The sequence below is a fragment of the Melospiza melodia genome, chromosome 24, assembly GCF_035770615.1.
Source record: "Melospiza melodia melodia isolate bMelMel2 chromosome 24, bMelMel2.pri, whole genome shotgun sequence".
Classification (NCBI taxonomy): domain Eukaryota; kingdom Metazoa; phylum Chordata; class Aves; order Passeriformes; family Passerellidae; genus Melospiza; species Melospiza melodia.
The window spans coordinates 6,428,607-6,567,244 of NC_086217.1; the positions used below are offsets into that span (position 1 = coordinate 6,428,607).

At 44.0% G+C, this 138,638-nt stretch overlaps 5 protein-coding genes and 4 long non-coding RNA genes across 20 annotated transcripts in view; 3 read left to right on the forward strand and 6 right to left on the reverse strand.

Annotated features, from left to right (window-relative positions):
- Window positions 1-2,600: 2,600 nt before the first annotated feature.
- On the forward strand, window positions 2,601-23,333 carry LOC134428827 (uncharacterized). Its single transcript, XR_010030475.1, has 3 exons — window positions 2,601-3,303; window positions 5,915-6,037; window positions 21,308-23,333. It is a non-coding gene; the product is annotated as an uncharacterized LOC134428827 (long non-coding RNA).
- LOC134428812 (myosin-1B-like) lies at window positions 7,010-24,531 on the reverse strand. Of its 2 annotated transcripts, XM_063175809.1 has the most exons (40): window positions 24,502-24,531; window positions 24,263-24,312; window positions 22,539-22,779; window positions 22,310-22,453; window positions 22,062-22,218; window positions 21,730-21,757; window positions 21,518-21,632; window positions 21,332-21,424; window positions 20,504-20,567; window positions 20,258-20,356; window positions 20,053-20,156; window positions 19,839-19,977; window positions 19,085-19,203; window positions 18,836-18,985; window positions 17,974-18,144; window positions 16,970-17,279; window positions 16,784-16,869; window positions 16,188-16,275; window positions 15,977-16,094; window positions 15,644-15,767; window positions 15,424-15,560; window positions 15,067-15,322; window positions 13,869-14,111; window positions 13,504-13,680; window positions 13,273-13,418; window positions 13,095-13,185; window positions 12,615-13,004; window positions 12,255-12,381; window positions 12,037-12,155; window positions 11,571-11,767; window positions 11,026-11,209; window positions 10,774-10,939; window positions 10,476-10,600; window positions 10,014-10,322; window positions 9,073-9,276; window positions 8,582-8,707; window positions 8,318-8,488; window positions 8,122-8,226; window positions 7,886-7,981; window positions 7,010-7,296 (listed from the first exon to the last, which is right to left on the reverse strand). In XM_063175809.1, exons 3-40 carry the CDS (start codon window positions 22,740-22,742, stop codon window positions 7,141-7,143), a joined length of 5,838 nt encoding a protein of 1,945 aa, XP_063031879.1. In that variant the 5' UTR covers window positions 22,743-22,779; window positions 24,263-24,312; window positions 24,502-24,531; the 3' UTR covers window positions 7,010-7,140. The 2 variants fall into 2 exon arrangements, with proteins under 2 accessions (XP_063031879.1, XP_063031878.1); XM_063175808.1 differs by having other exon boundaries at window positions 15,977-16,275.
- Window positions 24,532-35,855: 11,324 nt separating this feature from the next.
- LOC134428826 (uncharacterized) lies at window positions 35,856-42,204 on the reverse strand. 3 transcript variants are annotated; one of them, XR_010030472.1, is made up of 5 exons: window positions 42,149-42,199; window positions 41,952-42,006; window positions 41,203-41,347; window positions 37,038-37,148; window positions 35,856-36,197 (listed from the first exon to the last, which is right to left on the reverse strand). It is a non-coding gene; the product is annotated as an uncharacterized LOC134428826 (long non-coding RNA). The 3 variants fall into 3 exon arrangements; XR_010030473.1 differs by lacking the exon at window positions 41,952-42,006 and having other exon boundaries at window positions 42,149-42,204; XR_010030474.1 differs by lacking the exons at window positions 41,203-41,347; window positions 41,952-42,006; window positions 42,149-42,199 and adding an exon at window positions 39,405-39,468 and having other exon boundaries at window positions 35,857-36,197.
- A 2,362-nt stretch (window positions 42,205-44,566) lies between these two features.
- LOC134428815 (myosin heavy chain, skeletal muscle, adult) lies at window positions 44,567-62,040 on the reverse strand. The gene is made up of 39 exons (XM_063175814.1): window positions 61,903-62,040; window positions 60,912-61,163; window positions 60,681-60,824; window positions 60,433-60,589; window positions 58,765-58,792; window positions 58,553-58,667; window positions 58,381-58,473; window positions 58,188-58,251; window positions 57,993-58,091; window positions 57,784-57,887; window positions 57,546-57,684; window positions 56,798-56,916; window positions 56,551-56,700; window positions 55,830-56,000; window positions 54,747-55,056; window positions 54,516-54,589; window positions 53,547-53,634; window positions 53,335-53,452; window positions 52,896-53,019; window positions 52,118-52,254; window positions 51,760-52,015; window positions 50,776-51,018; window positions 50,493-50,669; window positions 50,262-50,407; window positions 50,084-50,174; window positions 49,604-49,993; window positions 49,325-49,451; window positions 49,029-49,147; window positions 48,374-48,570; window positions 47,833-48,016; window positions 47,581-47,746; window positions 47,285-47,409; window positions 46,828-47,136; window positions 46,523-46,726; window positions 46,130-46,255; window positions 45,865-46,035; window positions 45,669-45,773; window positions 45,431-45,526; window positions 44,567-44,851 (listed from the first exon to the last, which is right to left on the reverse strand). The coding sequence occupies exons 2-39, from the start codon at window positions 61,116-61,118 to the stop codon at window positions 44,696-44,698; spliced, it is 5,829 nt and encodes a 1,942-aa protein (XP_063031884.1). The 5' UTR covers window positions 61,119-61,163; window positions 61,903-62,040; the 3' UTR covers window positions 44,567-44,695.
- Window positions 62,041-65,739: 3,699 nt separating this feature from the next.
- Window positions 65,740-81,238, reverse strand: LOC134428820 (myosin heavy chain, skeletal muscle, adult-like). Its single transcript, XM_063175820.1, has 38 exons — window positions 81,000-81,238; window positions 80,768-80,911; window positions 80,520-80,676; window positions 78,595-78,622; window positions 78,383-78,497; window positions 78,205-78,297; window positions 78,009-78,072; window positions 77,814-77,912; window positions 77,605-77,708; window positions 77,367-77,505; window positions 76,623-76,741; window positions 76,376-76,525; window positions 75,659-75,829; window positions 74,794-75,103; window positions 74,562-74,638; window positions 74,226-74,313; window positions 74,014-74,131; window positions 73,555-73,678; window positions 73,333-73,469; window positions 72,973-73,228; window positions 71,938-72,180; window positions 71,661-71,837; window positions 71,430-71,575; window positions 71,252-71,342; window positions 70,774-71,163; window positions 70,495-70,621; window positions 70,199-70,317; window positions 69,546-69,742; window positions 68,995-69,178; window positions 68,743-68,908; window positions 68,447-68,571; window positions 67,991-68,299; window positions 67,687-67,890; window positions 67,294-67,419; window positions 67,028-67,198; window positions 66,832-66,936; window positions 66,594-66,689; window positions 65,740-66,038 (listed from the first exon to the last, which is right to left on the reverse strand). The coding sequence occupies exons 1-38, from the start codon at window positions 81,204-81,206 to the stop codon at window positions 65,883-65,885; spliced, it is 5,832 nt and encodes a 1,943-aa protein (XP_063031890.1). The 5' UTR covers window positions 81,207-81,238; the 3' UTR covers window positions 65,740-65,882.
- Window positions 81,239-87,205: 5,967 nt separating this feature from the next.
- LOC134428830 (uncharacterized) lies at window positions 87,206-88,726 on the forward strand. The gene is made up of 2 exons (XR_010030478.1): window positions 87,206-87,694; window positions 88,415-88,726. It is a non-coding gene; the product is annotated as an uncharacterized LOC134428830 (long non-coding RNA).
- A 5,449-nt stretch (window positions 88,727-94,175) lies between these two features.
- On the reverse strand, window positions 94,176-109,892 carry LOC134428822 (myosin heavy chain, skeletal muscle, adult-like). The gene is made up of 40 exons (XM_063175822.1): window positions 109,872-109,892; window positions 109,618-109,655; window positions 108,808-109,050; window positions 108,576-108,719; window positions 108,328-108,484; window positions 106,992-107,019; window positions 106,780-106,894; window positions 106,594-106,686; window positions 106,432-106,495; window positions 106,249-106,347; window positions 106,039-106,142; window positions 105,827-105,965; window positions 105,013-105,131; window positions 104,766-104,915; window positions 104,268-104,438; window positions 103,474-103,783; window positions 103,276-103,346; window positions 102,544-102,631; window positions 102,333-102,450; window positions 102,052-102,175; window positions 101,832-101,968; window positions 101,473-101,728; window positions 100,740-100,982; window positions 100,468-100,644; window positions 100,237-100,382; window positions 100,059-100,149; window positions 99,579-99,968; window positions 99,286-99,412; window positions 98,993-99,111; window positions 98,250-98,446; window positions 97,762-97,945; window positions 97,510-97,675; window positions 97,214-97,338; window positions 96,719-97,027; window positions 96,416-96,619; window positions 96,020-96,145; window positions 95,755-95,925; window positions 95,559-95,663; window positions 95,321-95,416; window positions 94,176-94,462 (listed from the first exon to the last, which is right to left on the reverse strand). Exons 3-40 carry the CDS (start codon window positions 109,012-109,014, stop codon window positions 94,310-94,312), a joined length of 5,823 nt encoding a protein of 1,940 aa, XP_063031892.1. The 5' UTR covers window positions 109,015-109,050; window positions 109,618-109,655; window positions 109,872-109,892; the 3' UTR covers window positions 94,176-94,309.
- A 3,862-nt stretch (window positions 109,893-113,754) lies between these two features.
- LOC134428823 (uncharacterized) overlaps window positions 113,755-138,638 on the forward strand; it is a 39,240-nt gene continuing 14,356 nt past the window's right edge. For 6 of the 8 annotated variants that reach the window (XR_010030465.1, XR_010030467.1, XR_010030464.1 and 3 more), the window contains exons 1-10: window positions 113,755-113,868; window positions 114,593-114,701; window positions 116,826-116,928; window positions 124,693-125,034; window positions 125,877-126,051; window positions 129,846-129,932; window positions 130,726-130,910; window positions 132,053-132,299; window positions 133,054-133,139; window positions 137,337-138,184. This is a non-coding gene — a long non-coding RNA (uncharacterized LOC134428823). Of the gene's footprint in view, window positions 113,869-114,592; window positions 114,702-116,825; window positions 116,929-124,692; window positions 125,035-125,876; window positions 126,052-129,845; window positions 129,933-130,725; window positions 130,911-132,052; window positions 132,300-133,053; window positions 133,140-137,336; window positions 138,185-138,638 lie in introns of those variants that run through there. The other 2 variants (XR_010030463.1, XR_010030468.1) reach the window with 2 other exon arrangements.
- On the reverse strand, window positions 117,400-133,652 carry LOC134428813 (myosin heavy chain, skeletal muscle, adult-like). Of its 2 annotated transcripts, XM_063175811.1 has the most exons (39): window positions 133,494-133,652; window positions 132,039-132,281; window positions 131,817-131,960; window positions 131,569-131,725; window positions 130,980-131,007; window positions 130,769-130,883; window positions 130,591-130,683; window positions 130,420-130,483; window positions 130,225-130,323; window positions 130,020-130,123; window positions 129,791-129,929; window positions 128,738-128,856; window positions 128,489-128,638; window positions 127,806-127,976; window positions 127,007-127,316; window positions 126,823-126,905; window positions 126,065-126,152; window positions 125,854-125,971; window positions 125,468-125,591; window positions 124,893-125,029; window positions 124,547-124,802; window positions 123,766-124,008; window positions 123,488-123,664; window positions 123,257-123,402; window positions 123,079-123,169; window positions 122,599-122,988; window positions 122,241-122,367; window positions 122,029-122,147; window positions 121,563-121,759; window positions 120,844-121,027; window positions 120,592-120,757; window positions 120,296-120,420; window positions 119,802-120,110; window positions 119,495-119,698; window positions 119,087-119,212; window positions 118,822-118,992; window positions 118,626-118,730; window positions 118,390-118,485; window positions 117,400-117,688 (listed from the first exon to the last, which is right to left on the reverse strand). In XM_063175811.1, the coding sequence occupies exons 2-39, from the start codon at window positions 132,243-132,245 to the stop codon at window positions 117,536-117,538; spliced, it is 5,835 nt and encodes a 1,944-aa protein (XP_063031881.1). In that variant the 5' UTR covers window positions 132,246-132,281; window positions 133,494-133,652; the 3' UTR covers window positions 117,400-117,535. The 2 variants fall into 2 exon arrangements, with proteins under 2 accessions (XP_063031881.1, XP_063031880.1); XM_063175810.1 differs by having other exon boundaries at window positions 125,854-126,152.

Consider the following 138,638-nt stretch of genomic DNA (forward strand, 5'->3'; position numbering starts at 1 on the left):
TTATATACTAAATAGTATAAATTTATAATAAATTTATATGCTAGCTATATAAATTCTGAGGTGGGATGAGAGCTTGTTAGAAAAATGGATGGGAGAGAATTCAGATCATCAGATATTGGTTTCTCAAGTCAGGATAGAAGGCACTTGAGACACTAGTTCATGTTGGGACTCAGGTGTTTATTATTTCTTATCAGTAAAACAGCCTCAAAACCATGAGTTCGGTGCCTTTTATTAGCAAGGAACAAAATGGATAACAATCTTGTTACAAGGCCTTTTAAGACTAAACTATCCAATTAAGAAATGACACACAGATTATTTTCTCTTTTAACCCTATACCTGGTCCCTTGAAGACTGTAATGCAGACGTTTCTGCCCAATTACAAGACATCATCGCAACCCACGAAGAAGAAGGAATAAGAAGGTCAAGAAGAAGGAAGAAAAAGATTAGAAGAACAACCTGCCTCCACCCTAAAACCTCCATCTTCCTTCACATTTATTACTATGTTCTACAACCCCAAACTCTCAGTTTTCCACCCTGTGATATTACACACTTCTAAACAACTACACACCTACTATCCTAGTGCTAGTAATCAATTTTGGAAGCCTTCTCCACAGCCTCAGGTCAATTGCAGTGTTTACTGTGGGTCTGTGCCTTTGAGCACGGAACGATTAAAAGTCTCAGCATCCAGGGTTCCAACAATCAGAGGAAGTCACAAGAGTGCTGTAAGACTTCATCAAGAGACAAGATAATGCTGAGTTCATGAGCTAACACAGTACTGGCATCGGGGAAAGACCCTGACGATACAGAAATATCATGCACAGTCTCAGCCAAGTCTACTGTAGGGGCAAGACATTCTTGATCTTCAGCTCACCCAATGCACCAAAACTTTGCTCTGCTCCAGACCTGAGACAATCTGCTTCAGGGTCCCCATGTCTGCCCAGCTGCCACACATTTCTGCCACCCTATTTGCTCCTTTTTCTGATATGGCACCTTGCTGGCCCCTCAAAAACCCCAAAGGCAGCTGAAGGTGTTTGAGGCCTGCCATGAGGCCCAGTCATTCGCCTTCTTCCCTCTCCAAAATGTGCCAGGCCCCATGTTCTTCCTTCAGAACTCCTCCTCCCTCTGCCCCTGGCCAGCACCCAAGGGACACCAGTGAGCCACCCACTTGCTTTGAGGTGGGACAGACCTGCCAGGACCTACAGGCCAGCCCAGAGCCTTGTCCTGGCAGTGGCTCAGCCATGATGCTGTCTGAGGCTGTGGGGCAGCAGTGTCTGCCCACACCTTCTCCTGCCTTGAACCAAATGCCCTCCCACCTCTCCTGCCACCTGAGGGAGAGCTCTGTGTGCAAACACATCGTCATTTCACTCAGGAAAGAACACTTTTCTGTGGTTTGCCCTTTGACAGCCTGTTCTCTTCATTTGGACCTGGGAAATGTCCCAGATAAACAGATTTGGCTCCCCTGTGCCAAACATTTCACCAATATTTCTCTGAGAACATTCTGCGCTGGACACTTTGATACCAACACCACCATTCTGGTTGGTTACTCTCCCTTTTATTTTGATTTATTTTCTTTCCATCAAAGTTCCTCTCTGTCAGCACTGAGCAAGTAACAAGTGTGGCTAATACAGAAAAGAAATAGGGAGGTTGGTGCCTTCCAGCAGGTCAGGTAGAGGAATTTACAAAATATGTTTGTCATTCACTCGTTGTCTCAGACACTTACAGATTATTTTGAGCAGCAAAAGCCCCTGCAGCCCTGCTAGCTGAAGGGCACCAGCTGGCAGATTGGCTGTCTGGTGGGAAGTGCTCCTTGCCCTGTTTCCCAGTGCTCAGTGCCTGCCTGGTTTCCAGCTTTACAGAATTTTTCCTGCTGGATTTTTTCCAAATCCTGTTCTGATCCAGCTAGATCAGGAATGCCACAGCTCCTTTGCCTGGACAGTCTCATCTGCTGAAGATGACACGTTGATCTGTCTTGGCCTGCTATTGACAAACTGCCTTTATCCACTCTTCCTTGTAGTGTGGACTCTGTTGCAGGTCTTGCAGAAGGTCACAGCCCTTTGGACAGTTATTCCTTCCACAGACTTTGTCATTCCCAGTCCTCACTGTACTCCATACATGGTGTGTGCATGGTGTATGAAGGCAGGTCTGGAAATCCCTCCTGAAGGGGAACTGAGCAGGTCCCAGTAGAAGAGAATTTCTCCCCAGCTTGTGACCTGATCCCACCAAATGTTGAACTATGGTCTGGTCCCTGCAATGGCCACAGGAGCACTCCATGGCAGCCACTCCAGAATGAGCTTTCAGTGGGCAGGAAACTGGAATCTCATGATTCACAGAGGCATTCAGGGCTGGCATGACTGATGGGAGAAACTTCCCCAGCCTCACTGAAAATTCCTCACCATTCTGGATCATTTAGTCAGTCTGTTATAAATTTGAATCACAATGGCCTTCAGAGAGAATAGGGAATATAGATGAACGTCAGCTTTTTGCTTACAGGCAGGCAGTGAAAAGGAACTGCCTTTGTTATCATGAGAGTTTACTTACATTTTTGATAGAGGGCTTTCACTACATGTGCCTGAGCCTTGAACTACCTAAATATAAATCCCAGTCCCGAGGAAACTCCAAAAAGTAGAATGGGATTAATCTTGAAGGTTTCAGGGATTGGTGAACAGTTATGTTCTGTTTTGATGGTGAGTAGATCTTTGTCTTGCCAGAGGAGACCCATCCATGTGTAAGTGAGGGGATATGTGGTGGAAGGATTAAGGTGTTTAGTGTGGATGTGCCTTGAAGGAAGATGAAGAATGTTCCCCCCACCTTGCTCCCCACAGCCCCCACATTGTCAGAGGACCTGCAGGTGCCTCATGGCCCTTGAATGGACTTCTTTCCCAGAAATTCACCGGCTTCTCAATTTCTTTCCTGATCTTTCCAAAAACCTCACAGGTAACGCAGACAAACCTACCGCTATTTCCATTTCAGCTTTATACTCCTTCAAATTATCTGATAAACCAGATATTCCATTCAAAACCTTCCCCATGGGATCTGCAGCTTGCCACTGCTGTAGTCAGCCATGCTGTCATATGAACAGGGCGTGCTGGAGGAATCAGCGCACCCTGTGGACCCTGATTAACTGTCTGGCAGGGATTATTCACACTGCTGCAGCAGCATTTCTGCTGCCGCTGGGTAAAACGAGAGCTCCCAGGAGCATTAGCACATGCTGAAAACAAATACTGATGCTCTGATCTGCTGGAGCAAAACATCTCATCCCTACTCTTCTACTAAGACCTAGCTGAGCACTGGACCATTGCAATGGTAAGGACATACTTTGTATATAAAAACCAGTAAGAATCAGATTAGACTAAAGTAAAGTGCATTTCTTTCAGGCTGTTTGTGTGTCGTACTGTGGCTGGCGTAATGAGTTGCCCAGCAAAGAAACATGGTTTGGAGATCTATTAGGCATCCCTAATCCACGCTGGTGCAGGGAATGAAAAAAAAAATAGTAAGAAACATGAACTGACCTTGAAGAAAGTTGTTAATTTTCATAATGTAATGACAGACTTGAATGCATCCTTTGGGATGAAAAGCAGTTCAGGATGTTCACTGTATGGGCTGTGAGAGATGAGAGCTAAAATCGAGGATAGTAGAGCACAAAGCCCTTGGTAATGCTGCTGGTGGAATCTGGGGGCAGAGGCAGCTGTTTAGGTGGGGATTTTTTAGAGGGGGGAGAGGGGGTGAGGCTGGTTTTTTCTGTTTGTTAATTTGTATGAATTGGTGTCTTTTCTCTTTCAAGTTCTTTTCCTCTAGTCTTAGTGATTGCTATGCTTGTGATCTTGCACATGGAAATTAAAGTGTTACTTTTCGTGGTATGGACTGTTGAGATTTACATGTTTGTAAAGGTGATGGCATCCTTTTTCAGTGGGGACTCCAAGTGGCTTCCTGAAAAACTGCAGTGGCAGATTATCTGCTGTTAAGCGGAAGGTGTCATTTCACTGAGCAGAGGAAGGTAAAAGCTGTGACCTGGAATGTCAGGATAAACAGTTCTTGAAATTGCATCACAGTTAGCTAATCATTCTCCTTCTATCAGCAAACATGAGAAGATGACATCTGAGCAGTGCTCTAAATAATATCAGAGTGATGTAGGGGATACTTTTTTCCCCACACACTGGAGCTTCAGTTACAGAGAAGATGAACAGGGTGGAAGCACTGATAAGCCAATGGGAGGAAGATTAGTGCCTGGAAATGTCAGAGATGTTGGAAAGTGAAGCAGAAATGACAGAAATCAGTATTCAAAGTTCAGTATTAGAAAGTAAAAAAGGCCAGCTTGTACTGAGAAAGGAAAAGGAAAGGATGATGAGGTATAACTCACATATAATGTCTAAGTGCCTCCTAAAGTGCTGATGCTTTGGTGCACAGGGGACACAGTTGTCCATGCCCAAGCTGTTGAAGGTCAGAGAACTCCATAGTCCCCATGGGGCAGCAGCTCTGGTGGAGCTCATCAGCTGCATCTATTTTAAAACTCCTCTGGGACTTGTTTCTTTAGGCCACTTATGGGCCCATGTTTCTTCCAAGATCAGTTACCTGTGCATCAGCACATTTTCTATCACACGCAGCCTGATTCCAGAAATAGTGTGTTGATGCAAAATGACTCCTTGTCCTCCAGCCAAGGCAGCAAATCAAAACTGAAGAAAAATTGGTTTTCCTTTCTCATCCCTTTGATATTCCCCTCTGATTCCAGCAAGACTCCACCCTTGTATTCCAGGCTGGCTGGTGGCAAGGCCAGCTCAGCACAGGGCAATGTGTGTGATTTCTCTCCCTCTCCCACCTGTGCAGTTGGAATTCTGGCCCCAGGTGTTGTCTCTAAAGGAACCTGCAATGTTACCTTTCATCAGCTGAGCATTAGCAAGAAATCCTGAGGCCAGAATTTCTTATAAGTGCAGAAGAGCCCCAAGTCTCAGGTGCTTCAAGTGCATCCTGATTCTTCCACAGTCAGAGCAGCTTGTGCATTTTGGTGAGTGATTATGATATTGTCCAAAGGGAACGGGGAGTTTTGGGCATTTAAATACCGTCCCCAAAGTTGTGATGTTTACTACTCTGTCAGCAGCTCTAAAGAGGTACAGATGGAGCTGGAAATACTGGTCCATGTTTTCACTGTGCCACAGTTGTAACACACTGATTTTTGAATTAAGTTTTTGGGGTTTGTTGATTTGTTTGTTTAAAGAAAGATGGTCTTTAGAACAAAGAAATTCTACTGCTTTATTTCAAGGTGTGGCAGGCTAGGATTTGTCCGGAAAAAAGGTACCACCTATGTCTTAGGAGCATACTGTTTGAAAGGAAAAGGAGAGGAGTCATTTCCCTTCTTTGTTGCCCAGATATCACTGGCAGTGGAGCAGTTTTCACAGCTTCACACATAGACATGATGTCTCTGAAGTGCATCACTTACAGTGACACAAGAGTCAACACAGAGTGTCATCTTTTCCTTAAATATATTTAACTGCTGTCTAGAAGACTACTTCCATATTTAGTTATAAAATGGAAGGACTCTATGGGTGTAAATCTCAGTGTATTTGGGAGGAGGAAGTCCTCCCTGTCCAGAACACTGACTGCTGTGGTGCAGTGCAAAAGGCTTCAATACTGCTCTTTTCTCATCATCTCCTTTCCAACATCTTCATCTCCTTTCCCCAACAGTTTCACAGCTCCTTGAAGCACTCTCCATAAATAAAGAGGTGGGTGTAGAGCTAGCCAGGAACCTTGAGGGACCCACAAATGCTCTTGTAGTGTGATGGAACCAAGTCTCCTTTACAATGGTAAAATGGAGAATGGTATCTGCATGTGGAATCTGCCCTTGGCAGCTGTGCAATGTGCCTGGGTCCAGTAGTGCTACAAGTGGGGTTCCCTATTTTAAATATTGCTTCTTGCCTTGCAGGAAACAGCCCGTCATTTAAGACTTCAGACCAGTACACCTTATGTAGATGTTTTATTTCTTTTCTGTTCAACTGAAATACAGTTGGTATCTACATTCCACTCCAGTGCTGCAAGAGTCAGAGAGGTAGGACACAGTTTGTCGTCGTCTATGAATTTTTGTCTCTGTAAAGTGTTAGATTTTATGATTCCTTTCAAGTTGTAATGCTCTCAGTATTATTTTCACTTGAAGACTTACAGTGCATGATGAAAAACAGCTCTTTTAGCTTTTTGTATTTGTACATTACTCTTAATTATTCCTTAGCACAAAAACTCATACATTTCAGTACTGGAAACACTATACAGTAGTGCAGCTGTTCCCACTTGTTCTGGTGGCTCTACATGTTACACTGCTTGGGGTTTGTCTTCTTATTCACACTTCTACCAAGCTGTTCATTAAGTTCAATTTAATTTACAACTGGAACATATTAGTATTGGCTATTCTGCCTCACAGAGGAAGTAAGGCACTGCAATATCATCTTATCCAAATAATACGTTATTTGTTTTTCTTTGAAACTTAATGTTAACATCATATTTGTGAAGTTATTAACAAGGTTGCATGATCTTTAAATTTCCTCAGTAAGAAGCCACTTTCTAGAGTTACTGGCCTTCACTTGCCTTGTTCTAAGGCACAGATAATTCCTTGCCTAACTTCCTCCATAACGACTCGGAGACATACAGATGCTTTTGGGACTACAGATGTTTTCCCTTGGGGAAACTTCCCTCTAAATACCATTTGCCCAAGTGATAATGGGACCATCAATGAGAACCTCTGAGTACTGTACCCATGTAGAAACACGATGCACAAAGGAAAACCAATTTTTTCTGTGCCAGGACAGAAAAGGTGCTTTTCCTGCCTTTGTCCTGATCCTCTCCCAGAATGGAAATTAAATTAGTCTTATTCCCATCTTGGTAATGCAAGTAAGACAGAGTGGAGAAATACTGGAGATGGGATAAGTAAAGCTGTACTGTTACGCAAGGCTTAAAGTGAAATAAATATTTCATTTGAAAATGCCCCAAACTTGTGTAACTGCAGAACTGAATTGACCAAAATCACGGATTCTGCTGTGTATGCCACTAAATCTACGTTCTTTATTCTCTACATATAGACATGTTTATGAACACTTGAAGAAGGACAGAGGGCTCACATTTTGTGCAGCCCTCAGGTCACTTTGATGCCTCATGCAATTTTCACTCTTCCTCTCCTATTTTCTTGCCATGAATCTCACGGCTCTTGGCTCGGAGCTTGTTGACCTGTGACTCTGCAATGTCAGCCCGCTCCTCGGCCTCCTCCAGCTCGTGCTGGATCTTGCGGAACTTGGACAGGTTCACATTGGACAGCTCCTCCTGTGAGAGCAGAGCGAGTCAGGGCTCAGGAGCACAGGGTAGGGGTTTCACTCCTGCTGCAAGTCAGCCTTGTGGGGCTGCAAATCTCCATTCCCCTCCCACCACTGCTCACACATCAGCCTCACACACAGCTCCTCATCCCTTCTCAGGACCCTACGGGGACAAGCTTCACCAGGACTGTGTCACACGTGCGAATCAATTTCACCCCTTTGATTTATCATTTCTGTACTTATTCCCACACTACTTCCTGCCCAATTGTCAGCGCAACTTATGGGGCTGAGAAGACCAGGAAGCCTTCTGCTGCTGATTAGTAGCAGAGATTCAGGAACTTGTCAGTCACTGGGTGTGGCCCCTGGTTTGTTTACTCTGGCCTCCTGTGTGAAACAGGCTGCAGAGCTTCCCTTAATGAATGCCCTGACTGCAGAGTGCCCAGAGCTCACCAAAGCCTCATGAAACTACAGCAAAACAGCATGGCCAAAACAGTTGCGTATTGAGAGTTTCCTTAATACCCTTCCTCCTGGTATTCAGCTTCATTCAATGTGTGTCCTGCCCTAATCGAATTTTTTCCCATTCTCCAAGCAATACTTACAGCCTCCTCAGCTTGTCTCTTGTAGGATTTCACTTTCATTTGCAGCTTGTCCACCAGATCCTGCAGCCTCAGAATATTCTTCCTGTCTTCCTCAGACTAAATGTTTGGCGAATGGAAAGGAGAGTAAATTCTTGGTTCTGCAACTTGTGAGTTTAACCATTCCCCTTGGGATGGTGTGTGCAAAATGTGAGTCACTGTGAGAAAGCCCAGTGAGAGCAGGAGAGCTCCTGCCTTACCTGGTAGGTGAGTTCCTTCACCCTGCGCTCGTACTTGCGCACACCCTTCACGGCTTCAGCGCTGCGCTTCTGCTCAGCATCAACCTCCCCTTCCAGCTCCCGCACCTGCAAGGACAAGCCCAGCCCTGCAGCTGCCCTGCCAATGTCTCTCCAAGGAGGGACACGCTCCCTCAGGCACAGCCCCAGCCCTACACACCCTGGCCTCCAGCTTCTGGATCTGCTTCTTCCCTCCCTTCAGTGCCAGCTGCTCGGCCTCATCCAGACGAAGCTGCAGATCCTTCACCGTCTGGTCCAGGTTCTTCTTCATCCTCTCCAGGTGGGCACTGGTGTCCTGCTCCTTCTTCAGCTCTTCTGCCATCATGGCCGCCTGGTCAGAACAGAAGTTAAAGCCATTTTGGGGCTGGAGATATTTTTGGCAGAGTACGTTCACCATCAGCAATGCCAGGAGCGCCCAACTCACATCTGTGATGGCCTTCTTGGCCTTCTCCTCAGCATTGCGGGCTTCCTGGATGGTATCCTCCATTTCACTCTGGATCTGGGAAATGTCTGTTTCCAGCTTCTTCTTGGTGTTGATCAGGCTGGTGTTCTGTTGAACAATAAAATTATGTGCAGTTATTTCCAAAAGACAACAATTACTTAACAAATTTACGCTTTCAATGTAAAGTTATTCTCTAAATATCTGATATTAGATATATATCTGATAAATATCTGATATCTTCCTGATGTATCTTGTCAGGTCATACACAGGTAGATAGCAGAGGATTATTGATGTTTGAAGCAACTCTTCTGGCTGCTCATGCACTCTTACTCATTTTGCCATAATCCATTTCTTTGTACAAGTGTAATAATTCTAGTTCAGATAAAGTACTTTATTACAGGAGTTGATTTAGGAATTTACACAGAAGAAAAACTATAAAGGAAAAAAATTGCCCATGAGATTTTGAATCTAACCTGAGTGTGGAGGAGCTGAACTCTCTCACTTGCATCCAGAAGCTCCTGCTCAGCCACTTTCCTTGACCGCTCCGTCTGCTCCAGGGCTGCCCGGAGCTCCTCAATTTCAGCCTGCAGCAGGTTTGCTCTACGCTCCACCATGGCCACCTGCTCCTTCAGGTCATCCTGTGTCCTGATAGCATCATCCAAGTGTATCTGGGTGTCCTGTAGAGAATAAAGAGAAATTATAAGGCAAGATTTTAAAAAATTATAAGAATCAAGAGAAATTATAATATGACGCAGCATTGTCACACAATGGCATTTGCCACCAGTCCCATAATGATGATGGTAGTACAATATATATAATTATAGTGATATATTTATATGTGGACTTATTGTCTGTCTATGCACAGTAACTTAGAAAATTCAGTTGGAGGTTGATTCATGAGAATCTGGGACAGCTGAAGAGTAAGGTTAAGTCCCTGAATTTTAGGAGACTAGACTTGAGTTTCTCAAGGAATTCCTGGATGGTAAACCCATGAGAAAGTCCTCTCAAGAATAAAGAAGCAAAAACCGAGTTAAGAATGCTTTTCCTGGAGTGCAGGAGCTCTCAATTCACATGTGTAAGCAATCAGGAAAGAGAGGCAGATCAGCATGGCTGAGCAAGGACCTTCAGGTCAAACTGAAGTGTAAAAAGGAAACGCGTTGATGGTAGAAAAAGCAGCAACTGTCTTTGGAAGAATATAAGGATGCTACCAGGATGTGTGAGGATAGTATTATGAAAGCCAAGGCAGAGCTGGAGCTCAATTCCTGTTTTGTGTGGGCTCACATTGAGTACCGCATCCAGTTCTGGGCTCTTCAGATAAGGAGAGTCATTAAGGAAATAGAATGTATCTAGAGGAATTCAGCAGCTAGTATTGGACAAAGTAAAACCCAAAGTGCACATTCTTAGTGTAACACACCTTAAGCACAGCCTGGGTGTTTCTCAGATTCTTCTGTGCCTCTGCAGCCACACGGTTGGCATGGCTCAGCTGGATCTCCATTTCATTCAGGTCTCCCTCCATCTTCTTCTTCAGCCTCAGGGCTTCATTCCTGCTCCTGATCTCAGCATCCAGGGTGCTCTGCATGGACTCCACAATTCTGAGGTGGTTTCTCTTCATCTGGTCAATCTCCTCATCTTTCTCTGCTATCTTCCTGTCAATCTCAGCCTTCACTTGGTTGAGCTCAAGCTGCAGGCGCAGGATCTTCCCCTCCTCATGTTCCAGGGAGGCCTGGAAAAGTGGACACAAACATTGATAAAATCAAAAATATTTTCAGAAATCTCAACTGCACTCCTCAGCCAGAACAGAGTGTAACTCTGTTCCAGGACTTTTCAGTCCTATTTCCTCATTTATTTACTACAGATGCCAGTGGTTGTCATGTACCTCAGCTTCCTCCAGAGCAGCCTGGATTTCAGATTTCTCCTGCTCAATCTGCTTCTTGACTTTCTCCAGCTCATGAATGGCCTTTCCTCCCTCTGCAATCTGCTCCGTGAGGTCGGAAATCTCCTCTGCAAGGAAGGGAGAAAAGTGCCATAGTCAGGCAGAGAGCTGAATGGAAAAAGGCTCTGGCCTACCAAGGTGCCAGCCATGATCTTATTCCTGCAGGCCCAGAGCTGTTAAGCGTGGCAGACAGACAAGCTTGTGAGAAAGGCCAGGGAGGAGCAGAGGGCCAGGGACTTACGCTGCAAGTTCTTGTTCTCCCGCTTCATTGTTTCCAGGTGGTCCAAGGACTCCTCATAGGCATTCTTCATTTTGAACAGCTCTGTGCTCAGAGAGCGCGACTCCTTCTGCGAGGCCTCCAGCTCAGCCTGCGTTTCCTCATACTTCTGCTTCCATTCTGCCAGGATCTGAAGAGAAACGGGGGGTGAGAAGGGCTGTGGCCATCACAGGGCCCTGCTCTTGCCAGGAGTGCTGGTGCTGGAGGCCAACTGACCTTGTCAAAGTTCTTCTGCTTCTTATCCAGAGCAGCACAGGCAGCATTGGATCTCTCCACATCAATCATCAGGTCCTCCACTTCATTCTGCAGCCTCTGCTTTGTCTTTTCCAGGGAGGCACATTTGGCATTGACAGCCTCAACATGCTCCTCTGCATCCTGCAGGCGCTGGGCCAGCTTCTTCCTGGGAGGCAACAAGCACAGTTGCACATCAGAGCCTGGAAAGATGTCAGTTCTATACTTGTCATGAGAGGTCAGCTGGTCACTTTAAGGGTTTTGAACTGTGCACTTTTCACAGATATGTAAGGATCCATACTTTGCTGTGTCCTATCACCTATTAGACCTGTCATAGCACTTCTAGTCCTAAAGCCTATATTTTCTCTTCCTATCTCCACTTTTTCTCTGCCTTCCTCTCTCTCCTTTTTTTACAAATCTATATTATTGCCTTCATCCCATTCTTGACTTAGCCCACTCTCAGAGATTCTAATTTCCCATGACCAGTTTCAGTCTTCTCCCATCATTTCCCATTCTGCTTCCTCATGTACTTGGCCTCCTCGAGCTCCTCCGTGCGCTGAATCGCATCCGTCTCGTATTTGGTTCTCCACTGGGCCACTTCACTGTTGGCCTTGGACAGGGCTCGCTGCAGCTCCCCCTTGGCCTCCTGCTCCTCCTCATATTGTTCCCGGAGCAAGTCACAGTCGTGGCGAGCGGACTGCAGGGCATGGGCCAGGGCATTCTTGGCCTAGATGGAGAGTGGGGTTGCATCAAGGAGTGATAATATCCTGTGAAATCTCTTCCAATGAATTAACTTCACAATTCCACCATGACAGCTGGAGGAATGTTTGCAATGAAGAACAGACGTAAGACTGGTGACAGAATCCATTAATCAAACTTATTGCACAAAGAAAAGCGATCCCCCAGGATGGCTTACACTAAGCAGATCCTGTCCCCACTAGGCTGTGTAAAGCTACAAGCATAGTCAGTGGCCAGTGGTAAGAAATCAGGAATAACCTTAATTTCTTCCTCTAGATGCCTCTTCAGTTCCTCAATCTGTTGGGTGAAGGCCTGTTTGCCTCTTGACAGCTGAGAAATCAGAGCATCTTTCTCATCTACCTGGCGTGAAAATTCACCTGGGGAAGCAAACATAAAAGAAAATATTCTAATTGTTATTTATGATCCAAAGAAGCTGGTTTAGGAGTCATGCAAAAACATACTGGAGTCTCTCTAACCTGCTTCTGTCTGCAAACGAGCTCTTTGAGCATTGAGGTCATTGATCATGCGCTGATGTTCTTCTTCTTTGGTCTTAATCTCACTCAGCTGATCTTCCAGAGTGCGGCACATCTTCTCCAGGTTGGCCTGTGGAGATCACAGAGAATGAAAGAAGTTTAGTATCTAGATGCCTTCTTATTATGAACAGCAGGATTCTAACCAGAAAAAAGTGAAACAACTTGCAAGTTATAGACTTTTTCTTCGAGGTAGAAGGTTAGAAACAAGTTCCATACAGAGACATGAGTTAGTTGGTAATCTATCCATAATTTTAAAGGATATACTTCAACATTATTCATGGTTTTTTTTATATTTTTCCATACCTTGGCTTTGGAGACAGACTCCATGTTGCTTGCCAAGTCGTCAATCTCCATCTTCATCTCACTCTTCTCCTTCTCCAGCTTCTGCTTCACACGTTGCAGGTTGTCGATCTGCTCGCCCAGCTCAGCTGTGCTGTCCGCGTGCTTCTTGCGCAGGGCGGCAGCCGTGGCTTCGTGCTGCAGCGTGGCCTCTTCCAGGTCACGGCGCATCTTCTGGAACTCTGCCTCACGCTTCTTGTTCATCTCCACCTGAGCTGCTGTGGCCCCTCCTGCTTCTTCCAGGCGCTCGCTGATCTCCTCCAGCTCCCTGGACAGGTCAGCGCGATGCTTCTCTGCTTTAGCGCGAGAGGTTCGCTCTGCCTCAATCTCCTCCTCCAGCTCCTCAATGCGGGCCTGCAGAACAGCAGGAACCCTTCACAGCCGTGCCCTCCTCCTGCCTGAGCTGAGCCTGAGCAAGGCAGGGCAAAAGGCACTGAGACTTGCCTGCAGCTCCTTGATCTTCTTCTGAAATTGCATGCCCAGGGCCTGTTCATCCTCGATCTTGCCCTGGATCTGGCTGATTTCAAAGTCTTTCCTTTGGGACAAGTGAACTGTGTTAGAGCACAAAGAAACAAGACAAGTGCTGCAGCCCAGCACTCAGGTGCCCCAGAGCCACACTTACTTCTTCAGTTTCTCATCCAGCTGCTGCTTATCATTCTCCAAATCCATGATGCTGTCCTGGGCCAGCTTCAGGTCTCCTTCCAGTTTCCTCTTTGCTCTCTCCAGGTCCATGCGCAGTTTCTTCTCTTGCTCCAGGGACCCTTCCAGCTAAACACAACAAGACCATCAGGGCTCTGCCAGCCAGCTTGGGCTCCATACCTGTCCTCTTCCTGCTCTATGTCTGTGTGCTTACATCATCCACTTGCTGTTCCAGCTTGGTCTTGGCTTTGGTCAGAGTATTGACTTTGTCTTCCTCTGCCTGCAGGTCATCCAGGGTCTGCTGATGCGCCTCTTGGAGGGCTTTCTTCTCCTTGGTCAGCTTGGCAATGGTCTCGTCCAGAGCTGCCATCTCTTCAGTCAGGTTTTTCACCTACAAATATATGCATGTTTTAAAATTTGGAAGAAAACATGTTCACTGGTTTTATGTCTGATTTATATTTTGGATGCTCTTAGACACACAGCTCAAGATTTTCCAAAATCAGCATGTCTTTTGTTAAGTTGCCTTTTACTCTGAGTCTGTAATTTCATGACCCTTTATGTGACTGCCAATGTGTGTACCTTGTTTTCAGTGGCATGTTTTTCCTTCTCCACCTTGGCCAGTGTTAGCTCAAGGTCATCAATATCTTTCTTCAGCTCTGAACATTCATCCTCCAGTTTCCTCTTCTTGGCTGTCAACTCAGCATTAATTTCTTCTTCATCCTCAGCCCTTTCAGTCACTTCCTTAACTTTGGCTTCCAGCTGGATTTTGGTTTTGATGAGCTGATCACACCTTTCCTCAGCATCAGCCAAAGCATCAGCTTCCTGGTGGTAAAATCCAGAAAATATTATTTACTACTGTAGGAAGCTATGGGAATTGCCAAGACTTTCAAATTACATTTAGGGAAAAACACACTGTGGAATTACCTTGGAAATTACAAATCTAGAAAAAGGTTTTAGTTAGTTTTCTTGTTGGACCTTTTGCAACTTTAGTACAGCTCTGTTTAGCTACATTTTATTTCAACTTATTTTTTTTGGGTATATAAGAAAGTCACTTAGATTTAACTGATGTTTTCCTTTTCTCCTTTAGAAAGTGGTTGTGTCTTATTATACAAAACTCAGATTTATGTGGAAGTGTTGAGACATGTAAATACCTCCACCTCCAAGGAAATATTTGAAACTCCCTTTAGTAGCCTTATACTCAGCCATTGGTCTCAGTGGACAATAGAATGAGATTCATCATTCCCTGAAACAGACATTTCAGCTCCAGGGTATTGCCAAAATATTTTTTATGGTTGTGGGAGGCCAAAAGACATTGGAGACAGACATATAGTGATGATGCTTGTGTTGTAAGTTGTTATGGGTATCTCTGTTTTCTGGAAGTAGTAGCTGCAGGAGTTGAGATGACATCTGCTATAAGAAATGGTAAACAGCTCTTCATTTTGATGAAAGTTAAGGCAGAGTAGTAGATCAGTCAAGCTACTGTCTCTGCTCCACTAGATAAACTACAGAGACCAAAATAAGGCTTTATGTCTCACATAATGTCTCTCATATAGTTCTATGAACTCACATGGACACATGTAGTTATGAAGAATAAAAGCTCATACTTTTAAAATTACAGCTCGCAATAGTAAGATGGCGTGAAGAAAGAATGTGGTCTTTAGTTACATGGTATTAGGCTTAAAGTATTTTAGAAGGCTTAGTATATAATTTGAGAGTGTATTAAGAAAGGAGTGTTAGATCATATTTACTTATAAAAGTATAGAAATATGTTACTCACAGCCTGCACTTGGAGCTGTAGGTCATTCTTCTCCTTCATCAGAGAGGCCATTTTCTCCTCCATCTCCTTCCGCTTTGCCTCAGACTTTGCAAGCTCTTCCTTGGTTTTCTCAAATTCTTCCTTCATGTTGGCCATCTCCTTCTCAGACTCTGCACTCTTCAGCAAGGGCTTGATCTTGAAGAACAGCTTCATCCATGGCCAGTGTTTGACATTCATGAATGCACGAATGTTGTACTGGATGCAGAAGATGGATTCTCTGAGACATAATTAAAATGTACAATTAATATTCTCAGTCTGACAAGTGTCAACACTTTTCCATGAGCAAAATGACTTTAACTGAAGAAGTGGAAGGTGTACCTGCGCTCCACCATCCTCTGGTACTCCACCCTCGCCAGGAAGCCCCTGCATCTGGCCTGGGTGCGGGTGATGAGCTGTGCCAGTTTCTCATCCCTCATCTCTTCCAGGACCCCTATCAGCCCAGCTTTGAAGAACACCTTGAGTGAGGAAACATTGCAGCACATCACTGTCAGGTAGAGAGAGCAAAGCCCAGGCAGGCAGTGAATGAGGGAGTTTGTACCTTGGTGTGTCCAAATTTATACTGGGTGTGATCCACATCGATTGAACTAAGAAGCTTCTCAGAAGCCTTCTTGCTATCGATGAACTGTCCCTCAGGGATGGCACTGGCATTAAGCACCTTGTATCTGTGGAATTGGAGACAATAGGAGGAAGACAATGTCCAGTCATAAGAACGTTCTCTTTACTGGAACCAAGAGCAGTGTTTGCAGCAGAACCAGGCTGAGGAAGTTGGAATTTCATCTCTCCATATTAAAGACCCTGACAAAACTCGATTGTGTGATGGAGAGCAGTTGGTGAGGACACCTGACTTATCTCTCCATTTCATAGCTCTCACCTCTGTTTGAAATCAGCATAGAGGACTCTGCTGGGAAACCCTTTCCTGCAGATCCTGATCCCTTCCAGCACGCCGTTACAGCGCAGCTGGTGCAGCACCAGCTCGTGCTCCATGGCACCTGGCAACGCAGAGCACAAATGAGGGGCACAGATTGCATTGCAGAGGGGAATGGATGTATCAGAGCCAGGATCATTCATCTTGGGCTTCTTACCAGGTGTTTTAGTCTCATTGGGGATGATGCAGCGCACAAAGTGGGGGTGAGTGCTCCGCAGATTGGTCATCAGCTTGTTGAGATTCTCCTGTGGGATCATGCATAGTAGTTTAGATGAAGGAAATTTACTTTTGCATGCTTTGTACCTAGATGCCAAGAAACTAATATAATAAATATTAGAAGAAGCTTAAAATTTGACATCTAGATTTAATGAAACCTTCTATAGACTTTTTGTTGAGAAGTATTCTCATTAAAAAAATGTTTAAAATTCTTTGCCTTTTTCTGGAAGAAGTAAAACAATACATTATAAATATACTAACACAAACCCTTTGGGGATAAATTTTTATATTTATATTACATGACAGATTCTGAAAAAAAAAACATTTCCCAAAAAATGGGAGTGAACTTTTGCAAGAAATTCAAAGAGCCAAATGAAGACTTATTCCTAAATTTGAACAAAAAATCACTATGGAATGCACTTCAGACTTAGTATCGCTTCTCTATAAAACCAATGCCAGAACACAAACCTGAGTGCATTTCGCTCAGTTTTGACATTTTGTTCATGTTACTTTATAGAAAATTAATCCATACTTTACCCGGAAAAGAGCTGAGACAGTCTGGAAAGAAGAACCCTTCTTCTTGCCTCCCTTCTTGCCGCCACCACCACCACCACCACTAGCCTCTTAAAATGAAAAAAATAGTTTTTTAATATACCCATATAACCTTTCTTGCTATATCTTTACATATCCCAATTGTTGAAAAAGAAAATTTAGAAAAATAACCTGCTTCTCCTCCACCATAAGAAGCAAAGAGTAAAGCCAGCGTCTTCACAGATGATTTCTGGTACAGCCCAATGACAGTTTCATTCAGAGGGTCCTTGTTCTTCTCCAGCCACCCAGTGATGTTGTAGTCCACTGTGCCAGCATAGTGCACCAGGGAGAAGTGAGCCTCAGCCTTGCCTTTGGCAGGCTTGGGCTTCTGGAAGTTGCTGGACTTGCCCAGGTGCTGGTCATAGAGCTTGTTCTTGAAAGAGGTGTCAGTTGCCTTGGGGAACATGCACTCCTCTTCCAGGATGGAGAAGATGCCCATGGGCTGGAAGATAGTTCAATAAGCAAGAGAGAATGCCTGTAGAATATATGATTATGGCCTGGTCTCAAAGCGAATGTAGTAAAAGACAGGAAGCTGGAAAATAAACTTTGCCATGTAGAAAATTTATTTCTAAAAAGTGAGTTTAAAAGATTCACCTTCTTGATTAACACTTTGGCATCGTGATTCGGAATGTTTTCTATGCCAATGACGATGTAAAAGTTCATGAGGAGAAAGAATATTTTAAAGTTTTTTTCACAAATGTGTCCATGACATATTAACTTGTGTATTTGAATTTTCAATCAGCGCCTCAAATTATAAGGAACTACAAGAAATTTCTGTTTCTTCCTCTCAGAGGTCAGACACGTTACTCGCTTTGGTGTGAACCATACAGAACCATTACAGATAACTGTATTCATTTCCAGATAACTTTATTCCAGAACCCGAAGAAAATGTTTTCAATTTACTTTAGGAACTGCCCTGTGCTTTTGAAGATAATATCTTTTAGCCAAACAAATGAGATGCCTTCCATGCAGAGAATCTGTGAGAATTACTTCTATAGTTTTCAGTGGACTTTCTAATATCTATAATGCATAATTAGCAATAGTACAGGTCAAGATGTATTTCTGCACTTAAAACCAAATACAAGAATCCAACTACTGGAAATTTAAAGCAATGAGATCTTGAATTAAAAACATACCTTCTCAATGAGCTCAATGCAGGCAGCCAGGTCCATGCCAAAGTCAATGAACTCCCATTCAATGCCCTCCTTCTTGTACTCCTCCTGCTCCAGCACGAACATGTGGTGGTTGAAGAACTGTTGCAGTTTCTCATTGGTGAAGTTGATGCACAGCTGCTCCAGGCTGTTGAACTGCCCAGTGGAAAAAACCACAACAACAAACCCGCATCAATATGCAAAATTCTTCATCATTCTCCTCCACCCTCTATAAATCTCCGCAGTAAAAACACAACTGTATAACCAGGACCTCACCATAACAGAACTTATATGCAGCTCCAGAAATCAGGGATTTTTTTCAGAGCAGATTTTTTTAGTGAATCTGATAAAATTAATAAAATACTTTGGCATTTTTTTATTCAGCAAACAAGATGAGTGCATGCTCTTGTATCCAAATTGAAAACCTGTTATATCTCTGATTAAACAAATAATTATTCATTCCTTGGTTCTTTAAACATTTTGAACATCTTTAACTCATTATATATTTGCAAATGCATCTACTAGCTCTGCTACAGAAGCTCTTTTATAAATTTATTTGAAATATTTTGGGTTATTTATTCCTAAGCATTAAGCTCAAATGGTTGTAATATTACAACATATAAAATTCTATTTGCTACTTCTGCACAAACAACATGACTGTGTGCTTGTACTGATGGAACTTTTGAGGATTTTGTTTTCTCCTAGAGAAGAAAATGAGTTGGTTTTTTCCTGCATAAAATCACAAATGACTAGCATGTTAAATATTCAGAAAAGTATTACTTACAAGTCCTCTGATATAACCATCCTTCCCTTCAAGAGAAGCCCTCAAACCTAAACTCTTACTCACATCAAAGATCTCAAAGCCAGCAATGTCCAGCACACCAATGAAGTACTGCCTGGGCTGCTTCGTGTCCAGCTGTTCGTTGATGCGAACAACCATCCACAGGAACATCTTCTCATAGACAGCCTTGGCCAGGGCACCCACTGAATTGTATACCTAAACCAAAGGAGAATGGAGTGGAAAAAATACAATTTGCAGAGCAAATAGTAAGTGACTCATGTCAGAGGTTCCCAGTCACCAAGTGGTTGCTGTTACCTGCTGCACAGTTTGGCCCTTGGTCACATATTCATTCCCCACCTTGACTCGGGGGTAGCAGAGAGCCTTGAGCAGGTCTGCTGAGTTCAGACCCATCAGGTAGGCAGCCTTGTCAGCAACTAAGTACAAGAACAAGGAGATAGAAAAATTAAGGCTAGCAAGAAATGCAGCACTTTGAGTGATGAACCCTTCACAAAACAGCTGCAATATTTAATGTTCTTGTGATCAAATTTTGCTTACTGGCTCTCAGAGGAACCATTACATAATTATTCAATTGAAATCATCTTTGCATTGAATGTTTTATATCAAAAGAATATATTTGTCTTTAAAAATCTTCACAGAAACTTCTAGAAACAATGTATTTATGAAAAATTATTCCAGGAATTCAAGAGTAATTTTGCCCTAAAATGTGATTGAAGAAGTAGAAGTTCTCTAATGAAATATAATACCTTTATTTTCTTTAAGTATCAAGCAGAAACAAGTTTTTGCAAAAAAATCTTTTCTTTCTCAGTGGGTCTCAGCACATAAGCAAGTTATGCTGATTCAGAATGGTAGCTCAGGAGAGATTTTTGGACATATATGCAGTTGGTAGTGCAATAACGATGAGCGGCAATTGAAGAAAGAGTGCATTTTGGATGACAGTTTCGTACCTATGCACCATCTCACCTAAACACATTTCTACTCCATCTTCCAAATACATATTTATTATTGCCACTTCTATTTCTAACAGGTCAGTCAAAGATTTTGCTGATACCTTCTGTGCCATCAGGCTCTGCCTGCTCCTCTCGTTGTTTCTGCTTGAACTTCAGGTTCCCATAGTGCATGACAGCCCCTGTCAGCTTGTAGATGGCTGTTTTCTCATCAGCACTGAAGCCCAGGATGTCAATGGCACTCTGAAATAGGAACAGTAAAGTAAAACATTTGTCTGGGAGATTCCAATTGTTGCAATACTCTGAATTGCTACTTACATCTGTAGCCATCAGCTCTTCCTGGTCATTAATGCTGGCGACAGTGATCTCGCCTTGACTTACAAACTGGTAGTCATAGGGGTTGGTGGTGATGAGGAGCATGTCTGAAAATAAGAGGATGGGTCATGTAGGCTTAGTTTAGCCTACAAGTAACAGTGTGAGCAGAAACTCAGCAATCTTCCTTCAAGTTAGTAATTCTTCCTACCGATTAGCTCCGGCTTCTTGTTGGACATGATCTGATAAAAGATGTGGTAGCTCCTTTCTGCCTTGAGCTGGAAAGTGACTCTGGACTTCTCCAGCAGATCTGGAGGGGAAATTTTGTTAGAAACAAGAAGAAATAGCAAAAGAAAAAGAAAAGAGAGAAGATGGGAAGAAAACAGGGAAGGCAGTATAGATGATGTTGTATGAATGGGGGAATGGATGGATTGGAAACTGCTGTGAAGTGTCTTACATGTTTCGATATCTGCAGAAGCCAATTTTCCTGTGGCACCAAAATGGATTCTGATGAATTTGCCCTTTAAAGGAATAAAAGTGTTTTAAGAGTTACAACATAGAAAGTATATCTGAAATAAAGAAGTTGGTACAAGTTTTCTACTTAGAGATTTTTTCTTAAAATCACTGTATTTGCACCATAACATAAAGGTATCTTTTTCATTTTTGACCATGAAAATAATCAGCAGTGGCAAAACTGTATTTTAAGTATGCTGAGTGTACAAATGAGAAAGAATGTGTGAAATTCATTCAACAAATTATTCTAACTATATCCCTGCATACAGAGAGGAGTTACCTTGATGATATGGAAATATCAATTTAAGTAGTTGAGCTGCTTATATCTGAATTGTGATCTAATAAACAACTTCATTTCTGATTAATTAAATCTGAAATACAGCAAATATTCAATTAGAAAATCTATTTCTCTTTCTTTCTTTCTCTCTCTCTTTCTTTCTTTCATCTCTCCTAGCCTTCCCTTTTTTCCTGCAATTTATCTGTCTCTTAGAAAATAAGTAGAAATGTAAGTAAAAATAAACAGAGCTCTTTTTTAACATTACAGTATGTTCTAGGAGAAACACCACATAACATGGTATTATTTGCATTTTAACGTAAAACAGAATTAAATTTTTGTGTTGTGAAATCAGGAGAATGATCTTTAGTATAAGCGGCAAAGCTGTGGTAAGAAATTTCAGTTTTACTCTTGAAAACATGATGGCTGAACAGAAAACAATACTGACATAAACTCCTGTTTACTATGTTACAGGAATTATTTTGTTAAGCAACTCACAAAGCGTGAGGAGTTGTCATTCCTCACAGTCTTGGCATTTCCAAAGGCCTCCAGCAGTGGGTTGGCGCTGATGATTTGATCCTCAAGCGTTCCCTGCAGGGTGATAATCAGTGCTAGTTATCCTTTCCAAAAATCATGTCAGGAAGAAAGGAAAACATTGATCCCAAGGTGTATCTAATAAATTACCTGCATTTTGCCTGATGATTGTTCTTCCTTTTTCTTGTCTCCACTGGCTGCAATTGTTGCAAAGTACTGGATGACACGCTTGGTGTTCACAGTCTTCCCGGCCCCGGATTCTCCACTGCCAAAGCCAAGAGAGAAGCAGAGGGTGCGTGGTCAGGCAGGAGGGGCCCTGGCACCGGGCAGCCCTGCAGGGACCCGTGCAGGGGGGTACCTACGTGATCAGGATGGACTGGTTCTCACGATCTGTGAACAAGGAGAAACACAGTACATAAAACTCAGTGAACAAGAGAGGAAGAATGAAACATAGTCAGGTAAGTCTAATCTTTTGCCTGATGTCAGCTGCAATCAAACAAGCGAAGCACATCACTGAGTACAGAGATATCTTTCATTTAAAAGAGTAGAAAGAACACTATGAAGATAGCAAACTCCAACAGATGCGTATGTCAGATCCAAGAAAACTTTGAAAAAGCCTCTTCACTTTGCTGAGATAGGGTATCCCTTAAAAGAATTTAATGGCCCAGGGCCCCTGAGGCAGACAGCCACTCACCAGTCAGCATGAACTGATAGGCGTTGTCAGAGATGGAGAAGATGTGTGGAGGGGCCTCCTGGCGCTTCTTGCCTCGGTAGGCCAACACCACCTCGGGGTTGTACACCGGCAGCCACTTGTAGGGGTTGACAGTGACGCAGAAGAGACCCGAGTAGGTCTGCAAGGAAGGGACACAGCACGTTGCCTTGCCCTGAGCCTGGCCCAGCAGCTCCTGAGGCTGCCCAGAGGAAGCTGCTGCTGCCACTTACGTAGATCATCCAGGCTGCGTAACGCTCTTTGAGGTTGTACAGCACAGCGGGTTCGTGCAGGTGGGTCATCATGGCCATGTCCTCGATTTTGTCATACTTGGGAGGGTTCATGGAGAAGATTTGATCTTCCTTCACAGTCAGGGTCTGTCAGAGGAAGAAGGATACACATGTCAGCTAAAAAACCAGAGTGGGGATCATATGATTTCCTTGACTCTTATTTTTGACTCACCTCTCCCCCTTCAGTCTTGACAGTGACTTTGCCTGATTCCTTGCTTGTGATTGTCCCTTTCACAAAGGATTCCTTTGCATGTACCACGAAGACAGATGTCTTGGCATCGAAAGGTTTGTTCTGGGCTGCAATTCTCTCCTTCTCTGACTTTCGGAGGTAAGGAGCTGCCTCCCCAAAGATGGCCATCTCCGCATCCGTAGACATGGCTGCGGTTTATGGAGGGGCTTGTCCGCAGAGAACACTGTGGAAGAGCAGATACGTTACTCAAATTTGCCAGCACTTGTTAGGAGAAGAAAAGAGAAGTTGTGGAGAAAAAGAAACTATATTAATACATCTTGTAGCCTTTTGGAAGGAATTGCGAATTTTTGCATTGGTGCAATTCAATATTTTTGGAAAAGGTCAAAATTATATTTAAGGAGATTATTTGGCCTTTACTGAAATCACATTTAAATAATTTATAGATACTTAGAATTCAACTATTTAGGCACTGTACTATGGAATTAAGAACCTCAAAAATCTCTTCAACTGCTGAAGCACTCTTAAAATTAATTTGGAAATATTATAATGCTCTTTTCTCACAATTGATAGTTTTTTACAAAGATCAGAATGCTCATACTCCACTGTCTGAACTTCACACTGAAAACTCTAGCTTCTTAATGACTCAGTTTCGGTATTTATAACTTTTTTATAATGGCATTAATAATAAAATTTTCTCTAATTTTATTGACTGCTTGAATCCAGGCATAAATTGCAACATGACTGTCTAAGATTAGTGTTGTTCAAACCACACTGAGATAGCTCCTTTTCTAGTACTTTCTTTTGTTTTTTAAAAATTAGTAGAATTTTAGAGAAAAACAAAGTTCAAAGACTTAAAGCTGTGATGAAGTATTTAAAAGTAAGGAATTTAAAGCCTGAATTAATTTATCTGAAATATATATTTTCTTTCCTCTGCCCTGAGGAAAAAAAAAAAGCAAAACCAAACACTGGGCAGCTTAGGAAAACATTTAAATATCTCTTTCTGTATAGAGTTAGGTACCTGATATTGACACAACATTTAATCTTGTGTTTATTTTACTAAAATGAGAAAACATAACATGATATTTCTTTGTTTGTCTCTGGAGGAACAGGTAGTGGCTTCCAGAGGAGGGAGGCTGCGTCTTCCATTTCTTGTGAGGTAGAAAATAAGCAGAGCAGAGAATAAAGGGCAGCATTGCCTTTTACAGAGGTGACACTCAGAGCTTGGTTTGTTATGTTACAGCTGTTACTGCTTTAGTGATTCCATGGCAAATTTCAGACAAAATATCTCATTACATATGCTGCGACAAAATGCTGAATTTTGCAGTTTTCCTACTGTATTCTTAGTTCAGTTACACAGCAGTGATGGGAAGGCAGTGCACCTCACTCCCTGTTAGGTGAGTTAAGCAGAAGTGAAGAATGTCCCCTTGGGGATTTTCTGGCCTGCTATGAGTAGTCAGAGACTTCAAACACAGCTCCTTAAAGAGTGGACCAGATGACCTTATGAGATCCCTTACAACCTAGACTGTTCTATGATTCAATAATTCACTTGAAAACCATACCAACCTTCAGCATCCCACCACCTTATACTGTGACTACAGTGGTTTTAAGAATATACAGTGAAGCAGTGACCATTCACTCAGCCATACACACACCCCACCCAAAAGGATCTGTCTCTGTTCCTATAAATTGGTAAATCAGCTTCTTACCTCTCGTGACACCAGATGTGTGGCTTATGAGCTGGCAGCTGATCAGTGCTCTAAAACAGAAATGACAATTCCCAAATTGCTGCTGCACAAAAATCAAGAGTGAAAACATGCAGGTAGGTGCCTTGAAAAGAGATTTGTAATGGAGTCCCCTCCTGCACAGGGGCACCAGAGGCAGCAGGAATGTGGGGGCACATTAGGCTGCCATCCCCTTCCTGCAGCCTGCAGACCCCATCCCTTACCTTGGAGCTTTCTGTGGAGCCAGGGCAGACGTGTTGCAGGGACATTTTATACGATCTCGCCTGCAGATGCTGCAGATGCCTCCTCTTTCTTCGGTCAAAAATATTTTGGCAAACCCTCTCTGGCTAAGCATTGTCTGGCAAACTGAACTAAGGGCATAATTGTCATTTGACATGAGTAGATATAATTAGAAAATTTTGATGTCTTGGTGGCTATATGAATACATCTCCTATAAATAATGTGACAGGAGTGTTAAGGAGGGAATCTGGACTAGTTGAAGCACTTAAAGAACTTGGATTCAGGACTTATGGATTCTATTGCTGGCTTTCCCACCGACTCACTGCACGACCTGGGATGGATTGCTTGGTATGTCTGGGCTGCAGCTACCCCAGCTGTACAATGGGAATGTCAGCTTTTATCTTTCCCTTGTGATGGTGTGAATCTTGTAAGAAATGCCTTAGAGGAATATATTGGGCAAGCCACTAAGGGGAAGTAAGTATTATGAAAAGCATTTGGCGGATGTGCTGGTAAGATTCTGAAAGCAGAGGAACAATCTCTGTGATAGTGTGATAGTGCTGGTGCCTGAGAGTCATAGACAGGGCAAGATTTTGTCACAGAAATAAGAGCCTGGGGTGTAGCTGAACTACTGGGGTAGGTCTCAGAGAGTGATGTGAGGTCACTTCTGATACATGAAAAGGAGCATATCTACATTAGTGCAGATATACCAATCTGTGCACTAGAAATTGCAAAAGAAGTGGGAGATTCTCCAAGAAAGAATAATAAGCCTGTGCATGAATTTGTGCTAAGGTGAGTATTGTAAGATGTGCTGTGATTTCTGCTATGCAGATCAGTGCAGCTCAAAAATAGATGTTTCTTTCTTTTCTTGATGATGTTTTAATTAATCAAAAAGCACCCATATCCAGGACAGGACCTCAGTTGTTTCTTATATCTTTTTTTCCAAGTTTGACCTGTCAATCTGTACCATAAATAAAAGAAATCTTGAGGTAAAGATTTGGGCTTGTAGAAGTCTATGGCATTTGAATACCCATACTTCTTTCAACAAGGAGCATGAGGTTTGGTGTTGTTGGCAAACTTGCTGAGGATGTCCCTGAACCCACTGCTCCTGTTGGCTAAAGAGATATTAAACACCTCTGGTTTTGTTTCCCCTTCTACAGTGGCAGCTTCACCAGACAGCCACAACTTCTTAAGTATAACAGATAGTGGTTTAGCCATTTCCTCTGCCAGTTCTCTCAGGACCTGTAGATGGATCTTATCAGGACCCATGGACTTGTGCACCTCTAAGTTCCTTAAATGGTCTCAGACGTGATCTTCTCCTGCAGTGGGTGGTTCTTCATTCTCCCAGTTCCTGCCTTTGCCTTCTGCAAATTGGATGATGTGGCTTAAGCACTTGCTGGTTAATACAGAGGCAAAAACCTCCTTGAGTACCTCAGCTTTCTCTAGATCTCAGGTAATGAGGTGACCCCATTTCTTCCAGAGGAGGCCCTAATTCTCCTGTCTTCCTTTTATCACCAACATTCGTACAGAAGCTTTTCTTGTTGCTTTTGATGTCCCTGGCCAAATTTAATTATATCACAGTCTTAGCTTTCCTCTGCTATTTGGCTGCTTGGACAATTTCTCTATATTCTTCCCAGGATACTTGTTCCTGCTCCCACCCTCTGTAGGTCTTCTTTTTGCATTTGAGTTCATCCATGAGCTCCTTGTTCATCCACGCACACCTCCTGGCATTTTTAACTGACTTCCTCTTTACTGGGATGCATCACTGCTGAGTTGTCCTTGAAAAGTCCAAAGTCTCCTGGAGTCCAGGGCAGTGAGCTTGTTGCGTCCCCTCCTTGCTGCCCCAAGGATCTCTAACCCCACCATTTCATGGTCCCTGCAGTCAAAGCTGACCTTGAGCTTCACATTCCCCACCAGCTCCTCCTTGTTGGTGATAACAAGGTCCAACACAACCCTCCTCCATATTGGCTCCTCTATCACTTGGAAAAGAAGTTACCATCACAAGAAAGTCCTAGAGCAGTCAGAGTGGTTCCAAAGGAGGACTAAGAACTGGAACATCCCTCCTATGAAGAAAAGCTCAGCTACTTGACACAATCATAGAATCATTATGGTTGGGAAAAGCCTCCAAGCTCACAGAATCCAACCTTTGACCAAACAGCACAACCACCCTCACTGAACCACAGCAGTAATTGCCATGTCCAGTCATTGGGGTTGTTCAGCCTGGAGATGAGAAAGGTTCAAGGACACCTTCTTGAGGCCCTTCAATACTTGTGGGGGCTTGTAAGAAAGACAGAGCAAAGAATTTAAAGCACAAGATGCACGAGTTTTAAGCTGAAAAAATGTAGATTTCCGATAGATATGATAGATAGAAATATTTTATGATGAACCCAGGGATAGGATTCCCAGAGAAGTAACAAATGTGCCACTACTGGAGGCTGGGTTTGTTGGGGTTCTGACCATTATCCTTGAGGTCTTCTCTGAGTAGCTGCTGTTGCCTTTCTGTTACGTCTTGCTCTCAGTGGCATGTAGCAAGCCTGTCTTATGCAGTGCTGTCAGGCTGGGACCTAAGGTAGCTTCTCACATGAGAGTCAGGCTGTGAGAAAGAATTCCTTCCTTGCTCCCTAATCTCCTCTCAGTAGTCAGATGACATTTTCTCTAGCTGCAAATCAAGTTTTATTTAGTCAAAGGCCAAGGGTGTTTGGTCATTGTTCCCAGAAGGACACAATTGTCACCTGTGTTATGTAGCTATATTATATGTTATTCTGCTATGTATCTTTCCACAGCTATATAGCAGAATAGATCCATATATATTCTTTGAGAAAAACTTTGTGAAGGAATTTCTGAAGTTATTGCAGTAAAGGTGAAGTAAAACTATGCTCAATATGTAAAATTCCCAATTTTACTTTAGGAAAAAATACGGTACTGTGTACATTTCAATATAACATCCATAACTGTGATATGCAACAGTCCTACAATATCTAAATGTAAGTATATATGGATATTCACCTCTAATTCTTACTGCTTTACAATTTTTCTGTGCATGAGCAACATACTCTTTGCCAGTATATTGCACAGTCCTAAACTCAGGTGACACCTTCTATCATTACAAACAGAGTTACAGTGGTTTTCTGTCTTTTCAAATATTCTGAATATTTTTATTATCTTTTTACTGAATTGTGTTCTTAAATTCATATTACAGGCACTTGTGGTTTTTTTCCTGATTGATTGTTTTCTATTGTCCAAAGACTGCAAAAAAGTCAAAATACATAATGATGAAGAACTTTTGTTTAGTTTATGGACCCTCACACAATTTCTTCACATTGAGTGAAATCGATTTAGAAAGAGTAGCAAAAATTTAAACCTGGTGATGCTTATATGCACTCAGGCATAATGACAAATTCAGGTAATTTTCAGTGTGCAGAGAAAAGAATAGAATTATCTATGCTCTGCCAGGGAAGCTGAGGAAAATGCCTATGTACTGAGCTCCTCTAAAATGTGATAAAATGTATGTCACAAAAGAAACTGTCCTGCTGCCTTTTCCATAAGCCACACATCTAGTGCAGCACTGACCTGTGTTCTCAATGTGACCTTCAGGGGAGCCTTTCAGGGCTCTTTTTAGGTTACAGCAACAGCTGAGAAAAGAAGTCGCTGATTCCCATTGCTGCCAGGACTTAATGGAAACTCAGCAGGGGATGGATGGAGAATTTAATTTCTTCTTGTGTGTTCTCTCTGATATCAATGTCTGCTGCTATTTGCCTACCCTTTGCAGGGTGATATATACCTGAACCCTTTTCCTTGTCCCTCTCAAGTCTCTTTCCATGTACAAGCACAGAAGGAATAACATCACACTGAGCTAGCACAGCAGAAGTTTGCAATGCTGCAGTATTTGCTTCATAAGATCCAGGATCCAACGTAGTGGGGATGATCTCAACAAGATACATTAAAAAAAACCTGAAATTCTTCAGTATATTTATTCCTGGTCCAGCTCTGGTCCTTCTCAACAGTAGGTAACTTTCGACAAGCATAGCTGGGACAGTACTATGTGTATTCAAGAATGTGGTCTTACATTTGAGTTAACTCAGAAAATTCAGAGTTGAGTGGAGAATTGGAAGTATATTAATGGTGTTCTGGCATGCTCTGTCCACCTGAGTAGCAAGGAGAGTCATAGTTCCAAAGATGTATCATATGACAGAACCCGTGCCATCCCAGTGGCAGTGCTGAAAACATGCTCCTGCAATGCCAGCATCTCGCCAGGAATGGGAAGTTCTATTTCTTTCAAAAGTAGGTGATAATTTAGAGGCAGCTTAATTAATAGCTTGGGAGGACTTCAGCCTCGTGTCTTGCAGGAAACATTCAACTATCTGATGAACTGAAGGACCTATTAAACTCCAACAATCTGTGACTAGATGCATTTCATTATGGAATGAGATTTAAATAATGATGGTTTCAATATCAGAACAAAGTAACAGCATAATTAAATAGCTGGAACAAAAAGCTGAATTCATGTGTCCAGATTTATCTTATTTGACACTGTGTGATTGAGAGATGCTAAAGTCATCATCAGTTCCCTATAAGCTTCAACAGAGCAGGAAGACAAAAGGTATGGGCAGGTAGCATAAATATCTGTTCACTCTAAGCATAATAGAGGGAAAAGGCATTACTCTGAGTGTTTCTAACTACCACATAATTGCATTGCAGACTACAAGAAAAGCTTTCAATATAAAAAGACATTTCAATGTCTTAGCTGTTTTGGTGGACTGTCATTAGTCCTTGCAAATCTGGTCATCTTGATCTAACAAATCCAGGCTAACAGCTGGTGACATCTCACAGTATATTTTCTGTTTCAGAGGAAGTCCCTTGTTTACATGAAATTTGAAATGCTGTAAAAATAAAAATGAATATGTTAAAAGATTTATTTTTTTAATTTGTTGTCTTCTACCTTCACTTAAATAAGACTATACAAAAGGGACAATTCTTTAGCTGATATTTTAGTGTACTGCTGTAGAACACCTTGTTCATTGGAAGAAAGAGCTACAGGCCCACTGAAAAATGTTGACAGTTTTTGGTATTTTGACTAAAAAAGCAGCAAGTATAAAGGAAGAGAATCTAGATGAAAAATGTAGGTGATTTACATGCCTTTCTTGAAAACGTATTGATAAAATCATTCCAAAATAGCATGGTGCCATGAATGACTTGGATATGTCAGAAGTTTGGCAGATGATACAACCAATGATATTAGCACAGATTTGCATAAGTCTTCCAAGAGAAGATTTATATGTTAGCAAAGGCTTTGCAGGGACCTGATCAGTACTGTCAGTAGTGCTTTGAACTAGGAAAATACACAAAGACAATGGAAGCACAGCTAAGAAATACTGAAGAGTAATTTAGCTGAAAAAGTTAAACTAAAACATATGGAAACAATAACCTGAAAACCTCTTAAGTAATCTTTGACAAAATACTGGTGTGTTGGTTTTGGTTTTTTTCCATCTCAGCTCCTCATTCACAGGCTAGGAATTTCAGAAGTAATCTCAATGAATAATATCAAGGCAAATAAACTCAACATTACATTAAAGTTTCAGGGCAAAGTGAGAAAGAAAAAGTAATTTGGACTATGGTTATAGAGATCAAAAAAATGGAGATAAATGTGAGAAGAACATCACGGAAAATCAGTGGATATCCAAAGTTTTTGTGTTGTTGAAACTACCAATACTGATGGCACTTCTTTAATTTACTGCAGTGAAATTAGAGAATCAGTTATAGAATGGATTCATTTGGAAAGAGCCTGAAAGAACAATGGGCAGGGACAACTTCCACTATCGCAGGCTGCTCCAATCCCCCTCCAGCCTGGCCTTGGACACTGCCAGGAATCCAGGGCAGCCACAGCTTCTCTGAGCAACCTGTGCCAGGCCCTGCCCATCCTCACAGGGAAGAATTTCTCTCTAATGTCTGATATATCACTCTTTTCCAGTTTAAATCTGTTACCCCTTGTCCTACTGGAGAAAAGTTCATTTCATGCTGCCTTTCCTAGAACACTGCCTCGTGGCAGGAAACCTTTGCAGACAGGGGAAACTAATTACTTCTACTAATAAATCATTAGCACATTTCTTGTCAAGCTTTTGGCCTGTGCCAACAACACATCTCCTAAACAGATTTAAAGGCATAACTGGACAGCTGGCATTTTCTGGGACCCTTCCCAATACAGTCTGCATCCAGCCTCACCATGCTTGATACAGAAATAGTTTACTTCTATAAGCACAAACAGTTCCATGCCAATTGGCCTAAGTTCCTGGACATGTTTAATTTACTAGTGGAGCTGCAGTGTTACTCTGGAAAGGTCTGGAGGAGCAACAGCAGTATCTGTCCTTGGAAAAGGAAGAACCTGCTGGAAGAAGCAACAACACCTTGATGGAAAAAGGAAATTAAAATCGATTGTGCCTCTATTAACCTTCAGCCAATGCTTCCATCTCTTCAAGGCTGGGCTCCACTGCAGCTGGATGCAAAACACAGGGAGTCAAAAGAGAAGAGGCTGATTGAGGGTAGACTCCAGCTACAGGCTGGAGTTCAGACTACAGCTACTGCACAGTAGCGAGGAGGGGGCAAGGATCTGCAGTGCTGACATTCCCATGGAAGAGGAATGATTTTATTGTGCTGAAAACAGATCCTTCTTGAGATGAAGATGGGGCAGCTGCCTCACCCTTTGCCAGCTCATAGCCATGGCTTCCCCTGCCCCGTGTTCTGGGACTGGCTGTGAATTCAGGAGCAGGAATTACAGGAAGGCAGCAGAGTCAAGTGGGAAAGTGGAGGCATCTCAACATTACCAGACTGTATCCTTTAGGACACCTCCTGAGACCCCATCCATGTTTTTATCTTGGTACCATTCAGCTCGCAAACTAGAAGCTTGATTTGAGTGTGTGGATGAGGAAATAGAGGTGGAAATAACAAATAACATGAAATACCTTGCTGAACACCCTGAGGTTATGTAAAGTGTTTTCACAGTATATCTTTCAGATGTCTCATTTGGAAGCTGAGGATGGGCTGGACAAATGGGTGGTTGTAACCTTTGAAAATTGTCTGAACTGTCTCAACTGTTCAATCAGCAGCTAATTAGTAGCTGGCTGGCAGTTGTTAATGAGAGCAATACCTCTGTGGCTCACAAGGAGTCTTATCTTTCAAAATCTCCATCAAAGCCCTATGAGTGAGTCACAGATTGCACCTTTGCAAATTTGCCAATTACGTTAAGGGATTGGAGTGACAGAGATTTAATCCGTCTGCAACTTTGAATGAATAGAGCTTGTCAAATAAAGCTTATTGCAGGGAACTGAGTTTTTCTCCTTCCAAAGGCCAGTTTTGGTGATTCAGATACATTCAGACTATTCTCAGACATTGCAAATGCAATTTTTTGTGCACATCTAGGGATGTGTAACTGCATTTAGACTGCAGGCCAGAGCTACAAACCACAGACTTACCTCATGGGAATGGCAGGAAAGCCAGCAGGGATGTCAGGATCCAAGAAGAAGTATATTTTTCCCCACGTCATGGGCTGGCTCTCCCTTCACCTCCATGAGCACAGCGCTTCCATAACTGCCAGAGTTATCAGGGTCCTGGCTTCAACCAGCTGCTGCTCTCCCCAGGGAGACAAGTCACACTGAGGAAAAGCAGACAGAGATTGCAAACTCTCTGCAGGTGGAGAAAGGGATCCCCCAGCATGTGGGTGTGAGTGCCACTGCTGCCCATTGCTAGCTCAGTTTGTCGTCTGAATTATAGGTGGTGAAGGTTTGGTGTAGGTGTAGTCCTGTTCTGCTGAGAAAATTTCAGGTCAACATATCTTTCCTGATCTGCAGTGTAGGAGGATTAAAAATGCAATGGGAAGGAAGAATAGAAGATAATGCCTGTGCTTTATACTGGACTAGCAACTTGCCAGTTCTTTAGCCTTAAAATATATATTGGGCAGTATTCAGTCAGCTCAAGGCTAGCAAAAAGCTCTAATTAAAGAAACTAATAGGAAATCCCAGGGTGAAAGAGCAACAGGAGGTATGATGTCACATTTTTAATTGGCAGAGTTCTTGCAATAACTCTTCTGAGAAATAGGAGCACCACAAGTCTCCTGGGACAAGTCTGTTCTACTCATTAAATCCCTTACATCTAAAGCCAGTCACAGGTGTACCAAGTTAGCTGTGACTGCTGGAAAATTTGCATTATAACATGAAAACCAGGATTGTTTGTTGCTGTCCTGAAAAATGAGATGGTAACTTAATATTTGATCCACTGCTGTGTAACACTGCGTAAATAAAACAGTCCCCTGTTCAGAGGTAAGATGAGAGCACAGCAGCAAAGAGTGACTGAAAATAAGAGCTGAGAGCATTAGCAAAAATCATGTGTTCTGTGGGTTTCCCAAACAGGCACAGTGATGTGGAGTGAACCAGTGTTGTACTTTGGAAACTGTTAGGAAGCTCTGTATGAAGTTCTGGTGAACCTCTGCTGAAATATTCTGTGTTGTCCCAGCATTACACGTTCAGAAATTAGACTCAAGGGGAACAGGGGCGTTTGTGAGACCACAGGGGAGCAAAGAAACTCCCTTGAGGGAGGAGCTTGGAAGAGTTCAACTTAAAGCTCTTGGGTCTTGGCCAGCACCCAAGAGGCACTAGTGAGCAACCCACTTGCTTTCAGGTGCTTCAGACCCTTACGAATCCATCCTACAGCATGGTGCCTCCCCAGGCTCTGTCTCGTGCACTTTGCAAACTTGACTTGCCAGGTTTGAAACCCACATCAGCCCGGAGCCAGAATCACTGGGCACAGCACGAGCTGCTCTGCCCAGGCAAGAAGAGGCCCCAGCTGGCCGTGGCTGCAGCAGCTTTCTGTGCCCTCCATGAACACAGAGAGAGCTTTGTCTGCCAGGAGTGTGCTCTGCCCAGAGGCACAAGCAGTGCTAACAGAGGCTGTCCTGGCTGCCGAGCAGCAGCACCTGGGCTCCAGGCTCTCCATGGCCTCTTGGCCAGGGGAACATCCCTGCCCTGCTGCTGCCTGCTGGCTTCTTGTGACAGACATGCCAGGGCACAAAGGCCAGCCCAGAGCACTGTACTGGCAGTGGCTCAGCCTTGATTACATCACAGGCTGAAAAGCACAGGAATGATGAGACTGGCAGATGTGCTGAGGCTTTTCCTTAACACTTCCCCATTCCTCAAGTGCTCCTGGTTTAGGCACATCCCAGTCCTGCTGTCTTTGTTCTGTGTCGGATCAGAAGTCTGCACCTGGTTTTCCTCTCATGGATTTGTCTGGCAGATTTTTGAATGAATGGAAACCTTCAGTAGCCACTGCATTGCTGGTGATGAGTTGTGTAGATTAATTACAAGTGTTTTGAGGAATATGTTACACTAAATGGTCTCCAAAGGATGGTTCTTCTCACGGGGGAGGTACTCTTTGGGGCATGAACCTTCTCTCCTCTATTTTCTGCCACACATGAACCATAACCTTTCCAGATTTATGATGTGGACATCTGCACTGTCTTGGCCTGAACAATTCTGTCAGCGATACATCCCTAAGGATCCCAGACCAGTTATTTTTATGGATGGTAGTATCATTGCTCCTTGGGGTTGGGTTTCAGAAACAGGGGGATTGTTTTTCACTGACATCTTAAAATTTGAGGGGGAGATTAGAATTCTCCAGGGAGTAAGTGTGACATTTGTCTCTGTCAGCTGCACAGAGTATATAATCTGTTCCTATAAAAAGAACACCAAGATTTATACAATTCAGGACATCATAAATTATGCTAAAATGTCGGGGTTTTCTGAATTCAGGAAACTGAAATGTAAATTAATGGAAAAATGAAAATACACCCACATTTGCCTGCACACTGTTTATGTTACTCTCATATTTTCTTTCTGTGTCAATCCTGCAGAGGTTGTCCAGAGCTTAAACTCTTCTTGAGAAGAAATTTCTGCATGAATGCACAAAAAGGGGGAAAGACCTTCCTAGGCTGTTGTACTGAAAAAATTCTTGGAAAACAGATTTTTCCAATGCTGATTTTCCATGTAGGTGGGGAGAACACCTTTTCTTTTTTGGCAGGAGGAATGAGGTGATAGAAATGTCCCCCTTCTCTCATTTCCATAGAATTCCCTTGGACAGACATCTCCTGTGTGGCATCAGGACTCCTTAGGAAATATGTTGGGCACATCACAGGTACCCTGAGAAATGTCTGCATGAGCTTCTCTGTGCTATCCCCGACTGTCCCCAGCCCCTTCTTCAGTATCAAAAATTGTAGCAGGCACTTATGCACCAAAATTGTCAGGGAATTTCCTGAATTTTCCTGTGGAAGATTTCACACAGCAATATGCTCTGTGCTTAGTCGCGTCCTGCCCTCCCTCGATTGCTGCTCAGCCAAGCATTTCCCAGAAGTTCTGGGAGTAAGGGTTAGTGAGTGTGCTGTCATCCTCTTCTGCTGTCATCCCAGACCCACTGAACAGGGAGGAGTGGGAGAGCCTGGGAACCTGCCTGGCTCAGTCAGCCCTGGCTCAGAACAGCATCGTCATCTCCTGAGGGACAGGGATAGAAGGAAGGAAAAACTGGGTCAGAGAGAAGTATTGGAAATCAATGCGGTGCAGCTGAAGTAACTCACCCTCTCCAAACTATGAAAGAATTGCTGACCCTGTGTCAATCTGACAGTTTTCCCCCTCAGAGAAAATTTCTGGTCCCTGGCATGACAGAACAACCACCTGGTGTGGGTCTCCTCAGAGTTGTAGGGAAACAGGGCTGTTGATGTGTCTTGCATTTAGCTCAGAGGAAGGTGCTGGGCTTCATTCAGTTCCTGCCAGAGCAGCAGTTCCCTCATGTCCTCAGCTGAGATGTCCATGTGGCAGTTCTGACAGAGCAGTCCTGGCAAAAGACTTGTTAATATGCCCAGGAAACAATCCACACATGCAATGGCTTCTTGGATTGTTTGGGAAGAGCCCATGGCATGGCAGCTAGCAGACACTGGATTATCTGCATAACAAGGAAGTTTGGATTTTGTTTTATGCAGAGCATCCAGGGCTCTTCTGATGCAGGCCAACAAAGTGGCATGTGCAGGAAGAATGTGATTCCCCTGCTAGTGTCAGGAGTACAATGTGGCATGAATGAACCCTTTCCTAGCATGGTATTGTATAGCCTCCAGTGAGCAGCTCGTCCAGAAGAGAAGGCAGGTGCATGCCAGAGAGCACAGGGAGAACTAATTTCCTGCTAATAACACAGACAAAGGGAAGCAAAGTAAAAAAAAAAAAAAAAAAAAAAAAAGAAAAAGAAAAAATGTGATGTAATATAATGATGAAAAGTAACCCTGGAAAGAGGCCATCCCATCAGTCATTTTAGAAGAATAGATATAGAGTCACAACAGTCACTGTAAAATTTCCAGCCCTTGTTATAAATTCAGTATTTACAAGGCACATTGTTCTCCCCCAGAGAATTCTCTCCCGAGTGGTGAGAAATGTTTGGCATATCATGAAGGCTTTTGTTAAATTATTTTTGTGATTTGCAGATTGTTATTCATGAGTGGGCATTTTGGTATATCATTTGTCTGTCTGAGACTCTAGTTTGTGCTTTACACATCTGTCTGGCTAGAGAGGCTTGATAAATATCCCTGTCATTCATTTGCTATCCATGACAAAGCCAAAACTTCTTGAGCAGAAGAACATTGAAACTCCTGGAAGTCCATCTGGAACAAAAAAGAAGATTGAGCCTTACATTAAAAGAAAGACTGATGTAATTTGGAAACGAGGATAGAAACACAGAAACAATCACCTCCCCAGTCTGCCTGTAACAATCAAGCTAACTCACACTCAATTCTGTAATCTCATCAGGTCACAAATTATTGCCAAGTTACAGTGAAAACAGAAAGTGTATGGAGAAAAATTTCTGATATAATGCTGCAGTGACCAGAATTTAATGGCAGCTTCCAGATCTTAATTTCTATAAAATTTGTTTACCTCTAAAGTTCTCAAAATATGGATATATAGGTGTTTTAGATCAGAAAACACCTCTAATTTTCAAAATGAATTAGCAAATGGACTCTTTGCATTCATTCATTTTGCTCCTTATATTTTCCTTCAGCCTTTTTTCCTCCTTGTTTTTTTTTCTCCTCAGCAGAGTTATATAAATAAATCCATCTTGTATCAGTTTCATCTCCCTAAACTATCTTTTCAATCACTCAGCAAGTGTGACCCATCATCATTCAAGCCAATCTTTTCAAGTCTCTCATCATAAAGGAGTTCATCCATTCTCATGAACATTTTAATAACTCTGATGGGGTGGAATAAGAGAGACAGGGAGAGAGAGACATGCAGTATGGACCAGGAGGCAGGAGAAAACAAAAAGCAGTGGAGAGGTGAGTAAAGGGAAAGCTGTTTTCAAGCAGTGGGAAAAGGCATTTTCTGCTCAGTACTAACTCTAATGACCACCCTGTTGAGAAATAAATATTGCTTTCTTCTCAAATGGACCCTTTCAGTAATTTGACAGAAATGGACTGGAGGTGTTTTCCAAGCCACCCAAAACTCACAGTGCTTCTGCATAGGATGTGCCACCTCAGGGGTCAGGCTGGCCTCAGGAGAAGGACCGTGATCTCACTGCTCTATGCTTCACAGTTGCTTGCATGAAGGTCACACTCAATCTGTATTTACAAGAGTCACCTGCTTGTAAAATAGCTCACCCAGTGAGCACATATTCTCCAGGGGTATCCTAAATACTTTCTATCCTCCTAGTCACCACCAGTACCTCTTCTTTCCCTTCCCCTTTGATGTTTTCAGCTGTTTCTTTGGGTGCTCCTGCTCACAAGCACTTGTGGTTTGTGAAGGCACCACACACAACCTGCCTGCCCCTCCTGCAATGCCAGGAAAAAGCAGAGATTTTGCATATTGATCAGTTACCCATGGCCTAAAGAGATAATCATCGAGGTACTGGGCAATGGGCATGAAATTGGGTGGAAAAACACAGAATATACCCAAAGCTGATAGACCTTTTCTTCAGACATTTTCCAGAGATTCATCTTTGCTTTTTCTTTTAAAATTATACATTTGCCTTTAAAGATTGCAAACCTCTACTTATCACTGCTTAAATAATATTTATTCATAATTCCTCTTCATTTTGAAAGAGCCCAGCATCACAGGCAAATGGTGATAATTCCCCACAGTGAATAAAATTTGCAGTATCAAGCCTTAAGTTACATGTCACAAATCAAATACTGGGTTTTTTTTGGCATTAGATTATTCAGAGTAAAGTACTTTAGTTAATCTTAAGGAAATAAAAATGCTCAAGAAAAATAATTTCTGTGGAGCAGAGATGTGTTCATCCACCTCTGATGACAGGAAAGGGAATGGAACTCATGTTCTAAGATATACCTGTCACTCTTTCACATCAAGATTATTATGGACTTGGAAGTCTCTGCAATAAAAACAAGGTATCAGATGCATCTATTTTAAGCTTTCTCTCAGAGGTGTATATTTATGCCTATTATGGATCCATGTTTTTCCCAAGATCAGTTACCTTTACATCAGCACTTACCAGCTGACAGGCAGCCTGACTCCAGGAATAGTGTGTCCCTGCAAAATGATGCCTGTCCTCCATGTATGGCAACAAATCACAAAGTGAGGAGAAATTAATTTTCCATTTCACTGCTATTAATATTCCATTTTGATCCCGATAATCCTCTGCAAGTTACAGGGTGTGCAGTGAAGTTCAGCACAGTGCAATGTGTGGGAATTTTGTGTTGCCCAAATGTATGCTTTATAACAGAAAAGCCAACTATTATTTTTAATTTTAAAAAAAATTCAGTTTCTTTACATTAAAAAAATCCCACAATATCAATAGTTTGTGCAAAGCACTGTAAGATGCAAATTTATTAAGAAAGAAAGAAATAAAAACATTTCATTTAAAACATATTGTGATTGCTTTAAATAAATATATGTAATCCATTCCATATCTTTTGTGATAGAATCAAAAGCAAAGAGAATGGAGAATGGCTATTTCCAAAGTCTATCTGCCCTTCAGGAAACAGACATAGATTTCAAACTTTTCTACACTTTAATTGCAGTGTTTTTAGGGAAGCCACAAGAGCAGCATGTAAATTAAAGGATTTGCATTCTGATCTTTCTTTTACAGTGTTATGAAAGACTGTGGGACGGCTCCAATCACTTTCAGTCCCTCTGGTGGACACCAGACTGGTATCCAGATACCAAATATTATCACTAGTGCCCAATATTACTTCACTGGGTTGAACTTGTTTCTGTAATCTTATGCAAAACCTCAGAACATTTCTCATCGTGAAACCCAGGATGCTGCTGGCTTTGTGTCTACCAGGTCTTTTTCTGCTTTCCAGCCAGTCACCCCCAAACCTGTGCTGGTATATGGGGTTATTGCTCCCCAGGTATGGAACTATCAGTTTTCATTAACTGAACTTATGTCAACCTGTTTCTCCAACTTGTCAAAATCCCTCTGAATAACAGCACAGCTATGTGGTGTATCAGCCACACCTCCCAGTTCTGTATCATCAGCATATTTGCTGTGTGTGCACTCTGTTCCAGCATCTAGAATGCTAATGAAGGGGTTAAAAGAATGTGGGCATTTGTTTTGCTCACCGGAACACAACACCGTTTTTCTGTTCAACTATTTTTTTCCCAACAAGAAAGTCAAAACATGAAAAACATTAATGTAAACTACCTGTGAGGGACCACAAAGTGCAACAAACTGTTGTTTCAGAAATTTTAAACTGTCAGATGCTGAGTTCAGGAAGGCAAAATGTTGTGTTAGCTTTTGCTCTTATGTCAGGCACTGTGTACCCTTCCACAATTCACGGTTTCCCTGCTGAAAAAGTAATATAAACAATTAAAACAGGATTTTTATCTGAAGGGTTTAAGGCTCGATCTGATACCTTGGGAAGGCATTCTAGGTTGCAGGAAGGACAGCCTCCTCGTTCCTTATTAGACAACCACTGAAGAACCTTGTCCTCAAGAGAGAGTGCTTGATAACCAGTTCCCAGGCTCACAGAAGCTGTATCTCTTGTCTTCTAGCTGCAATTATAAATTCCTGGCTATCATGACTGGCAAAATATTCAATAATAGCATTGCATTTCAGAATAGCGGACCCCTGTCCTGGAAGCAGACCAACATACAAATCACAGCCTTTCACTCTCTGTCTATGTAAGTGTTTAAACTGTTCTTCAAACTTCTACCGAGCCAGATCATTTCAACGTTGTAACAAAAATATCTTTTTAGGATTTGTTGTTATTGTTGTTTTTAAACCTAACATGGTAAATGATGAATACACCAAAAGAATAACCATGAACAGGCTGGTTTCCTGGCACAGCAGTCCTTACCCCTGTGCAAGGTCCCACGTTGATGGGGGAAAAACCTTGTCCATTCTGTGGCAATGGAAATTGTAAATCTCAGCAACAATCCACATCAAGTCCCTGCCATGTTTTCCTGTACACAGTTCCTCATTTAGCCATGAGATTCCCTGCCAGAGCTGAGGGTCCCAGCCTGTTCCCTTGCACACACAGTGCTACATTATAGTGTGTAGCAGTGTGCCCCTAAATATTTTTTCTACTTTCTGCATAACCATAAAAGATAAGAATTAATATTATCCATCTAGATCGAATAGTTAGGAAATGAAAGAACAGAAAAAGACTCTGGAGAGAAGGAATAATACAATCTGATACATTTAAAGTGTATGCATCAGAGTGCAGTGGAGAAGGATTTCCAGCAAACACGGGTCTTTAACAACACAGTTCATGCTCTGTAGCAGCACAGTTCATGCTCTCTGCTGGATCAGCAGCAGTCCATTAGTCATGACATGTTAGTAAATCACATAAGAAATTCAACACCATTTTTGACAGGAGCAGGTGCATCACACGGATGTCTCTAGACTTTGGCAAATCTTCAGGAGTGTGTAATTTCATTCCCCAAGAAGCAAAACAAAGCTGAGCATTTTCAGATTGTCCAGTAGCTTAGTTCTTCTTTGACAAGTCTCTTTTAACAAATTTACCTCTGTAGTCACACAATTAGCCATGCTAATAGTTTCAGGGTTAGATTGTGAATGGAACAAAGCAGCTGGCAAAGTACAAAGCCATCATCATCTGACAGTTCCTCTTCATTTCACAAAAGTGCGACATAAACCTATGTAATGTGCTCTCATGCCACACAGGGACATATCCAGTCAAAAAGACACTGGGAACCAAAAGATTTTGGGCATGCTTATCAAGGAAAGATTATTCTCTGTCATCGCCAGATTCTTACTCAACATGGACACTGATTTATGAAAGGCATATAAACAAAACCTGGGGGAAGAAAAAACAAAAAGGACTGAGGACAATCATAAGGAGTTCAGCAGGAGCAAACCATGCAGACCTGTAAAATCTCCTGTGAAAGAGCATTTGTGTGTGGAGAAAAGCCAAAGGGCTGTCTGTAGGGCTATAGCAAGGTCCGAGCTCTCAGAGAACGAGCATCTATAGAGACAGCCTGCAGGAACACTTCTCTGATGTGGGATTTAATCCTAATTTTACCTGCCACTTCTCCTGGGCTGGACCTAACTGCTTTCAGTTTAGCTTTGTTTTGGAGCAGTAAGTGGCTGAGCCATTCAGAAATGTGCCCTTTCCAGAGTATGTCAGACTGCTGAGGGTATCAGGAAGCAGCTGGACACCACAGGAGCCAAACAGGAGTATTTGCACCTACCTTAAGCTCTGTGCATCAGAGGGAAGGTAACTGGCCTTGAATTTTCCTGTTGATTTAGCTCCATGGAGAGAATCTCTCATGCCAGAAATTCCCTCAGACAGGTAGCCAGTGACCCATTTGGCTTATGTTAATTACGAGAAGTCATCTGAGAATGAACAGTAATAGTCTTGTGAGAATAAATATACACTGTCTTTCCTAGTGCCTCTAAAACCCTCTAATGGAAATTTTATTATGCATTCAGTAATTATATTATCAAGCTTTCCACTTCTGACTCTTTGAGGAGCGTGACAAAATGTTTGAGAATGTCTAGAACAAGACAAAGAGCTTGAGAATTTAATGAAGCATTTGTTCTTGAGTTGTTTCTGTAACTCAGAATTACTGTTAAATAGAAAAGAGCTCTTCTGGACTACATTTTTATCTTTTATAACCCAAATGCTCTTTAGATGTCTTCTCCAGCTGCACTGATACCTTTGGGAACAGTTTCTAAACATGACTGCATTTGGCTTAGTAACTCAGAATTTATTCAACAAGACTTAGAAATAGGACACTTTGCCTCCCAGAATCCTATTTATTTTGAAAGATTTTTCTTGTTTCTTCTTTGACTGATGTACTTTCCAACAAGCTTCCTACCTGTCAACACGGACTGGTTAATTACTGGGTTTAAAATACATGAGAAATTGTAGCATTTGTGACTTAGAAGCCAGGCAGACCGTGGAGCTTTCCAAACATGCTTGTCATTCACTAGGTACCTGAGATGCTGCCAAAATATCTTCAGTAGTTGTTATTGCATGTCTTCCAGTCCAGCTAAGGCCAGATAAAATGTTAGCTTTATAATAAGAAAACAAGACTAGAAAAGTAGCATAGGAGCACTGAACCAGCAGGAAGTCTTGCCCTCTTCTTTTATGAGCCCCAACATTGCAAAAAGAGGGAAACATCAACCACTTACTTTCTATTAAATACAGCCCTGGGAGCAGTTGCTCTCCTTGGGCTGCTGCAGTGGAGGTGGAAGGGCCACTGATGCTGTGCCTTGTCCTTTTGTTAGCCACACACTCACAAGCACCCCCCTGGTTCCCTTTCTGGGCAGAGTACCCAGTGCAGATGAGGCCCTATGCCCTGGCAGCACCTGCCTCTGTCAGCTCAAGGTCTTTTCTTCCAGCATTGATGACACAAACATTTCCAGCTGTTCTTTGGCCCATCTAACCTGTTCTTTGGGGAACACATGAAACTGGCCCACCTGGCTGGATTTTAACCCCTCTGCTGTGATTAGCTCCTAACAGGTAGGCCAGGCAGTTTCAGCATCTAGGTTTTAACAAGATGGGCCCCCCAGCAGTTTCAGGAGGTTTGAAGCTTTCAGGGAGATGAGCCAGCAGTTTCAGGAGGTTTGAAGCACCCAGGTTTAAATGAGATGGGCCAGGCAGTTTCAGAAGGTTTGAAGAACCCAGGTTTCAGGGAGATCTTCCAGCAGTTTCAGCACCCAGGTTTCAACAAGATGGGCCAGAGAGTTTCAGCAGGTTTGAAGTACCCAAGTTTCAGGGAGATAGGCCTGGCCGTTTCAGCAGGTTTGAAGCACCCGGGTTTCAACGAGATGGGCCCAGCATTTTCAGGAGCTTTGAAGCACCCAGATTACACAGAGACAGACCAGGCAGTTTCAGGAGGTTTGAAGCACCCAGGTTTCAATGAGATGGGCCCAGCAGTTTCAGGAGGTTTGAAGAACCCAGGTCTCAACAAGATGGGCAAGGGAGATCTCCCAACAGTTTCAGGAGGTTCGAAGCACCCAGATTACAGTGAGACAGGCCAGGCAGTTTCTGGAGGTTTGAAGCACCCAGGTTTCAGGGAGATGGGCCAGGCAGTTTCAGCAGGTTTAAAGCATCCAGGTTTCAACAAGATGGACAGGCAGTTCCAGGAGGTTTGAAGCTCCTAGGTTTCAATGAGATGGGCCAGGCAGTTTTAGCAAGTTTGAAGCACCCAGGTTTCAGGGAGATCTCCCTGCTGGTCTGCAGAGGAGCAGGGCCCAGAGGAGGGTCCCCTCCATGGCTCTAGGCTGCCATCCCCTGGCACTGGGGCCTGGTCAGCTGCTGCCCAGGAGCTCCCTGTGACTGACAGGAGCCTGATGGGCCCTGAAGCTGAGAATAAAGCTGAAGGAGCCTTGTCCTGATATCAACAGCCTAAATGGTGAAGCAAAAGACATGGCCACAGCCCAACTGATGTCTTTTTGCCCTACACCACCACTCACCCTGGGGTATTGCCTCAGATGTCTGTGCTTTCTTCACAGCACCAAAGGCCAGAGGTAAGTGTGGGACAGTGGGTCACTGCCTCATTGTACCCATGGTCTGTTCAGGTTCCCTCCACCTGTGGGGGAGCAGACAGGCAGTTTCCTTGCAATGCCTGCCAGTGCTTACCCCTCATCTCAACTTCCACAAAGCTGGTGGGGTGCTCACCTTCCTTGCCCAGTCCCCAGGACTGCCTCAGGCTCCAGCCTGAAGCTGATCTCTCTGAGGTGGCTTACAGGTACTATTTCATATACATCCATGAATATATCCCAAGATTTCAGGTCCATGCAGAGTTCCCCAAGAACAGGCAGGGTTCAAGCATGTATGGCTTTCTTCTGAGATAGGGAAGGTATTTGATACACATTTCCAATAAATGGTGCATCTTCTTACAGAAGTGCAGTTTTCCCTTTTCTTTCTATCCAAGGTTATCTTAGAAAACTTATCTTCCTAAGTCTCTGCGTGTAGTTGGTCTCCTCGACCTTGTTTCTTCTTATTTTCTCTTCTGCTACCACTGCTGAAAAATGAGCTGATATTTTCACACAATTACACAGAACATGTGGCAGAACTTCCTCCTGACAGGGGATTCTCAGCCCAGAGTCCATTTCTTCACAAATGACACTGTATTTTGTTTCCGTATCTGTGCAATTTTGTGGTTTAACAATAGTGAATTTGGTGTATTATTTATTGGCACTGTTTGCTGAGTGTCATGGAAGCCTTCTAATGTACATTTCTAATGTATAGTTCCTTGTGCTTCCTTAGTTCCTGAAATAACTAATAGAATTTCATTGGAAATGTGTTCTTCCTATTCAACACCACTCTGACTTACTCAACAGCTGCTTGACCAACACAGGCAACAGCAAAACCAACTTTTCTCTTTCACTCTGTGTCTTTCAGGATCACTTATGTGAGTAAGAAGTTTTCATTGCTCATTGGCTAAAGTGTTATTAAAGGGATAATAATTTGGAAATTAGATGATAAAATGCTGTACCACCACAAAGTTACACAAAGGTTTTATAAGGCAAAACTGTGTCCAAAGACTAATGGTGATAAAGACCTCACCCGTAAAAAACAAAAACAAATAACCACTCATGATGTGAATGCAAATGAATCTACTCTTTATTGCCTATGTATTGAGCTGGTTGCAAATATCAAATCTGGAAGACAGTGAGAGAGGGTTCACATTTTGTGCATCCCTCAGGTCACTTTGATGCCTTGTGACATCATCACTCTTCCTCTTCTATCTTCTTGCCATGCATGTCACGGCTCTTCACTCGGAGCTTGTTGACCTGTGACTCTGCAATGTCAGCCCGCTCCTCGGCCTCCTCCAGCTCGTGCTGGATCTTGCGGAACTTGGACAGGTTCACATTGGACAGCTCCTCCTGTGAGAGCAGAGCCAATCAGGGCTCAGGAGCACAGGGTAGGGGTTTGACTCCTGCTGCAAGTCAGCCTTGTGGGGCTGCAAATCTCCATTCCCCTCCCACCACTGCTCACACATCAGCCTCACACACAGCTCCTCATCCTCCCCTTCGCAGGACCCTACTGGGACAAGCTTCACCAGGACTGTGTCACACGGGAGAATCAATTTCATCCCTTCAATTTATCATTTCTGTACTTATTCTCAAACTACTTGTCTGTATGAATTATAGGGTTAAGAAGACCAGGAAGCCTTCTGCTGCTTATTATTAGCAGAGATTCAGGAACTTGTCAGTCACTGGGTGTGGCCCCTGGTTTGTTTACTCAAGACTCCTGTGTGAAAAAGGCTGCAGATCTTCCCTTAATGAATGTCTCTGACTGCAGAGTGCCCAGAGCTCACCAAAGCCTCATGAAACTACAGCAAAACAGCATGGCCATAACAGTTGTGTCTCAGGAGTTTCTTTACCCTTCCTCCTGGTATTCAGACGTATTCAATGTGTGTCCTCCCCAATGGAATTTTTGCCCATTCACCAAGCGATACTTACAGCCTCCTCAGCTTGTCTCTTGTAGGATTTCACTTTCATTTGCAGCTTGTCCACCAGATCCTGCAGCCTCAGCACATTCTTCCTGTCTTCCTCAGACTAAAGCAGTTGGTAAACAGATTAGAGAGTCAATTCTTGATTTTGCATCATGGGAGGTTAACAATTCCCCATGGGGATGGTGTGTGCAAAATGTGACTCACTGTGAGAAAGCCCAGTGAGAGCAGGAGAGCTCCTGCCTTACCTGGTAGGTGAGTTCCTTCACCCTGCGCTCGTACTTGCGCACACCCTTCACGGCTTCAGCGCTGCGCTTCTGCTCAGCATCAACCTCCCCTTCCAGCTCCCGCACCTGCAAGGACAAGCCCAGCCCTGCAGCTGCCCTGCCAATGTCTCTCCAAGGAGGGACACACTCACTCAGGCACAGCCCCAGCCCTACACACCCTGGCCTCCAGCTTCTGGAGTTGTTTCTTCCCTCCCTTCAGTGCCAGCTGCTCGGCCTCTTCCAGACGGTGCTGCAGGTCCTTCACCGTCTGGTCCAGGTTCTTCTTCATCCTCTCCAGGTGGGCACTGGTGTCCTGCTCCTTCTTCAGCTCTTCTGCCATCATGGCCGCCTGATCAGAACAAAGGGTCAAAGCCATTTTTGGGCTGGAGATATTTTGGGGAGAGTACATTCACCATCAGCAATGCCAGGAGCGCCCAACTCACATCTGTGATGGCCTTCTTGGCCTTCTCCTCAGCATTGCGGGCTTCCTGGATGGTATCCTCCATTTCACTCTGGATCTGGGAAATGTCTGTTTCCAGCTTCTTCTTGGTGTTGATCAGGCTGGTGTTCTGTGCAACAGGAAAGACAAGATTCCTACTGTCAGGCCAAATGCCTCCACATCAAGGCCTGAAAATGTGGCTATGGTTTAGGAAAGACTTTAGTGCAAGAGACTTCTTTAGCACCAGAGCAGTAAACCAGATATTGAGGGCTGGATGGAGGGGACATATTGCAGCACGTTTCTTCAAATGTTTACACAGGAATCACTTAAAAGATGAATAACAATTTCAGTCTTTGTTATAACCTGTGAATGGGAAAAATTTCCAACAGCATCTTACCTGGCTGTGGAGGAGCTGTGCACGTTCAGTGGCATCCAGAAGCTCCTGCTCAGCCAATTTCCTCGACCGCTCCGTCTGCTCCAGGGCTGCACGGAGCTCCTCAACTTCAGCCTGCAGCAGGTTTGCTCTGCGCTCCACCATGGCCACCTGCTCCTTCAGGTCATCCTGTGTCCTGAGAGCATCGTCCAGGTGCAGCTGGGTGTCCTGGAAAGAGAGACAAGTGGGATTACCAGGCATCAATGGGTGCTTGAATGGTAAAAATGTCATGAATTGCATTTCTCTTTTTGTAGCTCTGCTGAACAGACCTTGAGCACAGCCTGGGTGTTCCTCAGGTTCTTCTGTGCCTCTGCAGCCTGGCGGTTGGCATGGCTCAATTGGATCTCCATTTCATTCAGATCTCCCTCCATCTTCTTCTTCAGCCTCAGGGCTTCATTCCTGCTCCTGATCTCAGCATCCAGGGTGCTCTGCATCGAGTCCACGACTCGCAGGTGGTTTCTCTTCAGCTGGTCAATCTCCTCGTCCTTCTCTGCTATCTTCCTATCAATCTCAGACTTCACTTGGTTGAGCTCAAGCTGCAGGCGCAGGATCTTCCCCTCCTCATGTTCCAGGGAGGCCTGCACAATTCAGCACAAAGAATGTTTTACTTTCAAAATAATCTTTCATGCAGTTCCATATGAAAGGAAGGCTTAGATCCTGCTCTCTCTCCAAAGGACTACACCCATACTCGTGGTGGGGCCATTATTGGTACAGCCTTGTCTGTACCTCAGCTTCCTCCAGGGAGGCTTGCAGTTCGGATTTCTCCGTCTCAATCTGCTTCTTGACTTTCTCCAGCTCATGAATGGCCTTTCCTCCCTCCGCAATCTGCTCCGTCAGGTCAGAAATCTCCTCTGTGGGAACAAAGATCAATGGCATGGTCAGGCACAGAGCAGAATGGGAAGGGCTCTGTCCCACCAAGGGGACAGGCATCTCTGCAGACCTGCAGGCACAGAGCCATGAACAATGGTGGGAATGGCTGATAGTGAGAAAGGCCAGGGAGGAGCAGAGGGCCAGGGACTTACGCTGCAAGTTCTTGTTCTCCCGCTTCATTGTTTCCAGGTGGTCCAAGGACTCCTCATAGGCATTCTTCATCTTGAACAGCTCCGTGCTCAGAGAGCGCGACTCCTTCTGCGAGGCCTCCAGCTCAGCCTGCGTTTCCTCATACTTCTGCTTCCATTCTGCCAGGATCTGAAGAGAAACGGGGGGTGAGAAGGGCTGTGGCCATCACAGGGCCCTGCTCTGGCCAGGAGTGCTGGTGCTGGAGGCCAACTGACCTTGTCAAAGTTCTTCTGCTTCTTATCCAGAGCAGCACAGGCAGCATTGGATCTCTCCACATCAATCATCAGGTCCTCCACTTCATTCTGCAGCCTCTGCTTTGTCTTTTCCAGGGAGGCACATTTGGCATTGACAGCCTCAACATGCTCCTCTGCATCCTGCAGGCGCTGGGCCAGCTTCTTCCTGGGAGGCAACAAGCACAGTTGCACATCAGAGCCTGGAAAGATGTCAGTTCTATACTTGTCATGAGAGGTCAGCTGGTCACTTTAAGGGTTTTGAACTGTGCACTTTTCACAGATATGTATGGATCTATACTTTGCTTTGTCCTATCACCATGGAAGGATTAGGCCTCTTTTAGCACTTCTAAAGCCTGTTTTCTAGTTCCAATCTCTCTTTTTCTCTCTCTCCCTCCTTTTTTTACAATGACAGTATGTCCTTGCTTCACTCCCATTCTTATCTTAACCCACCCTCAGAAATTCAAATTTCCCGTGTCTATTTTCAGTCTTCTCCTGTCATTTCCCATTCTGCTTCCCCACGTACTTGGCCTCCTCGAGCTCCTCCGTGCGCTGAATCGCGTCCGTCTCGTATTTGGTTCTCCACTGGGCCACTTCACCATTTGCTTTGGACAGGGCTCGTTGCAGCTCCCCCTTGGCCTCCTGCTCCTCCTCATATTGTTCCCGGAGCAAGTCACAGTCGTGGCGAGCGGACTGCAGGGCGTGGGCCAGGGCGTTCTTCGCCTGTGGGGACATTGGGTTTGGCAAACTTGAATACTTATCTTTAAATCCCTCTTGACTGTGAACTTGAAAGTGAAATTGAAATGAATTATTAGGCAAATGTATAGCTTGGAGCTGGTGAAGCTCTCGTTGACATATTCTGGAGCATCAGGATGCATTTGTGACTCTTGGGACAGTAATCTGCTGTTTGTATATATGTTCACACATGTGTGGCTGAATCCTGTCTTAGAGGATCTTCAGAATCTCATGGAAGAATCTCATGTGGAATACTTCCTCCAGCACATACAGCATTCTACTTCCTTCCCTCCCTTGTGGTAGAGTGAAGGGTTGTGCATTAGTACTGTTCCCTTCAGGCTTATGTGTGTGTGGGGAAAGAACACTGAAGCAGTCTAGCGCCAGTCAGTATTCTGCAGATGGTTTTGGGGGTGATGTAGGCTGTGGATTCTAGAGTACTTCCAGACCTTGATTTCTTCCTCTAGATGTCTCTTGAGTTCCTCAATCTGTTGGGTAAATCCTTGCTTGCCCCTAGACAGCTGAGAGATCAGAGCATCTTTCTCCTCCACCTGGCGGGAAAATTCACCTGGAAAAGAAAAGGGAAAAAAGGATGCACGCTGTTACTCCTACGACACCTTCTGCTTGTAAAGCCATGTAAGCTGTAATGGCCTGGAGAACTTATACCAGTTGCCACCTTGTACTCTCTGGCTCACTCAGGGCGTGCAGGTACTGCCACAGAAATTTGGGGATGAGGATGTCTCACCTGACTCTGTCTGCAGACGAGCTCTTTGTGTATTGAGGTCGTTAATCATGCGCTGATTCTGCTCCTCCTTAGTTTTAAGCTCACTCAGCTGATCTTCCAGCGTGCGGCACATCTTCTCCAGGTTGGCCTAGAGAGGAAACACAGGAAAGGAAAAGAGATGATGATCTGTGCTCTGCCTTATTGTCAATATGAAGATTTTGTTTCTGGGAATGAGTGTTGCAGAGGCAGCTTATTTGCCACACTTTGTCCCTGTGAGCATTTTCTCCTGCAACTCCATACCTTGGCTTTGGAGACAGACTCCATGTTGCTGGCCAAGTCATCAATCTCCATCTTCAGCTCACTCTTCTCCTTCTCCAGCTTCTGCTTCACGCGTTGCAGGTTGTCGATCTGCTCGCCCAGCTCAGCTGTGCTGTCCGCGTGCTTCTTGCGCAGGGCAGAAGCCGTGGCTTCGTGCTGCAGCGTGGCCTCTTCCAGGTCACGGCGCATCTTCTGGAACTCTGCCTCACGCTTCTTGTTCATCTCAATCTGAGCTGCTGTGGCCCCTCCTGCTTCTTCCAGGCGCTCACTGATCTCCTCCAGCTCCCTGGACAGGTCAGCGCGATGCTTCTCTGCTTTAGCGCGAGAGGTTCGCTCTGCCTCAATCTCCTCCTCCAGCTCCTCAATGCGGGCCTGCAGAACAGCAGGGACCCTTCACAGCCGTGCCCTCCTCCTGCCTGAGCTGAGCCTGAGCAAGGCAGGGCAAAAGGCACAGAGACTTGCCTGCAGCTCCTTGATCTTCTTCTGAAATTGCATGCCCAGAGCCTGTTCATCCTCGATCTTGCTCTGGATCTGGCTGATTTCAAAGTCTTTCCTTTGGGACAAGTGAACCGTATTAGAGCACAAAGAAACAAGACAAGTGCTGCAGCCCAGCACTCAGGTGCCCCAGAGCCACACTTACTTCTTCAGTTTCTCATCCAGCTGCTGCTTATCATTCTCCAAATCCATGATGCTGTCCTGGGCCAGCTTCAGGTCTCCTTCCAGTTTCCTCTTTGCTCTCTCCAGGTCCATGCGCAGTTTCTTCTCTTGCTCCAGGGACCCTTCCAGCTAAACACAACAAGACCATCAGGGCTCTGCCAGCCAGCTTGGACTCCATACCTGTCCTCTTCCTGCTCTATGTCTGTGTGCTTACATCATCCACTTGCTGTTCCAGCTTGGTCTTGGCTTTGGTCAGAGTATTGACTTTGTCTTCCTCTACCTGCAGGTCATCCAGGGTCTGCTGATGAGCCTCTTGGAGGGCTTTCTTCTCCTTGGTCAGCTTGGCAATGGTCTCGTCCAGAGCTGCCATCTCTTCAGTCAGGTTTTTCACCTTTGAGAAGAAGGGAGCAAATATAAATAAAGGAACTAGCTATAGATGTCCTGCAATGGCACACAACCCATTTTCTGGAATGTGAGTGACAGGTTCTACCTCATACCTTGTTTTCAGTGGCATGTTTTTCCTTCTCCACCTTGGCCAGTGTTAGCTCAAGGTCATCAATATCTTTCTTCAGCTCTGAACATTCATCCTCCAGCTTCCTCTTCTTGGCTGTCAGCTCAGCATTGATTTCCTCTTCATCCTCAGCCCTTTCTGTCAGCTCCTTAATTTTGGCTTCCAGCTGGATTTTGTTTTTGATGAGCTGGTCACACCTTTCCTCAGCATCAGCCAAGCTATCTGCTTCCTGGTGGACAGACAGAAATTTGTGGGTTCTGATGTTTTGAACATTCTCTGCTCTGCCTTTTTTAATCACAGAGTAGGTAGGTTTAAAAGTAGCAGCTGAACCTGATCTTCAAGATCAGCAACAGAGGGATCTTGAGTGATGTCTACTGGTAAACCTTGTCATTTGGAATCAATATTTATTCCAAAGTTTTTGTGTCTCTTAAATTTGTCTCCCAGTGCAGTTATCTATGACAATGCCTCATAGAATAATCACTAATGCAGAACAGAACATTCTAATTCAATTTATAATTTCAGCATGAGTATGGGCTTGGAACATGTTTGTTTTTTTTTTCTCATGGAAATTGTATCTACTCACTTTTTCTTTGGTTGTCTCAACAAAGCCTTAAATTATTTGTTACTTAGAGGCTTTTCAATTTTTGATAACACATTTTTGAGAAAGAAATGTATCACTTTTCTATAGACTACATGGTCAATAAAGTTCTAGTCTATCAGCTACCTCTGTGGCTTCTTTCCAGGCCACGTCTAGGATCTTCCGTGGTAATTAGCTGATAATTTCATTCAGTGTTAAGAAACTCCCTTTTCCTTTTTGAGTTTTAATGGGAAGTATCCATGTTTCTGAAAATAATCAAGGATTTATTGTATGTAGGAAAAGCAGCTCTTTCTTTGAGTCTCTTTGCAGGACAAGAAGCATTCTGACAGTATACGATTCTTTTTCCAGGGGAAAATGAACAGTGATACTCACAGCCTGCACTTGGAGCTGCAGGTCATTTTTCTCCTGCACCAGGGCCACCATTTTCTCTTCCAGCTCCTTCCGCTTTGCCTCAGACTTTGCAAGCTCTTCCTTGGTTTTCTCAAACTCTTCCTTCATGTTGGCCATTTCCTTCTCAGACTCTGCACTCTTCAGCAAGGGCTTGATCTTGAAGAACAGCTTCATCCATGGCCAGTGTTTGACATTCATGAATGAGCGGACGTTGTACTGGATGCAGAAGATGGACTCTCTGAATTGAAATTTACACAATTATTATATGGATATGGTGTGATTAATTTAAACTTCATCAGTAAAGTTCCATGAAAATCAACTAATTATGAGAAATATCTACCTCCTCTCCACCATTCTCTTATACTCCACTCTCATCAGGAAGCCCCTGCACCTGGCTTGTGTGCGAGTGATGATTTCTGCCAGCTTGTCATCTCTCATCTCCTCCAGGAGTCCCAGCAACCCAGCTTTGAAGAACACCTTGAGAAATTAAATGTTGCACCATGTCATTGTGATGTAGGATAGAACAGAGCACAGAGTCATTCAGATTGCTGAAAGACTTTAATGGCCATGATCAGTATCACCTTGGGCCCTCTCCCATATCCTCTGTCCAAGGCCTTAGGACTTTCTATAATCTCAGCCCTAAGCATTCAGTCCTTGTCCTATGTGTCATGAGTACTGGTTTCCAATTCAGCCACAGCCTCAGCCACTCCTATGCCTGGTCATGGACACTGGTGAGCTCTACCATGACCTGTTAATTCTTGGTTTGATATTAGACCAATCTCACTTCTGTGTCTATGTCAATGAATTAATGACTAGGGTCTTGCCTTTTTTACCTACCTATATGTGACTTGAAAAACAAGGTTTTATGGCTTCAGCTTAGATCATTCTTATTGTAACAAACTTCACTGATGGTGTGGACTCCCACTTGAGTCTGACTCCCATTCCTGGGTCATCCTCACTTGCCTTGATTACAAGGCACTTGTAATCAAGACTGGGCAGTTGCTGGTAGTAGCCCCTAGTCTGGCAGATCTGTTATGTTATTGTGCTGTGCCTGATTCCCTGACAGAGCCCACTCTCACTGGTTTGGACAAACTTTTAACACAGGTCTTGTTTTTTACCTTGGTGTGACCAAATCTGTACTGGGTATGGTCTACATCAATGGACCCAAGGAGCTTCTCAGAAGCCTTCTTGTTATCCATGAACTGACCCTCTGGGATAGCACTGGCATTAAGTACTCTGTATCTATAGGAGAAAGCAGAACATTAAGAAATCTCATTCGTTGAAACCACCACCATAACTTTTCAGACTGTACCATTGAACCAATCTCATGCCTAGAGATAGTTCGCCCTCTAAGGAGAGGATATGGGAAATGCTTTTAATAGTAATTCTAAGTACAAAACAATCATGATGTCAGCACTGCCACATCATCATAAACTGATGGTGAAACATCTACGTGTATGATCAGTACCAATTTAAAATAAAAAGTTCAAAGTATATTATAAGAAGATTAGTCTCTTCAGCTTGCTCTGAATTGGCAGAAAGGTTCAGAGCTCTCACCTCTGTTTGAAGTCAGCATAGAGGACTCTGCTGGGGAACCCTTTCCTGCAGATCCTGATCCCTTCCAGCACGCCGTTACAGCGCAGCTGGTGCAGCACCAGCTCGTGCTCCATGGCACCTGACAAATACCACCATTAGTGACCACTCTGCTGTTTGACACTCAGGAGAAGAGCTTCTGCTGCTCAAGCTTTCCTCCCCTTGGCTTGCCTTACCAGGTGTTTTAGTTTCATTGGGGATGATACAGCGCACAAAATGGGGGTGAGTGCTTCTCAAGTTAGCCATCAGCTTGTTCAAATTCTCCTGTGAGATCATGAAATGAAGTTTACATTATTAAGGGTAAGCAGTAGAATCTTAACAGTGGATGTAACAAACTGATGTTTCAGGATGCAGACCTGTCTTCTCCAAAACAACTTGCAGAACTCCCTAAAGAAAAATTGGAAGCTGAAGGGTCCCAAATTTTGGTTTTGAAGTTATTTTACAGAATAATGGTTAGCATTACTTTTCCTTGACCTCCTCATCCAAATACAGGGCTATCATCTCACAGTTTTCCTTTGAGCTGGTAATTCTTGTGGTGTAGTGCTGGGGATATTAAATAAATGACATGCTCCTGATCGAGCATGACTAGCACCTGATTTTTCAGCTAAGTAAGTTGTTTCTAAATGGAGGGGATAGTCCATATAAAATGACTCTTTAATAGTATTCAGTCTCAACCTTAGAAGACAACTGAAAACTGACCTCAGAAGCCATAAATTTGATATAATTTAACCTTTGATCTTTTTCCACATTGAAATCTAGTCATTGTCTTAAAATCCTATAATGTTGGAGTAATTTCTTTTTGCTTTTTATGTTTGATCTATTATTTTCAAATTTTACTATGAGTCAGTACTGAAAATCGGCCTAAATACATAAAAAAAGTCTAGGAAATATATCTGAATGCTATTGAGATGATTTTAAGGAAGATAGCTGTTAAGTTACTCACTCCCATCTAAGTAGGTGAACTTTAGATATCTTTGTGGAATATTCAAAGATGGCATTATAAAAGGAATATTGTGTAAGTTACAAGGATGGAAAGGGAAGGGTTTTAAAGGATGACAAGAGTTATATCCAAAATGGAAACAGAACTTTCAGATTCAGAATAAAATTCTTTCTATCTTTAAGGTGATATTAAATATTCTAATTACCCTGAAAAGGGCTGAGACAGTCTGGAAAGAAGAACCCTTCTTCTTGCCTCCCTTCTTGCCACCACCACCAGCATCTGAAAATAAAAGAAAATAAAAAAGTTTTATAATATGGACAAGATATATTGGATACTACAAAACACAAAGCCACTTTACATTTCTAGTGTTTACAGCTTTAATTCTAAACAAAATTTGTCCTACAATAAAAAATACAATTTCGACAAAAAAACTGACCTGCATCAGCTCCACCATAGCTGGCAAAGAGTAAAGCCAGGGTCTTGACAGATGATTTCTGGTACAGCCCAATGACGGTTTCATTCAGAGGGTCCTTGTTCTTCTCCAGCCACCCAGAGATGTTGTAGTCCACTGTGCCAGCATAGTGCACCAGGGAGAAGTGGGCCTCAGCCTTGCCTTTGCCTGGCTTGGGCTTCTGGAAGTTGTTGGACTTGCCCAGGTGCTGGTCATAGAGCTTGTTCTTGAAAGAGGTGTCAGTTGCCTTGGGGAACATGCACTCCTCTTCCAGGATGGAGAAGATGCCCATGGGCTAGGAGAAATCACAAGAAGTTACAAGGGAAGGTTAATGGAAATGTTCAATGTCGCATTAGATGGGATGTTCTTCTGCCTGGTCTAGTGGAAGGAGTCCCCCACCATGGTAGGGGATTGGAACAAAATGTTCTTTATGGTCCCTTCCTACCCAAAACATTCTGTGACTCTATGACAATGACAAGAAACCAGTGCTATGAACATCAAAGTCTGGTTGTACTATTGGCAGCATCTCATCCTGGATGAAAGCCTGGGTTTACCACGAGTTATTCTCAGTCAAGGAGTTAATTTCTGCCATCTCTTGCCTCCCCGCAGCCTGTCTTCATGGAACTGGTAGGAATGTCTATGCAGTTCACATGAGAATCGATTGTAGAATTGGGGAAGCAATGATAAAGAGAAAATATGGGGAAAAGCAGCTTCCAGGGACTCTGTAGATTGGGGAGGTCAAGTGATATGATATTTATTTCTCAAATTTTGTCTGTAGACTTTGGATTTGAGCCTTTGGAGAAGGAAGGAGACTGAAATCAGTTTGTTTTACAAGTCTTTTGGTGGAAGTCCAGGATACTTTTCCATGCTTGAAGACTAGACGAGGAAGATTGATGACACACATGTGCATTTCCCCATTTCTCTTTCCCAGGCTAAAATAAAATTCAGTACAAAAGTACTTTCCTTAACCAATGGTATGTGTCTGCCTGTGAGTTCCTTCTGAGCTGACCGTGCCTCAGAAACATCATAGAATTCCAACAGCCATCATATCATGCAAGAGAAAGGTACCTTCTCAATGAGCTCAATGCAGGCAGCCAGGTCCATGCCAAAGTCAATGAACTCCCATTCAATGCCCTCCTTCTTGTACTCCTCCTGCTCCAGCACGAACATGTGGTGGTTGAAGAACTGTTGCAGTTTCTCATTGGTGAAGTTGATGCACAGCTGCTCAAAGCTGTTGAACTGCCCAAAGCAAGGAAATGTGCACAGGTTCTCAAGGTGTGCCAAAACACGCAGGCCTTTGCTGCCATTCTCCTAAGGCTGTTTGAAGTTGAAATACCGGTCCCGACCCTACTATACCACTATGTGTTTCTACTCTAACACTCACTGTCCTTGAAGGACACTTTCATTATTACTTTGCAAATCAAGCCAAAACTGTCAATTCTTTTTCACTGTGGTACTCAGCTGCAAGTCTTTGGTAAGCTCAGGAGCCCCATGGTGTCAGTTCTCTGAGCTGCTGGATGGTAGAAACCTCCTGAGTCTCCCACCCAAGAATTTCCCAGGTCTCAGAACAAAAATCTGGCGGGTTGTGTTCTGACACAGAAGTCCTTGCATCATCACTGCATTCACAGAACAGGAAACACACTGTGAACTTGCCAGACCACTGCCTCTACAAGAGCATCCACCCCTTTAGCTCAGAGCTGTGTGAGCCTTAGTCCTCTGTGTGTTCCTGTGTCCTCCTGAGCCCTCATTGCCCATTGCTTGACTGTGGTGTCAAACCCTTGCTCCTTACATCAAAGATCTCAAAGCCAGCAATGTCCAGCACACCAATGAAGTACTGCCTGGGCTGCTTCGTGTCCAGCTGTTGGTTGATACGAACAACCATCCACAGGAACATCTTCTCAAACATTGCCTTGGCCAGGGCACCCACTGAATTGTTCACCTACAGCAGAGGAGACAGGATTGGAATTACCTCTGAGGGGCAAAGAAAAATGTGACATGGTCCTTCCAGCTGTGCATTTTTGACTGTCAGATGTTACCTGTGTCACGTTTTGACCTTTGGTCACGTATTCATTCCCAACCTTGACTCGGGGGTAACACAAGGCCTTGAGAAATTCAGCTGAGTTGAGGCCCGTTAGGTAGGCAGCCTTGTCAGCCACTAGAGGTGGGGAGAGAGAGAAAAGCCTTTGTTCATCTCTGTACTTCATGTGTTGTGAACAACTTTGCTGTTCATGTTCTAGGAATGGAAGAGGATTTATCTCATTCCATATTGAAGGCCTGTGAAGCAATGCAAATTCTGGACACTACTGATGGTGGTCTTTGAAGGCAAGAACAAGTATGGCTTGGATAGGAAGAGCTTGAACCTGGAATTTCCCAGAAGAACAACCAAAAGCCACTAGCAGGACATAAGGCAAGGCATATTCTCTTTCTGTGGGAAGGGGATTTGTGGGTAGCACAGCTTGCAGGAGTTATTTCAAAGAAAACACAATTGCCCATCAGTGTCTATTAGTGCTTGGATATTTTCAAGAGAGAGAGAGAGAGATATCCTGTGTTGAAATTGAAGTTTCTGCTTTCAGGCAGCATGATTTTGGGGAGCCACCATTGGATAAAATAATGGGACTTCCCATGACTAGGAAAGCACCTCTGCAGTTAGAGGGAGCAGGGGCAAAAATGAAATTCTCTCTGTGGTATGTGGGGACTCAGGCCACTGCAGTGTGCCTCTGGAGGCTAACATATCGCCTCTGGAGGCAGAGAAGGGCACAAATCAGCCCCTGGATTTGCTGATACCTTCTGTGCCATCAGGCTCTGCCTGCTCCTCTCGTTGCTTCTGCTTGAACTTCAGGTTCCCATAGTGCATGACAGCCCCTGTCAGCTTGTAGATGGCCGTTTTCTCATCAGCACTGAAGCCCAGGATGTCAATGGCACTCTGCAGTCAAAATAATGAATTCAAAGATGTGTCCTTAGTGGGTCAGAGATGTAACCCTCAAGACATTCTCTCTAGGTACCTTGTTGCTGTGTTACTTACATCTGTAGCCATCAGCTCCTCCTGGTCATCAATGCTGGGCACAGTGACCTCCCCTTGACTCACATAGTGGAAATCGTAGGGGTTGGTGGTAATGAGGAGCATGTCTGCAAATAGGAAAAGGCAAAGCATAGGTTTACTTTTGCCATCAGGTAAGAGAGGGAGCTGTTCCTAAGTGATCAACCCCAAAAAGTCATAATGCTTTTTCCTACCAATTAGCTCTGGCTTCTTGTTGGACATGATCTGATAAAAGATGTGGTAGCTCCTTTCCGCCTTGAGCTGGAAAGTGACTCTGGACTTCTCCAGCAGATCTGGCAAGGATGGTAGAAAGAGTTAGACACTTGTGGGAGTGTACAGGGAGATGGGAATTTGGGAAGGGATGGGAGCAGTCCAGGAGAATCTCTTACAAGTTTCAATGTCAGCAGAAGCCAGTTTGCCTGTGGCACCAAAGTGGATTCTGATGAATTTGCCCTGTGAAGCAGAAGCAGCAGCAGATCAGCCTGGATGTGTTTTGCTGAGGTCTCCTTTGCATGAAGAACTGTTCAGGCATCAAGTGTGTTGCCATGAGGGTGGGAGATTTTATGCAAAGCAAGAACTCACAAAGCGTGAGGAGTTGTCGTTCCTCACGGTCTTGGCGTTTCCAAAGGCCTCCAGCAGTGGGTTGGCACTGATGATTTGATCCTCAAGTGTCCCCTAGAACAGATGTCTTCCTGTCATGATCTAGTTCACGAGGAAAATGGGTAGGTGCATGTTTCTATCCCTGGGACCTCACCTGCATTTTGCCTGAGGTCTGCTCCTCCTTTTTCTTGTCTCCACTGGCTGCAATTGTTGCAAAGTACTGGATGACACGCTTGGTGTTCACAGTCTTCCCGGCCCCGGATTCTCCGCTGCCAAAGCCAAGAGAGAAGCAGAGGGTGCGTGGTCAGGCAGGAGGGGCCCTGGCACCGGGCAGCCCCGCAGGGACCCGCGCAGGGGGGTACCTACGTGATCAGGATGGACTGGTTCTCACGATCTGTGAACAAGGCAGAAAATAAATTATTATTATTATGTGTCATGAATATCATTGATAAAATTGTTCCTGTGGCTTTTAGTAGGTGCACTAGCACTGGGCATTAATAAACCTTTTATTATTTCCATTAATAAACCTTTCTACCTTCACCCCTTCTTCCTTTTCTAATATTTAATGTTCCTAGATCCAGTTGGGAAATTGATGTCATGACCCTGAGGTGATGCTAAGTATAGCACACTTGCACTTCTTATTCTGGCTATTCCCTTCGTGTCATACTATTCATTTTGTTTGTAGAAATTATTCCAACTAATGATCAATTCTGTAGAGTTACTGATTAAATTGTCTACCAGCAAGCTGAATTGAACTGGAGCATGTGCCTCTCATAAACTTTATTACATAGGAGCAACCATTCCTGATCAATCAATAAGTCTCCTGAATGGTTTTTATGTTGTTGGCCAATTGATTATTGCCTAAAGAAAATCAAAGTAACATTATAAATATGTAGTAACCTTTACTGGAGTAGTCTGCCATAATCATAAAAAGTAGTCTGCCAAGAATATTCAAATTTTTGTACTTACCTAAATAGATTGAATATTTCTCTTTGCTATATCTTCAGCTGAGTTTGCTTTCCACAATTTTGTTTGGTTGCTTTTTTAACCTATGCTCCCATTGTGACTCCATTGACAAAACCTTTGCACTATAAAAACTGGAAAATCTCCAGGAAGAGACTAATCAATTAGGGAACTAACTTTTAGTGGAGCAGTCTGGGTTTGCACTCACAAAGTTTCTGCATGTTTTATGAAGGTGTCAGCAAGGGTAAATATATTACACCTTTGATCCTGAGAAGACACACTACTCGAACATCAATTTAACATTGTTTGTTTTCATTGAATTCTCTTCCAATTACCTTTCTTAACACTCTGAATGCTACAGATTTAAATACAATAACTGGGGACAAAAGATGGAAGAAGATTTCTTTTAACAAATTAAAATACATGTTATTATATTGTTATCTATATTTCTGACCAATCTGCTCTTTCCTAAAATCCTGGATATTTAGACAGTGCTAGAAACATTGTCACTACCCTTCTTTGGTATTTCTTTCCTTTATAATAATGAATGAATAAGAAGAAATTGATTGAGACAGAGGAAGGAAGTTATCATTTTTCTGAGCAGGTTTCACTGCAATTTCTGACTGAGACTGCTTCCAGAGGTTTTGTAAAGCTACCATAGAAAACATTGGCTCCAATGTTTAATGTACTTTCCATTTACAGACAGCGTTATTTACAGAAATTCACCCTAGTGATTTTCAGTCCTGCATAGCAAATCATTCAAAGAACAATCCTTTCATCTGAGAAAAAGCAGAGCTTTAAAATATATCCAAATTTCTTGAATGGAAAATCTGACAATATTTTCAATGTTAAATCATATCCTCCCAAATACAGTGGACATGAAAATTTAACATTGATTTCTATAAGCTTTATCTAAATTATGATGTTCAGTAAAAAATCTATTTACAGAGATGACAGAACATCCACATTCCCAGCAACATTAAACTGAACTATTGTACAGTGAAAAGACTTTTTTTTCTCCTTTGTGAGTATTTACAGCCAAGTGACTTTAAAGAAAATCATGAAACTCACCAGTCAGCATGAACTGATAGGCGTTGTCAGAGATGGAGAAGATGTGTGGAGGGGCCTCCTGGCGCTTCTTGCCTCGGTAGGCCAACACCACCTCGGGGTTGTACACCGGCAGCCACTTGTAGGGGTTGACAGTGACGCAGAAGAGACCCGAGTAGGTCTGCAAGGAAGGGACACAGCACGTTGCCTTGCCCTGAGCCTGGCCCAGCAGCTCCTGAGGCTGCCCAGAGGAAGCTGCTGCTGCCACTTACGTAGATCATCCAGGCTGCGTAACGCTCTTTGAGGTTGTACAGCACAGCGGGTTCGTGCAGGTGGGTCATCATGGCCATGTCCTCGATTTTGTCATACTTGGGAGGGTTCATGGAGAAGATTTGATCTTCCTTCACAGTCAGGGTCTGCCACAGAATAGAGAGATGTATGTATGTCAGCTAAGAACCTAGAGTGGGAATTAAATTTTATTTGTGCATTTTGCATTTATTTACCTCTCCCCCTTCAGACTTGACAGTGACCTTCCCTGCATCCTTACTCTCGATCTTCCCCTTCACATAGGACTCCTTTGGATGTACCACAAAGACACAGGTCTTGGCATCAAAAGGTTTGTTCTGGGCCTCAATTCTCTCCTTCTCCGATTTTCGGAGGTAAGGAGCCGCCTCGCCAAAGGCAGCCATGTCAGCGTCTGGAGCCGACATCGTTGCACGTCTTCAGGAGCCGCAGGCTGCAGGGTCCTCTGTGGGCTACAAGATATGTTGTATCACTGAATGAACATCTTTATGCGAAAGAAAGGAGATCTCTTGCATTTTGATCTTTTGAAATTTTAAAGTAGATATAAGCAAGTCAAAAGTTGGATTTAAACTTCCCAGTCTTGGCTGAGAATACTCACATAGCTCTCTAAAATTAATCCTTAGACATCCAGCTACGAGTCCATGTACAGAACAACAGTTAAGTGTAGAGTATGTTGTGAAGTTTAGCAGTATTATTTCAACTTTGTAAACTCTAGCAAATTTGGCTGTTCCCAGAACAGACTCTCTGTTTTTGTGGGTTTTTTTAATGCTACTAAAAGTCTCTGAAATAGTTCTTTTTTTCTGATGGCAAGTAGTGGCTTTCTAAAAATTACTTGCTATGGATAATTCATCTTGAATTATCACAGATAAAAATGTGACTATTGTCTGTTATCCCTTCCACAAATCTTAAAGTCTTGGATTTCATCCTGTTCCTGAAAAGTTGTTAAATTTTGTTATTTATTTTGGTGGCAGAGGTCACTGCTACTTGAAAATATAAAAAGTCATTTTTTATTGCACAGATACTCAGATCTAATATATAATTTGAAGGAAAACATGCTGCCTTCAAACCTACAATAGTTACTGCTTGTAGAGTTAGTCCATGACAGAAGTGGATATCCAAGTCTTGTGGGAAGTTAAATGGAATAAAAAGGTATATGTTTTGCCCAGCAGTTCACAGGAGCCTAACACTTACCTCGAAATTTTCTGTCAAGACTGGGCACAGCACTCCAAAGAGACTTTTATAGACTCTGGTATGCAGATGCTTTGGATGTTTCCTTTTCCTTCTGTCAAAATATATTTTGGCAAACCATCTTTGGCAAAATATTGTCTGGCAAACTTAACTAATGGCATAATTGTCATTTGACCTGATATATTTAGAAATGTTTTGCATCTTACCATCCCTGTGGATACATTTCCTATAAATAGCCTGACAGGGCTATTAATATTGGAATCTGGACTAGTCAAGGCACTTAAAGAACTTGGGTGTATGATTTATTGGTTCTTCTATGATCTTTACAGGTAACCTAATCTTTGATCCAGATGGGATTCTTTGACATTTCTGTACTTTTGCAGATGTAAAAGGGAAATAATGTAATGTATCTTGTACATGTGGTCCTATGAACATAGAGCTTGCCTTTACATCATTAGAAAAGGCAGCTCTACAAAAGACAAATTATTGTTAAAACTCTTTCAGTGATCGTTATATATTATAATAAAAAGGGGAAAACCAGACATGTAGTGGTCCAGGAATATCAGATAGAGAAGAATCCAACAGACAGCAAGGTCAAATACGGTTTCAAGTTTGGACGTGTAGTTTGTGCCTTCAGTGTGAAATGTGATTCCTTAGCTATAAAAGCAATTGAAAATGTACCTGAATAAACCCTCACTTGGTATTTTGCAGAAATCAAAAAATTCAAAATGTGCATACTAGAGGAATGTTCATTATTGCAATAGTCAGTCATAAGTGATATAATTCTTCGTAGTTTCAAACAAAAAAAAATTATTCATATTATCTCACACCTGAAAAAAATTATATAGTTTTTTGCAAGTAATTTCAGATCATGAAAAAGTTGATGCTTCTGTTACAGAGCTGATAGAGAAGAAATGTATAACAAGCACATTTATTAATAGGAAAATTATTCCTTTTTTTTCTGTTTCTCAAAATTTATTTAAGATTTTCTAAGGGTTAAGAGAGCCTAAGAGGCAAAAGTAACCTAGACCAGGAAATACTTTTAACCCCCAGTAGACATGCAGTCAATAACTATACGGTAATATTTCTTGTTTCATCTCACATAAACATGAAGTGCTAACATGTCTTAAAGAGCTCATGCCTGTGTTGCTAATATTTATGTGCTTATTGTCAATGTATATACCAAGCAATGCTCTCAACCAAGTCAGGCCTTCACTACCTACAACTCAAAAAAAACCTCAACCCTTCTGCCCAAACACAACTCTACCCACATTTACACACACAGCATTGGTCTGGGATCCTCTGCACTCTGACACATCCTCAGTCCAGCACTCCCAAATCACAAATATCTTACACTCTTACATATTCATACAGCTCCAACAACAAGAGCTCTCAACACAGTGCTGCCTGGTTTGGAGCAGCATTGCTGTAGGCAATACTCTGAGAAAGGGAGAATTTGCCAGTAGTTCTGGAGAATGAGTGGTCAAGTTCTAGGGAAAAGGGCACTGTCACTTGAGCTGCTTTAAACAGCATCAGTTCTGAGCATGATCTGCTCCTGGTCATGAGCATTTTGATTATTGAAAGAGCTCAGTGGGTAAAGCTCAATGAAGTGCAGAGAGCAAGATCACTAAATCTGATGTAAGATATTCAACAATAAGCACTGTCATGAAAAGCTTATTCCAAGGATGATCATGCAACTTTCTGGAGTTCCAAACCAGAGCTCAGCCCTGGGCTCCCTGTGCAGGGCAAGGGGAAGCTGGTGGAAATACCCTCTGCCCTGAACAGGGCAAGCTCTCTAAAATAGAAACAGCCTATATAGGACTGTGAGTGCAGGAGGGCATCAGAATCCTGTGTCTGCACAATCTCTGACTTCCATGGACATACAGAACTGAGAGGACAAATCAGAGAATGGCTTGGGTTGGAAGAAACCTTAAAACAATCCTCTAGTGCAACACCACTGCTATGGGTAGGAATTTTGACTGGATCAGGTTGCTGAAAGCCCCATTCAATCTGAGCTTGCACCTTTCCATTGATGGGACATTCCTGTATTCTAGGGTCTGTCTGTTCCTGTGTCTCATTGGGCTCTTCTTAAAAACTGTCAATTTATATCCAACCAGAATCTACCCTTTTTAATTTAAAACTTTTCCCCTTGTCCTATGGCCACAGGCCAAGGTAAAAAGTCTTTCCCCCTCTAAAGAGCTGCCTTTATATATTGAAAACTTGCAATATGGTGTTCGCAGAGCCTTCTCATCTCCATGCTGAGCAGGCACAACTAAGTAAGCCTTTCTTCACAGCAGAGCCATTTCAGGACTTGGATCTTTTATTTTGGCTCTGCAACTGCTCTACCTGGTCCATTGTCCGTTTTTTACTGAGGGTCCCAGAGCTGAATGCAGCACTACAGATGACAGCTCTTTAACTGGATGACATTCTTTCCCACTGGTGCATCAACTGAAACATCCAGCTTGATGTTGTCTGTCTTATCAGTAGATTGAGCAACACAGGCCCCAGCACACATAACTCTTTCATTCTGTCTGCATCTGACTAAGAGGTTTGCTTCTTATCTCATGACTTCATCACTTCTATAAAAGCCTCTGTTGGCTTTCATAACCTTGCTGAAAGGTTTTGGAAATCCCAGTCGATGATATTATCTGTATCTCTCTGTCCACATGCTCATCTATCCCCTCAAAGTTTTGAGTGTTTTTTCATATGTAAGGCTGACTGGAATTTAACAGACTGCTCCTTTTGGAAGGACATAAACCACCTGTCCTCAGTTCCCCATACGAGTTCTGTCCCTGGAGGTGTTACATGTGCTTGGTCCAGTGCTCCCTGGGAATTCAGTGTACTCTGCCCTAGGAGGCAGGGCCTGCGACTGAACATGGTAACTTTCTCCCCCTGCAATCAAGTCTTCATGGTCAGTTTATGTGGTTCTCTGCTCAGGCTCAGAATCTGCCATTTAATTGCCCAACTTCTTTATTGCTTGTTTTGCACACTGAATGGAAAACCATTCATCTAAACAGCTACTAATGAAATGAAAGCTACTAATGTGTTTATCTTTCACTGCTGGACTACTGCAAAATGAGTCTTCCCTGCTGTCTTCTCTGACCTCTCCTGCCATAGGCTAGTGAGAAAAGGTCCTGATGTCGGTATTGAGTTCCTACAACAACAGTAAGGAAAACACCACATTAAACAGCTGATCTTTCTTATCATGAAAGAAAAATTCCCCAAGACAGGGCAGTGTTTCAGAAAGTAGTGTGGCAGAAATTCAGCTTTTTTAGACACTGATCTAATTTATGAAAACTAAAGGAAATCTCATAGAACTGTCAACAACCTTCTCCAGTTTTAATTCAAGGGAATGTGATACTCTTCATGGTCGTCTAATTACATTAAAGAAAAAAAAAATATAGTGGAGACTAAAGGCTACTTTCTGTCAGCTTCAGAAAAAAACCATGAACTTTTTTGGGTTATTACCGCTCTATAAATCACTCTCAGAGGCCAGCAAAAGGAGTATCTCACACCTGACAATCACAAGCTGGAAAGTGCTGAGGTCTCCTAAGGATAAATATAATATAAGATATTGTCTGGGGTATACCAGTAGGAAGAACTTGCGGAACTCACAATCAGGAATTATTGTCCTTGATTTCTCTTCATATGATGTTATTTTTCTAGTCACACCTGAGTCACTAAGAAAAAAAGACGGGATAAGTAGTCAGGAACAAGATGACAACAAAGCTGCACTGAGACATAGGTACATGTGGACTGTAAGAAAAAACTGTGCAAAACTGTACCAAAAATGGTAAAAAAGGTCTAACCAATAAAACCAGAAAGAAATGAAAGCACTGCTCATGGTATGCACACAAACGAATCTACAGGATTTATTCTCTAGACATTAAAATGTTTAAAACAAAAATTGCAGAAAGAAGAAAAGTGACAGAGAGTACACATTTTGTGCAGCCCTCAGGTCACTCTAATGCCTCGTGACATCCTCACTCTTCCTCTTCTATCTTCTTGCCGTGAATGTCACGGCTCTTGGCTCGGAGCTTGTTGACCTGTGACTCTGCAATGTCAGCCCGCTCCTCGGCCTCCTCCAGCTCGTGCTGGATCTTGCGGAACTTGGACAGGTTCACATTGGACAGCTCCTCCTGTGAGAGCAGAGCCAATCAGGGCTCATGATCACAGGGTAGGGGTTTCACTCCTGCTGCAAGTCAGCCTTGTGGGGCTGCAAATCTCCATTCCCCTCCCACCACTGCTCATACATCAGCCTCACACACAGCTCCTCATCCCTTCTCAGGACCCTACTGGGAAAAGCTTCACCAGGACTGTGTCACATGTGAGGAGCAATTTCACCCTTCAATTTATCAATTTGGTAGCTATTCTCACACTATTTCTCTGTATGAGTTATTGGAAACCTTCTGCTGCTGATTAGTAGCAGAGATTCAGGAACTTGTCAGTCACTGGGTGTCATTTGTTTACTCTGGCCTCCTGTGTGAAACAGGCTGCAGAGCTTCCCTTAATGAATGCCCTGATTGCAGGGTGCCCAGAGCTCACCAAGGCCTCATGACATGATAACAAAGCAGCGTGGCCAAGACAGTTGCGTATTGGGAGTTTCCTTAATACCCTTCCTCCTGGTATTCAGCTTCATTCAATGTGTGTCCTGCCCTAATTGAATTTTTTCCCATTCTCCAAGCAATACTTACAGCCTCCTCAGCTTGTCTCTTGTAGGATTTCACTTTCATTTGCAGCTTGTCCACCAGATCCTGCAGCCTCAGCACATTCTTCCGGTCTTCCTCAGACTAAAGCAGTTGGTAAACAGATTAGAGAGTCAATTCTTGGTTCCGCATTACATGAGGTTAACAATTCCCCTTGGGGATGGATTGTGCAAAATGTGAGTCACTGTGAGAAAGCCCAGTGAGAGCAGGAGAGCTCCTGCCTTACCTGGTAGGTGAGTTCCTTCACCCTGCGCTCGTACTTGCGCACACCCTTCACGGCTTCAGCGCTGCGCTTCTGCTCAGCATCAACCTCCCCTTCCAGCTCCCGCACCTGCAAGGACAAGCCCAGCCCTGCAGCTGCCCTGCCAATGTCTCTCCAAGGAGGGACACGCTCCCTCAGGCACAGCCCCAGCCCTACACACCCTGGCCTCCAGCTTCTGGATCTGCTTCTTCCCTCCCTTCAGTGCCAGCTGCTCAGCCTCTTCCAGACGGTGCTGCAGGTCCTTCACTGTCTGGTCCAGGTTCTTCTTCATCCTCTCCAGGTGGGCACTGGTGTCCTGCTCCTTCTTCAGCTCTTCTGCCATCATGGCCGCCTGATCAGAACAAAGGGTCAAAGCCATTTTGGGGCTGGAGATATTTTTGGGGAGAGTACATTCACCATCAGCAATGCCAGGAGCGCCCAACTCACATCTGTGATGGCCTTCTTGGCCTTCTCCTCAGCATTGCGGGCTTCCTGGATGGTATCCTCCATTTCACTCTGGATCTGGGAAATGTCCGTTTCCAGCTTCTTCTTGGTGTTGATCAGGCTGGTGTTCTGTGCAACAGGAAAGACAAGATTCCTACTGTCAGACCAAATGCCTCCACATCAAGGCCTGAAAATGTGGCTATGGTTTAGGAAAGACTTTATTGCAAGAGACTTCTTTAGCATCACAGCAGTAAACCAGATATTGAGGGCTCGACAGAGGGGACATATTGCAGCACATTTCTTCAAATGTTTACACAAGAATCACTTAAAAGATGAATAACAATTTCAGTCTTTGTTATAACCTGTGAATGGGAATAATTTCCAGCAGTGCCTGACCTGGGTGTGGAGGAGCTGTGCACGTTCAGTGGCATCCAGAAGCTCCTGCTCAGCCAATTTCCTCGACCGCTCCGTCTGCTCCAGGGCTGCACGGAGCTCCTCAACTTCAGCCTGCAGCAGGTTTGCTCTGCGCTCCACCATGGCCACCTGCTCCTTCAGGTCATCCTGTGTCCTGAGGGCATCGTCCAGGTGCAGCTGAGTGTCCTGGAAAGAGAGACAAGGGGGATTACCAGGCATCAATGGGTGCTTGAATGGCAAAAAGATCATGATTTCATTGCTCTTTTTGTAGCTCTGCTGAACAGACCTTGAGCACAGCCTGGGTGTTCCTCAGGTTCTTCTGTGCCTCTGCAGCCTGGCGGTTGGCATGGCTCAGTTGGATCTCCATTTCATTCAGATCTCCCTCCATCTTTTTCTTCAGCCTCAGGGCTTCATTCCTGCTCCTGATCTCAGCATCCAGGGTGCTCTGCATCGAGTCCACAATTCTGAGGTGGTTCCTCTTCAGCTGGTCAATCTCCTCATCTTTCTCTGCTATCTTCCTATCAATCTCAGACTTCACTTGGTTGAGCTCAAGCTGCAGGCGCAGGATCTTCCCCTCCTCATGTTCCAGGGAGGCCTGCACAATTCAGCACAAAGAATGTTTTACTTTCAAAATAATCTTTCATGCAGTTCCATATGAAAGGAAGGCTTAGATCCTGCTCTCTCTCCAAAGGCCTACACCCATACTCGTGATGGGGCCATTATTAATTAGCCTTGTCTGTACCTCAGCTTCCTCCAGGGAGGCTTGCAGTTCGGATTTCTCCGTCTCAATCTGCTTCTTGACTTTCTCCAGCTCGTGAATGGCCTTTCCTCCCTCCGCAATCTGCTCCGTCAGGTCAGAAATCTCCTCTGTGGGAACAAAGATCAATGGCATGGTCAGGCACAGAGCAGAATGGGAAGGGCTCTGTCCCACCAAGGGGACAGGCATCTCTGCAGACCTGCAGGCACAGAGCCATGAACAATGGTGGGAATGGCTGATAGTGAGAAAGGCCAGGGAGGAGCAAAGGGCCAGGGACTTACGCTGCAAGTTCTTGTTCTCCCGCTTCATTGTTTCCAGGTGGTCCAAGGACTCCTCATAGGCATTCTTCATCTTGAACAGCTCCGTGCTCAGAGAGCGCGACTCCTTCTGCGAGGCCTCCAGCTCAGCCTGCGTTTCCTCATACTTCTGCTTCCATTCTGCCAGGATCTGAAGAGAAACAGGGGGTGAGTAGGGTTGTGGCCATCACAGGGCCCTGCTCTGGCCAGGAGTGCTGGTGCTGGAGGCCAACTGACCTTGTCAAAGTTCTTCTGCTTCTTATCCAGAGCAGCACAGGCAGCATTGGATCTCTCCACATCAATCATCAGGTCCTCCACTTCATTCTGCAGCCTCTGCTTTGTCTTTTCCAGGGAGGCACATTTGGCATTGACAGCCTCAACATGCTCCTCTGCATCCTGCAGGCGCTGGGCCAGCTTCTTCCTGGGAGGAGACAAGCACAGTTGCATTTTAGAGCTTGGAAGCTTGTCACTTCTATAATGTCATAAGAGCGCAGGTTTTTCTATTTGAGGGTTTTTAGCCAAGCACTTTTCCCAGATATTTAAGGATTTATCCTTTTTTATGTCCTTTCACCTGGGGAGGATTAGATATGCCTTATCACTTCTTATGACTATGTTTTCTAGTTCCAATCTCTCTTTTTCTCTTCCTCCCTCTTTCTCCTTTTTTCTACAGATACACTATTATCCTTGCCTTTATACCACTCTTGTCTTAATCCACCCTCAGAGATTCAAATTTCCCGTGACCATTTTCAGTCTTCTCCTGTCATTTCCCATTCTGCTTCCCCACGTACTTGGCCTCCTCGAGCTCCTCCGTGCGCTGAATCGCGTCCGTCTCGTATTTGGTTCTCCACTGGGCCACTTCACTGTTGGCCTTGGACATGGCTCGCTGAAGCTCTGCCTTGGCCTCCTGCTCCTCCTCATATTGTTCCCGGAGCAAGTCACAGTCGTGGCGAGCAGACTGGAGGGCATGGGCCAGGGCGTTCTTTGCCTGTGGAGACATTGGGTTTGGCAAACTTGAATACTTATTTTTAAATCCCTGTTGACTCTGAACTTGAACATGAAGACTGAATGAAACTCTTTTTGGGCAAATGTATAGCTTAGAGCTAGTGAAGCTCTCGTTGACATATTCTGGAGCATCAGGACGCATTAGTGATGGCTCCAATGGGGACAGTAATCTGCTGCTTGTTTAAACATGTGGCTGAATCCTCTCTCAGAGAGGATCATCAGAATTTCATGGAAACCTTGTGGATTACTTCCTCCAGCACCTAAAATATTGTGTTTCCTTCCCTCTCTAGAGGAAGAGTGAGAGGTTGTGCATTAGTGCTATTCCCTCCAGTCCTATGTGTGTTTGGGGAAAGAACACTGAAGCAGTCTAACGCCAGTCAGTATTCTGCAGATGTTTTTGGGGGTGATGTAGGCTGTGGATAGTGGGGTATTTCCAGACCTTGATTTCTTCCTCTAGATGTCTCTTGAGTTCCTCAATCTGTTGGGTAAATCCTTGCTTGCCCCTAGACAGCTGAGAGATCAGAGCATCTTTCTCCTCCACCTGGCGGGAAAATTCACCTGGAAAAGAAAAGGGAAAAAAGGATGCACGCTGTTACTCCTACGACACCTTCTGCTTCTAAAGCCATGTAAGCTGTAATGGCCTGGAGAACTTATACCAGTTGCCACCTTGTACTCTCTGGCTCACTCAGGGCGTGCAGGTACTGCCACAGAAATTTGGGGATGAGGATGTCTCACCTGACTCTGTCTGCAGACGAGCTCTTTGTGTATTGAGGTCGTTAATCATGCGCTGATTCTGCTCCTCCTTAGTTTTAAGCTCACTCAGCTGATCTTCCAGCGTGCGGCACATCTTCTCCAGGTTGGCCTAGAGAGGAAACACAGGAAAGGAAAAGAGATGATGATCTGCGCTCTGCCTTATTGTCAATATGAAGATTTTGTTTCTGGGAATGAGTGTTGCAGAGGCAGCTTATTTGCCACACTTTGTCCCTGTGAGCATTTTCTCCTGCAACTCCATACCTTGGCTTTGGAGACAGACTCCATGTTGCTGGCCAAGTCATCAATCTCCATCTTCAGCTCACTCTTCTCCTTCTCCAGCTTCTGCTTCACGCGTTGCAGGTTGTCGATCTGCTCGCCCAGCTCAGCTGTGCTGTCCGCGTGCTTCTTGCGCAGGGCAGAAGCCGTGGCTTCGTGCTGCAGCGTGGCCTCTTCCAGGTCACGGCGCATCTTCTGGAACTCTGCCTCACGCTTCTTGTTCATCTCAATCTGAGCTGCTGTGGCCCCTCCTGCTTCTTCCAGGCGCTCACTGATCTCCTCCAGCTCCCTGGACAGGTCAGCGCGATGCTTCTCTGCTTTAGCGCGAGAGGTTCGCTCTGCCTCAATCTCCTCCTCCAGCTCCTCAATGCGGGCCTGCAGAACAGCAGGGACCCTTCACAGCCGTGCCCTCCTCCTGCCTGAGCTGAGCCTGAGCAAGGCAGGGCAAGGCACAGAGACTTGCCTGCAGCTCCTTGATCTTCTTCTGAAATTGCATGCCCAGGGCCTGTTCATCCTCGATCTTGCTCTGGATCTGGCTGATTTCAAAGTCTTTCCTTTGGGACAAGTGAACTGTGTTAGAGCACAAAGAAACAAGACAAGTGCTGCAGCCCAGCACTCAGGTGCCCCAGAGCCACACTTACTTCTTCAGTTTCTCATCCAGCTGCTGCTTATCATTCTCCAAATCCATGATGCTGTCCTGGGCCAGCTTCAGGTCTCCTTCCAGCTTCCTCTTTGCTCTCTCCAGGTCCATGCGCAGTTTCTTCTCTTGCTCCAGGGACCCTTCCAGCTAAACACAACAAGACCATCAGGGCTCTGCCAGCCAGTTTGGACTCCATACCTGTCCTCTTCCTGCTCTATGTCTGTGTGCTTACATCATCCACTTGCTGTTCCAGCTTGGTCTTGGCTTTGGTCAGAGTATTGACTTTGTCTTCCTCTACCTGCAGGTCATCCAGGGTCTGCTGATGCGCCTCTTGGAGGGCTTTCTTCTCCTTGGTCAGCTTGGCAATTGTCTCGTCCAAAGCTGCCATCTCCTCAGTCAGGTTTTTCACCTTTGAGAAGAAGGGAGCAAGCACAGACAGAAAATGGCGCTTAAAATTTTCTAACAAGACAAGTTTTTCCAGAGTGCAAGTGACAGGTTCTACCTCATACCTTGTTTTCAGTGGCATGTTTTTCCTTCTCCACCTTGGCCAGTGTTAGCTCAAGGTCATCAATATCTTTCTTCAGCTCTGAACATTCATCCTCCAGCTTCCTCTTCTTGGCTGTCAGCTCAGCATTGATTTCCTCTTCTTCTTCAGCCCTTTCTGTCAGCTCCTTAATTTTGGCTTCCAGCTGGATTTTGTTTTTGATGAGCTGGTCACACCTTTCCTCAGCATCAGCCAAGCTATCTGCTTCCTGGTGGACAGACAGAAATTTGTGGGTTCTGATGTTTTGAACTTTCTCTGCTCTGCCTCTTTTATTACTGAGTAACAGCTGAACATGACATTCAATTCCAGCAACAGAGGGATCTTGAGTGGTGTCTACTGGTAAGCCTTGTCATTTGGAATTCAATATTTATTCCAAAGTTTTTTGTCTCCTAAATATGTCTCCCAGGGTGACTAGCTATGAGAATGCCTGATAACACTCACAAGCAGAATGAAATAGGGGTTACTTCAGTTTCTAGTTTCAGCAGGAGTAATGGCTTGGAGTAGTTTTCTCATGGTAAAAATATGCAATATCTTCTTCTGTTTAATTGACTAGTTAACTTTATAGTATTTCAGCAATAGAAGTTTTATGAGAATACTTCAGTGCAGAAAGATTTGGTTTTTTTGGTCAAATTGCGTCTTCCTTATTGAGTTTGGAGAAAAAGTAGGTTATTCTCAGGTTTGCTTTTATAGTGTTAGACAGAAACACTGGTTTGAAAATTATTTCTCTTTGAGTTCCAAGTTCTCCGCTGTTCAATACACATTGTCTGGTGCTATGTGGCTCTTTCCTCACACAACAGTAATGGTGAGTGCCATATGGGTCAGCCAGCAGCCTCACTATGCCCCTGCTGGTGCCTGTTTACTCAACATTAGAGCACCTCAGAGTGTGTGATTTAGACTGTTTTCTTCTACCCATTAATTCCTGTGAGTCTTTTTGCAGGACAAGAAGCATTCTGACAGTACATCATTCTTTTTCCAGAGGAAAATGAACAGTGATACTCACAGCCTGCACTTGGAGCTGCAGGTCATTTTTCTCCTGCACCAGGGCCACCATTTTCTCTTCCAGCTCCTTCCGCTTTGCCTCAGACTTTGCAAGCTCTTCCTTGGTTTTCTCAAATTCTTGTTTCATGTTGGCCATTTCTTTCTCAGACTCTGCACTCTTCAGCAATGGCTTGATCTTGAAGAACAGCTTCATCCATGGCCAGTGTTTGACATTCATGAATGAGCGAACATTGTACTGGATGCAGAAGATGGAGTCCCTGAAAACAAATCCACATGGTTATTGAATATCCTAAGTTTGGTGAATTTTGTCTCAATTTGCCAGCTACCATTAGAACATAACAAATGAGGGAGATGTATCTACCTCCGCTCCACCATTCTCTGGTACTCCACTCTCATCAGGAAGCCTCTGGACCTGGCTTGTATCATGGTCATAATCTCTGCCAGTTTCTCATCTCTCATCTCCTCTAGCACACCTATCAGTCCAGCTTTGAAGAACACCTTGAGAAAGGCAAGATTGTAGTACATCAGTGTTGGTAGTGCATTACTGGGGCACACTATATTTTAATACAGAACTTCATTCTACCTTGGTATGCCCAAATCTGTACTGGGTGTGGTCAACATCAATGGACCCAAGGAGCTTCTCTGAAGCCTTCTTGTTATCCATGAACTGACCTTCTGGAATAGCACTGGCATTAAGTACTCTGTATCTGTAGGAGAAAGCAGAACATTAAGAAATCAACAGTTCTGAAACCATCACTGTGATTGAACGTCACTGCCTACTCAGCAACAGCTAAATAATTCATGTTCATGAATAATATCACGAGAATGCATTCTTTCAAAACAGTGAAAGACATGAAAGACATTGCAAGAGAGTGCAAGAACCATTCATACAATTAACTAAGAGTCCAAGTGACTCCTCACAATCAGCATAAAATAAATCATAAATTCACAACAAAACATGACAATGTAAAATGTAAAGATTGTTAAGATGATTAGTCTCTTAAGCTTGCTCTGAGTTGGCATAAAGGTTCAGAGCTCTCACCTCTGTTTGAAGTCAGCATAGAGGACTCTGCTGGGGAACCCTTTCCTGCAGATCCTGATCCCTTCCAGCACGCCGTTACAGCGCAGCTGGTGCAGCACCAGCTCGTGCTCCATGGCACCTGACAAATACCACCATTAGTGACCACTCTGCTGTTTGACACTCAGGAGAAGAGCTTCTGCTGCTCAGGCTTTCCTCCCCTTGGCTTGCCTTACCAGGTGTTTTAGTTTCATTGGGGATGATACAGCGCACAAAATGGGGGTGAGTGCTTCTCAAGTTAGCCATCAGCTTGTTCAGATTTTCCTGTGAGATTACAAGGAAGAGTTCAGGCTTTACCTAGTAAGAACCCCATGCCTATTTATGATGTGCATAAAAAAAAATTAGTCTTTCTGGGTCTTGAACTATAGGAAATACATAATTATGTTGGTGTAAAAATTGTATAAATATGAATCTGACTCTTAGTGAATATAGGTTGTCTTCTGACTGCAATTTACTGAACTCCTATGTTATTTAAGTAGATATTTTAATGAGGAAATGAATTCTGCTCTTACTCTGAAGAGAGCTGAGACAGTCTGGAAGGAAGAACCCTTCTTCTTGCCTCCCTTCTTGCCACCACCACCACCAGCCTCTGCAAGTCACAGAAAAGAAAAAGAAACATTTTTTTATTATGGGCAATAAACACTGGATACTACAAAACAAAACCCACTTTATATTCCTTGTGGTTTTAGCTTTAATTCTAAGAAAACCATGCCATAATAAAAATAACATTTGCACAAAACGCACCTGCATCTGCTCCACCATAGTTGGCAAAGAGTAAAGCCAGGGTCTTCACAGAAGATTTCTGGTACAGCCCAATGACAGTTTCATTCAGAGGGTCCTTGTTCTTCTCCAGCCACCCAGTGATGTTGTAGTCCACTGTGCCAGCATAGTGCACCAGGGAGAAGTGGGCCTCAGCCTTGCCTTTGGCAGGCTTGGGCTTCTGGAAATTGTTGGACTTGCCCAGGTGCTGGTCATAGAGCTTGTTCTTGAAAGAGGTGTCAGTTGCCTTGGGGAACATGCACTCCTCTTCCAGGATGGAGAAGATGCCCATGGGCTGGGAGAAATCACAAGAAGTTACAAGGGAAGGTTAATGGAAATGTTCAACGTCGCATTAGATGGGATGTTCTTCTGCCTGGTCTAGTGGAAGGAGTCCCCCACCATGGTAGGGGATTGGAACAAAATATTCTTTATGGTCCCTTCCTACCCAAAACATTCTGTGACTCTATGACAATGACAAGAAACCTGTGCTATGAACATCAAAGTCTGGTTGTACTATTGGCAGCATCTCATCCTGGATGAAAGCCTGGGTTTACCACGAGTTGTTCTCAGTCAAAGAGTTTATTTCTGCCATCTCTTGCCTCCCTGCAGCCTATCTTCGTGGAACTGGTAGGAGTGTCTATCCAGCTCACATGAAAATTGGTTGTAGAATTGGGGAAACAATAATAAAGAGAAAAATATGGGGAAAAGCAGCTACAAGGGCTTTGTACTTTGGTGAGGTCAGGTGATATGATATTTATTTCTCAAATTTGTCTGTGGACTTTGGATATGACTGTGCCTCAGAAACATCATAGAATTCCAACAGCCATCATATCATGCAAGGGAAAGGTACCTTCTCAATGAGCTCAATGCAGGCAGCCAGGTCCATGCCAAAGTCAATGAACTCCCATTCAATGCCCTCCTTCTTGTACTCCTCCTGCTCCAGCACGAACATGTGGTGGTTGAAGAACTGTTGCAGTTTCTCATTGGTGAAGTTGATGCACAGCTGCTCAAAGCTGTTGAACTGCCCAAAGCAAGGAAAGGTGCACAGGTTCTCAAGGTGTGCCAAAACACGCAGGCCTTTGCTGCCATTCTCCTAAGGCTGTTTGAAGTTGAAATACCGGTCCCGACCCTACTATACCACTATGTGTTTCTACTCTTACACTCACTGTCCTTGAAGGACACTTTCATTATTACTTTGCAAAGCTAAAAGTGTCAATTCTTTTTCACTGTGGTACTCAGCTGCAAGTCTTTGGTAAGCTCAGTAGCCCCATGGTGTCAGTTCTCTGAGCTGCTGGATGGTAGAAACCTCCTGAGTCTCCCACCCAAGAATTTCCCAGGTCTCAGAACAAAAATCTGGCGGGTTGTGTTCTGACACAGAAGTCCTTGCATCATCACTGCATTCACAGAACAGGAAACACACTGTGAACTTGCCAGACCACTGCCTCTACAAGAGCATCCACCCCTTTGGTTCATAGCTGTGTGAGCCTTAGTGCTCTGTGTGTTCCTGTGTCCTCCTGAGCCCTCCTTGCCCATTGCTTGACTGTGGTGTCAAACCCTTGCTCCTTACATCAAAGATCTCAAAGCCAGCAATGTCCAGCACACCAATGAAGTACTGCCTGGGCTGCTTTGTGTCCAGCTGTTGGTTGATACGAACAACCATCCACAGGAACATCTTCTCAAACATTGCCTTGGCCAGGGCACCCACTGAATTGTTCACCTACAGCAGAGGAGACAGGATTGGAATTACCTCTGAGGGGCAAAGAAAAATGTGACATGGTCCTTCCAGCTGTGCATTTTTGACTGTCAGATGTTACCTGTGTCACGTTTTGACCTTTGGTCACGTATTCATTCCCAACCTTGACTCGGGGGTAACACAAGGCCTTGAGAAATTCAGCTGAGTTGAGGCCCGTTAGGTAGGCAGCCTTGTCAGCCACTAGAGGTGGGGAGAGAGAAAAAAGCCTTTGTTCATCTCTGTACTTCATGTGTTGTGAACAACTTTGCTGTTCATGTTCTAGGAATGGAAGAGGATTTATCTCATTCCATATTGAAGGCCTGTGAAGCAATGCAAATTCTGGACACTACTGATGATGGTCTTTGAAGGCAAGAAGAAGTATGGCTTGGATAGGAAGAGCTTGAACCTGGAATGTCCCAGAAGAACAACCAAAAGCCACTAGCATGACATAAGGCAAGGCATATTCTCTTTCTGTGGGAAGGGGATTTGTGGGTAGCACAGCTTGCAGGAGTTATTTCATAGAAAACACAATTGCCCATCAGTGTCTATTAGTGCTTGGATGTTTTCAAGAGAGAGAGAGATATCCTGTGTTGAAATTGAAGTTTCTGCTTTCAGGCAGCATGATTTTGGGGAGCCACCATTGGATAAAATAATGGGACTTCCCATGACTAGGAAAGCACCTCTGCAGTTAGAGGGAGCAGGGGCAAAAAGGAAATTCTCTCTGTGGTATGCGGGGACTCAGGCCACTGCAGTGTGCCTCTGGAGGCTAACATATCGCCTCTGGAGGCAGAGAAGGGCACAAATCAGCCCCTGGATTTGCTGATACCTTCTGTGCCATCAGGCTCTGCCTGCTCCTCTCGTTGCTTCTGCTTGAACTTCAGGTTCCCATAGTGCATGACAGCCCCTGTCAGCTTGTAGATGGCTGTTTTCTCATCTGCAGTGAAGCCCAGGATGTCAATGGCACTCTGCAGTCAAAATAATGAATTCAAAGATGTGTCCTTAGTGGGTCAGAGATGTAACCCTCAAGACATGCTCTCTAGGTACCTTGTTGCTGTGTTACTTACATCTGTAGCCATCAGCTCCTCCTGGTCATCAATGCTGGGCACAGTGACCTCCCCTTGACTCACAAAGTGGAAATCGTAGGGGTTGGTGGTAATAAGGAGCATGTCTGCAAATAGGAAAAGGCAAAGCATAGGTTTACTTTTGCCATCAGGTAAGAGAGGGAGCTGTTCCTAAGTGATCAACCCCAAAAAGTCATAATGCTTTTTCCTACCAATTAGCTCTGGCTTCTTGTTGGACATGATCTGATAGAAGATGTGGTAGCTCCTTTCCGCCTTGAGCTGGAAAGTGACTCTGGACTTCTCCAGCAGATCTGGCAAGGATGGTAGAAAGAGTTAGGCACTTGTGGCAATGTACATGGAGATGGGAATTTGGGAAGGGATGGGAGCAGTCCAGGAGAATCTCTTACAAGTTTCAATGTCAGCAGAAGCCAGTTTGCCTGTGGCACCAAAATGGATTCTGATGAATTTGCCCTGTGAAGCAGAAGCAGCAGCAGATCAGCCTGGATGTGTTCTGCTGATGTCTCCTTTGCATGAAGAACTGTTCAGGCATCAAGGGCGTTGCCATGAGCAGGGGGAGACATATTATGCAAAGCAAGAACTCACAAAGCGTGAGGAGTTGTCGTTCCTCACGGTCTTGGCGTTTCCAAAGGCCTCCAGCAGTGGGTTGGCGCTGATGATTTGATCCTCAAGCGTTCCCTGCAGGGACATCATTATTCAGTGACTGTGTTTGGTTGACAGGGCAATGACAGGCCAAGCATTCAGTCTGTCCCTCCTGACTCACCTGCATTTTGCCTGATGTTTGTTCTTCCTTCTTCTTTTCTCCACTGGCTGCAATTGTTGCAAAGTACTGGATGACACGCTTGGTGTTCACAGTCTTCCCGGCCCCGGATTCTCCGCTGCCAAAGCCAAGAGAGAAGCAGAGGGTGCGTGGTCAGGCAGGAGGGGCCCTGGCACCGGGCAGCCCCACAGGGACCCGTGCAGGGGGGTACCTACGTGATCAGGATGGACTGGTTCTCACGATCTGTGAACAAGGCAGAAAAGAAGATATTATTTTTAATCCACTGGCAATTCGTAGCTGATTTCTTTCATAAACCTATATGCCTTCACCCATTTTGAATATTTTCATGTTCCCAGCCTCAGCTGGGATGTTTACATCTCTATCCTCCAATGGTGTCTGGTGTAGCATACATGCAATTCTTTTTCTGGATATTACCTTCATGTCATACTCTTCATTTTGTTTATGTCAAATGATTTCAACTAAGGATCAGTTTTGTAGAGTTACTGATTAAATGGTCTATCAGTAAGCTGAATTGAAGTGGAGCATGTGCTTCTCATAATCTTTACTACATAGGAACAACCACTCCTGATCAGTCCACAAGACCCTCTAAATAGTTTTTTTGTTGGATCCCAATTGATTGGTGATGAAATAAAATTACAGGAACATCATAAACATGTAGGAACCTTTATCAGCATATTCTTCTCTGTAATATTGAAATTTTGGTACTTCCAGAGCTAGAGTTAATGTATCTCTTTTCAATAACTTGAGCTGAGTTTGTTTCCCACAATTTTGTCTGCTTTCTTAACCCATGTTCATTTATTTTTGTGTCTCATTTTTATGCTCCATTTTTGAACCACTCAATGATGAAGGAAAAAATATGTTTCTGGTGTCGAGTTTGTTTCATCATGTACTCTGTCTGTTTTGTTCATCTTATCTTTGCCGTGCATAATTTTATAAAGTAATAAAAATCTTCCTTCTAGACTTACCAGCACAGCCTGTCCTACCTTTGGGAAACCTTTTCATCTTCCTCTTTACCTGTTCCACTTTACTACATTCTTTTGTGAAGAAGGAAGTCTGAAAATGCATATGACACACCAGGTACCAAGACACCCCTTGTATATAGCAATGCTTTCTGTTTTGGTCCCTGTTTCTTTCTCAGTGATCTCCAGGCTTCAGTTTTTATTTTGTAGATTTATGATGCTTCAGACAAAGTTTTGAAGCAGTATTAGAAGATACTTACAAAAATTCTTGGCAGTGAGGTTTTTTCCCCGTGGCATTTGTTTTACACTCCTGTTCACAAAAATTTCTTGCAATTTCACAGAATAGGAACTTAGTGTAATAAAGTCCCCCTGAAATTCTTTATTATTAGACTTCATTTTTGCTGACCTTAAGAACTTAGTCAAATTAGAAATATTTTCATCACTTCCAGATTATTTTAAAAAATGCTGAACAGTTGAAGGCTCAGAACAAGCCCTTTGAGAGTTGCCATTCAGACCAGTCTTCAATCCAGCTCATCATCCACTTGTTTTGCCCTCCCTCCCTGAGCTTGCCTATGAGGATATCAGGGAAACAGCATCAGAACCCTTGCTGAAATCCAGGTAGAAAATTTCCATTGCTCTCCCCTCATATCTCAATGCAGTTATCCCATTGTAGAAAGAAATCAGGTTGATTAAGCATAATTTCCCTTTGGTGAAGCCATGCTTACTATTCATGATCAAATTCTTGTATTCTGCATTTTTAGAGATAGTCTCCAGGATAAGCCATTCTGAAACACAAGTGAGGCCAACAGGCCTGTAGTTCCATGGATCTTCCTTTTTGCCCTCTTTGAAGACTTGTGACATTTGCTTTCTTCTCACACATATCTCCTGACTGCCATGACCATTCCAAGGTGAATGAGAGGCCAAGATATGATGCCCTCCAGCACTTGCAGGTGCATCCCATATGGATGAACTTGTGGAAGTCAGCTTTGACTAAATGATCTCTAACCTGATCTCTTCACCCAAAGGAAAGTCTTCATCATTTCCAATGACAAGAGAGAATGCACTCGCACAACACTATTATCTACTTTGCCATCAGGAGACTTTTTCTACTTTGTGAGTGTTTACAGCCAAGTGACTTTAAAGAAAATCATGAAACTCACCAGTCAGCATGAACTGATAGGCGTTGTCAGAGATGGAGAAGATGTGTGGAGGGGCCTCCTGGCGCTTCTTGCCTCGGTAGGCCAACACCACCTCGGGGTTGTACACCGGCAGCCACTTGTAGGGGTTGACAGTGACGCAGAAGAGACCTGAGTAGGTCTGCAAGGAAGGGACACAGCACGTTGCCTTGCCCTGAGCCTGGCCCAGCAGCTCCTGAGGCTGCCCAGAGGAAGCTGCTGCTGCCACTTACGTAGATCATCCAGGCTGCGTAACGCTCTTTGAGGTTGTACAGCACAGCGGGTTCGTGCAGGTGGGTCATCATGGCCATGTCCTCGATTTTGTCATACTTGGGAGGGTTCATGGAGAAGATTTGATCTTCTTTCACGGTCAGAGTCTGCCAAAAAACCAGAAAGATCCACATGTGTCACTTAAATCTCAAAGTGGGGATCAAATGTTACCCTTGAGCCTTGTTTTTGACTCACCTCTCCCCCTTCAGTCTTGACAGTGACTTTGCCTGATTCCCTGCTCTCAATTTTGCCTTTCACAAAGGATTCTTTGGGATGAACCACGAAGACTGATGACTTGGCATCGAAAGGTTTGTTCTGAGCCTCAATTCTCTCCTTCTCCGATTTTCGGAGGTAAGGAGCTGCCTCCCCAAAACAAGCTAACTCAGCATCTGCAGAGGTCATGGCTGCAGTTTACTGAAGGCACATCAGCAGAGAACCCTGTGGAAGAAAAGAAATGTAACATGAATAGATCATACTTGTACCTTGCTTGCAAGGACAGCTTTTCTAATGATTTAAAATTCAGCACTTACTAGAATTGCTAAAACTACCAAAAGTTGCCTTTCTTGTGTTTAATGGTTCAAACCCAGAAGAGAAAAATATTGTTTCATCCCTAAATAATATATAATAACCTTGTAAAAATTTATTTTATTTGTGTCTTTCTGGTACTGTACAGATTTTACTTTGCCTTTATGAATTGTAGTGTCATATTTGAGAATATGAAATATGTTAAAAGAACTTTTTTATTCCAGTATAAAATAATTTTTCAAAGTATAGATAGAATAAATTTTATAGCCTTAAATGCAGATGGAAAAACTTAGTTGGAAACCAGTTTCAAAGGAAAAAAATATATGCACGTAATATCCAATAATGGGAATATCTAGTAGCTAGATCCAGTGCACTTACCTTGAAACTTTTCTAGTAGACAGGGCAGAGCACTGCAAAGACTCTTTTATAGAGTCTGGTTGGCAGGTGCTCTGCATTCTTCCCCTTTCTTCGGTCAAAACATTTTTTGGCAAACATTCTTTGGCAAGGCATTGTCTGGCAAACTGAACTAATGGCATAGTCATTTGATTTAATAAGATATATTTAGAAATGTTTTGTATCTTACCAATGCTGTGAATGTATTGACTAAAAATAATTTGTCTAGAGACATAAGGACAGAAGTTCAGTTAGTTGAGGCATTTGGAAAATTTGGATGTAGGACCAGTGAGCTATACTGCTGCATTTCCAATGGTTGCTTCATGTACTCAAGGCAGATTTTATTGCATGACTGTGGTGTTACTCTGACAAATCCTCAGTCCAGCATTTCCATCGCATCACAAATATCACTGTCACTGAAGCTCCTTGAAACACGCTCTTCTCCTGGTCATGAGCATTTTGATTGTTAAAAGAGCTCAATGGGTAAAGCTCAATGAAGAGCAGAGGGCAAGGTCAGTAAATATGATCCAAGGAGATATCCAACATCAAGCACTGGTGTAGGCATGAAAATCTTGCTCCAAGGATGATCATGCAACTTTCTGTTCCAAACCAGAGCTCAGCCCTGGACTCCCTGTGCAGGGCAGGGGGAAGCTGGAGGAAACACCCTCTGCCCTGAACAGGAGGAGCTCAGAAACAATCTGTGTAAAACTGTGAGTGCAGGGGGGCATCAGAAGTCCTGTGTCTGCACAATGGACATACAGAACTTAGAGGACAAATCAGAGAATGGTTTGGGTTCAAAGAAACCTTAAAACAATCCTCTAGTGCAACACCACTGCTATGGGTAGGAATTTTGACTAGATCAGGTTGCTCAAAGCCTCATTCAGCCTGAGCCTGCACAGTTCCAATGATTCCAGGGGCATTCCTGTATTCTGGGGCCTGTGTCTCACTGGCATCTTCTTAAAAAACGTCACTCTTTTATCCAACCACAATCTATCTTCCCTCCAGTGTGTTTACTGCAGCACATGGCTTGGTGTTATCAGCAAACTTGCTGACAGTGCCCTCAACCCCACTGTCCATGCTCTTGATAAATGTGTTAAAATATAACACTGGTTTCAAAACAGCCTGCCAGGGGACACAACTTGTTACTGGTCTCCACTTGAAATTCAAGCCATTGACCACTGTGGCTTCGTGTGTGATCATCCAGCCAATGTACCATAGCATATTTTCCAGAAGGATCTGCTCCATGATCTTGCCATGTGGAGAGGTGAAGCTGACCAGCCTGTAGTTCCCTGGGTCTTTCTTTTGCCCCTTTTTAAAAACGGGGATTTTTCTGTCAGTGGAACTTATTGGACGACCACAACTTGTCCAGTGTGATGGGTAGTGGCTTAACCACTTCATCTGCCAGTTCCCTCAGGATGTGGGAATGCATCTCATCAGGGCAACTCCCTCATCTCTCCCTTCCAAATATTTCATAGCTGTCACTCACAGCACATGTCAATCATACAGTCCACCCCAACGAGTTTCTGTGCTAGCAATCAGGCCATAGTGCCTGTCTGGGCAGTGGCTACCATCTCCTTCTGTCTGTTGCCCACAGTGCTGCACTGATAGAGAAGCACTTCATCTAGGCTGTCAGCCACATCTCCTTGTTGGAGGAGTTTGTCCTTATCCCCTAAGAAAATCCACTGGTTTGGTCACTAATTCATTCCCAACTTTGACTCAAGGACAGCACAGGGTCAAAGCAGCTCTGCTGAGTACAGAACCATCAGGTAGACTGCCTTGTCAGCAACTGAAACACAAAAGAGACAGAGAAAAAAATTGATAATTGGACAAAGATTGGAATTTGGGGGGGGGGGGGGAATGCCATTATTGACTAAAATTCTTGATTGTAAATCTTTTAATCTAGTGTCACAACAAACATTGAATACAGAAAAGCTAAAAAAGCTAATATTGGTATTTTTCTGAACATTGTTATCAGTAAGAAAACTTTCCTTGAATATTTTAACTAAATTTATAAACCAAATTACTTATTTTAATAATTTTCACTTTAAAAATTCATTAAGATTTCTTCTCTAGAGTTGGCTCTGTCATATTTAGACTTCTCCTAATGGCAGTACTGACCATGGCCTTTGGAATATAAGAGCTTTCTTAGATCATGACTATGTATGAAACTAGAGAGACTTTTTCTTCTAAAAACTTTGACAAAACCCTGCATATCAAATAGAAAAACGCTTGAAAGTATCCCATCAAAAAGCAAACTGAAGGAGTACCAATTAGTAAGAGAGGCTGGGGTCAGACAATCAGTTTCATATATACTAAAGGAAATATTATTTTATTTTCACATTACAAACTAAAAGCTTTTTTCCTGTCTGAAAAAAATTATTTCTCAAAACTGATCTCTTTATTAAAAGGTTAGTTGCTAAGGATTTTCCATGCCATGTGGCAAAAAACCTGCAACCGGTTGCAAGTAAGTCCAAGGTGATGTTACTGAAAATGGAAAAGCAGAAACCTATTGCAACTCACATTCCCTCATGGACAATATATCAACTCTTGAAATACAGCTCATGTATAAAGCATTTGAGGTGATCTCCAGAACCTTGAGATACATACCAATGATAGAAAGATGTTACAACGATAAATAATAATATGATAAACATTTAAAGGATATTAAATCAGGTTTCCCTGAAAGATGAGATATAAAAGACATTCTAAAATTAAAAATTAGTTGCCAATTATAATGGTTTTACATGTACCATGTAATATTTAAACAGCTAAAAATCACAGCATCCCCATGTCTGTAAAAATAAGGAAGTGCTTTGCTTTGAGCAAAAGGATGAAATTTATTATTTATAGAATTCAGACAGAGGAAGTATGGAACAACTCTTACGTGAGACAATGAAAGAAAAGTGAGGGATGTCTGATGCTTCTAAGGTGACAGCTGGGGATTCTCTCCCCTCACATTTGGAACTGAAAATCTTTGCTTTTCCAGTGGCAAATGACAAAGCCAGTCTACTCAGCAGAGCACTTTTGGGGCTTTTTTCTGTTGTGCTGTGCAGGATGTGGACCCAGCCTTGCAACAGGCAAGAGTGAGGCACATGGCCAGGCAGCTATTGGGATGCTAGTCCTTAGGAAAGGGTGTACTGAAAGCAGCAGTGATGCCCTAACATTGAAAGAAAAATTAAATGGATCCTGCCCACCACTGTCCCCCAGTTCTGCTACTGTCACTGCAGGGCTGGACTCTGCTCTATGCATGGCACACTCAAAAAGAGGAGAGGGAGAGTGAGCACAGACCCTGGACACAGAATATCCTGCTCAGCAATGTGAAGTGGGCAAGGTCTTGCAGGTCTGACATTTCCCCTGAAGAGACTGAAGCATGCTGAAAATAGAACCATCTTGAGAAAGACATCAAGCAGCTGACTCACTGTCTGCCAGCCCTTAGGATATGACTTCTTCTATCTCAGACTCTGTGTTAGCAGGCAGAGAGAGATAATACTTAGCAACAAGGAAAAGTATATACATACACAATGGCAATATCTCACCAATTTTAGATTTACATTGTAAACTGGAGACTAGAGTTTATAACGTTCTATTGTGGAAAACTTTTCACAGCCTGAAAGAGTGGTATTTTCTTAATTACTTTTATACATGTTTCAATACCTTTATTAATGGGTTTCTTCAGTGGAAGAAGCCCCATGGTCCTTGTTCTGGTGTCAGAACCTATTACAAAGAATAAACCTAAGAAAAGAATGATCAGATCTTCATATAATTCTCATCCATTCTGTTATGCAGCTTGAAAAAACTGATTGAAAATGAGCACTGCTGACTTCTCACATTTGGCAAGGAAGGCCTTTTCATCCCATCTAGGTTGAATCTTACTATAAACAGATTGTCCTCTGGCAGCCAGCAGAGACCACTGTAGTAGAAAACAAACTGTGAGGTCCCATTTCCCCTTGCACTATAGCGCAGCAGTGAAATTATGTTCAATTTATAATTTTTATATGCTCATCAACTATCGCTTGCAGTTTCCTTAGTTTCTACTTTTCACTAGTTTCCCAGTACAATCTGAAATTTCAAACATGTTTTCAGGATGTTTATTTATCCAGTAGGACATCCATTCAGTGAGCAGTAGATGAAAAAGTACTCATTTATAGATTCACAAAGAAACTTTCACATCTTAGGTAGCATCATGCCTCACTGAGATTGTGACTGGGGAGTTTTGAGTCCAGAAACTTTTCCTGAAGGTTGGCTGCTATGACATTTATTTCCAACTGACTGTATCTTTGGAGATAGTTCATTCAAGTCAATAAGCATCAGTAGATTCCAATGTAACACTGATTATACTTATATGATAGACGTGTCCTCTGATCTAGGCCTTGTGAAGTTTTACTGCTTACAGAATGGCATTTCATGGGAAAGAAATGTAGAGATTCAGGGGATAACAAGATGCATTGCAGAGTGAAATTGGGTCTTGATGAGTAATTACTACCACACTAGATGAAGATTAAAAGCATGACTCCAATGTCTTACTTATTTCCTTAACAACACGAAGCTCACAGGGTCAAGCAAACAATTCTTGGTAGTGAGCCCTGGAAGGTTGGACAGACCTCAGAGATGATCAGCTTCTGCTCCAGTAGGAAGCTTCCTGCTGTGGGTTGAGGACCTGGAAAGCAGGCTCAGGTGCCCTACACAAACAACTGTATCTCCTTGTGCCTGGGGACGGGTCACTGCAGCTCCTCCTCAGGTAATTGGGGTCCCTGATGCCCTCATTGGGAACTGGGAAGTGTTCAGGGCCATGGGAGGGACCAGGAATGAGCAGGATCTGCATGGATGTGCTGGTTCCCTGGCAGACCATGGCCCATGTAAGCTAAGCTCAGACACAGCTGGGAGAGCAGAGGAGCAGTGAGCCTGTCCCATCCTGTGCCTGGGCAGGGGCTCCCTGCAAGGGACACGCCTCCAGGGACATGTTGAGGTTAGGTGGGTGAGGGTGAGAAGAATGAGAGCACTCATCGGTGAGGAAGCTGAGAAGGGGTAATGCAGGATAGGGGATGTGAAGAGAGGAGGGACAGGCAGTGGAGAGAGAAGATGCAGTAATGTGGGTGCATTGTAAATGAGAGGTTGATGCAGCCAAAGTCTTGCTAGAATGGAAAGGGCTTGAGCTCTGCTGTCACTCCTATAGGAATCCAGGAGACAAACTCACTACATCATCATTCACTTTAGAATGTGCTAACACTTTTCAACATTTCTTTTTCAGTCTCAAAGAGCAAAAATCTCAAGAGGAGCTTCATACTTTGGAGATGAAAATCAAGAATTGTGATGAAATCCTTTTAATTAATTCTCTCCCTTCTCATTTTAGAAGTAGCTTCATTTCAGTAGACTGAACCAAGAAAACAAAATTAATCCAAATGCTATACCTGGAACACATATACATACTTATTGTGCCAAAAAAAGGTTAATATCACATAGATTTGGAAAATAGACAGGGTTACTAGAATAGTTTATCTTCTAATGAGAAGCCTTTAGCTGTAGGAATGAAATTATCAACATGCAAGAAAAGACATTTTCTCATATACTGACTTGATCCAAAATGCAAAGCTAAGCACCCAGGTTTCTTATTAAAAAATTGAATATGTGCAATACTTTTTACTGCTTCGTGTTAGTTTTACATTAATCTAGAAGGAAAATTTCCAATGGGAATTGCAGCTTGCAAATGCAATGGGATTTGCAGCTTGCAAATGCTATTCTCAGCTATGCTGTTAATATTTTTAAAACATGCCAGGAGGGATCTTTTTGACTGCGGATCCTTAATGACTGAAAAGGAATGTGTAGCCTCTTACTGAACATCCCTGGGTAAAGTAAGACCTCTCAGGAATGCTGGCATGAGACAAGGAGAAATGCCAGAACATTAATTCTCTGGTGCAAGCTTCTCACTGGGACACTTTTGCTAAGATGTGGCCGAACACTGGACCCTGGAGATGGTAAGAATGAATTTTACATTGAATTTCTATTGAAAGATAGGTATTGGGTTGAATAAAATTAAATATGTTGAGTACTTTTTCTGGTTTTGGCATATTTAATCTGGGTAATTTTTTACCTGGCTAAAATGAGTCCTTCAGAGACTTGAGCTATCATTCCAGATGAGCAATACTAAAATGATGGATAGAAAGAGTTGGGGATTATGTCTAGCAAAAAAAAAAAACAGTGATGAACCTAACAAAGGAGAGATTAACTAACCTGGTGAGGTACTTTGGGCCAGCTACTGGCTTAGCCATTGCAAGAACAGAATGTAAGAGATCCGAGCTTTGTGCCTGCACTTCTTAGAACATCCCTGGATCTCAGGGTAGCTGTGAATGGACTGAGATGGCTTTGAGCTCTTCTGATCCTGCCCCTTCCTTTGGAGATTCATTTCTGCAATGCTTAATGCAGTTATTAGCTGACCTCACAGCAGGGAAAAAATGTGGAACTTCTGAAGTTTCAACAGTATCTTTTAAACCTAGGAATGTCTTTATTTTGCTTGGTTACATCTAAGTGTCTGCCAGCTGAGGAAAAGTAAGTCTTGCAAAGAAAAGCGAAGAGGGAGGGCAAAACCAGCTAGAGATTAGTGACAGTTGACTCACAGAATTTTTAGACTTAATGATAAACTACTTTCTGTGTGTGTGAGATTTCTATGGTTACTCAAATTCCTCCCATCTTCACAGCATATGTCAGAGAAACATGAGCAGCAGGTTCTGAATGAGGAGGTGACATTCAGGATGCCCTTTCCATCGCATGCCAGAGTAGCTGAAAATCTTCAGTTACCAAACAGGTGAGTGAGGTGAACAGGCTCTGATGGCAATGGAAGGAGAAGGAAAAGGCAAAAGGAGCTGGACAATGGCATGGAAAGAGAAGAAATGAGAACAGCAATATGAAATAAAATTAGCTTGATTTATTGGCTTGTTTCTCTGTTGACTGCACTTGCAAGAGAAGCAGAGAGAGGCTACATTATGGAAATAAATTTGCTTAGATTTGCACTAGCCTTTTTTTCTTCTAAGTGAATGTTGCAATTATATAAAAATGTTTACCAATTTTCTTCATAAAACAAGAACATCAGAACATTAAACCCAAATTGTACAAGGCATTTTCAAGTGCAGAAAAAGTCTGCAGTATTGATAGCAGATGTTTTGGATTGGTAATTACCAGATTCATTATATACATTGGAAGAAGAGGGTTCTCCAAATTGGCTTTCAGTTTTGAGAGGATACACATTAAGAATAGTAAAACTTTGGTTTCTTATGGGTGTTCTACATGTGTCCTAAATAATGTAATATGGATCTTCAATAAAGCTGGGCTGTAATTCCCAGGAGAACATGTAGGACTAGAATAATCTATCTAAAGATGGCTTTAGGAAGAGCAAACCTTGTTTGAAATGATTAGTTTAGACTGAAAATTATAGCAAGTTTTAAGAATCCTGAAAAATCCCTGCAAAATAAAACATTCAATAAGTGTGATATGAGTTTAGAATCCTGAGGAATATGATAATTTTCCAAGTACAGCAGATTATATTTTCAAGATATTTATAATTTATGCTTGATATTTTAATAATTTTATATTGTTCAAAATGTATTATCTGAAATAAAAATGCTGTTTTTCTTATTCATTTATTTACCAACCCAACCTAGTGAATTCTTTCCTATCACAGAATTGTTCTAGGTCTGCCACAATAACATGCAAACACAAACCAAAAAGTTCCCTAGAAATCTTCAAAAATATCAAAATCTACTTTTTTCCCCTCAAAGTTAACTTTTGATGGGTTATAACCTCCACTTCCTTTTCTTCCTATTTCAAAACCCATAAATATTTTTAACTAATCATCACAAAAGTACTTTATTTCTCTTTATTGCATTTCCTTCTGAAGATCTGAGACAACTTCTCCAGTTTCTCAGACTTACTTTTAATTCTGATGCCATTTCACCCTGCCAACGTGTTTGGACATCCCTGTCCCAAAAATCTCTCAGGACCTTCACAAAGTCTGCAATGTGACAACCATGTGAGGTACTCAGGGCAGGGAGTCATGATAGTCACAGTGTGGTCAAAAGGGCAGTTCCTGTGGCAGATATATGATGTGGTTTCCAAGTGTGGCACCAAATACCCCTGCTTTAAAAGGCAACAGAAATCACAGCACAGGATGCTCATGTATTCTTTACCTTCCATGGTAGCTCTGGGTATTTTAGGCCAGAGTTTTTTTCCCCTGAAGACCCAGGTCTCTGGCAGACTCATGCTGGGACAGCCTGTGTCCATCTCAGTAGCTCTATCATGATGGAAAAGTCACATTCTGGCCACAGACTCCTCCTAGGACAAGGAATCCTCCAAGCCAAGGACATGAAGCACAACCCACCTAAATAGGGCAATTATCTGTTCTTGGCTTTCCAAAGCCCCTCCCTCCTCCAGCTGTGGGCAACTCCCTGCCACATGCCAGGGCAGAAGGAAAGACTTCATCCCTGTCAGCAAGAGGAAGATGACTGGAGGGCACTGGAACTGAAGGGCACCTCTGTGCTTGCAGCCTCAACTGAACAGAGACTCCCAGATGGAACCGTCCCCTTTGGGACAGAAACAGCATCTTTGCGGGTGGGTGTCTTCCATGCCCTTCCTCACCTGGTTTCTGCACATTCTGCCATGGTGGAATCAGCAGTGATTGCATGGGAAGTCTTTGAGAATGTCCTCATTAATAATTAGTGTCAAAGAGGAAAATCCCTGTTGCCCCACAGTTTGATTTGCATTACAGGTATGATCATGGGGCCCACTGAATGTGCTCTCACCTCAGACTGGCACTGACCTCTTGGGACGTCCATCCTTTGCCCTGAAAACCCATTTCAGTCTAGATGCCAGGCCCTCAGCACTTGCTGTTCTGCCCCACTGATCATTTCCTATCATGATGCTCTACCAGCTGAGGGAGAAATAGCCTGGGTTTGCAGTGTGTGTTAGAAACTGACCCTCTTCCCTTTCACAGGGAAGCTGGTCCTGCTGACATGTCCCAGGGGAATATGCCCCCTCGGCAGAAGGAAACCTCAGGGCAGGAAAGAAAGACAAAGAAGATGATGATGAGGATTTCTTCTTTGCAATGTAGCTCTGATGTTGTTTTTTATTGAACAGTGAAGGTCAGATGGCCTTTGCTTGGCTTCCCAGTGCCATGTTCAAATCTGCTTTACAGGGAAGAATATCTGGATTATTTCTCTGTTTTGCGGTTCCATAGAGGTAGGCCATGGGAATGGCTCATCTGCACTTTAGGCTGCCAAGAGGTTTTTCTGCCACTTCTTCTAGCCTAAAAGTCCAGGTAGTCCTTATGTGTGGCAGCTGGACCTCATCCTAGGAGGAGTGAGGGTGTTCAGAGCCCCAGGCCTCTCCTGGTGCCTGCACTATGAAGGTCCGGCCAGATCACAATTGCCAAGAGAATATTGCAGTCGTCCTCCTTAGGCTGCTCCACAGGGTGTGCAGTGGAGGTGGAAGGGCCACTGACACTGTGTCTTGTCCTTTTGTTAGCCACACACTCCCAAGCACCTCCCTGGTTCCCATTCTGGGCAGAGTACCCAGTGCAGATGAGGCCCTGTGCCCTGAGCAGCACCTGCCTCTGTCAGCTCAAGGTCTTTTCTTCCAGCATTGATGACACAAACATTTCCAGTTGTTCTTTGGCCCATCCCACCTGTTCTTTGGGGAACACATGAAACTGGCCCGCCTGGCTGGATTTTAACCCCTCTGCTGTGATTAGCTCCTAACATGTAGGCCAGGCAGTTTCAGCATCTAGGTTTCAACAAGATGGACCCGGCAGTTTCAGGAGGTTTAAAGCACCCAGGTTTCAACAAGATGGGCCATGCAGTTTCAGCAAGTTTGAAGCACCCAGGTTTCAATGAGATGGGCCAGGCAGTTTCAGGAGGTCTGAAGCACCCAGGTTTCAGGGATATCTCCCTGCTGGTCTGCAGTGGAGCAGGGCCCAGAGCAGGGTCCCCTCCATGGCTCCAGGCTGCCATCCCCTGGCACTGGGTGCTGGAGCACAGGCCTGGTCAGCTGCTGCCCAGGAGCTCCCTGTGACTGACAGGAGCCTGATGGGGCCCTGGGACTGGCACCCCCTGCTCCTCTCACCAGGAATAATGCTGTTGGCTTCCTGCCAAGGATCCTAAAGGAACTTTGTGTCAAGTGACAAGGCCCAAGCTGAGGAGAAAGCTGATGCCACCTATGCTGTCAGAACAACAGCCAAGGCCTGAGGGGAATGGCACAGCCACCATCCCAGCTGATGTCCTGGGCTCAGTGTCCTTTGATTGCCCGTGGTCACTGTCCCTGGCTGGGACACGGCTTTCCTGAGCTCTCCAGAGGGCCAAGGGAGTCAAGGTGCAGGCAGGGCTGAGTCTCCATAACCATCATGTCAGAGGCACTAGCCCGGCCAGGGCTTCTCCTGCAGCCCTGATACTCCCAGGACACTCCAGGCCGTACTCTGGAGTACAGCCCTACATGAGGGCTGGGAAAGCACAGCTTGAGCAAAGGGACATGGATAGCAGCTGAACCTCAGAGCAGGCCCTGCCTCAGCCTTCATCCTCACCCAGGAACTCCAGCATGGCAGCTGTGAAATGCTAGCTGTTGGAAGTACCAGGGCAGCTGCTGTGCTGCCCATGGAACAGCACATCCCAGCAGGGGATGGCCATGGCACAGGGCCTTTGCATGGGCTCCAAAGGGGAACACTCTGGATTCGGGCTCTGAGCAGGGAGAGCACGCTCAGGCCCCATTCTGGTGTTTAACCTTTCAGCTGGCAATGGAGCTGTGCTGCACTGAGTCTCTCTGGGGCAAGAATAGCAGCTGCTGCCTTGGGACACAGCACACGTGTCCAGCTCCTCCAGGGCAGCACGTTGCAGTGCCACACACAAGGCAACCTACCCGCCCAGGAATGTCTTCAGGCGCTATTAGTGGAAGCAGATCATCCCCACAAACAGGCACGACCCCGCACAGGAGCCTTGGGAGAGTAGGGCTATTTTGGGCTTTGGCATTATACGTGAAAGGAGGATGGGCTCATCCTCCTGCCATGAGCCTCCTCCAAAGCTCCTTTGGGCCTTGTCCCCTCCTCCAGCAATGGCTCTTGTGGAGGCTGAGGGGCAGTTTTGTGTGGCCCGGGAGTGCAGGAGGTGAGGGCAGAGTGAGCTGTGAGTTTGCTGGTGGGGCAGGGCCAGCCCTCAGTGTCATCAGCAGTGCCCAGCTGTGCTCAGGGGAGGTCCTGCCTGAGGGTGTACACCTGTCGCTGATCCCAGGGCATGGGGCCTCCTCCTTTAGTCCCAACCACACCCATAAGAGTGAGAGAGATACAAAGGGTGCATGCAAGAGAAACAGGCAGAAAACTGGAGGAAAAAGCAGGTGATTTTACAAAAAAATCTAAAGAAAGATATAATAGGTCAAAACAGACAGAGTCACACCCACAATGAGAGAATAGCTTCTTCAGTGACTTGCCAGGCATTCCCCATTGGTGTCCTTTGTGACAGTGCTTTTGGACAAGTCATCAAAAGCTCTCCAGGTGTCTCATGAGCAGTAGGGCTCATTGATCCTCACTAGTGTGCGTGACTTCTGCAAAATGGGGATGGCATGACTGTCTGTGAAAGCTTCAGTGGGGGGAAACTTCATGAGCTGATATTGCTGAAAGGATTTCTAAATTAACTTCATAGTCCTCAGTTCTCATTAATCTGTTTGACTCAGTGTATACACAGAGCCCCATGGCATTTGAGGTTTCTGGGAAAATCATCTGAAGCTGAGTGTTCTCTCTGTCAATGTCCTGAAGAGGTGTGTTGGAGCCACCTGGTGTATGAGAGCTGGGCACTAAGAGACAATCCTGACAGTCCTTCCCTTACGCAGCCCCAGGCAGGCTCAGCTGTTTGCCAACTCAAGAGAAACTGGCAGCAGCTGGTGGCAGCAGCTGAGGAAATCTAGGGTGAGGGAGATGGCACAATGTAGGGACACTATTGGTGTCTGGTAACTGTGCTCTTTGTGACTGAAATAATCTCTGTCAAGAAACTATCAGTCCTTCACAGTGCAGTGTGCTGGAGCTTCTGATGACTCTCTCAGAGATTAATGTTTAGGGTTTATGAGGGCCAGCATCACAAACAAGAGTGGGAAAAGAAAAAGCAAAAGGATCACCCTCTCTTGACTCCCACATGGGAAAGAAGCTGTGCTGAAAGGACAATGGGAGAAGCATTAGGCAGGAGATAACAAGGAGCTGCTGGAGACAGGAGAGAGCATAGGCTGGATTTTTCAGGAGTCTCCACAGCAATGGCCAGCCTCTAAGTTTGCAGATCCTCAATCCAGCACTGACCCCTGCTTCTCCCTTGTCCCAGAGAGGAGAAGTAAGGAAACGTCTTCTGCAATGCAATTGCCCAAGGAAGACAAAACCCAAAGAAGAACAAAACCCAAAGAAGAACATACCCAAAGAACAAAACCACTGGCCATAGTGTGTATGCAGAGGAGTCTACTACAGTCTTTATTCACTAGACACTGAGGTGGGTACTAAGGCTCATGGCAGAAGAAAAGTGACCAAGAGGTTCACATTTTGTGCAGCCCTCAGGTCACTTTGCTGCCTGGTGACATCCTCACTCTTCCTCTTCTATCCTCCTATGGAACTCGCGGCTCTTGGCTCGGAGCTTGTTGACCTGTGACTCTGCAATGTCAGCCCGCTCCTCGGCCTCCTCCAGCTCGTGCTGGATCTTGCGGAACTTGGACAGGTTCACATTGGACAGCTCCTCCTGTGTGGGGAAAGGGAGTCAGTGGTGAGGAGCCCAGGGCAGGGGCTTCATTCCTCTTGCACCTTGGCTTTGTTGAGCTGCAGCTTTTCCCTTAGGGGAAGGCACAAATCTCCATCCCATTTCTTCCACTTCTTACATGTCATCATCCTCACACATTGCTCATACTTGCCTTTGAGGAATATCCCTTGTAGAAGGAGCATAATGGAGTTTAAACATAATTCTGCTCTGGAATGTGGGAAGGAAGCAAGATGGGCAGCTGGAAATGTGATTCTTTTAGTGCAGAATCAAATATTCAATTACATCTGCAGATCCTTAAGTGGGGTTAGGAATTTATGAGACAATGATTACAAGAGGGCTCCTCTCATAAATTGCCTTAACTGAATCAGAAGCCCTATACTGTGCTGGACTGTTTCTGCAATGAAGAAATCATGCAGAGGCAATCTGAAATTCAGGGGCTGTAGGACTTGTCTCAGGGCGTCCCTGACTGCTGCATGTCTGGAAACAGACAAAGGTTCCTTGTACAATTATAAAAGCATCACACAAAGGTATCTGGGAGGGGAATTCCAATACCTTCCCTGTCTGCTATAAAAACACTAAAAATAAGTTTTTTGCAAAATTTCTTAATACACTGTGTTACTGATATTAGACTCCTTATAGGTTGCTCTGTGGTTCTAATGCAAAAAATGCTAGGTGCATTTGCCCTCCTCAGTAGTCTTCTTAGTGATTCATTGGCAAGGCTGATTTATGATCCTTTCAGAGAATTAGGAGAACTCCATTAATGATGAGTGGCATCTTCCAAATTTCTTGTATCTATCTCTGGGAAAGTGATTCTTGCCAAGCACTCAGAGAGATACTTACGGCCTCCTCAGATTGTCTCTTGTAAGATTTCACTTTCATTTGCAGCTTGTCCACCAGATCCTGCAGCCTCAGCACATTCTTCCTGTCTTCCTCAGACTAAAGCAGTTGGTAAACAGATTAGAGAGTCAATTCTTGGTTCTGCATCATGTGAGGTTAACAATTCCCCTTGGGGATGGATTGTGCAAAATGTGACTCACTGTGAGAAAGCCCGGTGAGAGCAGGAGAGCTCCTGCCTTACCTGGTAGGTGAGTTCCTTCACCCTGCGCTCGTACTTGCGCACACCCTTCACGGCTTCAGCGCTGCGCTTCTGCTCAGCATCAACCTCCCCTTCCAGCTCCCGCACCTGCAAGGACAAGCCCAGCCCTGCAGCTGCCCTGCCAATGTCTCTCCAAGGAGGGACACGCTCCCTCAGGCACAGCCCCAGCCCTACACACCCTGGCCTCCAGCTTCTGGATCTGCTTCTTCCCTCCCTTCAGTGCCAGCTGCTCAGCCTCATCAAGACGGTGCTGCAGGTCCTTCACTGTCTGGTCCAGGTTCTTCTTCATCCTCTCCAGGTGGGCACTGGTGTCCTGCTCCTTCTTCAGCTCTTCTGCCATCATGGCCGCCTGATCAGAACAAAAGGTCAAAGACATTTTGGGGCTGGAGATATTTTTGGGAGAGTACATTCACCATCAACAATGCCAGGAGTGTCCAACTCACATCTGTGATGGCCTTCTTGGCCTTCTCCTCAGCATTGCGGGCTTCCTGAATGGTATCCTCCATTTCGCCCTGGATCTGGGAAATGTCTGTTTCCAGCTTCTTCTTGGTGTTGATCAGGCTGGTGTTCTGTGCAATGGGAAGTACATGGCAGGAGTTAAATTCTAAAACCTGCCATGAACAAAGATTCCCCTTCCAGATTCCAATTCTTACTCTGGAATTATTGTTACAATGGCTGTTTACAAAATGTCAGGCATGGGCTTCGGGAAGAGATGCAAAACACATCTCTGTTTGGGAACATCAGTAGTACAGCCTTTCAAGTACTGCTGGCTCTGTGTTAAATTTCAGCCCTCTGTGTTTGGTCAGTGCCAATGCCAACAGAGCTGTTTGCTTCCTCACCTGGGTGTGCAGGAGCTGCACACGTTCAGCAGCATCCAGAAGCTCCTGCTCAGCCACTTTCCTCGACCGCTCCGTCTGCTCCAGGGCTGCCCGGAGCTCCTCAATTTCAGCCTGCAGCAGGTTTGCTCTGCGCTCCACCATAGCCACCTGCTCCTTCAGGTCATCCTTTGTCCTAAGTGCATCATCCAGATGGATCTGGGTATCCTGGAAAGAAAGAGAAAAGAAATTAGTAGGTATCAGTTGCTTGAGTGGCATAAATATCAGGGATCTCAGTTTCTATTTCTGTAGATCTGCTGAATGGACCTTGAGCACAGCCTGGGTGTTCCTCAGGTTCTTCTGCGCCTCTGCAGCCTGGCGGTTGGTATGGCTCAGTTGGATCTCCATTTCATTCAGGTCTCCCTCCATCTTCTTCTTCAGTCTCAGGGCTTCATTCCTGCTCCTGATCTCAGCATCCAAGCTGCTCTGCAAGGACTCCACAACTCGCAGGTGGTTCCTCTTCAGCTGGTCAATCTCCTCATCTTTCTCTGCTATCTTCCTGTCAATCTCTGCCTTCACCTGGTTGAGTTCAAGCTGCAGGCGCAGGATCTTCCCCTCCTCATGTTCCAGGGAGGCCTAGAAAAGTAGACACAAACATTGATAGCATTGATAAACCTATTGTTAGTTTTTTAGAGAATGATAGGATATTTCCAGAGATCTTAGCTGTCTGCACTCCCCAGCCAGAAGAGAAGACAACCAAGGCCTGGTCAGCCATGTTTTCTCATTTCTTTAGTGCAGACACCAGTGATTATGGTCATATACCTCTGCTTCCTCCAGAGCAGCCTGGATTTCAGATTTCTCCTGCTCAATCTGCTTCTTGACTTTCTCCAGCTCATGAATTGCCTTTCCTCCCTCCGCAATCTGCTCTGTGAGGTCGGAAATCTCTTCTGTGGGAACAAAGATCAATGGCATGGTCAGGCACAGAGCAGAATGAGAAGGGCTCTGTCCCACCAAGGGGACAGGCATCTCTGCAGACCTGCAGGCACAGAGCCATGAACAATGGTGGGAATGGCTGATAGTGAGAAAGGCCAGGGAGGAGCAGAGGGCCAGGGACTTACGCTGCAAGTTCTTGTTCTCCCGCTTCATTGTTTCCAGGTGGTCCAAGGACTCCTCATAGGCATTCTTCATCTTGAACAGCTCTGTGCTCAGAGAGCGCGACTCTTTCTGTGAGGCCTCCAGCTCAGCCTGTGTTTCCTCATACTTCTGCTTCCATTCTGCCAGGATCTGAAGAGAAACGGGGGTTGAGTAGGGTTGTGGCCATCACAGGGCCCTGCTCTGGCCAGGAGTGCTGGTGCTGGAGGCCAAAAGACCTTGTCAAAGTTCTTCTGCTTCTTATCCAGAGCAGCACAGGCAGCATTGGATTTCTCCACATCAATCATCAGGTCCTCCACTTCATTCTGCAGCCTCTGCTTTGTCTTTTCCAGGGAGGCACATTTGGCATTGACAGCCTCAACCTGTTCCTCTGCATCCTGCAGGCGCTGGGCCAGCTTCTTCCTGGGAGACATAAGGTCAGCTTACATTAATACCGAATATCAGTGCGTGCTTGCCTTTTATTATAGTATGCCTAATCAATTTGCAGTTTGCAGTCACATGGTGCTAAGGGCTACATATGCATTGTCCTTAGGCTTTGCTTTTACTATAGTGCTAAATATATATTATAGGATTAAGTTTCTAATTTTCTATTGCTCTTCCACAAATCAGATCCATGACTTATGTCTCATAATATAGTGATGTTTCCCTTGCAATGTCACCTTTGAATTTTCAACCTTATTTTTCTGCTTTTTCTATCACCCCCTACTTGGCCTCCTCGAGCTCCTCCGTGCGCTGAATCGCGTCCGTCTCGTATTTGGTTCTCCACTGGGCCACTTCACTGTTGGCCTTGGACAGGGCTCGTTGCAGCTCCCCCTTGGCCTCCTGCTCCTCCTCATATTGCTCCCGGAGCAAGTCACAGTCGTGGCGAGCAGACTGCAGGGCGTGGGCCAGGGCATTCTTCGCCTGTGGGGACAATTGGGTTGGGACAATTAATTTCCCATGAGATAGTAAAATATTAACTTGATGAATGTTGTTGAAAATTCCTGGATTATAACATTTAATGTGAGACCAAGAAAAATGGCATATTACTTCCATGTTTTGAGAATCTAGAATGCTTTTTCAGGAGAGATGATGGGTAAATTTCAGGTATACAGCTGCGAATCATTGAATCCTTTTAAATATGTTCTAAAGTTTCAGCTGCCACTGTGAAAAAGTAGATTAAGATGTGTAGTTTCTTTTTAGATATGTCTCAATCATTTTTTATATGTCATCATAAATTGATTAAACACCTAAAATTGTTTGTCCCTGTCTCAGTATCCACACTGGGCGGGGAGGGGGTGTCTTCCTCAGCTTTGCATACCACAGAGGGAGGAGGTAAAATTTCTTATCTTGCTTGATCACTCAAGAGTTAAAATGATACAGCTAACATTCTGATATTATGTGAGAGTAGGAAATACAGAGTAAACAGATTCCCAATCCAAATCAACCCCCTACAGGAAGTGACTTTACCTTTATTTCTTCCTCTAAATGTCTCTTTAGTTCCTCAATCTGTTGAGTGAATGCCTGTTTGCTTCTGGATAACTGAGATATCAAACCATCTTTTTCTTCCACCTGACGTGAATATTCACCTAAAAAAGTTTTCAGACAGATTGCCATTTGGAATCAATATTAAATCAATATTTCTTTTAAGCACAGTATACCAGCTTACAGAGAATAGATCAATTTGAGTAAAGCAGCAGTGTTTTTTCTTATTATCACTGGTTACAGTTGTTCCATTTTGAGGGAATATCGGGGTGTATTACCTGACTCTGTCTGCAGACGAGCTCTTTGAGCATTGAGGTCATTGATCATGCGCTGATGCTCTTCTTCCTTGGTCTTAATCTCACTCAGCTGATCTTCGAGAGTGCGGCACATCTTCTCCAGGTTTGCCTATACATCAAAGATATGTAAAACAAGAGGACTACCACTAAGTTCTAGCATACTGTTCTCAAGGTGAAAAACAATGCAATTGGATTTGATGGCAGAATAAAATCAGAATCAAAATCGTGTATTAGGAAGTGTATAATAGGGCAGTAACATGACAGAAACTCCATACCTTGGCTTTGGAGACAGACTCCATGTTGCTGGCCAAGTCATCAATCTCCATCTTCAGCTCACTCTTCTCCTTCTCCAGCTTCTGCTTCACGCGTTGCAGGTTGTCGATCTGCTCGCCCAGCTCAGCTGTGCTGTCCGCGTGCTTCTTGCGCAGGGCGGCAGCCGTGGCTTCGTGCTGCAGCGTGGCCTCTTCCAGGTCACGGCGCATCTTCTGGAACTCTGCCTCACGCTTCTTGTTCATCTCCACCTGAGCTGCTGTGGCCCCTCCTGCTTCTTCCAGGCGCTCGCTGATCTCCTCCAGCTCCCTGGACAGGTCAGCGCGATGCTTCTCTGCTTTAGCGCGAGAGGTTCGCTCTGCCTCAATCTCCTCCTCCAGCTCCTCAATGCGGGCCTGCAGAACAGCAGGGACCCTTCACAGCCGTGCCCTCCTCCTGCCTGAGCTGAGCCTGAGCAAGGCAGGGCAAAAGGCACAGAGACTTGCCTGCAGCTCCTTGATCTTCTTCTGAAGTTGAACACCCAGGGCTTGTTCATCTTCAATGTTGCTCTGGATCTGACTGATTTCAAAGTCTTTCCTTTGGGACAAGTGAACTGTGTTAGAGCACAAAGAAACAAGACAAGTGCTGCAGCCCAGCACTCAGGTGCCCCAGAGCCACACTTACTTCTTCAGTTTCTCATCCAGCTGCTGCTTATCATTCTCCAAATCCATGATGCTGTCCTGGGCCAGCTTCAGGTCTCCTTCCAGTTTCCTCTTAACTCTCTCCAGGTCCACGCGCAGTTTCTTCTCTTGCTCCAGGGACCCTTCCAGCTAAACACAACAAGACCATCAGGGCTCTGCCAGCCAGCTTGGACTCCATACCTGTCCTCTTCCTGCTCTATATCTGTGTGCTTACATCATCCACTTGCTGTTCCAGCTTGCTTTTGGCTTTGGTCAGAGTATTGACTTTGTCCTCCTCTGCCTGCAGGTCATCCAGGGTCTGCTGATGTGCCTCTTGGAGGGCTTTCTTCTCTTTTGTCAGCTTCACAATCGTCTCATCCAGAGCTGCCATCTCCTCAGTCAGGTTTTTCGCCTTTGAGAAGAAGGGAGCAAGCACAGACAGAAAATGGTGCTTAAAACTTTCTAACAAGTTTTTCCAGAGTGCAAGTGACAGGTTCTACCTCATACCTTGTTTTCAGTGGCATGTTTTTCCTTCTCCACCTTGGCCAGTGTTAGCTCAAGGTCATCAATATCTTTCTTCAGCTCTGAACATTCATCCTCCAGCTTCCTCTTCTTGGCTGTCAGATCAGCATTGATTTCCTCTTCATCCTCTGCCCTTTCTGTCAGCTCCTTAATTTTGGCTTCCAGCTGGATTTTGGTTTTGATGAGCTGGTCACACCTTTCCTCAGCATCAGCCAAGCTATCTGCTTCCTGGTGGGTAGACAAAATTTTGTGGATTCTAATGTTTTGAATTTGTTCTGCTCTGACTCTTTAATCACTGAGTAGCACCTGAACCTGACCTTCAACTCCAGCAACAGAAGGATTTTAACTGCTAATTACCAAGCAAAGAGAGGATGGCTTTTCCTACACCTGGATCTACAAGTACAACTTTCAAGTGTGTTTTGCATTTTGCCACAAAATTAATTCATTGTTCTATCTCGTGTCAAGGATCTACATTTGCCTCCTTCCTGTGAAGACAAGAGCACTGACTCCCAGTTGAAACTCTCTGTATCTTTGCACTGGCTGTCAGAGTGCTTACCACATCACTGCCAGAATTTGTTTCCTCAGCTTCATATACGTATAATATAATTTCCCAAATTTATTACTTTTGGTCTTCTATAGCCTGATCTTCTGTTTGTAAAGAACAGTCTGAATGTATAGATTTATTTTCTGAGTGATAAAATAAAGGTAATAAACTCACAGCCTGTACTTGGAGCTGCAGGTCATTTTTCTCCTGCACAAGTTTCACCATTTTCTCTTCCAGCTCCTTCCGCTTTGCCTCAGACTTTGCAAGCTCTTCCTTGGTTTTCTCAAACTCCTGTTTCATGTTGGCCATCTCCTTCTCAGACTCTGCACTCTTCAGCAAGGGCTTGATCTTGAAGAACAGCTTCATCCATGGCCAGTGTTTGACATTCATGAATGCACGAATGTTGTACTGGATGCAAAAGATGGATTCCCTGAGGCATAATTAAAATGTACAATGAATATTCTCAGTCTGATGAGTGTCAACACTTCCTCCCAAGCAGAATGACTCTTTAACTGAAGAAGAGGAAGGTGTACCTGCGCTCCACCATTCTCTGGTACTCCACCCTCATCAGGAAGCCTCTGCACCTGGCCTGGGTGCGGGTGATGAGCTGTGCCAGCTTCTCATCTCTCATCTCCTCCAGGAGCCCCAGCAGCCCAGCTTTGAAGAACACCTTGAGAGAGACAATATTGCAGCACATCACTGTCAGATGGAGAGAGCAAAGCCCAGGCAGGCAGTGAATGGGGGAGTTTGTACCTTGGTGTGTCCAAATTTATACTGGGTGTGATCCACATCGATTGACCCAAGGAGCTTCTCAGAAGCCTTCTTGCTATCGATGAACTGTCCCTCAGGGATGGCACTGGCATTAAGCACCTTGTATCTGTGGAATCAGAAGAAGATAAGACTATTTTTTTCCAAGCAACACACAGTAGCCTCTAAACCCCATCAACTGGTTTTGAAAACAGAGCACAGCCTAAATGGACCCATGAATGAACCAACATTGCTTTTAATGATGCTGACAAGAGCAGAGCTCTCACCTCTGTTTGAAGTCAGCATAGAGGACTCTGCTGGGGAACCCTTTCCTGCAGATCCTGATCCCTTCCAGCACGCCGTTACAGCGCAGCTGGTGCAGCACCAGCTCGTGCTCCATGGCACCTGGCAATGCAGAGCACAAATGAGGGGCACAGATTGCATTGCAGAGGGGAATGGATGTATCAGAGCCAGGATCTTTCATCTTGGGCTTCTTACCAGGTGTTTTAGTTTCATTGGGGATGATGCAGCGCACAAAATGGGGGTGAGTGCTCCGCAGATTGGTCATCAGTTTGTTCAGATTCTCCTAGAGGAACCAGTTACCAGTGTGAGTTCCCTTCTTTCGAGTGCTTGATGCACCAAGGTAATGATTTTACAAACTTCTCAAGCTGGGTTTTGAGCATTTCAATAAAGCCACAGAAACAAAAAAATTTCTTCTATTTGAAGATACTGAGCACCAGAGTGAAATACAACAGCGCTGCTATTGGTTCAGCGAAAACTTATATATAATTTCACACATTCACAAAAAATAAATTACTTAGATTTTTCACATTCTGCCTTTAGAACTCAATCTACTTTAGTATTAAGAAATAGGGATTTTTTTACAATGAGATATCTATCTCCTTGGAAATTATTTTCAACTCCTCAACAGAAATGCAGGAATACTAGTATTACCATTCTAGTTTGACCCAAAGACATAAAAATGTGAGTATCTGAATGATATCTGCAAATAAAAAAAAAATAAGACAGAAAACCACCACAAATTAGGCTTCCACAATTTTGAAGAATGAATGCTTATTTTTGAACATATTTGCAAAGTTAAAATTGACTGTGGAAAGCCTGATGTGGAATTCCCAAAGAAATTTGCCCCCTTTATAGTAGCTCCTTCAAATTTAATATTAGCTCACCCCCTTTCTGCACATTTCAGAGATAACAGATACAGTACTATACCCGGAAAAGAGCTGAGACAGTCTGGAAGGAAGAACCCTTCTTCTTGCCTCCCTTCTTGCCACCACCAGCCTCTGCAAATTGAATTAAGAAAAACAACATTTTAAAATTACCATGAAACAACTTTAAATGTTTAGTGTTTATGGCTTTAATTCTTTGACAGGTGTCCCACATTAAAAATACAACTTTCATAAAACTGACCTGCATCTGCTCCACCATAGTTGGCAAAGAGTAAAGCCAGGGTCTTCACAGATGATTTCTGGTACAGCCCAATGACAGTTTCATTCAGAGGGTCCTTGTTCTTCTCCAGCCACCCAGTGATGTTGTAGTCCACTGTGCCAGCATAGTGCACCAGGGAGAAGTGAGCCTCAGCCTTGCCTTTGGCAGGCTTGGGCTTCTGGAAGTTGTTGGACTTGCCCAGGTGCTGGTCATAGAGCTTGTTCTTGAAAGAGGTGTCAGTTGCCTTGGGGAACATGCACTCCTCTTCCAGGATGGAGAAGATGCCCATGGGCTGGGAGAGATTATGACAGACAAGAGGGAGAAACAGATTAGAAAGGAGATATCTCTTGGTTGGAAAGTTGCTTTGTTTGAAGTCAGAAAAGGAAGCTGTTCCCATAGTGACTTAAAGTCAGAGAAAATCCAGTAAAGTTCAACTTTTTTCAGTGTTGCTTTTTCATTCAAAATTATGGAAATGCCTTTGCTGATAAATTATTATAGATATGACAATGTGAAATACTGTTCTCTCCATAAAACCTGTTTACTGGTAAGTACTTAGAGAACACAACCTTTTTCACTTCATTTTGTAATTTGGCAATGAATTCTCTAACCAAAAGCCTTCATATCTGAGTAATGATCTCCAAAACCACTTCTACCTGCTTGCCACTTTCACAGAGTATATATTTGAAGAAGTCAAAATACTCTCGCACGCTTCTTATTTGTTTCTCTTGGCAAGCATAGAACACCCAATTTCTATTAAACTTGAACAGGAAGGATACCTTCTCAATGAGCTCAATGCAGGCAGCCAGGTCCATCCCAAAATCAATGAATGTCCATTCAATTCCCTCCTTCTTGTACTCCTCCTGCTCCAGCACGAACATGTGGTGGTTGAAGAACTGTTGCAGTTTCTCATTGGTGAAGTTGATGCATAGCTGCTCAAAGCTGTTGTACTGCCAGACATAAAAAGACATACAAGGATTTCAAGGATTAGCAATAATACCAAGGTGTGTTCTTGTACAATCCTAATTCACTGTATCTTATATTTTACGTACAAGTCCCCTTCCTGTGTAGTTTTTCTTTGCTATCTCTCCAGGATATTTAGAAAAGAGAGGTTTTTAATTTAGAGCAATGAGAAGATTAGTTTTCTATTCTGTTGTTTTTTCAGGATTAAAAACATGATTCCAAAAGCCCTCCAAAGAAAGTGTAGGGAGATGAAACATGTTTCAAAATTCTCAATTATAGTTCTACAAAAATTCTAGGAAAGCTGTGCTCCTTACATCAAAGATCTCAAAGCCAGCAATGTCCAGGACACCAATGAAGTACTGCCTGGGCTGCTTCGTGTCCAGCTGTTGGTTGATACGAACAACCATCCACAGGAACATCTTCTCATAGACAGCCTTTGCCAGGGCACCCACTGAATTGTTCACCTAAAGCATAAAGAAAGCTTTGGAGGTTACTATACACAGCAGAGGACAATCAGTGGGAACCATCACAGCACGCTCCACATTACCATATTTTTTTTACCTGCTGCACAGTTTGGCCCTTGGTCACGTATTCATTCCCCACCTTCACTCGGGGGTAGCAGAGAGCCTTGAGCAGGTCTGCTGAGTTCAGACCCATCAGGTAGGCAGCCTTGTCAGCAACTATCACCAGAAAAGACAGAAGAATAGATATTAAAAAATTCCTAAAAGTTAGTGCTGGACTGTCCTAATAGTATTCTCCACAAGGTTGCACAACAGTATCTGTCATAGCTAAAAAGCTAATTTCTCTTTTTGAGTTCAGGGACTCAGAGTCTATAACTCTTCCTGAGCTGCAAATTCTGCAAACATTCTTCAGGAGACATCATTGCTTTTATCCTCTTGCAGATGTCAGTATGAAACTTTAAACTTTCTAGTCATATAGCAAGAGGATTTATCACTCAGAAAGATGGTGACATGGACTGTCGCTCCTACTGTGACAGAGATTAATGAAGCACACATGTCAGAGTTCTCTCCAGCAGGTAAGGGTGAAGAAAAGCAGAACATTCTGTCTTGTTAGGCTCCATACTACAGCAGAGGTTGCAAGGTGTATTTCACCTTAAGTATGATTAGCAAAGTTACAGCAATTGACATGCAAGTCTCCTGGTTTACTGTCAATGTACACTGGATCTCTTCTATAGTAGTCACAGAGTAAAAAGTACGGGTATCATTAAATGAGATAAATGCCTCTAACAGAGCATTTAGTCATGGAGCAATTAGTCATGGAGCAACTACTTTACACATTTAAAGCCTGAAATCTGTTTAAGTCCTTCTGTAATAAAGACTATCTTGTTTGGAAAGGTTGCTGACTCTGCTGATACCTTCTGTGCCGTCAGGCTCTGCCTGCTCCTCACGCTGTTTCTGCTTGAACTTCAGGTTCCCATAGTGCATGACAGCCCCTGTCAGCTTGTAGATGGCTGTTTTCTCATCAGCACTGAAGCCCAGGATGTCAATGGCACTCTGGCAGCAGAAACACAATGTACATACAGCAGGGCTCAAGTGCACCAGATGATCATTTGGTAAAGTTACTCACATCTGTGGCCATCAGCTCCTCCTGATCATCAATGCTGGGGACTGTGATCTCACCTTGACTCACAAAGTGGAAATCGTAAGGATTGGTGGTAATGAGAAGCATGTCTGAAAGCAACAGAAGGAGAAAAACAAGCTTAATTTAGTTTCCAGATAACACAATGAACTATTGCTCAGTGCTCTTCCTTCAAAAAAGGTTAGTGATCTTTCCTACCAATTAGCTCTGGCTTCTTGTTGGACATGATCTGATAAAAGATGTGGTAGCTCCTTTCCGCCTTGAGCTGGAAAGTGACTCTGGACTTCTCCAGCAGATCTGGCAAGGAAGGTAGGACACAGTCAAGCACAAGAAGTGGGGAAGGCTGGAGGGAAGGGGGATCAGGCCAGAAAGATGTCTTACATGTTTCAATATCAGCAGAAGCCAGTTTGCCTGTGGCACCAAAATGGATTCTGATGAATTTACCCTGAAAAGAGCAGGAAAGTCAATTGAGATTTATTTTACCAGTCTGGATAGTAAGAATATCCAAATTGGTGTTGACAGTTGTACCAATTAATAACTCACAAAGCGTGAGGAGTTGTCGTTCCTCACGGTCTTGGCATTTCCAAAGGCCTCCAGCAGTGGGTTGGCGCTGATGATTTGATCCTCAAGCGTTCCCTGCAGAGTGATAATCATTGCTAGTTATTCTTTCCAAAAATCATGTCAGGAACAAAGAAAAGCATTGATCCCACCATGTATCAACTAATTTACCTGCATTTTGCCTGACGCATGTTCTTCCTTCTTCTTCTCTCCACTGGCTGCAATTGTTGCAAAGTACTGGATGACACGCTTGGTGTTCACAGTCTTCCCGGCCCCGGATTCTCCGCTGCCAAAGCCAAGAGAGAAGCAGAGGGTGCGTGGTCAGGCAGGAGGGGCCCTGGCACCGGGCAGCCCTGCAGGGACCCGCGCAGGGGGGTACCTACGTGATCAGGATGGACTGGTTCTCACGATCTGTGAAGAGACAGAGGTAAGAAACAGACATAAGAAAAGACAAATTAGAAATTCAAGAACTAGGAGAAAAATAAGAACTGAAGCTTCCAGAGGATCCAGGAAAAAAAAATAGCAAAAAGTGCCCAGGGAATTCTAGTGGGTACTTTTGATGTGGTCAGCAGTACTGCAGCTCTTAGCAACTGGTTCTATATAAAGGAATCACTGCAGAGAAACTTCAGTAGTTTTATGCCTTTCCTAACATTGTCTTACCATCAAGTTACTTATTTCTTTTTTAACAGGCAAGTACAGGTTATGAAAATATTGAAGTTGCAATTGTTTTGTATGTAAATTCTTCTGAAGCTAAAAGTCTCTAGAATAATTTTATCAAAATCTTAAGGCATCATTAATTACAGAACATCTGACCAACATCTTTCATCTTTTTTCACCTCTATTTTTTTAATCCCTATATATACAGAAATCATGCATTCTTGAGATTATACATCAACAACATTCATTTTTTATTTTTTCTATTCTGTATGCACTTTCCAGAGTCTAAGAACGGGAGAAGAAGTTCTAAAATCCTGCACACCTTTTATTTCATTGCATAGATAAGGAAGAGAAAATAAGAGGTGAAAGGAAGAGGGAAAAGTGGCAAGAAATTTTTTGAAGTCGCTCAATTTAAATGCTAAAAGCTTTATTTTTTCCTTGATATTGTTTTACAAAGCTTACTTTTTACTCTACAGTGCAATGGATTTAGAGATGCAGCTACAGACTAGTGCACAAGTTCCAGAGATCATTAAAGGCTGTATGTAATTTACATCACGTGGCCATCATCTACGTCAGGAAATCCATTTGCATATTAAGGGCCTCAGGTGAGCTTTACATACCTCTTTAAGGTACACCTCTCTGTTTTATTTGTTAGCACTGATGCTTGAAGATTTAAATTTATATTATGTACATCATTTATAGGATATGTGTCATTTAACCGCACCCTGTACTCTCCATCTGAGACTAATTTAATGATTAACATACACAAGTCCATCCATATATGTAAAATTCCATTATAGGCATAAGGTATACACAACGAAATAGGTGATTTCTTTCCAGTGAATTTACACCCTCTAGGTTATGTCCAGGTCCTTAGTGATTCTAATGAGAGCACTGATACTCAGCTCTCACAGACCATTAGAGTTAAGTGCACTAATCTTTCATTAATTTCACACACAAACTTTTTTTTTAAGCGTGGCACCATATTTCCAGATAATACCCTACATTTTCCTGTACAGATAGACAATTTCAATAGCACCTCAAAGGAAATCAAGCACTCACCAGTCAGCATGGACTGATAGGCGTTGTCAGAGATGGAGAAGATGTGTGGAGGGGCCTCCTGGCGCTTCTTGCCTCGGTAGGCCAACACCACCTCGGGGTTGTACACCGGCAGCCACTTGTAGGGGTTGACAGTGACGCAGAAGAGACCCGAGTAGGTCTGCAAGGAAGGGACACAGCACGTTGCCTTGCCCTGAGCCTGGCCCAGCAGCTCCTGAGGCTGCCCAGAGGAAGCTGCTGCTGCCACTTACGTAGATCATCCAGGCTGCGTAACGCTCTTTGAGGTTGTACAGCACAGCGGGTTCGTGCAGGTGGGTCATCATGGCCATGTCCTCGATTTTGTCATACTTGGGAGGGTTCATGGAGAAGACTTGGTCTTCCTTCACAGTCAGGGTCTGCAAAGAAAACAAAAGATCCACATGTATCGCCTAAAATCTCAAAGTGGAGATCAAATTTTGTCCTTGACTCTTGTTTTTGACTCACCTCTCCCCCTTCAGTCTTGACAGTGACTTTTCCCGATTCCCTGCTCTGGATTGTCCCTTTCACAAAGGATTCTTTGGGATGAGCCACGAAGACTGATGACTTGGCATCGAAAGGTTTGTTCTGGGCTGCAATTCTCTCCTTCTCCGATTTTCGGAGGTAAGGAGCTGCCTCCCCAAAAACAGCCATCTCAGCATCTCCAGAGGCCATGGCTCTCCTCTAATGAAAGCTTGTCAGCAGAGGTGCCTTGTGAAGAGCAAAATGTTATTGGTCATTAAGAAGAATAATACAATTAATACCAATGAGAAAGCTCCTTGCTCCTTGCTCTTTAGCAATAAATTCCTAGTTAGTCTCCAAAATAAACTCTTGAAAGACACCAATTAAATCCACTTTGATTTGAAGTTAAAAGTACCATAGTCTAAACTCAAGAATAAAACTTAGACTTCTACAACATGTAGATCTTGTAATAGTAAACAGACCATCTGAGTATTGAGTACAGTTTGGTAAGTCACCCTGAATTCAGACAAGGTTTGAGTTTTTCTCATAAAAGAATCTAGTAATAGAAAAATCACTCTCTGTTCGGGTCCTTAATTATCAGCCATGAGTCTTCAAGAGAGTACTTTCTTGCTGAAAGGATTACCTTTTCTATTAAAGATAAAAAATTACTTCAATTTTTAGATCTTCCCTATTTCCAACTATCTAGCCTAAGCAAATTCAGCTGGAATATAAGAGGATTTATGAAGAGAATTTGTGCTGCTCTTTAAAAGTTCTGTCATAGAATATAGATTAGGAATGAATTATTCAGCGTATTACCTTTGGGTAACAGCTTGTATCCTGGTATATGGCCAACCCTGTAAAATAGGAATGGCAGTTGTTTCTTATTGCTGAACAGAATTCCATAACATACTGTAGATGGAAAATACAGGCATGCATCAAAATTACACTGAAAATTTTAGTTCACATGGGCACTCCCTCATGGAAAGGGTTGTTAGAGAAAGAAGAAATGAAACAGGATATTGCAAGGATGTGATCCTCTTTCTTCAAGCTCATGAAATGCATGCACTTACCTGGAAGCCTTCTGCAGAGACAGGCTAGGCTTGTCTCTGGCAGATTTTATAGTGTCTCGCCTGCAGATGATGCAGATGGTCCCCCTTTCTTCGGTCAAAACATTTCTGGCAAACCTTTTTTGGCCAAGCATTGTCTGTCAAACTAAGGGCATAATTGTCACTTGATTTGAATGATATAATTAGAACATTTTTATATCTTACTGACTACGTGAATACATCTATAAATAATTTGTCAAGAGTGTTAAGGAGAGAATCTGGACTACTCAAGGCACTTAGAGAACTTGCATGGTTCTATTGCTGCCTTTCTCAGTGATTTGCTCCTTGACCCATGGTAGTTTCCTTGGTATGTTTATACCACAACTTTTCAGTCATGTAATGGTGATGACAACGTCTATGATGCTTTAGGAACATATGCATTGAGAGGAATGGGGAAAATATGTCCAAAACTAGCAAATAATGTTGGGAACCACTTTTCAGTGGTATTTTCTAAAAAGCAGGAAGTAAAATTCTATTGCAGCTGAGTTTTCTGTATATGACACTCTCAATAGCTTAAATTATTTGAAAAAAGTGAGTTGGGAGCCTAATCCCAAGTAATGGGAGACTCTATTTTGATATGGAGCTCTTGAATAGATTCCTGAGCTGACTGTTGAGGAATCAGATGTTGCAAATGAGTTAAGGTTGCTTAAAGTATCACCATCAAAGGCATTAGTGAAAGAGTGTTCAATATAAATTTGCAAAAGCACAACAAAGTTTGATGGCAAGGTTTGCTCTATTGCTTGCTGCAAAGATCAAGAAAAATCTACTAAGATGAAAACTGGGAAGCTGAATTCCTTCCAGCTCTTGCCATGTCCAGCACTGATGTCCTGTGTTTAAATTTCTCCATGCTCATGCTGTTCAGGGAATTCAGGTTCCTCAAGTTTCCTGCTTCAGGCTCTTCCCCAAGTATCTCCTCATTTCTCAGCAGCTGTCCTTTCAGGACAGAAATACCTACTTTAAATAAAGAAGGGGCTACCACACTGCTCAAGCAACTCATATAACACCCATAGGAGACTACAACTGCTCCATACATTATGGCAGATGTTATTTTGGGTTCTAGTACTCATTGCCAGTGAGTGCTTGTAGAAATCACTAAGAAGGGTGTGAAAGAAAAGCAGTGTTGACTTACCTGGTTTGAATACAGCTGTGGACATAGCTGAAAATAAAGCTGTTTTAGAATTGATCTACGACAATACATGTAATGTAGCATTCTATGAAGGGTTAAAATAGCCCCCAGAAGTCAATATTATTGTGTTTCTAAAGTACATCTCTCCTGAGCAGTCTCTTCTCTTCACAGCTGCTGCAAAGTGTGTGCTAACTAGCAGTTCCTGGAATGCAATGAATTTCAATCTTACAAAGTCCAGAATGGTAATTTTGTTGCTTATCTCCCCAGATTTCTGCTGGATCCTTCATCCAGTCATGTATTTGCTGCAGTCTGAGGTGCTATCTGGGATCATGTTTATCACAAGTTCATCCCTGCTTCCAATATTCAGTTTTGCCTGTCCAGAATTCACATTGGGCTATTGGCATCAGCCTGCCCAAGAATTTCTGTCAGAGTTGCCTGATGCTGTTGCCCTCACAGCAGATATCCACATGGCTGAAAACATCCCTAAGGCAGAGGAGACTTGAGTTTCTACTAGTTGTGGAAATCCCTTCAGTACTTTGTCTCTTTCAGGTGGCCCATAACAGACTCTATCACAACATCCCTCATTTTCCTCCTGTTTCTAACAGGATGTTTGCAGCCCCACAGTGGAGCACTGCACAAGTGAGGAGCACTTTGACATAAAGCATAAAACCTTCTCATTTCCCCTATGTATTCTTCCTACACAGTCCATACTGTCCCATGATTATGCTGCTGTGATGCACACTGTCCTACATTACCTCCATAATTCTGATCACGTTCCCCTTCTTCCTTGTAAAATTCCTACACTTGCAGCTATTCCCTTGTTATTTCTCAGCTTAAGTGTTCTTCCCATAATGAAGCTGATTTTAGGCCCTTCTCATCAGGTTAGTAGTCTCATGGCAGATTTCTTTCCTTCTCAGTCCTCAAATACAGATGTCCAAAAATCATGGGGAAGTCATAGATGAACTTGTGAAGCTTCCAAACAGAGTGAAAGCTCCTACTTAAGAATTCATTAATATATCACAGGACTGCCAGGTGACCAATGAAATACCATGGCATTAATAGGGTTTATGGGGAAACCAAGAGAACTACAGTGCAGCAAGGCTGGTGGCTTTAATTGACAAATGAATTCAGCACCCCTCCCTCAACTCACTTTTTGAGGGCAGCACCAATATTTTGCTTTCTTGGTCTCAGTCCTTAAACTTTACAGTAAGCAACAATAAAATGAGAGAAACCCAATAGGGCACCTTTTATGGTTTCATGAATTGGTTGGAAGCCCATTGCATCCCACTCTTCCTGGAAATTTTAGCATATTTTGGAATGGGGATAGAGACACATTCTCCCCCTCCAACAGCTCCAAATTTATCACACAACAAGCTGCTCTCTGGGTAAGACACCAAGGCTCTGCACCATGTGCTTCCTCCTTGTAAAACTTTATTTCATTCCTCCCATTAGCAAAATTATTAAAACATTCTCCATTTCATTTTCTTTGGGGTGATTGTTTATTTTCTCCTGTAACTTAAACCAATTCTGTTGCAGAGTGAAATATAATTACTGTGGTGTTTCCTTCCTGATAAAAGAATTTTTTTTTACAACTGGGCAGAGCTTAGGGTGACCTGGAGAGGGCAGGTGGTTGGCTTTGCTGAGTCCTCCTCCAGGGAGTGAAGTGACATCGTGTTAAGGAAGTCCACCTCCTTCTTCTCTGAAAGGGTTGTCAAGCTCTGGAACAGGCTTCCCAGTGCTGGACTCCCCATCCCTGGAGAGAGTTAAAAGATGTGTGGGGACATGGTTTAATAGTAGACTTGGTAGTGCTGGGGTAATGGTTAAACATAATGATTTTGGAGGTCTTTTCCATTCCAAATGGAGACCTCATGACTCCATCACATTTTGGAGAGTACAGGGGCAAGAGGAGGAGCAATTGTTCTTATTTCTTTTCCTGCTTTTATTTCTGCAGTCTCTTTAGGGTACTGACACACCACCTTCATCTCTTTTATTTTCCCTGTGCTGCTAAACTGTTTGGCATTATGCCCAGAATACTGAGTGACAGTCATTGCCAAGTCTTCCCCTTAGTTATTAGCTAGGATTTGCAGGAATCTTTCAAGAAAAGGATATAGTTTCAGTATAGATTGCCTAAATTCACTTCTATTGGGAAATGAGTATTTAGTATCAGTGTCCTTATATTCTAGGAAAAAAAAAAAAAAGGTATGTTGTTCAGTGCCTTGATTCTGCCTTAAAAAACATTTATGGCAATGTGAGACCTAGCTGCTAGAATATCACTTTCTGGTCTAATGTTTTTTCTTGTCACACTCTGTAAGGAATACTATACCTCCAAAATAAGTGGCAACATTTGAATTCTAGAAGCAGGGCATCAGCATGCAGCACTTTTGAGGTAAAAAACATCTCCATCACCTCAAAACAGCAGAGGCTGACATAGTGCCAGTAGCAGATACAAAAATCATGTAGATTAGAATCACTTACAACTCTTCTAGAAAGAGCAATGGTGGAGCAAGGAGTCTGACTGACTTGCTCATTATTTCCACCCACTGCCAGAAAAAAGAGATCTCAAATCCTTGCAGGATTTTTTTTGTTTGCCGCTGGCCCTGCTGTCATTAAGGTAGGGCCTGCCTAGAGAGGTAAGTTTTCTCTGCAGCCTGTCATGGACAGTCTGAGAGGGAATGCTCAGCCCCTGCTGCAGCAGCTTTTCTGATGCCCTCTGTGTAAAATGAGAGCTTCCAGGAATGTTAGCAGAAGGCAAGCAGAAATGTCAGAGCAGTGCTCTGTAGCAGCACTGCTCACCCCCGTACTTCTGCTGGGATATGACTGGACACCCTGGAGAGGGTAAGAGCACATTTTCCATATAAAAGATTGGCTTTCAATTCAGTGTCGCTCCATTAAGGTTCATGCTTTCAATGTTATGTTGAAAGATGCTCAGTGTTATGAGGAGAACATGCTCAGTCCGTGATTTTGGATGCAACATCTGATTAGTAAATTTGCCATTGAACTAACATTTCTAATAAATGTGGCTTAAGGAATAGGCTGAGGCAATTTCTGGAAGCAATAAATGATTTCTGAGGAAGAACCACTGAGGACCATAACTGGTAAGACTTAAAAGCTGCAGGTAAAGAATAGGCCACCCATTCTCTACCATGGCAAATGTGAAGAAATGTTCAAAATTTCTGTGTGTAAGTGTGAGAACCTGTGGAGATAAGATGAATGTCACTGGCTGGCCATGGAGGGGCTGTGATGGCCTTGCTGTCCCTTCTGCTCTACTCAGAAATTAACTTTTGTAGATCTTAATGTGATTTACATCCACTACATGTCAAATAAACGGAATGCACCTGTCCTAGGGGGGAGCTTTAATTATAAATTTGTTTCCAAGTAGGTTCCCACAGACTGGTATTCTTGGAAGTCTTGGAGTGAGTTTAAGCTGAACATGAGAGGCAAATAAATTGAATAACTGAACATGAGAGGCAAATAAATCCATAATCTGGGATTAGAGGATGGGTAGTTTCAAGAGCATGCCACTCGTGTGCTGCAATTCACACTACTCTTGTCTCCACAGGCACATCAGCGGAAGAGGTCTGGGCAGGAGATCCCATCCAGGCAGGTGACGCTCGGGATGCCCTTTCTATCCCCTGCCAAGCAGCTGAGGAGCTCTAATTACACAGCAGGTGAGTGGGGTGGGCAACCTGGCAGGCAGGAAGAGGTAATTGAAGCAGCGAGTAACTATGAGAGCAGGAAGGAAGGGGAAGGAAAAGGAAACAATGAAGGAGCATGGTATTAACCTCTGCAGGAAACTCTGTCATAACCTAAAATAAGATGTCCTTGTGAGATCAAAGGTTTGTGTAGCCCAACTTCCTGTCTTTGAAAGTGATGCTCAGGAAGGATCATCAGAATAGAATGGCACTTGTATAGAACTCTCCTACCTCCAGTAATTTGTATTTATGGAATCCCTGAGCAGAATGCAGTGTCTAAGTACTTAACAGCTCATGGAGGAATTTTAACTGATTAATTTCTCAAATGTTCATTTGCTGAACTCATAAGTGTTCCCTGAACATAGGTGATGTTACTGTGATCCTCTACTGACCAAGGCCAACCCATAGAAAGTGAGATCTCCCTGCTGGTCTGCAGTGGAGCAGGGCCCAGAGCAGGGTCCCCTCCATGGCTCCAGGCTGCCATCCCCTGGCACTGGGTGCTGGAGCACAGGCCTGGTCAGCTGCTGTCCAGGAGCTCCCTGTGACTGACAGGAGCCTGATGGGGCCCTGGGACTGGCACCCCCTGCTCCTCTCACCAGGAATAATGCTGTTGGCTTCCTGCCAAGGATCCTAAAGGAACTTCAAAGCCCAAGCTGAGGAGAAAGCTGATGCCACCTGTGCTGTCAGAGCAACAACCAAGGCCTGAGGGGAATGGCACAGCCACCATCCCAGCTGATGTCCTGGGCTCAGTGTCCTTTGATTGCCCGTGGTCACTGTCCCTGGCTGGGACACGGCTTTCCTGAGCTCTCCAGAGGGCCAGGGGAGTCAAGGTGCAGGCAGGGCTGAGTCTCCATAACCATCATGTCAGAGGCACCAGCCCGGCCAGGGCTTCTCCTGCAGCCCTGATACTCCCAGGACACTCCAGGCCGTACTCTGGAGTACAGCCCTACATGAGGGCTGGGAAAGCACAGCTTGAGCAAAGGGACATGGATAGCAGCTGAACCTCAGAGCAGGCCCTGCCTCAGCCTTCATCCTCACCCAGGAACTCCAGCATGGCAGCTGTGAAATGCTAGCTGTTGGAAGTACCAGGGCAGCTGCTGTGCTGCCCATGGAACAGCACATCCCAGCAGGGGATGGCCATGGCACTGGGCTGGCACAGGGCCTTTGCATGGGCTCCAAAGGGGAACACTCTGGATTCAGGCTCTGAGCAGGGAGAGCACACTCGGGCCCCATTCTGGTGTTTAACCTTTCAGCTGGCAATGGAGCTGTGCTGCACTGAATCTCTCTGGGGTAAGAATAGCAGCTGCTGCCTTGGGACACAGCACACGTGTCCAGCTCCTCCAGGGCAGCACGTTGCAGTGCCACACACAAGGCAGCCTACCCGCCCAGGAATGTCTTCAGGCGCTATTAATGGAAGCAGATCATCCCCACAAACAGGCACGACCCCGCACAGGAGCCTTGGGAGAGTAGGGCTATTTTGGGCTTTGACATTGAGCGTGAAAGGAGACACGTGATGGGCTCATCCTCCTGCCATGGGCCTCCTCCAAAACTCCTTTGGGCCTTGTCCCCTCCTCCAGCAATGGCTCTTGTGGAGGCTGAGGGGCAGTTTTGTGTGGCCTGGCAGTGCAGGAGGTGAGGGCAAAGGCAGCTGTGAGTTTGCTGGGGGGCAGGGCCAGCCCTCAGTGCCATCAGCAGCGCCAAGATGTGCTCAGGGGAGGTCCTGCCTCAGGGCGTGCTCCTGTCCCTGAGTCTCTGAGGTTGATGCTTGTACCAGCAATTACAGTCAAGACATACTCACAGATTTTATGTGCCCTCTAGACTCTATGCAGACCTACCTGAAGCTTTGGAAATGCCCTCAGGTGGGACTGCTCCCAAGAGGAGCAGGCGGCCTCTAGGTGAGGTTGGGCACGCAAAAGTTCATGCCAGGAGGGAGGAAAAAGTTTAGGATTCTGCCAAGGAGCCCTGGGGAAAAGTTGTACAGTGTCATGAGAAGGAAGTACTAGTCTGGCATCTCTGCAGGGCCTTGGGTGGCATTCTGAAGGTCTGGGGTTGAAACCTGAGGTCTGCTCCTAAAGAACAATCTCCCATTTCTCTCCATAGACAACACTGACAGGTTCTGGTCGTCAATGCATTTTAGTGACACTGGAATCAGGCTGGACTTCCCAGCAAGAGCTGCTGAGGCTGCACTTGGGAGCCAGGAAAGGTGAGAGCCCTTGGGACATTGCTGTCATGGGTGTAACAAAAAAATATCAGAGTGGTCAGTTTCAACTTCCCTTCAGTGTTGAGATTGTTGAAAAACAAAATCTAAACCGGTGCTTAGGGTTTGTGAGGGCCTGCAACACAAACAAGAGTAGGAAAAGAAAAAGCAAAAGGATCACCCTCTCTTGATTCTCACATGGGAAAGGAGCTGTGCTGAAAGGACAATGGGAGAAGCATTAGGAGGATCTGAAGGCAGGAGCTGGACAAAGAGCTGCTTGAGACAGGAGAGGGCCTGGATTTTTCAGGAGTGACCAGTCTCCAAGTTTGCAGATCCTCAATCCAGCACTGACCCCTGCTTCTCCCTTGTCCCAGAGAGGAGAAGTAAGGAAACTTTTTCTGCAATGCAATTGCCCAAGGAAGACAAAACCCAAAGAAGAACAAAACCCAAAGAAGAACAAAACCACTGACCACAGTGTGTATGCAGAAGAATCTACTATAATTTTTATTCACTAGACACCGAGGTGGGTACTAAGGCTCATGGCAGAAGAAAAGTGACCAAGAGGTTCACATTTTGTGCAGCCCTCAGGTCACTTTGCTGCCTGGTGACATGCTCACTCTTCCTCTTCTATCCTCCTATGGAACTCGCGGCTCTTGGCTCGGAGCTTGTTGACCTGTGACTCTGCAATGTCAGCCCGCTCCTCGGCCTCCTCCAGCTCGTGCTGGATCTTGCGGAACTTGGACAGGTTGACATTGGACAGCTGCTCCTGAGTGGGAGAAGGAGTCGGTAGTGAGAAGTTTGGGGTTTTTCATTCCTTCTGGGCCTTGGCCTGGCAAAGTCACAAACCTCCAAACCCCACCCACCACTGCTTGTACAAAGTCTTGCAGTGAGATTGATGAGATCTCAGGGTCATTCTCACATATCCCCTTAACTAACTCAGAAGCTCTATTCTGTGCAGGACTGTTTCCATACTGTGGAAGAAGCCGTGCTCAGACAATCATAAATTCAGGGGCTGTAGGATTCTCAGTCCATCCCTGAATGCTGCATGCCCAGAAACAAGCAAAGATTCCTTGCAATATTGTAAAAGCGAAATGCAAAGTGGTTTGGGGTGGGATTGCCAACACGTTCCCTTTCTGCTATCAAAAATTCTAAAAATAAGGCATTTCCAAAATTTCTTTATATATATTGTATTGCTGGTATAATTCATAAAAATCCTTACAGGTTGCTTTGTGCTTCTAATGCAAAAAATGCTATGTGCATTTGCCCTCCTCAGAAGTCTTCTTAAAGGCTCATTGTTTTCATTCTCAAAGGCGAGTCTACTTTGTGAGCCTTTTAGAGAATTTGAAAGCATGTGAAATTGATTAGCATCTCCGTTGGGATCTTCGAAATTTCTTATATTGGTCTACTCAATGGCCAAACTACCTTCTGGGAAAGTGATTCTTGCCAAGCACTCAGAGAGATACTTACAGCCTCCTCAGATTGTCTCTTGTAGGATTTCACTTTCATTTGCAGCTTGTCCACCAGATCCTGCAGCCTCAGAATATTCTTCCTGTCTTCCTCAGACTAACGTTTGACAAACAGGAAAGAAAGTCAATTCTTGGTTCTGCATTACATGAGGTTAACAATTCCCCTTGGGGATGGTGTGTGCAAAATGTGACTCACTGTGAGAAAGCCCGGTGAGAGCAGGAGAGCTCCTGCCTTACCTGGTAGGTGAGTTCCTTCACCCTGCGCTCGTACTTGCGCACACCCTTCACGGCTTCAGCGCTGCGCTTCTGCTCAGCATCAACCTCCCCTTCCAGCTCCCGCACCTGCAAGGACAAGCCCAGCCCTGCAGCTGCCCTGCCAATGTCTCTCCAAGGAGGGACACGCTCCCTCAGGCACAGCCCCAGCCCTACACACCCTGGCCTCCAGCTTCTGGATCTGCTTCTTCCCTCCCTTCAGTGCCAGCTGCTCGGCCTCATCCAGACGAAGCTGCAGATCCTTCACTGTCTGGTCCAGGTTCTTCTTCATCCTCTCCAGGTGGGCACTGGTGTCCTGCTCCTTCTTCAGCTCTTCTGCCATCATGGCCGCCTGATCAGAGCAAAAGGTCAAAGCCATTTTGGGACGGGAGATATTTTTGGGAGAGTACATTCATCATCAGCAATGCCAGGAGTGCCCAACTCACATCTGTGATGGCCTTCTTGGCCTTCTCCTCAGCATTGCGGGCTTCCTGGATGGTATCCTCCATTTCGCCCTGGATCTGGGCAATGTCCGTTTCCAGCTTCTTCTTGGTGTTGATCAGGCTGGTGTTCTGTGCAATGGGAAGGACATGGCAGGAGTTGAATTCTAAAACTTGCCATAATGAACCTTCTGCCTGAACAAAGACTTCTCCCTTCCAGATTCCAATTCTTACTCTGGAATTACTGTTACAATGGTTGTTTACAAAATATGAGGCATGGGCTTGGCAAAGAGATGTAAAACATGCCTCTCCTTGGGGAGAGGAGTTTTAAGGACTTTCTAGTACTGCTGGTTCTCTGGTAAATTCTAGCCCTCTGTGTTTGGTCAGTGTCAACAGAGCTCTTTGCTCCCTGACCTGGGTGTGCAGGAGCTGCACACGTTCTGTGGCATCCAGAAGCTCCTGCTCAGCCAATTTCCTCGACCGCTCCGTCTGCTCCAGGGCTGCCCGGAGCTCCTCAATTTCAGCCTGCAGCAGGTTTGCTCTGCGCTCCACCATAGCCACCTGCTCCTTCAGGTCATCCTGTGTCCTAAGAGCATCATCCAGATGGATCTGGGTATCCTGGAAAGAAAGAGAAAAGAAATTACGATGTGTAAGTGTGCACTTGAGTGGCAAAAATGTTAGGCATCTCATTTTTATCTTTCTGTAGCTTTGCTGAATGAACCTTGAGCACTCCCTGTGTATTTCTCAGATTCTTCTGTGCCTCTGCAGCCACACGGTTGGCATGGCTCAGCTGGATCTCCATTTCATTCAGGTCTCCCTCCATCTTCTTCTTCAGTCTCAGGGCTTCATTCCTGCTCCTGATCTCAGCGTCCAAGCTGCTCTGCAAGGACTCCACAACTCGCAGGTGGTTTCTCTTCATCTGGTCAATCTCTTCATCTTTCTCTGCTATCTTCCTGTCAATCTCAGCCTTCACCTGGTTGAGCTCAAGCTGCAGGCGCAGGATCTTCCCCTCCTCATGTTCCAGGGAGGCCTGGACAAGTGGACACAAGCATTGATAACATCAATAAACCTACTGCTTCCTTTTAGGGAATGACAAAAAGTTTCCAGAGATCTCAGCTGTCTGCACTCCCCAGCCAGAAGAGAAGACAACCCAGGCCCTTTCCACCCTATTTCCTCATTTGTTTAATGAAGACACCAGTGATTAGGGTCATATACCTCTGCTTCCTCCAGAGCAGCCTGGATTTCAGATTTCTCCTGCTCAATCTGCTTCTTGACTTTCTCCAGCTCGTGAATGGCCTTTCCTTGCTCCGCAATCTGCTCCGTGAGGTCGGAAATCTCCTCTGTGGGAACAAAGATCAATGGCATGGTCAGGCACAGAGCAGAATGGGAAGGGCCCTGTCCCACCAAGGGGACAGGCATCTCTGCAGACCTACAGGCACAGAGCCATGAACAATGGTGGGAATGGGTGATAGTGAGAAAGGCCAGGGAGGAGCAGAGGGCCAGGGACTTACGCTGCAAGTTCTTGTTCTCCCGCTTCATTGTTTCCAGGTGGTCCAAGGACTCCTCATAGGCATTCTTCATCTTGAACAGCTCTGTGCTCAGAGAGCGCGACTCCTTCTGCGAGGCCTCCAGCTCAGCCTGTGTTTCCTCATACTTCTGCTTCCATTCTGCCAGGATCTGAAGAGAAACGGGAGGTGAGTAGGGCTGTGGCCATCACAGGGCCCTGGTCTGGCCAGGAGTGCTGGTGCTGGAGGCCAACTGACCTTGTCAAAGTTCTTCTGCTTCTTATCCAGAGCAGCACAGGCAGCATTGGATCTCTCCACATCAATCATCAGGTCCTCCACTTCATTCTGCAGCCTCTGCTTTGTCTTTTCCAGGGAGGCACATTTGGCATTGACAGCCTCAACATGCTCCTCTGCCTCCTGCAGGCGCTGGGCAAGCTTCTTCCTGGGAAGTAGTAAGCACGGTTCTTAACTGGAAATGTTGGTGGATATTGATTATCATACTCACCAGGGCACTGAAACACTTCCTAGTATTTGGCCCTAATGCACCTGGTGCAGAGCCTATCCCTACCAGTCATTTTTTCCTATTTCATTTCCCCAAAGTCTTCATAGAGTCATAGAGTCACAGAATTGTTTGTGTTATGTTGGACGGGACATCAAAAATCCATTAATTCAATGCCTTGGGCAGGGACACCTTCCAATAGACCAGTTTGCTCCAAGTCCTGTCCAGCCTGGCCTTGAACACTTCAATGGATAGGGCAGCCACAGCTTTTCTGCACTCTTGCGCTCCCTCTGCATTTTGCACAATCCCATACATGTCCTTTCTCCTGCATTCTTTGTCATATAGCCTGTTTTCCTTGTATGTTTCCCTTTCATATAACTCCTCAACCTTCTACCAGGCTTTTGCCTTTGGAATCTCAGTGATGTCTTAAAGTTTCCCTTATTGGCTTATGCTGACCTTCCACAAAAAGCTCACATACTTGGCCTCCTCGAGCTCTTCCGTGCGCTGAATCGCATCCGTCTCGTATTTGGTTCTCCACTGGGCCACTTCACTGTTGGCCTTGGACAGGGCTCTCTGCAGCTCCCCCTTGGCCTCTTGCTCCTCTTCATATTGCTCCCGGAGCAAGTCACAGTCGTGGCGAGCGGACTGCAGGGCGTGGGCCAGGGCGTTCTTGGCCTGGTGGTAAAAATATGGCGATGAGGAGTAGGTGTTTCCTGAGAAATTTCTCTCACTGGTACTTATACACTGATAAACATCCCAAAGAGATAGAGGTTAACTGACTGCCTCATAAAAACCTGGGAGGCCTGCACTGCAAGGGCCTGGATTGCATCTTCTAAAGGAATGGTTTGAACTTTTAATTGAATCACCTTTTGAAGCTTTGAACATTTCCCAAAAACCAATATTATGTCAAATATTTATTTCATATGTAATGTGAGTATCTTCACCTTGACCTCTTCCTCTAGCTGCCGCTTCAGTTCTTCAATCTGCTGGGTGAAAGCCTGTTTCCCTCTAGACAGCTGAGAAATTAAAGCATCTTTTTCTTCCACCTGGCGTCCATATTCACCTGAAAAAGTTTGCAATTGAGACAAAATTTTAAGAGCCAAGACATCAATTTATGGAGTTCTCCATTTCCAAATTACAGATGGAAAGGCTGTACCAGATTCTGTCTGCAGACGAGCTCTTTGAGCACTAAGATCGCTAATCATGCGCTGATTCTGCTCCTCCTTTGTTTTATACTCGCTCAGCTGGTCTTCCAGAGTGCGGCACATCTTCTCCAGATTTGCCTAGATATCAATTGCACATTAAAAATAAAGAGTAAATACCTTGATCCTGCCTTCTTTTAGCAGGAAAATATGTCCAGAAGATGCAGTTGACATCTTGGGGCTGTACATGCACCCAAACTTCTACACATGAGATTTGGAGAAAGCATTTATAATACAACCTGATAAAAATTAAGTCATATATGATTAAAGAAAAAATACCACATCAAATTCCTAATAAACATAATTGTGTACCTTGGCTTTAGACACAGACTCTATGTTGCTGGCCAAGTCGTCAATCTCCATCTTCATCTCACTCTTCTCCTTCTCCAGCTTCTGCTTCACGCGTTGCAGGTTGTCGATCTGCTCGCCCAGCTCAGCTGTGCTGTCCGCGTGCTTCTTGCGCAGGGCGGCAGCCGTGGCTTCATGCTGCAGCGTGGCCTCTTCCAGGTCACGGCGCATCTTCTGGAACTCTGCCTCACGCTTCTTGTTCATCTCCACCTGAGCTGCTGTGGCCCCTCCTGCTTCTTCCAGGCGCTCACTGATCTCCTCCAGCTCCCTGGACAGGTCAGCACGATGCTTCTCTGCTTTAGCGCGAGAGGTTCGCTCTGCCTCAATCTCCTCCTCCAGCTCCTCAATGCGGGCCTGCAGAACAGCAGGGACCCTTCACAGCCATGCCCTCCTCCTGCCTGAACTGAGCCTGAGCAAGGCAGGGCAAAAGGCACAGAGACTTGCCTGCAGCTCCTTGATCTTCTTCTGAAATTGCATGCCTAGAAGTTGCTCATCCTCGATCTTGCTCTGGATCTGGCTGATTTCAAAGTCTTTCCTTTGGGACAAGTGAACCGTGTTAGAGCTCAAAGAAACAAGACAAGTGTTGCAGCCCAGCACTCACGTGCCCCAGAGCCATACTTACTTCTTCAGTTTCTCATCCAGCTGCTGCTTATCATTCTCCAAATCCATGATGCTGTCCTGGGCCAGCTTCAGGTCTCCTTCCAGTTTCCTCTTTGCTCTCTCCAGGTCCATGCGCAGTTTCTTCTCTTGCTCCAGGGACCCTTCCAGCTGAACACAACAAGACCATCAGGGCTCTGCCAGCCAGCTTGGGCTCCATACCTGTCCTGTTCCTGCTCTATGTCTGTCTGCTTACATCATCCACTTGCTGTTCCAGCTTGATCTTGGCTTTGGTCAGAGTATTGACTTTGTCTTCCTCTGCCTGCAGGTCATCCAGGGTCTGCTGATGCGCCTCTTGGAGGGCTTTCTTCTCTTTTGTCAGCTTCACAATCGTCTCATCCAAAGCTGCCATCTCCTCAGTAAGATTTTTTACCTTCGAGAAGAAAAGGAGCAAGCACAGACAGAAAATGGTGCTTAAAACTTTCTAACAGGACAAATTTTTCCAGAGTGCGAGTGACACGCTCTACCTCATACCTTGTTTTCAGTGGCATGTTTTTCCTTTTCCACCTTGGCCAGTGTTAGCTCAAGGTCATCAATATCTTTCTTCAGCTCTGAACATTCATCCTCCAGCTTCCTCTTCTTGGCTGTCAACTCGGCATTAATTTCCTCTTCATCCTCTGCTCTTTCAGTCACCTCCTTGACTTTGGCTTCCAGCTGGATTTTGGTTTTGATGAGCTGGTCGCACCTTTCCTCTGCATCAGCCAAAGCATCGGCTTCCTGGTAGGTAGATGCCATTTTTAGGCATATGCTTTTTCGGGGAATATTGAGATACTTAATCTTCATAGTTCATGGTCTTGGATAGCAGTTTTGTAGTTTAAAATTTGATTCACGTTCCAACAGAATGACATTTAATATAAAATTGATTTTTATATTGTGGGTTTTGAAACAACCAGGTTAAAAGCTAAAACCAAGTAAATTCCTTTTTAATCTACCTGAAGCTATGAGTATTTATGTATTTGTGCAAGGTATAGAGTCCAATATTGTCTCATAATATCAAACATAGGATCAAAGTGCATGATAAGAAAAACATATAAGAATATCTCAGCATACACTGTAGAAAAGTGTCACCTAACTAATATTTTGACTGCAGATACCTCACAGTCCTTATAGAATCTAGTTATAACTTTTAGAGCACTGCTAAAAGAACAATTGAACTGAACTAAATCAAAGTTTCTATTTGGTTTGAAAATGTACTTGTAAATAGCAACCTGATAGTCACAGTAGAATTAGGAGAATGCCTGCTGGTGGTACTCACAGACTGAACCTGGAGCTGCAGGTCATTTTTCTCCTGCACCAGTTTCACCATTTTCTCCTCCAGCTCCTTCCGCTTTGCCTCAGACTTCGCAAGCTCTTCCTTGGTTTTCTCAAATTCTTGTTTCATGTTGGCCATCTCCTTCTCAGACTCTGCACTCTTCAGCAAGGGCTTGATCTTGAAGAACAGCTTCATCCATGGCCAGTGTTTGACATTCATGAATGCACGAATATTGTACTGGATGCAGAAGATGGATTCCCTGAAAGATAAGTCAAATTAATATTCAATATTTACACCACGATGACACAATAAGCCAAGTACAGTGACCCTGATCTAAAGATAAGTCTACCTTCTCTCCACCATTTTCTGGTACTCCATCCTCGCCAGGAAGCCCCTGCACCTGGCCTGGGTGCGGGTGATGAGCTGTGCCAGCTTCTCATCCCTCATCTCTTCCAAAAGGCCTACCAGCCCAGCTTTGAAGAACACCTTAGGTGAGAACAAGAAAACAGATGCAGTGTCAGTAGCCTGATACCCTGCCCCCATGACATACTCTATGAAAGTTAAAAGCAAAACCACAAAGAATATATGTGGTGGCAGACACTCTTTTATAACTCCAGGCTTCTGGTTATTTGCAGTTGAGGAACTATAATACCCAGACATTATTCTTTGATTTTTATTCACCCATGATTCTTTTATTCGACAACTTTGTCTTAAATAGGAACTTGATTAACCCTTAATTAAATCATCCTAATACCATGAATTTCAGTTCATTCAGTGTTGAGTAATCAAGAATCTGGTTGATTTATTTTACAATATTTCTTACACTCTATTGGATCATTTCATGTGCTCTCTGGAGTATCTGAGTGTCAGTATTAAACCATGCTAACCAAAACCACGTAGCACTTGAAGCAAACAATCTTTTACCTTAGTGTGACCAAATTTGTATTGAGTATGGTCTATGTCAATCGATCCAAGAAGTTTCTCACATGCCTTCTTGCTGTCAATGAACTGTCCCTCTGGGATAGCACTGGCATTTAATACTTTGTATCTGAGAAAGAAAATGTAAGGACTTGCTTTGAACTCCAGAATATTAAGGGTCTTTTCCAACCTAAGTGATTCTGTGAATATGAAGAGGTCTGTTGTTGAGACCAGCTGGCAGGTACATGGCAAGAAAGAGTCTCAAGAACTGTTGAGAACAAACAGCACTTATTAAACTGAAACTTTAGAGAAGACTTTAAGCACAGGAGGGGAAGGTTAGATTTCAAAAGCTAAGATGGGTAAGGTGATCCAGTAAGAGAATGAAGTCTGACCTCTGTTTAAAATCTGCATACAGGACTCTGTTGGGAAATCCTTTCCTGCAGATCCTGATCCCTTCCAGCACGCCGTTACAGCGCAGCTGATGCAGCACCAGCTCATGCTCCATGGCACCTGGCAATGCAGAGCACAAATACATGCCATGTAATACAGTGAGGAAGAGCTGCACCACACTGAAAACCTTCAATGTATATGTAAGTCTCTTACCAGGTGTTTTAGTTTCATTTGGAATGATGCACCGTACAAAATGGGGGTGGGTGCTTCTCAGGTTGGTCATCAGCTTGTTTAAATTCTCCTGGGAGAGTCATTAAGAAAAGCTGATATTAGCAAATGTCATTTCTGCTGTAAGCTTCAAGTCCTCCTAAATGAGATACTATACGAAAATCAGCAGAACCCTGAACTCAAGCTCTCTGCACCAGTTTTTCTGACTTTCCACAGATATTTGCTATAATTAACTTAGTAATCTGAGTAATGTTTAGGAAAAAATGTACTCTTAAATATACAATTTTAATACATTTCACTGACTCTAGTGGAATGCCTTCATTTGAAAAGATATCCATTTTCTATTGGATATACCCAGAGAGATAAAGCAGTACCCCTAAAAGACAGTGTGAAGCATTCTTCAGTAGGTATTTAGGCAGGGTCATATGGAGCACACTACATAGAACCTTTGTGTTTTCCCTACTGAAAGCAAAAGGGACAAAACCAACAAGCTGAGTTTTAAATGTCTAGATTATACATTTGTCTTTTAGGGTGTGCTGAGATGAATTACAGCCTTAAACAAATGGAAAAACTGTGCATTCAGTGAAATTAAGTATGAGTACATTGACTGAATTTATTCCTAGGAGAATGGGGCCCAAGAACTTCAGAATCTTTTAACAGAAACAAGCCAAAACAAGACTAGCTGTAGTAATTGGTGGGTTTACTCCTTGACTTAGGAGGAAATAATGACTTCTTTACTGTACCCGAAAAAGAGCTGAGACAGTCTGGAAGGAAGAACCCTTCTTCTTGCCTCCCTTCTTGCCACCACCACCACCACTAGCCTCAGCTAAATTGAAAATAAAACAGATTTTAGAATTTTTTTGGACTTTTTTTGATTCTTTTTTGCAAGCTGTAAATCAGTGAAAACATGGAATTCAAAGAACCAACCTGCATCTGCTCCACCATAGTTGGCAAAGAGTAAAGCCAGGGTCTTCACAGATGATTTCTGGTACAGCCCAATGACAGTTTCATTCAGAGGGTCCTTGTTCTTCTCCAGCCACCCAGTGATGTTGTAGTCCACTGTGCCAGCATAGTGCACCAGGGAGAAGTGGGCCTCAACCTTGCCTTTGGTAGGTTTTGGCTTCTGGAAGTTGCTGGACTTGCCCAGGTGCTGGTCATAGAGCTTGTTCTTGAAAGAGGTGTCAGTTGCCTTGGGGAACATGCACTCCTCTTCCAGGATGGAGAAGATGCCCATGGGCTGGGAGAAATCACAAGAAGAAACCAATTGTAATTTATCTTTCAAGGCAATAATGATCTTCACCTAGGCTCAGTAATGGAACATAGACTGAAATACACATAAGAAAATATTATTATTTAATTCCATTTTCTTCTAGAAAGTGGCATTGATCACACTGATACTTACATTTTTGAACACAAAATTACTCATAAAAGAAATAGAAATTAATTTTGTTTGTGTTGACAATGTGCCCTGTAAAATCAGAGCATACACAGATGTGTCGGACAAGTAGAACGTAAGCCATTGCAGCAAAGGCACCAACACATCCTCAGCTACACCGTGCTGCTAACAGCTCAAGAGAGTTAATCCTTCCCCTCTACTCAGCTCTGAGAAGAAACATCTGGAGTGCTCTTAGCTACCCACCACAAGGGAAACAGGAACATAGAAGATCCCTTTGGAAAATAAGACCAAGAGATTCCATGCATGGAATTGATTTGAAAGGAAGGATACCTTCTCAATGAGCTCAATGCAGGCAGCCAGGTCCATCCCAAAATCAATGAATGTCCATTCAATTCCTTCCTTCTTGTACTCCTCCTGCTCCAGCACGAACATGTGGTGGTTGAAGAACTGTTGCAGTTTTTCATTGGTGAAGTTGATGCACAGCTGTTCAAAGCTATTGAACTGGAAATAAAATAAAAAAGATGCATATTTGAAGATACAGGAATAATCGCAAGACCTCCTCTTTTAAAAATAAGGAATGCAGTTAACTTGACTTCCCATGCATTTCTTCATTCTGTTTTATGACAATTTGAAAAAGAGAAAAGGTTCAAAATAATTGTCCACAAGGAAATTGTTTTCATTCACAAACTTTAAAGATAAATTATACATCCTGTTTAAAATGAGACCATGTTACTGGGAGAAAGAGCCCAAGTTTAGGACTATTGTGATTACATGTCTTTATACTGTCTTGGGCCTGATCATATAAACAATGAACTTTTTTGATTGGACCATTTTGTACTTTGATTTTGCACATCTTGAAATAGCACAAGTCCTTTAAAAGGTCCTTTTTTTACTTAAAAAAGACAAATAGCTATAATCATGTGATGATATTATGTTCTCTTTAAAAATGTCTCTCAAATTGATCGTAACATTCAGTTGTCACTTCCAAATAGCTCTTACCAAATCTTACTTACATCAAAGATCTCAAAGCCAGCAATGTCCAGCACACCAATGAAGTACTGCCTGGGCTGCTTCGTGTCCAGCTGTTCATTGATGCGAACAACCATCCACAGGAACATTCTCTCATAAAGCGCCTTTGCCAAGGCACCCACAGCATTGTGCACCTACAGGGAAAAAAATACCTGGAGTTACAATACGAGACACAGGAGAATCAAAAGGATATTCATTCTACACATGGTAGCAGGTTGCAGCATGTCTCTTACCTGCTGTGCTGTTTGGCCCTTGGTCACGTATTCATTCCCCACCTTGACTCGGGGGTAGCAGAGGGCCTTCAGCATGTCAGCTGAGTTCAGACCCATCAGGTAGGCAGCCTTGTCAGCAACTGAAAAGCCAGAGGAAAAAGGAAGAATTTTATGTCCAGCAGGCTTTGAATCCTACAGTATTCCCTAAAGGCTGAATGGTTCAGATTTCTAGTTTTTGAAAACTTTTGATAGACTCTTGTAGAGGGAATCTTTGTAACATCACACTTGCCATTATGCACATTGAGCTTTTCTAAAAATAATCAGTTTGAAATTTTTCACTGCAACATGCAGAAAGTAATGGAGTTTTCAAAAATCTCCTGGCACAAAACTGAAAGCTGAAGCTTGCTAGTCTGAGTGCAGTACACATGCAGCTCAGGAGCTGCAATGCTAACAGTCAGGTACTGATCTACATTCAGGTGATCAAAACCAGAAAATAATTAGAGTGGAATGCAGAGATAATATCTCTATTCTCCTTCAAATCCACATCCTACAGCCTTTTCTGAGCTTTTGTTTCTGATATTCAATAAAACTTATTGGGTGCTCCCCACCTGCCTTGTCCTTTAACAAGAGGAGGCATTGCTTACAGAACTGAAGAAAGGTTGTAGGCCCTGTGCCAACAAAGGAAAGGAATTAAATAACTCCTCTCACAGCTGACTTCCCTGAGCACCTCATAGGTGAAGGTGCATGGGAACATGGTTCCCTGTCGTGTTAGAACTGAATCACTGGACTGTTTCACAATTGCAAGCCATATTCCAGCAAAGGTATGACTAAAGGAACATCCATAATGCCTTACTTCTTGAAAGAGTATGAAGACCAATTTAAAGTATTAATTGTTTATTGCATAAGTTATGTAAGTCCTTAAATCAGGGAGCTTCATATACTAAGGACAAGGGACAGCTGTTTTTTCCTGGATGATTGTTTTCTTTGGAATCTGAAGTCTAACAGTGAAAATCTTTTGCTGTCTTCAACATATGTAGTGGCTTACAGAGGGTTAATTATTGAGTTTGATAATACCTTCAGTGCCTTCAGGCTCTGCTTGCTCCTCTCTTGGTTTCTGCTTGAATTTCAGGTTCCCATAGTGCATGACAGCCCCTGTCAGCTTGTAGATGGCTGTCTTTTCATCAGCAGTGAAGCCCAGGATGTCAATGGCACTCTGGTAATACAATGAACAAAGTGAAATATTTGCATGTTATCTGATGCATGACCTGTGTCTCTTGACCTTGGCCTCTTGTACAGTACTTACATCTGTTGCCATCAACTCCTCCTTGTCATCAATGCTGGGGACAGTGATCTCACCTTGACTCACAAAAGGGAAGTCAAATGGGTTGGTGGTGATGAGGAGCATTTCTGAAAACAAATGTGTTTGTGGGTTAAATTTAATTAATCTTGTAAAAGAGTTGAATGTTGTTCAGAGATTTTCCTCTCAAAAGCTCAGGGATGTCTCCTACCAATTAGCTCCGGCTTCTTGTTGGACATGATCTGATAAAAGATGTGGTAGCTCCTTTCCGCCTTGAGCTGGAAAGTGACTCTGGACTTCTCCAGCAGATCTGGCAAGCATGGTAAAAAGGGTTCATCACTTGTGGGAATGTACATAGAAAGGGGAATTTGGGAAGGGATGGGAGCAGTCCAGGAGAATCTCTTACAAGTTTCAATGTCAGCAGAAGCCAGTTTGCCTGTGGCACCAAAATGGATTCTGATGAATTTGCCCTGTGAAGCAGAAGCAGCAGCAGGTCAGCCTGGATGTGTTCTGCTGAGGTCTCCTTTGCATGGCGTTGCCATGAGGGTGGGAGATTTTATGCAAAGCAAGAACTCACAAAGCGTGAGGAATTGTCGTTCCTCACGGTCTTGGCGTTTCCAAAGGCCTCCAGCAGTGGGTTGGCGCTGATGATTTGATCCTCAAGCGTCCCCTGCAGGGACATCATTATTCAGTGACTGTGTTTGGTTGACAGGGCAATGACAGGCCAAGCATTCAGTCTATCCTTCCTGACTCACCTGCATTTTGCCTGATGACTTCTCCTCTTTCTTCTTCTCTCCACTGGCTGCAATTGTTGCAAAGTACTGGATGACACGCTTGGTGTTCACAGTCTTCCCGGCCCCGGATTCTCCGCTGCCAAAGCCAAGAGAGAAGCAGAGGGTGCGTGGTCAGGCAGGAGGGGCCCTGGCACCGGGCAGCCCCGCAGGGACCCGCGCAGGGGGTACCTACGTGATCAGGATGGACTGGTTCTCCCGATCTGTGAAAGCAGAACAATGACAGATATGTTAGCAGCTGGTCTGGGTAATGCTAAGCTGAATGAGAAGTAAAACGGCAAACCAAAGTTGGGGATTCTTCAAAAAGTCCAAGACTACCCAACTCCCTTCTATGTCCTAGTAGTATTAAGCATAAGCCCAAATTGATACATTGAACAGTCAGAGACATCTGGACCTGAGACAAGCTGTGTATCATTTTCCCTTCACATAATTTTCCTCAAGAAATGAAACCAAAGTACCTACCCAAGTTCAAATACAAGAAAAAATAACTTTTTCTTTCTTATCAGTGAAAAAATATAGAAAACTGAGCCAAGTTCTATTTCTGCAGTAGGAGAGTGTAGAATTTTGTACAATTAAATATAAATAATTCACCATGATAAGTTCATGAATGCTCCTAGGTCAGTTTCACTTGAAATTGTTTACTACATAAATCGACCAAGTTCACAGTCATGCTTCTTGGTGGCTCCAGCTGGCTTCTCACATGCTCCAGTGAAATCAGCAGCGCTTTTTTGATTAGATTGCTGTGAGGGAGGCCAAGCACTCACCAGTCAGCATGAACTGATAGGCGTTGTCAGAGATGGAGAAGATGTGTGGAGGGGCCTCCTGGCGCTTCTTGCCTCGGTAGGCCAACACCACCTCGGGGTTGTACACCGGCAGCCACTTGTAGGGGTTGACAGTGACGCAGAAGAGACCCGAGTAGGTCTGCAAGGAAGGGACACAGCACGTTGCCTTGCCCTGAGCCTGGCCCAGCAGCTCCTGAGGCTGCCCAGAGGAAGCTGCTGCTGCCACTTACGTAGATCATCCAGGCTGCGTAACGCTCTTTGAGGTTGTACAGCACAGCGGGTTCGTGCAGGTGGGTCATCATGGCCATGTCCTCGATTTTGTCATACTTGGGAGGGTTCATGGAGAAGATCTGGTCATCTTTCACGGTCAGGGTCTGCAAAGATCCTTATATGTCAGTTAAGAACCCAGTGAGGGAAGCAAATGTTGTTTTTGAACCTTGTTTTTGACTCACCTCTCCCCCTTCAGTCTTGACAGTGACTTTTCCCGATTCCCTGCTCGTGATTGTCCCTTTCACAAAGGATTCTTTGGGATGAACCACAAAGACTGATGACTTGGCATCGAAAGGTTTGTTCTGGGCTGCAATTCTCTCCTTCTCCGATTTTCGGAGGTAAGGAGCTGCCTCCCCAAAAACAGCCATCTCAGCATCTCCAGAGGCCATGGCTGCCCTTTACTGAGGATATCTCAGCGGATGACTCTGAGGAGAAAAAATATGGTACTGATTATTTCTTCTGTAAGACTTGGGGAAATTTTCATTCTGTGCCTTGGTGTCTCTTCATTCTCAGGGTACTTTAACATGAGATAACTAGAAACTTAATTTTATGTCAAAACAAGAGGCTTTCATGGATGCAGTCTAGGTCTTCAAACATTCATTGATGACCTTTTCAGAACTGTGGATTTGGTGCTTTAATAATACTGTGCCTGTAAGACAAGAGTGAATTTGTTGAACAAGTTTCACTAAGACATCCCTATTAGGAATGGAAATAGAAGAAATTGTAAAAAGGATGAACAGTGAAATAAAACTACTGAAAAACTGTAGTATAGGTAACGTACAGTTTTGGAAAACAATGAATCTGTAATACATTTACCTATTTAATGGTAGGGTAATTAATAATTTGCTAACGAAATTCTCCACTGGAAAAAAAAATACAAAACAAAGAGAGCAGACTTTGTGACCTTTTAATATTCTGTCACAATTAAATTGCTCTATGCATTTGTCACACTTCACTACAACACTTAAATAATTTGAGCCCCAAAATTCTGACTTAGGTGAAATAAAATTCAGTCATTGAAATTGGAATTTCTAAGGCTTTATAAATATCCCAAATAAATACTTACTGAAAAAATCTAGGAACATGAGAATTCTCAAAACTTTTGATTTATTAAACATCTAGAGCACCTAAATTTAGCCAACTGCACTTGAAAATCCTCTAGCTACAATAAAATTTTATTCCTTCTTTATTCTTTAGGTAATAAATATATTTTTTGTCTGGAGTAAGAAAATGGATATCTAATAAAGCTGAGAATTCTGGCACTCTACAAAGGTGGTTAGAAGGTCTGTATGTTAGATGATTTAATAATTAATATATTCTTAAGCAGAATACAGGATTTTGCATTTTTTCCCTGCTGTGCTTATCTGGTCCCATTCTCTTCCTGCCATAGCAAAGATGGGAAGGCAGCACTCCTTGATTTATGTAAGGTCAGTTAAGCAGAAGTGATGAATGTCCCCATGGGAATTTTCTGCTCTTTCATCAGTACTCAGAGGCTTCAAACACAGCCTTGGGCACCCTCATCACTTTTTACTGCAATCCCACCAGGTTTGCATATAAGGCAAACCAGTAAAACCTCCTGACACCCCACCCAAAAGGATCTGTCTCTGTTCCTATAAATTGGTAAATCAGCTTCTTACCTCTTGTGACACCAGATGTGTGGCTTATGAGCTGGCAGCTGGTCAGTGCTGTAAAACAGAAATGACAATTCCCAAATTGCTGCTGCACGAAAATCAAGAGTGAAAACATGCAGGTAGGTGCCTTGAAAAGAGATTTGTAATGGAGTCCCCTCCTGCACAGGAGCACCAGAGGCAGCAGGAATGTGGGGGCACATTAGGCTGCCATTCCCTTCCTGCAGCCTGCAGACCCCATCCCTTACCTTGGAGCTTTCTGTGGAGCCAGGGCAGACGTGTTGCAGGGACATTTTATACGATCTCGCCTGCAGATGCTGCAGATGCCTCCTCTTTCTTCGGTCAAAATATTTTGGCAAACCCTCTTTGGTGAAGCATTGTCTGGCAAACTGAACTAAGGGCATAATTGTCATTTGACATGACTAGATATAATTAGAAAATTTTGATGTCTTAGTGGCTATATGAATACATCGTCTATAAACAATCTTCCAAGGGTGTTAAGGAGGGAATCTAGACTAGTCAAAGCACTTAAAGAACTTGGATTCAGGACTTATGGATTTTATTGCTGCCTTTCCCACCGACTCACTGCACAACCTGGGATGGATTGCATGGTATGTCTCTGCTGCAGCTACCCCAGCAGCACAATAGAAAAAACAGGATGTTAAAAGATAAATTAGTGTTATTAAAACTTTTTGACAGTTTTGTTTGTTTAACCCTGAAAGAAAAAAAGAGTGCAGGGAAAAAGATGTAGAAGAGGTAGAAGAGGTGAGGAGGGTGACAGGCACACCAGGGTGGTCAGCCAAACACTGCAGCAGGGAGAGGCTGGGCTCTACCTGGGCTTTTGATATTTATGGCTCTGACAGATGTGAGGCAGCTTTAGGGGTATCAGGAAGAGTGGGCGCACACACACACACATACACACACACTGTGCCTGTGTGCCTCTCTGCACACACTCCAGATTGGAAATAAGTGGGAGATTCTCTAAAAACTGTTTTTGTGCACCCTGTGATGGGTTATACCTGCTGAAACTCCTGGTCTGCAGGTTAGTGCCAATGAGCAAGATGCTCCCTGCTTTTGCTGGCAAATTAACTTCTCCTTAACCCTAGGAAGAATAACTGATTTGAAATGCCTTCCAAGTGAAACCAGCACACCTACTTACAAATGGCAGGAAAATCCTCTTTTCAGTAATGCCTACACAAATAATTGGATGTATGCACAAACACATCATGTCAGCATGCAGTCCCAGATGCTCTCTACCTGATACATCCTCAATCGGGCACTTCCAGTTCATTACAAATATCTTGCACACTTAATCCAAAATACCACGGGTACACCAGAGCTCTGGGGGTGGCAGACATGCCTGGACAATGCTGATGGGGTGGAGGGGGGGGGAAGGAAGGGGATTAACTGGTCGTACTGGAGAGAGACTGGTCTTGTTTTAGGGACAGAGCACAGTCATGTGAGTTGATTGATATCCTGTCAGATTTAGGCTGAGGTACTTCACATCTTCTTTGCCTCAGTCATCAACAGAAGGAGTGGTTGATGAAGGGCACTCAGCCCCTTTAGCTGTTAGGTAGAGGAGCAGAATGGATTCCCTGCAATCCAGGAGGAATTAGTCAGCAACCTCCTGATTTTAAACACCCACAAATCTGTGAGGCCAGACAGAATTCACCTGAGGCCACTGAGGGAACTGTGGGAAGAATTTGCCCAGCCACTCTCCATCATTTATAATCAGTCCTGGCTAACCGGGACTTTTCCTATAACCAGGTGTGAGAGACTGGAAAGATTGATGTCCTGAGACATTTTGGGATGCATGAGGATATGTCACAAGATGACTCTAAGAAGAAAAAATATGGGAAAACTAAAAATGGGAAAAATATGGGAAGGGCAGGTCAGGCCCTGTGAGTGAGGCAGTGCACTTCCCCATGCTCCATCCCACCTAGAGCCATGATTCTGTGATTTTTTAGCTGAGAGTGCTGGGCTAGATCACCTGACTTTGGGGACGTTGCTTTCCAGTGGCCAACAACAAAGCCATTCTACCCAGAGAGCTCTTTGGGTTTTTGCTGTTGTGCTGTGCAGGATGTGGCCCCAGCTGTGCAAGAGGCAGGAGTGAGGCACACAGCCAGCTAGCTCTGGGCAGGCAGCCGAGGGAAGGTCTGGTTTGAATGGGAAGCAGTCAGTGAGTTGAGGTGTCTCCAAGTATTGACACTTACCAGTGATTTGGGGATTAAATTTAGTGTCAGTAGGTCCCCATGGACCAGTGGTAGAACATAAAACCTTTTTTGAAAACGGTCCAAATCTCAGAAGAGGGTTGTGAAGTAGAACACAGCAATGAAAGAGATTCTTTCATCCGGATGGCTTTTGAATATCTCCAAGGATTGAGATTTCACAATAGCTCTGGGAAACTTGTGCCAGTGCTCAGTCACCCTTCCAGGAAAAAAACATTCCCAGATTTTCACAGAGGAAAATCTGTGTGCCAGATTGTGCTCATTGCTTCTTGTCTTGTCACTGTGCAACAATAAAAAGGACCTGGTTCCATCCTCTGTGCACCTCCAGGTATTTATATCCACGGATATGATTCACCTGATTATTCTCTTCTCCAGACTGAACAGTCTCTGCTCTGTCAGCCTTCCCTTAGGAGATGCTCCAGTCTCTCATTCATGTCACTGGCCCTTTTCTGGACCCTCTCCATTAGCTCTGTTTCTCTCTTATACTGGTGAGCTCAGTGCTGAGTTAAGGGCAGGGATTACCTCTCTCTGCAGCACTCCTAATGCAGACACCATTCACCTTCTTCACATAAATGACACATTGTGGGCTCATGTTCAACTTGCTGTCCCCCAGAACCCCCAGGTTCTTTTTGTGCAAAGCTGTTTTTCACCTGGTCAGCACCCAGCATTTACTGGTGCCTGGGCTTGCTCCTCTCCAGGTTCAGGGGTTTGCACTTGTGTGTCATTGGGTCCCAGGTTCACCTCAGGGTTTTGCCTCACCAGTACTCAGCTGCACACTATCCTTAACACAGAAAACACAATGTTAAATGGAAATTGTAGAATCACAGAGATTCAAACCTTACTACCATGTTTATATTGCTGATTAAGTTATTAAAAAAAGATAAAATAATAAAATGTCAACTACTTTCATTTGAAAGCTCTAAATTCATACCCATTTCCTTTTTTCCTCTTTTGCATTAACGAAATAAGAACACAGAAAACAAGAACTTCTCTTTCAGTGTTTTGAGTTGCTGTTTTTTAATATCTTTTTGAAGGAAAATAGGGCTAAAGCAATGGTAGCTGTAAGAGCATGCATTGTGTATGCAGGTAGTGTATGAACTCTCAATGTCTACAGGGGAAAGACACCATTTGTGGAGGCTGGAAGAGGACACAGGAGCAAGTGCAAATAAAAGGTTGGGCAAATAACCCATCATTCCCTGATGTAGTGTATGACATAAAGCTCATGGAAAGTGAAGTGTTTGGTCAGCTGTCATAAGGATCCCTGAAAAGCAGCCTAAGTTACTGAGCATCTGCTTTGGATTTAGTTTAATTTATGCAGCTCTTCTCTTTCACCAAGTACCATTTATATGACACTGGTATAGTGGTTTCTTACGAAGAAATAGTCTCTAATCTGAAATGGATGATTCAGATTTCACTGTAGTTTCACTCTCTAGATCCCCAAAAATTACTTCAGGAGAAATTTTGCCATGTGTCCTCTATCCAGGTACAGAGAGGAGAAATCTGTCCAGGAAGGAATCTTTTGAACGAAGTGCAAGCACCTCAAAGCAAAAAAAAAAAAAAAAAAAGACTGCAATGTTTCCTGGGAACCATTAATATTCTGTCCATTCTATTTCCATCTCTTCAGGGTGAACTTCACAGAAGCAAAGCACAGCAGAGATAAATGGCAGGAGGCAGGCTGGAAGCCATCTCTGGATAGACTGTGCTGCACAGCAATGCAGTGTCGTCAAGGTGCACATTCCCATGGAGGAGAAAGGATTCAGTCGTGCTGAAAATAGCTCCTTCTTGAGACAGAGATCAGACAGCTGCTCCCTCCCTGCCAGGGCCTAAGATGTGCATTTTGTTCCCCCCATCCCAGTAGTTAACTGAGAGATAAGGAGTGAGAAGGCACTTTTTAGTCAGGCTGGGGAGGGCAAGGCTAAATTCCTGCAGGTGCTGTGTGTTGGCCACTGGGAACTTCCCCCTCCTCCCTGCTCAGACTCATCAAGTTCATGAACTGGAAACACAAGAATGGCTTGTATGGGCAACAGCAGGAAAAGGAATGGGTTTTTGTAGTCTTTACCCCTGGAAGCTACTCTCAGGCTATATGGTCTGTGATTCCCTAAGACAGACAGCCCTCCAAGGTGTCCCTTCTGGCTGGGGAAGTCTCCAAGTGTCCCTTCTGGCTGATGATGTGTCCAGGTGGCCACTCCCATGCAGCTGAAGCCATGGCTATCAGTGAAATATTTTATTTCACTTCATTCAATCAACAGACAGTTAATTCCATGGCACTTGCCAAAGCATGTCCCTCCAGAGCACCAAATCCATAGCAATGCTTCTCATGAACATCAGCTGAAATGTCCTCAGCAGAAGCAGCAGGCTTTGGTTGCTTTCAGTCCTTGAAGAGCAGAGTGACCTGCAGGCAGAGCCAGAGATCTGTGGGGCTCATTGGGGCAGCAAAATGCATCACATCACAGCAGCAAGGAGCTCCACCAGGTGAGGAGCAGCAGGGCAGGCAGAGTACAGGAGATTCTTATACTACAGGCTGGACATATTCTCAGTGGTAACTGCATGCTGGTAAGCATTTCTCCTTGTCCATAACAGGAATTTAGGGGTGTGGTTCAAACTTTTTTTTTTTTTTTCATTATGAGTTGCCAGGCATGATTTTTCAGAAATATGTGTATGATACAGCACTAACATCACCTCTGTGGGTTATTTCTGACAATATCATAACACTGAAGGAAATAAAATAGCATGGCGTCCCTGCCCATGTCAGTGAGAATGGATTAGGTGAGATTTAAAGGTCTGTTCAACCCAAACCCTTCTGTGATCTGTGTGGCTCTCTGAATGGCTGTACTGGGTGAGTCCAAAGGAACACCAGACCCTCACACCCAAGACATTTGTCATCATCCCACTCTCCTCAGACACACAGCCTCTGCATGGTTTTCTA

Excerpts from the sequence above, each read along its gene's own strand:
- LOC134428812 (XM_063175808.1), bottom strand. The coding sequence starts at position 22,742 with ATGTCTACGGATGCGGAGATGGCCATCTTTGGGGAGGCAGCTCCTTAC. Across the intron at positions 20,157-20,257 it reads CAAGAAGCCGGAGCTAATCG|ACATGCTCCTCATCACCACC; the intron begins GTAGGAAGAATT and ends TCTTATTTTCAG. Across the intron at positions 19,204-19,838 it reads AGAGCCTGATGGCACAGAAG|TTGCTGACAAGGCTGCCTAC; the intron begins GTATCAGCAAAA and ends TCTTGTACTTAG.
- LOC134428815 (XM_063175814.1), bottom strand. The coding sequence starts at position 61,118 with ATGTCGGCTCCAGACGCTGACATGGCTGCCTTTGGCGAGGCGGCTCCT. Across the intron at positions 60,825-60,911 it reads TCAAGTCTGAAGGGGGAGAG|ACCCTGACTGTGAAGGAAGA; the intron begins GTAAATAAATGC and ends ATTCTGTGGCAG. Across the intron at positions 50,175-50,261 it reads CTGGATGAGAAACTGAAGAA|GAAAGACTTTGAAATCAGCC; the intron begins GTAAGTGTGGCT and ends CTTGTCCCAAAG.
- LOC134428820 (XM_063175820.1), bottom strand. The coding sequence starts at position 81,206 with ATGACCTCTGCAGATGCTGAGTTAGCTTGTTTTGGGGAGGCAGCTCCT. Across the intron at positions 72,181-72,972 it reads TGCAGCTCCAAGTGCAGGCT|GAAGCAGATAGCTTGGCTGA; the intron begins GTGAGTATCACT and ends TCTGTCCACCAG. Across the intron at positions 68,572-68,742 it reads GGAGAACAAGAACTTGCAGC|AGGAGATTTCTGACCTGACG; the intron begins GTAAGTCCCTGG and ends TTGTTCCCACAG.
- LOC134428822 (XM_063175822.1), bottom strand. The coding sequence starts at position 109,014 with ATGGCCTCTGGAGATGCTGAGATGGCTGTTTTTGGGGAGGCAGCTCCT. Across the intron at positions 103,784-104,267 it reads GCATTGAGCTCATTGAGAAG|CCCATGGGCATCTTCTCCAT; the intron begins GTATCCTTCCTG and ends AATCTCTCCCAG. Across the intron at positions 96,620-96,718 it reads ACACCCAGGCTGTGCTCAAG|GATACCCAGATCCATCTGGA; the intron begins GTCCATTCAGCA and ends CTTTCTTTCCAG.
- LOC134428813 (XM_063175810.1), bottom strand. The coding sequence starts at position 132,245 with ATGGCCTCTGGAGATGCTGAGATGGCTGTTTTTGGGGAGGCAGCTCCT. Across the intron at positions 128,857-129,790 it reads AGAGCCTGAAGGCACTGAAG|TTGCTGACAAGGCTGCCTAC; the intron begins GTATTATCAAAC and ends CTGGCTTTTCAG. Across the intron at positions 128,639-128,737 it reads AGGGCCAAACAGCACAGCAG|GTGCACAATGCTGTGGGTGC; the intron begins GTAAGAGACATG and ends TTTTCCCTGTAG.